General features: G+C 35.9%; 4 protein-coding genes across 6 annotated transcripts in view; 2 read left to right on the top strand and 2 right to left on the bottom strand.

Moving 5' to 3' along the window:
• The window catches only part of LOC121414127 (guanine nucleotide exchange protein smcr8a-like), a 46,949-nt gene extending 1,204 nt beyond the window's left edge, over positions 1-45,745 (top strand). The window contains exons 2-20 of one of the 2 annotated variants that reach the window (XM_041607194.1): positions 10,988-11,088; positions 18,893-18,962; positions 24,206-24,288; positions 25,098-25,228; positions 25,713-26,098; positions 26,580-26,745; positions 27,208-27,392; positions 27,907-28,031; positions 28,635-28,695; positions 31,410-31,528; positions 32,099-32,262; positions 34,398-34,790; positions 36,479-36,610; positions 37,012-37,120; positions 37,704-37,757; positions 39,246-39,426; positions 42,098-42,258; positions 42,595-42,706; positions 43,235-45,745. In XM_041607194.1, coding sequence (XP_041463128.1) covers positions 10,988-11,088; positions 18,893-18,962; positions 24,206-24,288; positions 25,098-25,228; positions 25,713-26,098; positions 26,580-26,745; positions 27,208-27,392; positions 27,907-28,031; positions 28,635-28,695; positions 31,410-31,528; positions 32,099-32,262; positions 34,398-34,790; positions 36,479-36,610; positions 37,012-37,120; positions 37,704-37,757; positions 39,246-39,426; positions 42,098-42,258; positions 42,595-42,706; positions 43,235-43,357 — 2,856 coding nt within the window. In that variant the 3' untranslated portion in view covers positions 43,358-45,745. The remainder of the gene's footprint in view (positions 1-10,987; positions 11,089-18,892; positions 18,963-24,205; positions 24,289-25,097; positions 25,229-25,712; positions 26,099-26,579; positions 26,746-27,207; positions 27,393-27,906; positions 28,032-28,634; positions 28,696-31,409; positions 31,529-32,098; positions 32,263-34,397; positions 34,791-36,478; positions 36,611-37,011; positions 37,121-37,703; positions 37,758-39,245; positions 39,427-42,097; positions 42,259-42,594; positions 42,707-43,234) is intronic. The other variant, XM_041607195.1, reaches the window with a different exon arrangement.
• A 9,515-nt stretch (positions 45,746-55,260) lies between these two features.
• LOC121414125 (bromodomain and WD repeat-containing protein 3-like) lies at positions 55,261-86,147 on the bottom strand. Its single transcript, XM_041607192.1, has 35 exons — positions 85,864-86,147; positions 85,691-85,749; positions 85,573-85,602; positions 85,317-85,376; positions 81,552-81,702; positions 80,760-80,858; positions 80,014-80,174; positions 78,754-78,975; positions 78,025-78,125; positions 77,635-77,705; positions 77,003-77,103; positions 75,563-75,702; positions 74,625-74,784; positions 74,068-74,202; positions 73,612-73,740; positions 72,901-73,126; positions 72,320-72,496; positions 71,588-71,762; positions 70,815-70,911; positions 69,987-70,190; positions 69,452-69,531; positions 68,563-68,731; positions 67,740-67,988; positions 66,746-66,870; positions 65,869-66,063; positions 65,132-65,193; positions 64,277-64,416; positions 62,761-63,020; positions 62,204-62,330; positions 61,620-61,769; positions 61,180-61,332; positions 59,935-60,050; positions 58,340-58,674; positions 57,145-57,555; positions 55,261-56,292 (listed from the first exon to the last, which is right to left on the bottom strand). Exons 1-35 carry the CDS (start codon positions 85,910-85,912, stop codon positions 55,676-55,678), a joined length of 5,736 nt encoding a protein of 1,911 aa, XP_041463126.1. The 5' UTR covers positions 85,913-86,147; the 3' UTR covers positions 55,261-55,675.
• A 260-nt stretch (positions 86,148-86,407) lies between these two features.
• On the top strand, positions 86,408-101,904 carry LOC121414126 (dehydrodolichyl diphosphate synthase complex subunit DHDDS-like). The gene is made up of 8 exons (XM_041607193.1): positions 86,408-86,786; positions 87,370-87,583; positions 90,103-90,245; positions 92,453-92,569; positions 94,923-95,024; positions 96,052-96,166; positions 97,705-97,812; positions 98,964-101,904. The coding sequence occupies exons 1-8, from the start codon at positions 86,752-86,754 to the stop codon at positions 99,237-99,239; spliced, it is 1,110 nt and encodes a 369-aa protein (XP_041463127.1). The 5' UTR covers positions 86,408-86,751; the 3' UTR covers positions 99,240-101,904.
• An 8,996-nt stretch (positions 101,905-110,900) lies between these two features.
• LOC121414124 (NADP-dependent malic enzyme-like) lies at positions 110,901-131,550 on the bottom strand. 2 transcript variants are annotated; one of them, XM_041607189.1, is made up of 12 exons: positions 131,228-131,550; positions 121,772-121,927; positions 120,900-121,100; positions 118,758-118,919; positions 118,038-118,141; positions 117,588-117,697; positions 116,341-116,438; positions 115,154-115,267; positions 114,135-114,246; positions 113,513-113,655; positions 112,163-112,336; positions 110,901-111,622 (listed from the first exon to the last, which is right to left on the bottom strand). In XM_041607189.1, exons 1-12 carry the CDS (start codon positions 131,378-131,380, stop codon positions 111,371-111,373), a joined length of 1,779 nt encoding a protein of 592 aa, XP_041463123.1. In that variant the 5' UTR covers positions 131,381-131,550; the 3' UTR covers positions 110,901-111,370. The 2 variants fall into 2 exon arrangements, with proteins under 2 accessions (XP_041463123.1, XP_041463124.1); XM_041607190.1 differs by lacking the exon at positions 131,228-131,550 and adding an exon at positions 126,067-126,247.
• Between the last annotated feature and the right edge of the window lie 12,629 nt (positions 131,551-144,179).

Below are 144,179 nucleotides of genomic sequence, written 5' to 3'. Positions count from 1 at the left end.
AACAAGAAATCAGAAAAAAAAATCATGAAGTTCCCACATGTAGGGGGTCACACATACATATTTTATGAAATTGTTCTGATACATATTAAAGAATTTAACAGATACTGTGTTGGCTCTGATATTTTATGGATTGAAGTATTAACTTTGCTCTCTATAAATTACCTATAATACATGTTGGTACAGTACCTGTGTAAATAAATAATTCTTTATGATGCGGGGACCTGGTAAAATTATCAATAAAATGTACTTATTTGCCCTGTGTTCTAGCTAGACACCATTTTTGCGGTGGTCCCTATTTCATGGCATTACAATGTTTTTTTTCCAGGCAGTTAATAGTGGTCTTTGAGTCAAAAGTTAAGGAAAATCAATGTACAATCCCACAATAGCAAATCTTTCTAAACTAATATTTATCAGGGTGTTACATGAACATTTGCCCGATTGTCCGGGGCAAGTAAAAATGAGAGTCCGGCAAGTGTTATGAAGTAAAGACCTAACTACTTCTTGGAATTAGGCAAGCAAAATTCACACAGTGTAAAAAAGCAAAATTCTCACAGGAGAATGACCAAAATAAGGATCGATGTGATATGATATTGACCCTTATTTTGGTCTTGGCAGGCAAGATAAAAGCACTTTGGAAATAGAAATACAATAAGGTACACGTAGATCACTTCATGTCGAAAGAGAAAAAAGGTCAATGGTTTATAAAACTGCAAAACTTTCTTTTGAAGAGGTAAAACTTTTTTCAGGCCCCGATTTTTGGGGCAAGTGAAATAGATTTTTGGGCAAATATATTCCAACTATTGAAAATTTACTTGCCCGACTGGGCAAGCACTTCTAAAAAATTATGTAGCACCCTCTTTTTCAAATATATTTATTGTGAATTATGCAAATAAACCAAATTAAAGATGGACATTGACGGAAGTGCAATTCTTCTTTGCAAGGAGTTGTGTTTGATAAACTTTTCATTTGAAATACGGTAAGTGGTGGACGGAAACAGTGTTTTTCATGATGAGACGTGGTCAGAAATCTTCCGTGCTGGTTGGGCCTGACGACTGCTGTCCACTTTAGCTATAACACTACAATTATAAAATCACAGGTAGATGTGCGCGCTGTGCACATCACAGCGCGCAGTTAGACAGAGAAAAGGGAACTTTTTTGCACCTGTTTTGGTTCTCAAAAATCTATGTTTTGGGAACACACTGAGCATAGCATGGCAAACTGGCAAGAGTCAAACCAGATTCTAAAGAAATGCCCCTTTTTCGGTGTTTCATGTTTGTGATTTGAATGTTTGTTTTCACTTTTGACCAAATGCAATCATGATTAGCTGCAGAATCATGATTTGAATCATGATTCTAGGTAAAAAAGTGGCACATACATAAAGTGCACCCATATATAGTGATCTCCACCTTCAAATGCTCATAACTTTCTTTCTGCTTTACATGTACATGATATCCAATTTTACTCAAAGCTTTGTTGATCTCATTTGCTCTGAGGGTTTCATTCTCCTACAGGTAAGGATGGTATTGGGTTTAGAGCTGTCCGGGGTTCAGAAAAAAATTGTGAGAAAATGGTTTATACACTGTATCTGGTCGCATTTCATAAGTTGGATGTGTAAAAAGGGTGGCGTATGAATAATTTTCCACACGGTGTCATGGAAAAATTGTTGCTTCATCACTGCATCTTTACCAAATTTATTAAGTAAGATCTCATCTTGAAGCTAGAACTCTGGGCTAAATATATTACTATAAATCAGATCAATACAATATCAGGAACAAAAACTATAGCACAATAAGTTTAAAGTAACAGGGGTGGCAGAGCCGGTGTGATGTGGAGACGGTGGATGCGATGAATGATAGATTGTTAATTAAACTTAATTAGCAACTTCATATATGTAATATTACTGTCAGTCTCATATTTCTAGGCAGTTTAAAAGCAAGGAACAACTAAATGATATAAAAATTTGACAATTTTGAAAATATGCAGGAATGAAATACATGTGTACATGTATGTCAGCTCTTATCTGCAACCTAATCAATTAGTACACTGGAGAAATTTGGTTAATTATCTAATTTGTAAACTTAATTTCTAGTACAAAAGAAATCATTGCAACAAACATTACTACCCATGATGTAGTCATTTTGCCTAGCATATAAACAGTGACAGGCATTTTGGGGCCAAAAATGTGAAATTAAATATTGATAATTAATTAGTGTAATTGATATGCATACGATATAAGAGATAATTATTCAATTTTTGTTACAGATTTTATTATTGATATTACAAGATTAAAATTGCAAAATACTTGGGTGATTCAATATTGCAGTAACTTTTGACACCATTTTATGTGCAGCAGGTCCAATTTGAGAACACATTCCAAAATTCATATTTACATTGACGCCTACATGTATATAATATGTACCTATTAATTAGTCATTTTAAGGAAAAAGGGTATTTACATGTAAGACTTCAATTTTTGTTTGTTAGTTACAGAATGGTAATGCTTATAACATATCAAAAAAAAAATTTTTTGACCATTTTTACCCTGTTCATGAAATTGGACCACCTTATGACATGCGACCATCTGATTAAATGCGAAAGGAGGTAAATGTTCATTTTAAAATTGTGATTTTCCAAAAAAGGCATTTAAAAGTTGTGGTTGTTTGGGATCACTCCAGGTCCTTGAAATAGGAACATTTTTGTAAAGTGCTACATACAAGTATACATATATGTTGACAGTCTGATTATCATATGTTGTGAAATTGAAGCAAACAAGAAATCAACAAAAGTTTATCGAAAAGTACCAAGAAATTGAGGTTTATACGAAGATATACTGAATTTCCTTGATGGCCTTGTCTTTTTTAAAAAAGTTTTGTACCAAAGAGTTTGTTTTTCTTCAATGTTACTATTCTATTGACTATTATTGCTTTTAGTCTGCAAGTACAGACTCATTTCTGACACTTCAACCAATATCAGGTCTAGAGTAAAGACTAGATGCCAAAGTCATCAGTTTGTGTCAAATATAGCCAGCCAAAACCAAGGGTCTGTCCCTGCAGACTCAATAGGTGGTTTCAGACCGCCTCGAAGTTCGCCAGTTCCAGGTATTCTCTGATCGGGAAATTTACCCCGATCAGAAAATACCAGGTATTTTGGTAATGTGAAAGCAAACTACGCGTAATCTCCCCGAAAGAAAATACCCGCTAAATAGTAGGTACTTGGCGAAATTACGAGAACTTTCGTGGGGATTTTTCCAAGGTCGCAGGTATTTTGGCGATGTGAAAGCAAATTACGGGAACTTTTATCCCAGCGTGTCATTGGGCGCGGCGGCGTGGGTGGCTGCTGGGCTAGAGATTTTGAATCTCCCGCCTTGCCTGCTTATCAGACCACACTGCGCATGCTCGTAACTTCGGGAACTTATCCCGAAGGATGTGTTTCGGGGCGGTGTGAATGCAGGAATAATTAACGGGTATTTTTTAGCCTTAAAAAGTTCTCGTAATTTAACGGGGATTCTTGTGATCGAGGCGGTTTGAAACCGCCTATTGTTGCCACTGAACTGTTCTGTTTTGAGCCTTTTAAAGGAAACCAAAACCCAAGAAGAGAAGTAATCTTATTGGAAAGAGTAAAATGAGAGGAACAATTCAAAAAACAGAACATCAAAATCGGTTATGAAATAAGCAAGTTATGGGAGTTTGAAAACTCTTGTTGTAATTTCTATGGGCATCCTCAAATTGGCAAACGTGCTTCAAAATGGCTGATTTTGTGGAGAACTCTCCATTTGTTTTACAGATATTTTTAGATTTTCCTCATTATCTTTCAAATTGCATCTTGCCTCCTTCTGAACACAACATATGTCATGGGAAAATATAATCCACACCATATACGTCGGGAGGAGATATTGTGAAATATGTAAAATATAGGGGGAAATCTGAAAATATGTGTACAAAAAAAATGGAGAGTTGTCCACAAAATCAACCAATTTGAAGCATGTTTGCCAATTTGAGCATCCACAAAGTAGGGGAAGGCGGGGTAAGTTGTGACAGTTTTTGCTTTTTGCATGTTAGAATTGATATGATTAATAATCTTGTCGAAATAAGTACCTTGCCTTGAAATTTAATTCTTCTGAAATATTTTCCACCTATATATACCGTAACTTTCTACCCCCACACTGAAAGTCATCGTGACCTTTGAAAAAAACGATGTCAAATGGCTCAACTTGCCCCATATATGGGGTAAGTTTGAGCCACCTTCTGGGGTAAGTTGAGCCACAAAAACTATGTACAAAATGTATGAGGGGAGAACCAGCATGTCAATTTTTTTGTTTAAAGTCTTTTCACTTGCTAATTCTCTATAAATACATCCTTTGAAAGGAAAAGAGTAGTCATGTAAATTTGCTCCTTTCAGCCAGCATTTCAATCGATTTTTATGGTTTTTTTTGTATTTTAAGATACATTACCATATGAATTACCATGGCTCAACTTGCCCCATGCTGTTTGGCTCAACTTACCCCAGTCCGAACTTAGTGCAATAATTTTGTATCCACACATTTATTATGCATCCATCATATAAAAGACTATGACAAGAATGAAGATCCATACCTGGACTAATAATGTTGTTATCATGTCTTTATTATATTTAAAGATGTGTGTGTTTATAAAGCACTTATCTATTTCACACACTTTTTTTACTTTTTTGGCTAAAATCCATATTTTCCCCTCTAAAAAACTACTTTTTGTTTCAAAGTTGAAAACAATGTGGTTGGGTTAAGGGTTATGCTATGGGTCATCAATACATGACACCACCACAATGTCTGACTCATTCATTATTGGCCTGGGGCTGGTGGCTCAACTTGCCCCTATGCTCAACTTACCCCGCCTTCCCCTACAACAAGACTTTTTTAATTGTCCATAACTTGCTTATTTCATAACCGATTTTGATGAAATTTTTTTTTTTAATTGTTCCTCTCATTTTACTCTTTCCAATAAGATTGCTTCTTTTCTTGGGTTTTGGTTTCCCTTAAAGGCCTGGTCAAACCGCCCGTGTGTTGTTGGAGCGGTCGTGGAGCGGTAGGGAGAGGGGGTCTAATTTCGCTCACAAAAATGGGGAAAAAATAGAAAAAAAACAATCGAAATCGAAAATGGTGAACCGTAGCGAGCGGTGATGATTTTTTCTCTCTGCTCCACGACCACTCCAGCAACGCTCGGGTGGTGTGACCAGGCCTTAAACTTAAGTTCTATAGACTCTGTTCAAAGGAGGGATGTTTGAAAGTACTCCATGGATCCATAGATGAAATTATTTCTTTTCAATGGTTTATTAAAGAAAGATTCATTAAAGACCATCTCAGCCCAGCAACAAGTTCATAAAAGAGAAATTTAAAGCAAGCATAAGTGCATAACACTGAAAATTTCATCAAAGGGAATCACTTGTAATTTGCTTAATTTCACAAAATAGATTATAAAACATTTAATGTATAAAAAATGGGCAGAATTGCAAAGGAAGGGCTTGATTTTCTCTCTCTTTTGTAAGACATTGTAATGCTTACCAGTAACACCAGCAAATCTGAGTCCAGTGGCCCGTAATATAAAACATTAGGATTGGTTGTGGAGTTAATTTCTGGAATTTATTGAATTGCAATACCAACTTTGATTAAAAAAGGTCTCATTATTGTCAAATCTACAAAAAATGATTAATCAAACATACATAAAGAGAGAGTAATAGCATGATGAAATTCATCAACTCTCTTTTTATCACTGTGTTGTGCTATGCATGTACATGTAGGACCGATACCGTAACTGTTTTGGGCATTAAAAACAAGCAAATTTTAAAATGTCATAACTTCCTTTATTATTCATTCGAATCTGATGAAATATAATTTGCTAGTTTGATATACATGTGTAATTTCTCTTTTCATTTAAACAACTTTTTTTTTGCAGGGTGGACTTAATTTGTATTTTTTTTCACACAAATTATCTATTGTAGTTTTGTACCATATTCTGTATTGGCTAGCCTGTATGCATTATTAGTGTACATTTATTAAAGCACAGTGTACATCCTCATGTAGAGTCCAATTGTGGAGTAATGGAATTCATTAAAGCATGATGAATAATTGAAAAAAAATCCCATTAATTTGTAATTAATCATAAATAACTTATAACCACTAGACTAATGGGTAGTTGAGAGCAATTGGAATGTTCAGCAAAGTATGTAGGTTAGTCTGCCATTTCAGACCTCAGGAGTAATAATTGTAAAGATCGGAACAAACATTTGGAATTAACAAAAAATGTAAAAATATTTTGCTGATGGTGTCGAAAACTTTCAATTTTTTACAGTGTACATGTACAATGTACATGTAGGCCTATAATTGCAAAAGTTGCACTTTTGGTCTCATATTCTTTTTAATATACATGTATATTATGGCCCGGTTCTACATACATTTGTACATGTACATGTAGCCTACATAGTGTCAGACTTCAATTAAATTATGTTCATTCAATCACATGACGAAAATCTCTCGTTTGAGGGCTGTATACCCCATTTTTCCTTATCAACAAATATCTTCTCCCAGTAATACAAATCCTATTGCCCTCAAGAGATTAAATTTAAGTATAGAAACACCTGTTTCTTGACCTCGGTCCGCGAAGATAATTCACCCCAGCATCTACGGTCACAGCAGGGGGCCACACACGATGCAATGTGTGTAGTTCTGGCGAGCGCATGGCCATGGATGTATACACGCGTTGATAGAAAGTTTTTTCTTTCTTTCTTTCCTTCTTTCTTTCTTTCTTTCTTTCTTTCTCTCTCTCCCTTCCTTCCTTTCTTTTTTTCTTTCTTTCTTTCTCTCTCTCTTCCTTCCTTTCTTTCTTTCTTTCTTCCTTCCTTTCTTTCCTTCTTTCTCTCTGTCTGGCTGTCTAATTCTTTTCTTTCTAGACTTATTTTCTTCCTTCCTTTCTTTCCTTCTTTCTCTCTGTCTGGCTGTCTAATTCTTTTCTTTCTAGACTTATTTTCTTCATCCACCCCCTTTTGATCTACACCTCTAAAGAACGTGCATTTGCCAATCATATCTGTAGTAAGGCCTATGAATGTCCTTTTCTCAAAGCTGAGGTGTAGGCCTATACATAGAACATTAAAATACAAAGACCAGCATTATGAATCACAATGTTTGGATAGCATTTCAATGTTCTATTCATATCTATTCAGAACGTTTTCTAATTCACATGCGTTATTAGCAGGTGATCTTCTTTATCTCCCATTATTGTTCTTATTTTGTAGGCCTATAGCCTGTGTATACAGTAAACCTCCCTCTGAAATACCTTTCTTGGTTTCATGTTTTCTTTCAGATTTGTTTCCACCAAGGCGTGCCGGAACACTTTCAGTTTTTTTTTTTTTTTTTTGGGGGGGGGCAAAATCCCGAAGGGGGCACAATATTTTTGAAAGCGTGAGATACGGAAGCGATCGAGCGGGAGAGGGTGTGGTTGAGGGTGTAAAAATTGAGTGTAAAAGTTGCGTTTCTAAGAGCATTCAAAAATAAATTTCTTGAGAATTAAACAGTCTTGGGGTTCTTTTTGATCCTGTTTCCTCCCTTCTGACCCAGACTGGTGTTTCTTCATGATCAGGGTCGCAGTTCCAGCAAATTACGAGCCTTATTGCAAACTCTATTGTTTTAAACCAATGTAATATAGACCTTTTAAAGACTTTAAGATGACAAACATGCATGACCGTATGCATCCGGGGGCCACCGATCGAGAGGGCAAAATTCACCGAAAGTGTGCACGAAATCTTTCAATTTTATTCTAGAAAATGCAAAAGCTCCCCATCACCATGGGCGGAAATCCCAGGGGGACAGGGGGGACGCGTCCCCCTACCATTATGGAAAGGGGTACATAATATCAAATGTCCCCCTACTATTTGTGCTCTTTTATTATGGAAAAAATACATAATTTCAAATCGACATTATATCCTCGAATTTCGAAATATATATAAACAGATAGTTTTTGTTAAGAACTTGGTTAGGAAAAGAAAAGGCATACCGGCCCAACTATTCTCCAACTCTCATCTAGCCCTTTATACCAGCCAAAGAGTGATGACATTGATGACATCGATGGCCATTGTCAATTTCATAACTAATAAAAATGATGAAAAAAGAAAATCGCCTCTGAATTTAGTGCATAGACGGTTAGACGAGAATGTTCCATACCCAGTAAAATCATACCTTTGTTAATCCAATTCACTTTCCCTTTATTCCAAATTTACTTGGAATATACTGAGAATATTTTCATTGTTTGCGTACTCAGTATAAAGAATAGTTTTCATGAGTTATGATTAATCCTTCACAATGAACTTTAACTATGCTTTATCCCCCAAATTTGTTTTTAAACACTCTATTAACGAGACTTATACTCCATTTTTACACAAAATTCCTGCCGTGGGAGGGGTCATCATAGGTAGATCAAGGGGCGAAGCGGCGGAAGGTGAGGCGAAAAATAAGAAGAAAGATAGGACCGGGAAGAAAGTTGAATGATGGAAGGGAGGTGAATAATTGGGAAAAAGAAAACTTTCAGGACATGTTATAAAAATAATAAAATCGCTTGCGCTTTGCATAAATACACAGCCATCTTTTTATTTCAAAACGTGCTTGATTTTTTTTCACTTTTTTGGATCGAAATATATAAAATCAAATCATTTATCTAAGAAGATATCCATCTTTTTCATAATTTGTAGGTTTAGATATTAAAGAAAATTAGCTTGCCATTCGGTTTTAGTCTGAAATGTATTCATTAAAAGGTTAAACGTTATCACACTGTAATAAGATGGAAAAGGGGCTTTTCAAAGGTATGTTTCACAGAGGAACTGTTCGTCAAAAGACGCCAGGCTTACTATGATAATGTCATTGCTCCGTCAGGGGCAAAATTGTTCATTTTTGACAATAGAAATGACAATTTTTGGGCATAAAAGTGCCTTCATCGTATACTTTTGTCCTTTAATTATTTAAAAATTTATCATTTTTCTACTTTCAGGGGGGCACATTGGGGGGGGGGGGCAAAATCTCGTTTTGCCCCCCAAAAAATTTATTTGGGGGGGGGGCAAGTGCCCCCTGCCCCCCTCGCTTCCGGCGCCCTTGTTAAAGATATATAGAGAGAAATAGAGATGGGGTGGAAATTCCACCCCATCTCTATTTCTCTCTCTCTCTTTCTCCCGACAAAAAGGACAGGGCGCTAATTTTAATCACCTCATATTAGCAGAATGATAGATTTTGAACTAGAAAATAAAACAGACATTTATCACAATCAAATATGGGCATGTTCAAATGGGTCGCTTGATCAAAGATAAAAAAGGACACTGCAAAGGAACTTTCACTATGAAAAGGGGGCTAAGGGGGGGGGGCAAAAAAACAACTTTTTTTAAAGTGATTATTCAACAAGATGTACTTGAGGAAGGGGAACATATTGAAAATGGGCACTGAAGGGATCGGGGTTCAACGGGCACGCGGTTTTGTAAACTAAGACACGTGATCGATCTTTCCAACACTCCATCTTCCCAACTCATCAATCGCCTGAACTCGCTCTCCAACGATGAACATTTTGACTTACAAAAAAATTAGCACAACATATCTAAGTTAGACATTTAATGGTGGAAACTAAAAGTATAAACGACCCAAAACAAACGGTGGAATGGATGCAGCGCACATGGGCAGTTTACCGGAGAACCACGTATGGTGCAATAATACGTTTGCGATTAAAAAATAGTTACAGGCATAGTTTGTATTTAAATTATGAATAAGACTTTGGGGTAAAAAAAAATAATGATTTCATATTTTTGTGCATATCAGCAGCATGATTATTATACTTTGTATGTTGGTATGCCATTACTTCTATTTTTCGAACGTTAAGACTGTATCATTGCGCGAGTGAACCCATTTTCTTGCTGGACGGACAGAAACTATGCATGCATCGCGGTCCTTGCATGCTAAGCATACCGTAATTTTTATTCGCTTACTTTCCTTATTTCAAGGTCGATTTTCTTCGTTCGAAATTGAAAATGGACTAGTATTGGATGTCTGAATGTAATATGCCTTTGAAAACGTGATTAATATCGAATACAATAATTTCATTCCGAAGATCCTTCTACAGGCAGACAAGTCTTACGTAATAGCACAGCGTTGTTTATCATTTCGTCCTTGGCTCAACGCTCATTTAGCAGGCCCGTGGTGGTGAAATCGAGACAAGGGGATTACCTGGCCAAGATGGGTTTATCGGGGTTGGAAAAGTTTCCAAACGCGAATCGGGGTATAAAACCGCAGTTTGCAGTCCGAAGTGAGGTCGAGAATCAAACGGGACATTTTCGTAATGATTGGGCCTTGTTAAATTAATTCCATTCCAAATTTCAGATGTCAGGTTTTTCAATATGCCCCTCAGAGATACATGTTATGTACCATAAGAATTCATAAGCATAGGTCCATGGTATATTAAAGAAATGCAAAATCTGTATTTTGTTCTTGTTGTCACACTTCGATATAGTAGTTCCCAAATTGCGCCAAGTCCAGGTCACATCCACAGTAGCATACATGTATGTAGGGGGGGGGATTTCAATCCCTCCCCCCTTGAAATTTTTTTTTGCTTGTAAGTTGTCGAATTTTTTGAGGTACGAAATGACATAAAATTTTGGTTTAAGACTTTTCTTTGGGGGGGAGGGGTAGGAAACAATGTAAAGTTTGTGGTGAAGACTTTTTTTTTTTTGGGGGGGGGGTTGTCAACATTTTATTCAGCTTGAACCCCCCTAAAATCCTGCGTTCACTACCGCACATACCGGTAGCTACGTACTTACTGTGTATGAAGGGCTCTATTAAAGTGTAAATACTGTTCAGAGTCTTTTCCCCCTGGACCGCTTCTTAAATGTCTGCATAGGATGCGGAAAAAAGAAATTCACTTTGAAGCCACACCACGTTCTTGTGCAAATTTTTTTTCTGATGTCTACAATACCTCTCTCTTCCTCACAGATAACGATACCAAAAGATGGGGGCAGCAGCTTCGACAAGAACATGTACGCTGTCAAGATCATGGCCGTGGATTATAACGCAACCAACTATGCTAGAACAACGTAAGAATTGAATACACATTCTTTTGTGTTTCTTAGAGAATAAGAACACAGCATTGTGTGCGATGATGCATTTTACAGTAATGAGGGAGGATATGCAAGGTAGATTTTCTCTTTCTTTTTTTTATCAAGATGATTGTTCATATTAATTGAAGACTCTGTTTTTAATAGACTACATGTAGATTCTTCAATTGTAAACTGAAATATGCCCTTCACAGTTACTCTGCAGTTTGAGTTTGAACAATCATGAAAGAAAAACAAATTTGAGAAAAATTGGATACCCGGTCTCGGTCTCATGGGAAGACTCAAGGCCCATTTAACTTGTTATAATAACAAATTTGCAATAATAGTTTAAAGCTACTGAAATCATTCAATTTTATTGGCTGATCGATAGTAAACTTGTTATATAATTTATGTATTTGTTATTATATACATGTAAGTCTTTATAATTGAGATCTTGGTTATTCATCTCTCTGGGTTTGTTTTCCATTAAATACACAGGTTAATGTACTTTATGATCATCTCGAACAATCCCAATATTTCCTTTGTGAACAAAATGGTGAGAATATTTACATGGTGTATATGGACAGAGATGTTATATGCACTTGCTACAGTGTATACATGTATGTATGTACAGAATATCCCTATTGCCAGTCCATTTGACTGCTGAGACCATTAGCAATCATAATGATAATCACTTTCAAATGGAGCTCGCGGAAAGAGCAGTACCGGTCCCTAATTATGCACAATTCTGTTCCTAGTACCCCTTAATAATATGCAAGGAATATGAAGAGATGTGTTATCCAGAGAGAAAGATTTTTTATTTACATTTTTGTTAATATGGAAAAATACAGACCAAGCAAATCCTAAAAATAAAACTTGGGGTTGTTTGTTACATGTACATGTACATATGCAGTTTATTTTATTCATTTATTTACTTTTTTGTTGTTGAATGCAGAGTGTAAATATACCTTACTGTTGAAAGTGCTTACATCTGGCATGTGTTTGCACCTATTGTACATGTACATGTACATGTTGTAGGCCGACTTGGGACTAGCATTTTTTGTCTTTGGAAAGTTCTGGAGCAAATTGTATTCAGTTTAAAGTTTTTAAGAAACATTTGCTTCAAACAGATTTTATGTATGGACATGAACATGTACAGTAGTTCAGATCACATTTGCCTTTATATTATAATAAAGCAATGTTTCATCGATCGTAAAAATTATTCTTTTTCGAAACAAGTGTAAAATGCTGAAGAAAGTGTCTTTTGTAATTGATAGAAAATGCGATTGGATATTAGAGTTTGATCAAACACAGCAAAGATCTTGATCATGACTTTACCCTTTGCCTTTTAAAATAATACATTGTAGGTTTTTTTAGTTCATGTACAGTATGCTCTGCGAGCATGTCAACTTGCACTGCACATTATTGCTCTTTGGCCTGGTTTGGCAGTGGGTGGGTTTTAAATAGGAAAAAAATCAATTAAGTATGATGCAAAAATGTTGCATAAAAGTTAGCCCACAGTGAAAATCTTCCGCTTTGTGTTTGTGGAGCCTAGCATCAGAAAATTCAACACACCCTTCATCAAAGTGCCTCATGAATCATTAAGCAGTCTGTATTTCCTTGGCCAAAGCAAATAAAAAGGTCTCTTGATACTTGACATGGATCCTACTCCATATTTTCTCTGGATTGCCACATTTCTTGAGGGGCACCCTTAAATGTGTCTTCCTTATTAAAATGAATAGGAGAAAAGTAACAGAAGAAATAAAAGGGTTAATAATCGAGAGGGTTGTAAGAGCCTGATTATCTCCCCCGCATTTGCCCAACCTTTCCTATTCCTTCTATGTGCATTAGTTCGTAGTGACATTTCCAGGTTTTTTCATTGTGATGTCAGAGTTGATATAGGTGTAGGTGCTGACAAGGAATAGTTAAAATTGGTCACATGACTTTAATGTTTTATCAATCACCTGACGAGTATGGAGGCAGCATTCCTATATTCCCCCTCTCTCTCTCTCTCTCTCATTATTTCTTCTCCATCTGGGGCCCCGTTTCTTTAAATGCCACAGGCCTACACTTCATGTACATTAAAGTCTGAATATATTTCTAGGCCTGAAACGTTTGCTAATTTTTACACACATGTACATGTTGAATACCCTAGACATGTATAGGATGATAATACGTGTGGTCATTTTCAAACAAAAGTGGACATGGGGGTGAAAATTAAAACTTGCTAGAAATCATTAGGCTTCATTGTTTTTTGAAACTAGACATCTTAAAGTATATTTTTCCATTTTATTTACATACAATTATTAATTATGTCTTGAGATACAGTGAATTTAATGCAAGGGAAATTAAATGTTACAAAATGTTGATTTTTGCATTAAAATTCACATATTGCCTATCACAATATAAAATTTGTATTAGAAGCACATTTGTTGGCAAGATACAAGCTGTGTATTGTATCTAACTCCTAAAAAGCAGAAAAATATTCTGTGAAGTGTTTTTCTGAAAAAAATTGGGTTTCGAAGTTTTCAAAACTGGTTGTCGTGTCACTCACGTTTTAAATGCAAAAAGTTTTCTAGAGCTGTGTATTCTGAAAATTAATTTGTCCCAGTACTGGAGCAAATACAGTTTATCTGTACCTTATTGTATATAAAGTAACTTGGTCCAATGTGTTAAGGTAAAGCTAAAATTAACTGTCAAAGTTGTGTCGTGTCACTCACAATGTCGTGTCACTCACGAAATGTCGTGTCACTCACAGTATTATATTGTGTATAAAAAAGGACATCAAGTAATTTTTGAAACGTTTTACCAGGGATACAATCAAAATGTTGTTCCTGACATCATTTAGGCCTATTTTAGGCTAATAATTTCCTCCATTTTCCTAATTTTACTCCTTTTTATGGAAATATTGAATTTGACATTGAGTTCATCTATTTTCTCTCCTCTCCGTGGTTGCCTTGGTTTAAAAAATCCTGACAATTTTCCATTGGTGTGAAGACTCAGATCCTAATTCATAATTTGGTGAATGTACTGTGATTAAGAATATAACAACATAATCAACACAAAATTATGAATGTATCAAGAGAAAAACCACTATACTTTATTAAGCAATGGACATATTTACAATGCATAAAGGGTTGGTGATGGTGATGGTTCAAGTCATACCTAGGTATTACTCAAACATTCCCTGTCTCCATTTACAGAAATAAGCAGAAAGTTCACCTTTCTTTTGAGTAATGTTATTTCTTTGTTATAATACTCAGCTAGAAAAGTCACAGATCCTTTTTTGAAATTTGCAGAAATTTTAGTGGTAAAGTAGTGTACATGAGATATAAGAGATCACCATGAACACCAAACATTTTTTCAAATTCGGAAAAGAAAATTTCTTTTCCTTCTGATTGATTAAATCAACCTTTTCATTTGCCATAAAGCTTGTATTCCAGGACATGAAATAAACAAATTTGCAAGAAAACAAACATTTTGGATATTGCTTGAAGCAGCTACATGCCAAGTTCAAAATCATTATTTGTAGGCCACCATTCATACCGCTAGTGATTAACTACATGTAGGGTCTGAACAGCAAACTACCGTAAGTGGGCCGATGTGTGTTCAGAGCAGATTTGCATTTACACATATTCATTACAACAAAATGATGCATGTTCATGTAGGTCCCAACAAGTCCCAACCGAGACCGCATTTTGATTTCAGCAACTTTGGATGAGTTGCCATGTACCAGTAGATCAATTTTTTTTTTTGGTGGGGGGAACCCTGATAAGAACAGAGCTGGACCTCCAGGGGAAAAAGCTAACATCATTGGCTACCAGACCATGCCAGATGATGTGAGTGACTATTGAGAATACCTTTCTTACAAGGAAAAATTATTCCATCCGTTGTAGATGCTGAATTGCATAAACCTGTATAAAACTTTCATATACAGATAGGGAGAAAGAGTTAAAGTTTTGAATGATATCAGGCCACAAAAAGAATGTTCGAGTTGATGTCAATGCCAAGACCTCATAACACCTCCTTCAAGTGCCCCCACCTCTAAAGAGGAGAGTGGTAGAAGCCCTAGTGTGACAATGTGGTATGGTATAGGGAATGTGAGTTGATGGGCAAATATGACCATAAACCAAGAATAAAACATCAGGATGACATATTATGAACTTAAAAAGAAAGCAGTTATTATGTAATTCAGATTTTACTCTGCTACATCATGCAAAAAATACTTTCAATGTTGAGATAAATGTATATTTGCACTTGTCGTGTCACTCACATTTTGGATGTCGTGTCACTCACGGTATATAGGAGGGTCCCATTTTCCATAGAGAAGGTTTGATTGATTTTGACTATATGTGTTAGATAGGTACACTATTTATGTCCATTTACTGGTACTCACAGTACTCCATGACAACTACTTGGGCACGAATCCAACCATATGTGTTAGTGGTCAGAAACCCATGTCCAAAATTTGTCGTGTCACTCACGCACCGTTTTTTAATCATATCTACTAAACGAATTGTTGAATTCAAATCAAACTCGTAGTGGCCCATGCCAGTCCTACATTGTATATAATATAGTAGTCATGATTGATTCATAACCTTTAAGTTTGAAGATATGAGCCCTTAAACCTCTCCGATTGTCGTGTCACTCACGTTTGAAAATGACCATGTCTATACTAAAAAACAATACAAGAGATTTTGTGAATGTTTTAAGTTTCACATGAAAAATGTGAGATTATGAAATATTGTGTTTTAAAAATTGCAAGACAACTAGACTTTTGAATAAATTTGAATGTTGGATTTATCTAAAATACGGAGACAGTTCATGCACATTATATAGTAAACCTACATACATTCACTTTGCAAGTTCGTTTTACGCATGCATATAAAACCCTTTTAAAGGTCAAGTCCACCCAAGAAAAATGTTGATCTACATTAAATAGAGAAAAATCAAACTAACATAACGCTGAAAATCTTATAAAAATCGGATCATTCGGATGTAAATAAGAAAGTTATGGCATTTTAAAGTTTCACTTATTTTTCACAAAACAGTGATATGCACAACTCGGTGACATGCAAGTGAGTCGATGATGTCCATCACTCACTATTTTTTTGTTTTTTATTGTTTGAATTATACAATATTTCATTTTTTACAGATTTGACAATAAAGACCAACTTGACTGAAGTTACTGAACCATAGTGTTTAATAATGCTAATCCCACATGTTCAGGAAGGAAAAAATCGTTGTTTCACTTGACAATGAGGAGAAAAGGAGAATATTTCATATAATGAAATGCAAAAGAAATAGTGAGTGGATGACGTCATCAGTCTCCTCATTTGGATACCAACGAGGATGTTTTGTGAAATTAAGCGAAACTTTTAAATGTCATAACTTTTTTTATTTTACATCCGATTTTGATGAAATTTTGAGTGTTATGCTCGTTGGATTTTTCTCTTTTAATTTAAATCAACTTTTTGTTGGGGTGGACTTATCCTATAATAAAAAAAGAACTGGATCATAGTTTGTTGTACGGTATTGCAAGTGTGCATCATGAAAGGACAAGTCCACCCCAACAAAAACATTATTTGAATAAAAAGAGAAAAATTCAACAAGCATTACACTTAAAACTTCATCAAAATCGGATGTAAAATAAGAAAGTTTTGGCATTTTAAAGTTTTGCTTGATTTCACAAAACAGTTATATGCACATTTCGGTAGGTATGCAAATGAGGAAATGATGACATCACTCACTCCCTATTTTTTTTGTATTTTATTATATGAAATATTTTAGTTTCTCGTCATTGTCGGTGAAATGAAGTTTCATTCCTCCCTGAACATGTGGAATTCCATTATTTTAACATTTTGTGCTTCAGGCAAGGAGATCCAAATCGTCAAATTCGTAAAATTCGAAATATTGTATAATGCAAACAATACAAAGTAAAAGAAATAGTGAGTGACATCATCAACTCACTCATTAGGATGTGGATTTGATTTCTGAGGTGGACTTGACCTTGAAAAACCAGAGGGTCCTTTACGACACATGCAGTATGCATGTATGCTTTCAGAAAGATTTTAAATTTTTATAATGATTTAGATATGAAGTGAATGGACTCTGACAAACTATTTTTTCAATCTGATGTACAGTGTATATTATGCATGGACCTACTGTAGACCCAGGGGGGGGGGGCGTGCCAGTCAAATATATTGCTGTACACATGCGTGACCAATACCGTGTTTACACATTGACTCGGCTCGGGGGTTGAACACGAGAGCCGTGCTCAACACGGCAATTTTATGCTGTGTAAACGCGATCAGAGTGATCCGCGAGCCGTGTCGAACACGGCTTTATCGATCCTACAAAATCGAAGGTTTCAACCCGCTACCCGAGTCAGACTCGGCAATTTTTCGTGTGTAAACAGAAAGCCGTGTCGAACACTCTTGACCAAGGTCACTGCGCGCGCTTTCACTTTTGGCATTGTTGTTCGCACGGACAAGATTCGATTCCGGGGGTGTATTTCCCGCGTTTAATTTGCGACGTCATAATTCTTCTTCCGTTTGAGATCCGCGAGCCGTGTTGAACTCGCCTTTTTATATGTACGTATGAACGCGATCTCTGATCCCTTCTTCGCAGTGTTCAACCCGGCTCACGGATTCAACACGCGAGCCGAGTCAATGTGTAAACACGGTACAAGAAACATGTTTAAAGGGGTGTTTTTTTCAGTTTTGGACGTGGGCTGCGCGTGCACTCATTGTTACTTTTCAAGAAAAGGGTGGTTTTGAAAGACTGGTCAATATGTATTTAGGGTATTTTTTTTTCCAAAGCTTTTTTTTTAAAGACTAGCCAAACTTGTTTAGGGTATGTTTTTCCCCCAAGGTCTTATTCTGGCGACAACTTGTTTTAGGGGCCAAATTGTGTAAATAAAGCCCGCAAAAATTTATTAAGGGGGTTATTTTGCACACAGAAAAAAAAATCGGTTAGGGGGTGTTTGGAAACAACTTGGTCACGCATGTGTACAGCAATACATTTGAATGGCCCCCTTATAGAGAAACTGTCTACATGTATTCATTTTGTTTCAAGAAATCAAAATGCAAAGAGAAGGGGTGCATGTATGCCAGTTCAATACTAATCTTTTTTGGCAGCTATTGGCAGAAATTGCAATGAAACCCATTTCAATGATTTCCTTGTTGACTTACAAGATCTATTGGATTAAAATTTAATAAGTGCTGGCAAGGGGATTGGAAATTTGCTGAGCACTGTATTCTCTTTGCTTTTAACAGCAGTTGTCAGTGGAAAATCACTATTTATTTCATGATACTGTATGTACTCCACTGGAGTACAGGGCCGGTATTTACACGTAATTGGAAGCATTAATTTTGGAAGTATTATACATGTACTTTAATAGCATTGTACTTGGCTTTAGAAGCAAATACCTAAACTCATATTCAGATCACATATGTATTTTACTTTGTCAATCCAGATTAATAACCGTTGTGACGTTAATCCAAATAATGCGTAATGTGTATACAGAGAATGTATGACTCTGCGTATCACGTTTGTACACTGCACGCAAGCCAGTTAAAGTCTGGTAGGCAGCTGACTTAGATTTTAGCAATATACTTTGGCCCCAACAATTGAATATCAAAGATGTTTAAGTATTTTACTTCAACAAAATGAAAATACTGAGTAAAATACCTAAAATTCAGGTTTAAGTATCGAACTGAAAACCATCCCAGGACTGTTGTTATCAAGCCTTGTTTCTATGAGTTCTGACTTTCACCATTGTTTTCTTTCTCCCTCTGCACAGGAACACCTTCAAGCTTTCAGAAGACACCTCAGTGATGCTAGAGGATAAGAAAGATAACACTTATTCCTATGTAAGACATGGTTATGACACTAGGACCCGTTTCTGAAGTCGGATTTAATTTAAACTCTGGTTTAAAGTTGTGGTTTAACCTTGGATAGCCAATAGTTGCATAAATCTCTAACAGCACTATCAGCTCATTTTTCTCTCAAATCATTCTTAACTGTTTCAGAAGGAGATAAATGAGATAGCTTTCTTCATCATTCACAAGTTAGGAAAGAGCACAGTAAACATAAGAAACATGCAATGTAAACAATATTTTGACATATTTGGCTTTCCATAATTTTAGCACAGAGTTAAACCATGGTCTTAGCCTGACTTCAAAATGCGGGTCTAGGTCTTTAGAATGCATTATTCAAGATAGATTCTAGCAGTGTCTATATCGTAGTACGGTAATTTTCATGGCATCACATCCCACTTTGCTCTACATTGTACATATTTTAAAATACTACTACATGTACACAAAAATTCTTTTGTTTTTTAATAATAGATTTTTTTATCCGAATGTAGTTGAAAGCTTTTCTCTTATGACAAAAATTGCTAATCAAATTTGGTACTGGTAGGCAAATCCATTCCCCTGTAATGATTGCTATAAATAAATTCTGAAAATTGAAAGTCATCGGCTTGCAATATACATGTATATGATTCAATCAAAACCCTGAGCTGCAAGATTACAAAAGTAGATACAAAAAATATGTTTTGGAGATGAATATATTTATTATGTTTATAACCCCCCCCCTCCGCATGACTTAATCAACGTTTGACATTTCCTATTGTCAAGACAGATATAGTCAAGAATATCATCAAGAATCTATAAAAATACTATTAAAGTTAAAACGGATGTACTTGCAATAAGCAGTGATTTCAAATGAAAGTCTGTCAAACCAAGATTGTCACTGTATCATCGTGGATCTAGATTATGTACAGTTTAATACTGAACTCTGTGAAATCATGAAATCTAAGCTGAAAAACAATCGCGCTGAAGACCGTCAACACAAATAAGCGCACATGGGACAGTGTATTATTATTGCTTGTATAAAAACCTCATAATATCATGCTTGTTTCACTAATTTCTCAGCGATTACAAAATTTCTCCAGAATCTGTTAGCACATATTTTTATTTTTTATTTCAATATACAGACTGGCTGGTCATTTGATTGGATTATATACAAACTTATTTTGAAATTGTTACCAAAACGGACATTTATCTTTAAATGTAGACTCACTATTGTGTCCCATAACAACATGAAGGGGTCAAAATCCAAAAGATCAGCTGGGAAGCATGATTCATGTACTTGTTATTTCCTTTCCTTTTTGTAAAACAAGAATCCCAAACCTAGTTAAAGGAGAATGAAACCATTGAAACAAGATAGCTTGTGTGAAAACAGAAAAATCAAAGAAACAGATCAACGAAAGTTTGAGAAAAATCGGACAAATAATGAGAAAGTTATGAGCATTTGAATATTGCGATCACTAATGCTATGGAGATAGCAAATTGGCAATGCGACAAAGATGTGTGATGTCACTTGTGAACAACTCTCCCCATTACTTTAGTATATATTTCACTTGAATTGCCTCTTTTATCACATCTATCAATAAATCATACTGTTCTTTCTCCATGAGGGCATGTAATACATATTTTTTAAGAACACATCATGGATAAAGAGTTTGTATCATCATAAGAAAAAGCAAAAAGAGACATTTTGAGGGTATTTTATAGTCCACCAAAGGAAAAGTTGTTCATCAGTGACATCACACATCCTTGTCGCACTGCCAATGTGAGGATATCCATAGCATTAGTGATTGCAATATCAAAATGCTCATAACTTTCTCACTATTTGTCTGATTTTTCTCAAACTTTCTTTATTCTTATTATTTGATTTTTCTGTTTCTACACAAGCCTATTCCAAAGGTTTCATTCCCCTTTAAGGTAGAGTCTCTTCTGATATTTGTCCCAGAATATTATACTTTCTTGATAGGAACAAGTTAGAAAAAACAAAATATGCTGCCCTGATCAGGATTTGAAACCAAGACCTCAGCGTACATGACCAGTGCTCTATCAACTGAGCTATTCAGGCTCATTGCTTTGAGGCATGCTACACTCACATTCTTTTCCCCCTTACCTTCTTGATTCTTATATGAAACAGTAGCCTGGCAAAGGCAAAAATAGGTATAAAGATATAAAGCACAGATAATTTTTTTCCCAATAAAGAGGCAAAATAAAGTCAATATAATAGACTTCTCTTCTGCTGTTGATATCCTGGTAAAAAAAGTCCACAATTAGAGCCCCCCCCCCCCTTAGCTTGCAGGGATTGCGTGAAGTGCTGAGGGTTGTTTGCAGAATGTTTGATGTTATTATCCACCCAAATGTTGAGGTCAAAATTAATCGTTATTAATGCACACATATTGCTCACATTTCTTTCTAAAACCGTTGACATTTTCCAGAAATCATGAGTGACAAATTTATCATCTATCGCTCTGTATACTTAAAAGAAGATATTTGACACTACTGTTCATGCATGTAACAATCAAATGACTTTCAGGAGACCATTTTTGTCTCACCTGCATAGCAGAGTGAGACTATAGGCGCCGCTTTTCCGACGGCGGCGGCGTCAACATCAAATCTTAACCTGAGGTTAAGTTTTTGAAATGACATCATAACTTAGAAAGTATATGGACCTAGTTCATGAAACTTGGCCATAAGGTTAATCAAGTATTACTGAACATCCTATTAAAGTTTCATGTCACATGACCAAGGTCAAAGGTCATTTAGGGTCAATGAACTTAGACCATGTTGGAGGAATCAACATCAAAATCTTAACCTGAGGTTAAGTTTTTGAAATGACGTCATAACTTAGAAAGTATATGGACCTAGTTCATGAAACTTGGACATAAGGTTAATCAAGTATCACTGAACATCCTGTATGAGTTTTATGTCACATGACCAAGGTCAAAGGTCATTTAGGGTCAATGAACTTAGACCATGTTGGAGGAATCAACATCAAAATCTTAACCTGAGGTTAAGTTTTTGAAATGATGTCATAACTTAGAGAAAGTTTATGGATCTGATTCATGAAACTTGGACATAATAGTAATCAAGCATCACTGAACATTTTGTGCAAATTTCAGGTCTCATGATTAAGGTCAAAGGTCATTTAGGGTCAATGAACTTTGGCCGAATTGGGGGTATCTGTTGAATTACCATCATAACTTTGAAAGTTTATGGATCTGATTCATGAAACTTGGACATCCTGTGCACATTTCAGGTCACATGACCAAGGTCAAAGGTCAATGAACATTGGCCGAATTGGGTGTATCTGTTGAATTACCATCATAACTTTGAAAGTTTATGGATCTGATTCATGAAACTTGGACATAAGAGTAATCAAGTATCACTGAACATCTTGTGCGAGTTAGAGTAGTTTTCAAAGTCAGCACTGCTGCTATATTGAACTGCGTGATGCAGGTGAGATGGCCAGAGGCATTCCACTTGTAACAAAATTTTTACAACTTTCATTGATTTTTAAATGTCTGAAAAACACATGTGTCTGATTGTATGTATAATTTTTCGGATAAAACTGAAAATCGTTATCGATTTTAGGTCTCAATATCAATTGTAAGTCATGCATTTCATTGCAAATTTTGCAATTGATTGTCTGTTTCTTGCATCATCAAATATAAATTGATTTGGTTTATAGGGTTATGGTTAGAATTGATCTATCACTTGTAAATTTCATCTGGAATTTGCAATTGATTGCAAGTATTTTCTTGCAACAGCCCCCTTTCATGAAAAGCTCCTTAGATTGTTTATTTCTATTTGTTGCCAAAATTGGATAAGGTCTTTAAAAAGAAAGATAATGTCTTACAACAGGAGGGAAATAGAATTGTGAGATACATGTATTTCTCTTTTTTCCAAGAATTTGTGAAACATATTACAGGTTGTCTCCAGCCATTGTACGCACTCCTGCCCACATAACAAGGAAATTCTACACAGGGACTTGGTGGGGCGATTTCGGCCCTGAAACGCTCAAAAGTGCCCTGAAAAATACACATTCATTGCAATAATAGAGCTTACCCAGTGTTGCAAATTTTATACAGTAGGGTATGAAAAGTAGCCTCTGAACATAAAAGAAAATTATTTTCCCTGTAACATACTGTAAAGTACACAGTGGCAAATAGCCAGAAAGAAATTTATCTGATGTGAGCATACCCCCCCATATGGAAATGGAATCTTCCTATTGTCTGCAGGTTATATGATTTGTTTTAGAAAGTAGTTATAGTACTGATCGTGAGTTTAATAGCAGCAGCAGGATCACGTTACCATGGTAATGAGATTATAGCATGAATTGATTAAAGATATCCTGCAGTTATAATGGGTTTGCGGGAAAGCAGTTGTTATATGAGCTGGTAAGGAGAATCCAAGAATATAATTATATTCATGTGATTACTTCAGAAACAGCATGACCACACAGACTGCTTTTTTTCTGTGTTTTTTTCATACATGCCATTGCTATACCTACTAAATGTTCCTATTAGATAAGGAATATTCCTATTTTGGGGGAAAAAAAATTGTCATTCCTATTTCTGGCAATTAGTAATTTGATCCTATTACTCGGCTATTAGAATTGGCAGGTATTTACCTTTGCAAAGCAGAATTTAAGTTTTTGTCCTGCACATTTCCTATGACAGGTCGGAAATTTTATTTTAGGTCAAGTTTGAAACTGCATTACAGGGTTTCAGAAATGGAATAGACAAGATTTTTAAATGTAGTATTACTGTCCCTACAAATCAGTTACACTTTGTACATTAAGGCCCGTACTCTGATAGCAGGTTTAACTTAAACTCAGGTTTAAAGTTGTGGTTTAAGTATGGATAGCCAATTGTTACATAAATCACTAACGGTAGAGATATCATATTTCAGCTCATTTGGCTCTCAAATCATTCATAATTGTCTAGGAAGTATAAATAGATTATTGTCTTCACCATCGATGAATCGGGAAGGAGCAAAGCAAACATAAGAAACCTTCAACTTCATAAAAAAATTGATACTTTTGGCTTCCCATACTTAAACCACAACTTTAAACCTGAGTTTAAGTTAAACCTGACTTCAGAATATGGGCCTATATGTTGCTGGATGTTAATCCACAGTGCACTGTTCTTCTGTAAGTTGTTGTTATAACTTCATCACAACGTTATATCTAATGAGGGTACAGATGTATAATGTATTTTGTACTTTCTTTGGTTTTGCATGCGTAGATCCACCATTTCACCTTATATGACATCCATGCCAGAGGATTTGTCAGACCGTTCTGCATGGCTTATATCAGTGCTGATAAAAAGTGAGTATTGGAGAAACTTTCAAAAGGACTTCTTTTATATTACATATATCAGCAAATCAAAAAAAGCATACATGTAATTATAGGTTGGGTAAAGAAGTGAAAAATAATATATATTGATAGGAACCAGCACATTTGCAAGATTGTGAAATAAAAAGATCTTACAGATCAGCAGAATATGAGGTTGAATGGATAGATGTTACATTTCTTAAAATCAAGTTAACATGCTAATTCCTGTTCCAGCTCTGTTTATTTTTTTAACAATATATTACAAAGATCCTGCTCTGAAAATACATGATTACTGTGTTTTTTTAATGGACTTGGTTATTATAAGGGAACTGTAAAGGATACATGTTTGTAAATGGGTCTTTTAAAGGTTAAAAGAAAATTTATGTAAAGAAAAAAAATGTGCACAGAAAAGTATAACCTTGCAAATTATACAATTTAATTTTGCAGAAGAAAAGTGGTTCATTTTAATTTGGATATACTATACATGTACATACTTTTAAAGGCTAAAATAAAATAGGCAATAATTCAAGAGAAAAGGATAATAAAAAGGAAAATCATAATGTATCACCATTTGCAGGAGAAATAGGGTTCATTATACACGTATATTGTACATTGATGGAACATGTTGTATTCTGGGGTTACGTGGCATAATGGTATATACTTAAGTTGCTGATGTGGCATTCTGTGCCTTGTTTTGAAGTCTGTTATGCAAATTTGTTTTTATCATATCATCTTTCCTGTTAACCTCCTGCCATTGTTATTGAATATAAACCTTGATATTGGTTTTGCTTTTTTCCCTGCAGCAAACTCCGCTCCAATCTCCAGCACATTATAGCCTCCTTCCACCAAGTCAGTCAGTACTATCGCTATGGAAACTATGTCATCTTTAGGGAAGAGATGATCAGACGATTGGCCGATCTTATCTTCACCAAAGGTACGGCAACTCTCAAGAGAGAGAGAGAGAGAGAGAGATGGACTACCAAACACATAACACAGGGTGCGGGGGGAGAGTGATAGAGAAATTGACAAAATGAGGGGAAAGAGAGAAAGAATAAAGGAGAGAAAGGGACCTAGATGGAGAGATAGACAGAGAGAAGGTGAGATAGAAGAGGGATAAAGGGAGCAGTGCATAATAGAAATGTGAAAGAAATCATTGTTGAAATGAAAATAAACAACTTGACAAGGAATAATATTAAAAAAAAGTAAGCGAGAATAGCATTGATAGGTTTGAGGAGGGGGGCCGATGGGAGAAAGAGAAAACACAGCACTTGATTCACAGAGGGTGATTAACAAGGGAAGGATCAATTTCATTGTTAATGTACTAAAATGACAAATACTCATATAAACAGTATACAGTGTATGATACCAAAGTTAAAAGTCATTGCTGCAATAATCCCCATCTTGCCCTTTCCCCACAGAGAGCATTAAGACACAGCTCGAGGAGATGGAAGTTAAGCAGGAGTCTAGGGTGCAATGTGCCAGGTTACACATCCATAAAAACAACCACATCTCACGTTCCAACTCCACCGCCTCCACCACCACCACGACTACCACCACCACTAATGGTAGGAGTGGTAGTGAAGGGGAGGATGAAGACGATGAAGAGAAGAACGGAGGGGAGAAGGAGAAGGAGGAGGTAGAAGAGTCGGGCCCCAAGGAGGAGTTGGTGGGGGATGCGGAAGAGCAAGAGCAGGAGATTGTGGCAGAGCTGAAGGAGTATGCCAGGAAGCGGGAGGAGCTGGAGGCTGTGGAGAAGGCAATCAGGGAGATTGAGGTCATCCTGGAGGCCGTTACCCCAGCTCTGGTAAATATTGAAGATTGAAGACTTCCCCCCCATTTTTTGTAAGAAAATGTATGTTTCAATGCAGGGAGGTGATATATCTACACATTGATGATGATGATGATGATATCGGTGATGATGATTGTGATGATGATGATGATTATGATGATGGTGATATCACGGTGATGATGATGGGAATGGAGATGTTGATGGTGATAATGATGAAGATGATTATGATGATGGTGATGATGATGATGATGATGATGATGATAATGCTAATGGGGATGGTGATGATAATGGTGATGGTGATTATGAAGATGATATTGGTGATGGTAATAATGATACTGAGGATGATATTGATCAAGATTATGCTGCAGTTCACCAATACAATAATTGCTTCTTGTTCTGTTCTTAAACTTCTTTGAAATTTGACACTTGCCTTGCTTAATAAAGATGATCATTGTGATACGTTAACAATTTCTCTACATCCCTGCTATCATTACAGAAAAAGAACAAGAAGATGGAGATGAGGTATCGCCGTCTAAAGGAGAGATACTCAGATCCCCAGAGCAGCAAGTCCAAACCAGTCTCTGCACAGAACATTCATCACGAGGGTTACTGCAGTGATGAAGACACAGTAAGGCAACCATCCAAATCAAGACTCAGAAAAAGTAAGAGAAGCCCCTTTCTCTCTCCAATGAAGTGTCTACATAAATATTTTTAATGACAAACCTACAGTTTGGCAGTAACAAAAACCAGTGCACAGAAAAGGTAACCTCAGTATAATTTGTCTTTGAAGAAGGACTGGATTTCTTTATTAGGATCTGTTGATCTTTTCACATGATTTCCACTACAGTTAGGCAACCGCAAAAGTTGAGACTGAGACAGTATGATAAGTACATGTAGCTACTGTATGTATTAAGCTTTAAACAAACTTCTTCACTACAATAGAGTACAACCAACACTGAAACTCAGAAAAACATGAGTACAAATTAAGGATGTAAAATATATACTTTTGTAAAAGCAAAGACAAAACAAAATAAACTCTATTCTCTTTAAGAATACAATAATTCAACTAACAGTGATTGTGTAAATTCATAACCATGGCTTTATTATAATTTTTGATCTCGAAGGAAGTTCCAGTCACTCCGAGATGACAGAAGATACCGATTCCAACAACGACCCCAATGCCCCTTACCAGCCCCAGATAGTCCGAGCCATCAACCCTCGTAGGTTCGATCGCAGTCTTCGAACCCTACACGAACTATGTAGCTATGGGGCTAAGGAGGGGCTCAACAGGTTAAGAAAACTACTAAAGGTAGGTGTGGGCCCTTTTGCTTAAAGCTTGGTGATTGATCGCAAGGCTGATTTTTACGATTGACCATATGTAATAGTCAATGGAATCGGTCATAGAAATCAGCTGCACAATCAATCGCTAATGTTTATGTTACCAGGCCTTGAAAGAACTCGTTGGCTGTGTAGAGATAAGGTGGGGAAAACTGATGGGAGATGAAATTTAAAGGCAAGAAGATGGATCAAGAGAGATAGGAATGTTTTTTTCCTAGAAATTTGGTGAAATTCTGAAATGACTGTAAACCAGTTGAAATGCAAAAACAGATGGTAGAGGCTAGAGCCAAGTAACTGGTAAGAATACTAGTCATCTCAGATGTCTTTACTGTCTTTCACTGTGAGTGATGTATATGTTGTCGGGGAAGAGAGAATGAGCTATACTGTGTTGTAACTCTAAAAGTTAAATGACATAGAGTCAAGTCATTTTCTATAGAGAAATAAGGAGCGTGGACTATTTCTTTTTAATAATTATTCCTTACTAGTTCTACTGCCGAGATGGTAATATACTCCACCTGGAGAAGCAGGAGTCACCTCTTGTGGAGCCATCGGTCTCCCTCCTCACGATAGGGAGAACTGTCACTCTTAACTTCCTCAACGCCATTAACTTGTAAGTATTCTAACTGGTACTGTTGTCAATTAGAAGCAGTCTTCATTATCATCATCATCATCTTTGTCATCCTCTTCAATCTTCACCAACATTATAATCATTGTCATCACCACCACCACAATTATCATCCTCTGTCATGATTGTCACCACTACCACCACCAACATCCTCTCCCTTGTCATTGCCATAACTATCATCACCTTTACCATCACCACCATACCAATCCACCATCATCATCATCATCATCATTATCATCATAATCACCATCATCATCGTCAACATCTTCATCATCATCATCTTCATCATCATCACCATCACCACCACCACCACCACCACCACCATCACCACTACCAACATATCAATCCATCATCTTCCTCTATTTCTGTTTTCTATGATCAGAGAGATCTTATTTTAATTTGCAAACAACAACACAAATATAGAAAAACAAAGTAGTTGAAAATTTATGGTTTTGCTTGTCAATAATTGGCTTTGTAATGTGTAAATACCATACAAGAAATTATTATGGACTATTTTCAAAATGAATTTAGATGCACTCCCTTCTAACATTTATTCTTTTTATTTATCATCTTGTCTTCCCTATGCAGGCAATGTATAGCAAACTGTCAATGGGAACTCCATGGTCTAGGCAAGAGATCCCAGGGCATGGTAAGTACAAAGTATAGGCCTGCATCCACAAATGTGTATAAAGTTGACCTATGGTACAAACCTAGAGTATTCACTTTGGAAAGCTAAATGTGACTTCAATCTGTATTTAATAGCAAATATTCAATTTATGTGCAGATTTTGGACTGAAATGATAAGTTCATGGGAATAATAAGTACACCATTTCCCATTAATTTGTTATGCATTTCATTGCACTATTTCAATGAAAGTCATCCACACTCTTGTCAATTTCTGCAAAGTCATTGGTTTTGATTTGCTTTATAGAAGCCTTGTCTTTGACTCTTACTATGGTAACAGCTGGATAAATGGCAACTTGATTGTCAGCTCCGGCAATTTCGGTGAAATCTTTGGGGCGATTCCATGCTGTGACGTAGGTGACAATTCATCAATATTTTTTCGATATGAAAATGGAAAGTATATATACTTGATTTGATGGGGATTCTCAAGTAGTAACAGAAGGGGCACAAGACCCAACACTTGACTTGATTCAATTAGTACATATCCATTTCAACTGAAATTAAACATAGTACATTGTCGTACGGGACACAAAAGCAACAGACAAAAAAAAAGAAAGATAGAGAACAAAGGAAACTTTAAAATTGTCATAAGTTTTTTTATTTTATATCCAACTTTGATGAAATCTTCAGTGTAATGCTTGTTTGATTGTACTCCATTGATTCAAATCAACATTTTTTTCTGGGGTGGATTTGACCTTTAATGAAATGGATCATAATAGCCAAATATTGGTTGTCACATTGGCTTTCCATATATATCCCAGATTTAGACTATGGTTAAACTTGACACATGTTTTGGGAATATTAGCTGTGATAGATCATAGAACAATTTTTTTTTCCAAAATGAAGAAAATAATGCATTGGTAGCAAATTTATTTTCTAGTTATGGTTAATATTGCCCTTATTTTAAATGAAGTGTTCATGCTAAAATATACTTTACTGCCACCTGGGTTTGTATTGAAACAGGAGATCCCCTGAACCATCCCCCCCCAATTATGTTTTTGACAGTATTACAAAACAGTAATAGCAGGGAAACTATTAGGTGAAATGGATATATATTGTTTTTCATAGTTAATGTATGTAGAAAGTTACTCCAGTTATTTTTTTTTTCAATTCAGACCACAGTAGTGACAAAATGGCTTTCTCTCTAATTGTTATTTGCTATCGTGTATAAAATCTATATATAATTCTTTGTTACAAACTTTTATTGTCAGTTGTAGTATTATGCAGTTATTTTACTATTGAAATCTACTCATTTGAGGGATTTGTTAATCATTGCATGAAATGATATTAGCATTCTTCCATGCTTTAGAGGGTTATGCCTTTGAATTAATTCTAACTGCATTTGATTCTCTTCTATGCAATTGCAACCTAATACAAAGAACTGAAAGCAGGAAATAACATTTAAAGATTCATTTTCACTGTGCAGTAAATCAGAGAAATTTTACTGGTATTTATTGTGTTTTCAAACAGCATTATACATCTAAAAGAAGAATGTCCTGCCATTTCCTTGTGATATTAACTGCATGGAAACACTGACATGGTTTAATGAAGCAAAGCTTGTATGTTATGAATAATTGGCTCAAGAATAATGCATTTTTTAATGAACCAAATGTGAAACCAAATGTTTGTTAAAATGCTGGATCAAGGTGTTTATAACTCTCCCTTGCTATTTCCTCTTTCTTGTTTTTCCCACACCTTGTCTTCATTCCACTTTGTTTTGTTTTCTTTTGTGTTCATTTTCTTATTTTCTTTAACATTTTTTCTCCCTCAACACAATGTTGAATTCTTTACCCTCTTGTTGTTCAATTGTGTATGTAATGTTTATCCTCTATATATCCTTTAACTATCTTTTTCCCTGTATTTTCTCCTTTATCTACAATGTAATTCATTTTCTCAATTCTCTGTTTTGTTGCTTTTTCTTTTGATCTGGAATCCCTTCCTCCTCACATGTATCAATAAATTCTTGGTTTGTGTAATTGTATCTTACTCATTGTGATTTTGTGTTTCCTTTCACTTTGTCTCCTGTTACCACCGCATTCCCTTCCTTGTCACTCCCCCCTCTTTGGTCTCCCCCTTCCCTCACATTCTTTATTCCCCTTGACATTCTCATCTTCCTCTTACTCTTCTTCTATCTCCTTTCTTCCCCTCCCCTTCCCCCTCTCATCTTGCATCCCTCCTCCCCTCTTCCCATTCCATTTCCTCTTCCCCCATCCCCCTCCTTGCCCATCCCCTGTCACCTATTTCTTCTTCCTATTCCTCTGCCCCCTTTCCACCCATTCCCACTAATCTCCCCACCCCTCCTCACATTTTGCCCCTCTCCCCATTCTATTTCCCCTTTCACCTTGTATCTTCTCTCCTTCCTCTTCCCTATCCGTTGTCTCCTTTTCAATTTCCTCTTCCCCATCACCACATTGTTCATCCCATCCTTCCTCCATTCCTATATCACTTCCTCTTCCTTTATCTCCTTTCTTTTCCCTTTCCCCTCTCCCTCATGTTTCCCCTATCGTTTCCTCCTAACACCCCCCCCTCCATCTCCCGCTCTCTGGTAAACATCTGTCTAAAAAACTCCAATGCTCACTCTCCTCTCTCTCTCTCTTCCATTCTCCTCCCCCATCTAACCTCTCCCTGCTGCTCTGCATGCATGGTCTAACCATCCTGGAATGCATCATCACTATCTAGTCTGCATCCGTTTCCATGGAGAGTTTCTCATCCTGCCAGGAAGATCTGTCCGTCTTTGACTCGCTGCCGCCCAGCTATGAAGCTCGCTTTGTCATGGGGTCAACCTATGCATCTTTAGAGTGAGTATCTTTGCCGAGGTACAGTTTCATTTAATACATGTATTTTTGTCATCTTTAAAAAAAAAGATACAATGTTCAGTTGGTTACAAATACACACACACACACATGTACACCCAAACATTAGTTTTGATTCCCAAGATTTTCCTTTACGATCATATCTAAATGTACAGAGTTACTTCTATCATATTAAAAAATACAACTTAAAAACAATTTGTAACTGATAAAGGAATCCTAATGACGAAGAGTTGTTTTCTTTAGTTGCAAGTTTGCATATATTAAAAAATGGCGAAATTTTCATCATGAAGGATGTCCATAATCAAAGTCTTTCACGCCATTTGATGTTCTTTATTTGTTGAATTTTAGTTAAGGTTATTATGCTATACCATTTAATGAAAAATACAAAATAAAAGATAAAAAATATGTGTCATTTGGAGCTCATTCCTTCTTGTGCTTGTCTTCATATATCTCTGTCTCTCTCTTCTCTCCCTCTTGATCATTTTCTTTCATTCTTCGTTTATTTCCACCACCCCCTCATTTTTTTTAAAATGATATAACTTTTTCTCTCCTTAGATCTCTGTACTATGAGGTAGATGAGAGCATGGAGGAACTATTCTTATGTCCAGACCCTATTACCCCATTACTAGACAAGGATGGCCTTTTCACAGAAGAGAATTTTGGTAGCTGGGTTGATATCTCCCGTTCCTCGCTGACTGATCCGCAAAGATCGTCATCAGGTAAGCTTCTATTTCTAAAATAAATCAGCAAGCACTGTAATGATGATTGCAGTTAATGAATTATTCTGTAGACATTGATGATGGTGACGAAGATGATAGTTAAAATGATAATTTGATGGTGATGATGCTGACAATGATGATGTTGGTGGCGATGATAATAATGAAGACGATGATGATGATGATGAAGATGAGGAGGATGGTGATGGAGATGATAAATGATTGCTATAATGATGATGTTGATGTTGGTGGTGAGGAGGAGGGGGGGGGGGAAGAAGGATGTTGATGATTACATGTTTGATATTGATAATGATGGTGATTGATGATTGATTATATTTCATTTCTCATTGACCAATGATTAAATGTTTCAATTTTCAATAATAAGACCTCCCCCTTTCTACATGTATATCCCATAATTAGCTTGCACAGAGGGACAAATAAAATGCATATCAAATTGGTCAGAGTTTGTCTAAGGGAGCCCCTCCATCCCCCCATTCTTCAAGAAGATTATTTTTTTAGTTGAAAAATATGTTACAAAGTTTACAATAAAGTATTTCAAATTTAATCAGCAATTTGGTTTAGCCTTAACAGTCTTAGAACCAGGGCCCTGTTGTACAAAGAGTTATGATTGATCCGATCAATCGTAACTCTATGGAAATCCATCAGTGTCATAATTTTTTCTACAAACAAATTGCACAATGTCCTTTTTATGCAAAGAAAAGCGCAGTGAATTTTCAAGAAAACAATGAATGCATGAATATATATCACAGCTAGGAAACATTTTGAACAAACATGCATAATAGATGCTGACGTTGCTGGCCGTCCATAGTTGCAATTGATCAGATCAGTCAACCTCTATGGACAACAGGGCCCAGGTTTAAGTCCTGAAATTGAATTATGTTTCCCTGAACTGGGCCCCGTCCTACAAAAAAATACCATTGATCTGATCAACCACAAGTGTATGGAAATCCATCAATGTCATATATTTTTCTTTCGGAAATTTGCACAATGTCCTTTGAAAACAAAGAAAAGGATACTGAATTGTCAAGAAAACTGTGAATGTATGAATATACATTATATCTAGAAAATATTTTGAACAAACATGTATTTTAGATGTCGACATTGCTGGCTTTCCATAGTTGCGATTGATTGGATCAATCACAAGTCTTTGTAAGACAGGGCCCAGGTGTATCGTGCTTGAAGAATGAACTTATTCCATGAATTAAAATAAAAATTAATGGCCTCAAACAATGTAAATCATGCAGACATGCTTATTGTTAATTCATGGATCGATCTTGCTCATGTAAACTAACAAGGCATTTCCATTCTTTTCATTTTTCATTTCCCTGTCTTCCTCTTCATCATCTTACCTGCACTTTTATGTGATTTTTTTGTCTCAATATCTCATTTTTAAATGTTCATCCTATTTTTTTATTTTGTCTTCAATTTGGTTATCCATTATTTGTTTTTATGTCATATACATGTACCTTATTTGTCATGTTGAATGTGTTGTTTATTGTCATCTTTACTTCATTTATGTATGCATACATGACTGTATAAAACCCTTCAATATTTTTTACCATGTGAATATTACTTTTGAATCACGGTTTCTCTGATTTCATTGTACATGTTTTCTGTTGCATTCATGTCACTTTTGTTCATCTTTTTATGTTGTGTTGGTCTCCTGTTACTTCATGATGTCTTCCATTTGTTGTCTTTCATGTAATTTACGATCCAAATATATGTTTTGATACCACACACACAAAAAAAATAATATATGAATTGAAAATTGGGCATGCTTGAATTTTGGTACTCACCCTTTTTGTGTTGCTAATTAACTCCTGCATGAGATATATTTTTTGCGTTTCATGTATTTATTCCATGTGCTCTTTTGTCTTTTGATATTAATGTTTGTATGTTTTGCTTTGATTCGGTTAATTGTGCATGACTATGTGATGGATCAAATGGCTTGTGATATTCTATGCAATGCACTAACTCTTCATCGCCATAACTATTACCACAACCGCACTACCATCATCATCATGGTCTTATCCTAATCATCATGACCATCATTGCCACTGCATGCTTTTCTATTCACTGCCTTCCAACCTGCATGCTATTTGAGTTGATTTCTCCAGCTTCCTCGACTTGCTCTTTCCAATCAGCCTCCTCCGATCCCAGGACACACCCCTTCCCCGCCCACAACAACCACTGCCAGCCACACCCACCAGGGGAAGAGGAGGAGGACGGGGGCGGGCTGGAGAATGGCGATGTTTTCTCATCGAAGGTTTTATGTGACGTGCATCTCCATCCTCCATCACCATCATCCATCGATACCTCCAATGCTTTACCACCGGAAGAGGAGAGGGATGCGGTTGCCTTGGAGATGCCATCTGATGGTGAGCCACACCCCTCCCATCGACCACACCCCTCCCATCGACCACACCCACTCAAGCTGTCATCGGGGGAGGAGGATGGTGTGTCCATGGAAACCACATCAAGCAAAGAAGAGGGGAAGCTGAGACATAAAGGTGATCATATGCAGGGTGAAAAAAACTTCATCATGGTCTCGTCAATATTTGTAATACCACCTCTCTTTCTATGCTTGAATATACCCCATATTTAGTCATTGAAGCATCTCATTTAAAAACTACATTTATTCATAAAAAATATGTAAGTGTGTAATAATAATAATGATGATATTACCAACAGTTTGATAGCATCTAAAAAAAAAGATCATCCAAATCACTTCTTACAAAAAAAGAAAAAAAATAGTAGTCATGCAAAAATCATAAAACTTATATACAAAAGTGAGTATAAAAAGAAAAAAAAACTGATGGCAAGCAGGCATTCTGTTTTTTTTTAATTACATGAAAATAAAATGTATTTGCTTTCTCTTTCCTTATGCACCTGATGAACTCATATCAAGGGTAAAACAAAATATTATCATGCTTGGGTAAAGTGCACTCTCACGTTTGATTCTGAAGATGGTTTCCCTCCATTTTCGCATCACCATCCTACACTTTATTAATCAAAATGACTTTGCTCTGCTCCGTTGCAGTTGGTGAAAGGATACAAGTGTATATCCATTTATTATCCTTCGTACTTAAATCTTGAACATTGTTGTAATAAATGAATACTAGCCACTTTTTTTCTGTGATGCTCAATGAAATGTACTCCTTTTTTCTCCTTTTACAACAAGATGAGAAATCCTGGCCTTCAGAGATTTTTTTCTAACTTTTTGTTGAAGTAACTCCCGTAGGAACTCAGGAGTGTTGTTTCCGCCATATTAACGCCAAGCTAGAATAACCATTTACACCGGAAACATTTTACGGTTGACCATATATACTACAGAAATTACTCTCGGCATTTTTTGTTAAAGTGGAGATAGCGGCTAAGCGAAGATTTGAACTCACAATCTCCCTATCACGAGTCCTATGTTCTTACCACTGGACCACATGACCCTGTTTGTCTAATAGGGGTCATACGTGTAGGTCACATTTTAGGTTGAATGCAGGTCAGGGATTGAATGTAGATCTGATATATAAGTCAATAATTCAATGTAGTAAAATCAATGAAATTACATAACTTTGACTGCAAGAAGGAGATGCAGTGTATTATTGATATTGCATTTATTGTTGAATACTTCATAAGTTTTTTTCCTTTAAATTGGTTTCTTGGCACCTACATCAGTGGCGGATATAGCTTTTTGCTAAGAGGGGGGGGGGTTGACAAGTTGGTTTTACCCAATGACTATGAGCTGCAACGCAATGCGTCCTACCTCCCCCTCTCTCCTACCCCCGTAGATCCACCACTGTTCTGCTTGCGTGTCTCTTGTAAATAGGGGTGTTGGAGTTTGATCCCAAACTTCTTTACTTTTATTTCTAGGGAGCTCAGTGCTCATGTAGAGGTTTTGTGGCTCAGTGGATAAGTCTCTGGACTTTGAACGACAAGATCCGCGGTTCAAATCCCACCGCAGCACTCACGTCCTTTGGCAAGGCACTTGTCTACATTTGCCAATCTCTACCCAGGTGTATTATATGGGTAACCGGTAGGAAGGAATTCTGTAAATGCTCAAGAGTCCAATCAGAATAGCCATGCTAAAGCCGGGGTAATCGCTTAGAAACGTTTAAGCACTATGTAATTGTCACATATTATCATAATGGAGCCACTGTTCATGATGTTAAAAAGATTTTCTCTTGTTGATTTCCCTTGACAGCGAACAGTGTGGAGAGTCTAGACAAGTATCACCTAGTGCCTTCAGGGCAGGAACCAGTACTACGTAGGAATACTAAAGTACCAGTAGGATGCTATGCATCTAGACTAGCTAGCACTAACTCGGATCTACCAGGTAACATGTGATATGATTTGATTTGGTTTGATTTAATTTGATTTGATTTAATTGGATTGATTTGGTTTGGTTTGATTTTGTTTGAATTGATTTTATTTTATTTTGTTCGAATTGAATTGATTTTATTTCATTTTATTTTATTCTATTCGAATTGATTTGATTTAATTTAATTTCATTTGATTTTATTTCAGTTGAATTGATTTGGTTTGATTTTAATTGAATTGAATTTGATTAATTTGATTGGATTTGATTTCATTTCATTTCATTTGAATTGATTTGATTTTAATTGAATTGAATTGGATTGGCTTGATTTAGTATGGTTTGGTATGATTTGATTTGTGTGTATCAAATTAAACATAATCGTTAAAATTGTTATCATTTTTTTTGTTTTTGTTTAATAGGCTCAGGAATCAAGGAATTCATCAGTCGTTATGTCTTTGCCATTCATCTCATCTATGCACTTCTATCAGGGAGGACTGTCGTCATTGCTGCCTCACCTACCAAAGAAAGGTACATCATCTTGTACATTTCATCAATCAAATATTTTTGCAAAATTTCATCAATAGGGAAAATTCCCAAGTATATATGATGTTATTGCTTTTTCAATTGCCTCGTAAATGTATGTACTCAGGTGTCAGGATTTATTTTTACTTGTGAATTTACTGTGAAATATGTTATTATTATCTTTTAGGATAAGATATCTTCTGATCATATAATATTCTTTTCCATTCACTACTGAATTTGTATAGTAGATTTTAATGCATCCAGAGTTCATGATATGGTAATACTGTATTTGTTCAAAAAGTGGAAAATTGTAAGATTTTAGTAGAATCATTGATATGGAATATTCTATTCTGGAAGTCGTCTTTTCTTGTGAAATACCTCCGAACTTTCGTTAGCTTATAAAATCTGTAAGTGATTCTCAATTGAATCAGGCCCAGTACGGCAAAAAGGGTTTGTTGCTCATGAAGATGTTTTCTGTGATTTCTCTTATTTCCTAAACAAATGAACCTTTGTATTATGTTCTTTGAACTATATTGCAATTTTGATTATTAATTTGTAAATCACCCTTTGACCTTTCACCTTTATGCAGAGAGGTCAATTCACTGGTCAGGACTCTTTGGCTGTTCGTCCCCGGGCACTCAAGGTAACCAACTCAATCTTCTTGATTTTGTTAAAATCCCTTTCAAACACTATTTACTTCTTAGCAGATCAACATCGCTGAATGTGATCATACTTGTTGGAAGCTATAGTGACATGTAAAGTTTGCACAAATCACATTTTACATGTTAATTGTCATGGAATTATTATAGCAGCTCGTAAGATGATTTCAGATATCTTGTTTTATATTATATACCCTTTGTGGATTTCCTTTGGAAAGAAGTATAGGAACTTTCAATATCAGCTTTTTGTCAACTATGTATTTTTTTTATCATTCACAGACCCATCATTGTTTATTGGGGTTTTTGTCTCACCTGCATAGCAGAGTGAGACTATAGGCGCCGCTTTTCCGACGGCGGCGGCGTTAACATCAAATCTTAACCTGAGGTTAAGTTTTTGAAATGACATCGTAACTTAGAAAGTATATGGACCTAGTTCATGAAACTTGGCCATAAGGTTAATCAAGTATTACTGAACATCCTATTAGAGTTTCATGTCACATGACCAAGGTCAAAGGTCATTTAGGGTCAATGAACTTAGACCATGTTGGAGGAATCAACATCAAAATCTTAACCTGAGGTTAAGTTTTTGAAATGACGTCATAACTTAGAAAGTATATGGACCTAGTTCATGAAACTTGGACATAAGGTTAATCAAGTATCACTGAACATCCTGCATGAGTTTTATGTCACATGACCAAGGTCAAAGGTCATTTAGGGTCAACGAACTTTGGCCGAATTGGGGGTATCTGTTGAATTACCATCATAACTTTGAAAGTTTATGGATCTGATTCATGAAACTTGGACATTAGAGTAATCAAGTATCACTGAACATCCTGTGCGCATTTCAGGTCACATGACCAAGGTCAAAGGTCAATGAACATTGGCCGAATTGGGTGTATCTGTTGAATTACCATCATAACTTTGAAATTTTATGGATCTGATTCATGAAACTTGGACATAAGAGTAATCAAGTATCACTGAACATCCTGTGCGAGTTTCAGGTCACATGATCAAGGTCAAAGGTCATGTAAGGTCAATGAACTTTGGCCATGTTGGGGTTTTATGTTGAATAACCATCATATCTCTGTAAGTTTATTGGTCTAGTTCTTAAAAAGTGGACATAATAGTAACCATGTATCACTGAACATCTTGTGCGAGTTAGAGTAGTTTTCAAAGTCAGCACTGCTGCTATATGGAACTGCGTGATGCAGGTGAGACGGCCAGAGGCATTCCACTTGTTATGTATTGAAAGTGGAAAATCTTTTCAATTCAATTCAATGAAGCTGTATCTGTATTTCTGTGATGCATTTCTTTGTAATAAATATACATGTTATTGTATTTTTAATGCTATCAAATTGCAATATGGAATGTGATTTAAAAGAAGATTTTATTTTTATATTTGTAATTTTAGTTTTACAGTATAGAACACATCATGGTATGAAATAAAATTTCTTTTTATATTTGTCTTGTAGTCGCTACCACCTTGTTGTGCCATGGCATACGAAGCCGCTATGCATGACGGACCTCGCCAGGATGAAACTTGTGGGCCTCTCAAAACCAAAGTCTTTAGCAAGAGTCTTGCCATCGTCAGTACGCAGATACATCACCTTGTTTGACTACGACCAACAAACTCTTTGGACGCCAGCGTACAAGGTATAAATGTGCAGATGAATATTAAGGGAATAATATTTTATTGTAATAACCATGTATCTAGTACCCATCTCCAAATTCTGGATTAATATCCTGCCTCGTTTAGGACTTCTGTCCTTTTTGGAAAGGGCAAGGGGCATTTGATTTTCTAGCTTTCAAGCTATTTATACATTAGAACATACAGGTATGATTTCAAAGTGAATAATGTTTTAAAGTTCTTTTTACGATTTATCTAGTACCCATCTCAAAATGATGGATTAATATTGTGCAGGGCGCGACCAACCCGCTTGCCCGGGGCAAGTGAAAATGATGTGCGGGCAAGCACTTCTCAAAGTCAATTGCCCGGTCGGGCAAGTGGTTGTTGCATCTTTTTTTCTGTACCGTACCTCGTTTTTCCATAAATCATCCAAAATCCACACTCAAAATCATGAATAAGCCTTAAAAAATAGCGAGTAGCGCAGTTTCAAATTCCGAAATTGTGTTATTTTTTCTGTACCACGTGTTTCCATACACATGGTACCAGGTATGAAAAAAATCAACGCAATGGCCGGGAAACAGTTGAATGTAGTATAGGGGTCCATTATGACTACCACCATGTGCAATTTCTAATGCACATTTTCCCCCTTCCGATATCACAATTCTGTGATAAAATAATTAGAATTACACAGGAAATAAATCACGGAGTCTAGTAACCTCGTATTGGTGAGTTGTCATTCGGCTTTGCTTTTCAAAACGGCCTATTAACATCCAAAAGAACTTGCCGTATTTGTTAATTATAACTTAAAATTCAATTGTTTCCCTTTTTGAGGGGATGAGGTAAATATCAGACAATAAATCATCAAACAAAGCTCCATCTATTTTACAAGGCCGGCGGGAGGCTCACACACGTGCGCATACTAGCTAGCCAGTCTGAGCTCTGTCTCTCTGCCAGAGCTCTGGGGGACAATTCGCTCAGTAAAGGCCTCAGTGATGGTGATTTTCTGTTTCAGACAGAGTTTACATTTCGGGTATATTATTCAAAACTTCCAATAAAGTTTGATGATTTCTTCATTGTCATGTATATTTAAGTTATTAATGAATACATTCTCACCGAATTTAGACTCCCCCATAGAGAAATGCAATTTTCGTAGAAGTCTGCGTTTTCAAATCACTTCAGGAAAAGTTAGGGTATGTGGGCCTTTATTACGTGGCCGAGTACAGGTTATTGTACTGGAATAGGCGAAGTAGAAATTAGATATTGAATTCATTTATATCAAAGTTCAACTCACAGTCACACCCACACAAACACACACACACCCAAGATTCTAAGCATAGTGAAAAAAATTACTTAAAAATCATACAATATTAAACAATGTTAGTAATAATTCATTAATAAGTGAACAGGTATTCCTCAAAATAGAAAAAAAAGTAGCATGTGAAAACATGTAGATAAAAATTATTGACCGAGTGCAACATCATAAAATGATGAAGAAAAGACTTGATGGTTTCCAACTAATTAAGAGCTGAAAAATAAAGAGCTGAACATTTTTCACTGGCTTTCTTTATAGTTTCCAACTACGGTAAATGAAAGCAATTCTAATGAAATATGGTAAGCAGGTAGCCATTTCGTGGATTTAAAGATGCAAAATATGAAACATTAGCAACTTTTGTTGAAGGGTTTTTTAAAACTTTTTTTTTCTCCAAAATAAATAAGACTCAGTTGCTACGTTGCTGAAAATATCCTTTTCAATGTGTGTTCTTATACTGGACATGATTCTCAATTGTTATTTTGTATACCTTAATAAAAATAAGAGTAGTGCCGTCATAATGAAAAAATTATTTTAAAAATTGGGCAAGCAGTTTTTTCTAACCGGCAAGCAAATTTTTTCATCACTTGCCCAACAGGGCAAGTGACAGAAATTTTTTTTGTAGAGGCCTGTATGTGTGTTTTTGAGGACTTTTTTTAAGGGAGGAGATTGAATTTGTTATCTTGCTTTCAGCTATTGAATATATTTTAGAAATTACATATGGGGGAATAATGCTTCATCATTCTTTTAACTAAGTATCCAGTATCAGTCTCCAATTTTAAAGATTACTAATCTGCCTTTTTTTCTTAGGGCTGTCGAATTTTGAATGGGGGCATTTCTGTTTTCTTGCTTTCAAGGTATCTGAATACATCACAACATATAACTTGGTAATGGTACATGTACAACTAAAAAATGTTTTAACTGCTAACTCAAAGTTGTTTTATAAATATAATTTGCAGTAATGGTGGGTTGTAATTAAATATTTCTGAAATATACATTATTATTTGGAGTTCTGGGGCCCGTCTTACAAAGAGTTGCGATTGATCCGATCAATTGCAACTGTTGAAAGCCAGCAACGTCAACATTTAAAATACAAAAAAAGTGATGTATTTCCATGTACTTGAGATTGATCGAATCAATCCTAACTCATTATAAGATGGGGCTCAGGAGTTTTCATCAGGGGAGCGTTTCATCAGTATTTTCATTTGACAAGTTGTCAGATCTGACATCTTTCCATGACTTTGATTGGCTGAGAGGCACTGTTCCTATGGAAACTCTCGGATAAACTCTCATGAAACGCCCCCCAGATATCTTTCTTTGAAACTGATTCCCCAATCTTTTTGATACAGGTAGTTAATTTCTTCGCTTGTATGTTTTTTCCTGTTCAGGGCAATGTTCTTGATTCCATTGTAAGTCGGAACAAGCACTTCCAGACGGACCAATGTTACCTTGCACATATACAGAGCACTCTACTACAGTTAGCTTCAAAAGCATTCCTATACTACCATTCCTACTGCCTGAACTCACCAAACTCACATCTAATTAACAGGTCAATATCCTTGCTTCTGAATCTTTATATGGTGATGTTAGTGATAATAAGGAAGATGATGATGTGGTGGTGGTGATGATGATGATGATGATAATGGTGGTGGTAATGATGATGATGATGAGGGTGCTGTTAATGATGATGGTGAAAGTGATGATGAGGAGGAGAAGGAGGATGATGTGGGGATGTGATATTGTAGTGTGTATTTTTAAAAGATTTATTTGATAGATTAGATTATAAGGCACCCTTAAATATTTAGCATGTTTTTACTGGATATAAATCAACGTAAAGATCCATTACAATGAAATTTACAACGGTGCTCTTGATTTTTTTATACAGTACTTCAAGTGCAGACAGCACTTTACGCCAGAACAGCTCACCTGCGAGGGTTAATTCTGCATCATTTCTTTCAAAGCTTGGTCTTGTGGATGGAGATTGCAAAATTGTAGAGGTAAGTACATGGGTTTTGTTTCTTGTCTCTTTCAGGGCAAGAGTTTATTAATTACATAATATTCTTCAAATTGGCAATGATAACTCTTAACCCCCTTATTACTGCACCATAATATATTGAAATGTAGTCATACGTCAAGGGAGAATGTGTGGGAATTGACTTTTGTTGTTAAATATCAATTGCAAACTTTCAGTTTTGAAATTTGATACTAATTTGAGGTGTTCAATACTTACTTAATTTTTAGAATCCCTGAAATCGTATGAAAAATATCATTAATTGTAACCTGTATTTGGAATGATTAATATATTCATGTATATTCCATACTGTTTAGATGCTGAATCAAATATCATTATATAGCCTACAATATCGATTGATTGCCATAGTTCTCTCTCACCGCTCTATCATTTCCTTAATTCCTTCCCATCTCTCTCTCTCTCTCTTCCTTTCTCCCTCATACCTTGTTCTGTCTGCTAGTAACCTATCTGAAACTAATATCTGATTATTTTTGTTTGTTTTGAAAACCGCCAGTACTGGGTGGAACTAATAAAGCGGCAGCAGTTAGATGAGATCATGCATCAACAGGGCTATACAGAAATACCCTCGCCTAGTATACGACTGGATCATCGGGTCTGTAGCCGGTACCAGATGTAGTTCAAACGGTACCGCTCTTTGATGGTATGTAATGTGCTATACCCTCACCTCGTATATGACAAGATCACCAAGTCTATAGAAGGTACCATTTGTATTTCAAAGGTGATCACTGATGGCTTGTACCATTATATACCCTCTGCTAGTGTATGACTGGATCATCAGATGTGTAGGAGGTACCCAATATATATAGTTTGAAGGGTACCAGTGTCTAATGATATGTACCACAATATACCTTCATCTACTATACAAATTCATCATTACATTATTATGAGATAAACGTTTAAGGCTGGGTCGTCACGAGTTCAGGGTCCCGTCTTGCAAACAGTTATGATTGATCCAACCACAACTATGGAAAGCCAGCAATGTCATCATCTAAAAGCATGTTAGTTCCACATGCGGCACTTCCACTCTTCCGGAAATCCAGGAATTTCCGGGAAGTTTTGCTATTTTCCAAGATCATTTTGGAAAGTGAGAAATTCCGGGAAGTTATCATTTCCAAGAATAATATTAATTTCTGAATATTATGTCAAATGTCAAAATTTTTGCTTGCTCGCAATTCTTTTGCCGATATACGTCTTTGGTCATATTTCGTCCCTCAAAATGTTTGGCTCATTATGGCACTGGGCCCTATATTTCATCTTTTTCATGTATAGAAGATGAGTATAACATCTTGTGAAAGACTTGAGAACATTTGTAAAATTCCAAGAACTTTCAGAGTAGATTCCAGGAGGTTTTGTTTTGAATAGTGAAAGCACTGTCTACATGTTTTCTAGATATGTTGTATATTCATACATTATTAGTTTTCAGGACATTGTGCAAATTTTTGTGGGAAAAATTATGATAATGCTGGCTTTCCATATAGTTGAGGTTCATCGGATCAATCTTAGCTAATTCTAAGACGGGGATCAGATATATTGTACCATTATGTACCATCTGTTGGCACTGCTATGTATGGTCATATACACTTAAATTGTGTTTTAATACTTGGCCATTTTAAATTGACATTTCAGTCTAACCTTGTATTCATTTTTGTGTGTTTGAATCCCAAGTATAGTCCTGTCTATGGCCTCTGGGACTGATTACATCATAACCAAATATGAGGTGTTTGATAATATAAATATACATGGCATGATATTCCAATAATTGAAATTTGTCAACTCTAAGCCCAGTATTCAGAAGTCAGGTTTAACTTAGACCATGGTCTAACTCTGTGCTAAAATTATGGAAAGCCCAAAACATCAAAATTTTCCTTACATTGTGCGTTTTTTGTTTTACTGTGCTCTTTCCTAGCTTGTGAAGGGTGAAGAAAGCAGTCCTATTTATCCTTCCAAAACATTAGAATGATTTGAGAGAAAATCAGCTGATATTGCAATTATGGTGTTAGAGATTTATGTCAACTTTGGCTATCCATAGTTAAACCACAACTTTAAACCAGAGTTAAGATTAAACCCGTCTTCAGAATACGGGCCTTAGCCTCTATTAAATATTGAATTAGATTGCCATTCAGGTTGTTATATGGGGATTTGGACTCAAATTCATCAAAGGAAATGTTTTGTTACTCTCTGCACGACTTGTACTGACCACAAATATTGCATATACACGTGTATGTGCTGATTTTCCCAGGTATAGCAGACCAAAATCATTTGATGTATAGGGAGAAGGGGGGGGGGTGTGGTGGCTTAATTTCTTCCAAAGATTAATTGCATACTTCTTGCCTTGTCTAGCAATGATTGTTCAAACTTTCAATCTTACATTGATGTGTTTCACAATTCTTCCTAGGGCCTGTAACACAAAGCTTTATGATTGATTATAGGGCAGATTTTCATGATTGATTGCATTGATCATTGCATGCAATTGATCGTATAAATCAAGTTTACAATCAATCTAAGTTTTGTGGAATGGGGCCCGGGTATTGCATTTAAGTTGATTATATCACATGTGCTATAATCTATGTGACTGTATATGTTATATTTTTTATGTTTTGTACTTTGAGTGAGGGATTTTTTCACAAAAATATATATTTTCTTAAACACCCTGTCACCGATCAAATTCTAATGCCTTTGTTCACTTCATATCATTTCTTGATCTTGATATTTAAATATTTTGATATTATACAACGTTATAAACTCTTATTTTCTTGCCCAATGAAAGGAGAGCGTACAAATGTATATTTAAATCTTTACCAGCTGAAGGAATATTCACAGTGGTTAAATTTCCCCAAATTTTCATTTTTATCATCCACAAAGTCATTATTTTCTTTTGAATCAAAGATTAATCTCCTTGTAATACTGGCTGATCTGAGAAATACTATTCATGGGGGTGTTTCACAAAGATTTTTTTCAGTGTGACTTAAGGCCACCGCACACCTTTCGACTGTTCGCGATCCGATTTTGGAACAAATCACATTTTGCTCATTTTCTGAAAATGTGAATGGAACATATCATTTTATTTGAGGTTTAAATTAATTGAAAGAATACTAATATAATCATTTTGAAAGATTGCAAGTCTTTATTTCTGAGTTAAGGCCAAATTAGTTTCCAATCGTAGCGAATCGTGCGACTGCTATGACGTCATTACGACTTGATATTAGATTCGCTTTTATTCTAAGAAGGATGATAGCATAGTCACAGATTTGAAGATAGGTATTCGTAGGATGATTTAGAACATTACACAGTAAGATATTCCAAGTCTCAATATTAGCATCAAATTGTTCTACATTTTTTTCTGAAATCGGGTCGCAGACCAATCGTAAGGTAGCGTCGCCTTTAGAGTCGCATTGGAGTTCCCAATTGGAGTTCAGGATGAGAGGGTTCACTGCATTGGTCAAACCATGCTTAGAGGGCACGCTACTAGATTGCACGTTATACTGCCCAGGGAGTGGAGGATGTGCACACATTGGTGGTTTTGAAACCCACGGTTGAGTCCATGGTTTATGCAGATTTCCTGTATATTACGCTTAATTTACCGCATATTAAAAAAATGTCCAATGGTGATGCACGCTTTTCTCACAGTGTGCCAAATTGACAACTGTTGCCGTGGTTATCCATGCTACTTTATTCATGAGTCCACTGTTTTAAGAGTGGACTCGTTAATCGAACACGTCATTCCAATGTAAAGTGCTATATAAAAACGGATTATCATTATTATTATGTCATGTTCACATTTGTATTTAAAGAGAAATTCCAGTAGTTGCAGTAAACACTGATTTTATGAGAAAGTCTGTGAAACAAGGCTTAATTGTCAGTATATCATCGAGGATCTAGATCTGGTACAGTTACATAAACTGAACTTTGTGAAATCTTGAAATCTACACTGAAAAATGTTCACACTGAAGATCACCAACACAGATAAGCGCACGTGGGACAGTGTAATAATTAATTATTGCTTTGAATGTCGGGCCCGACGCTTGACCCGAATCTTGTGCTTATTTCCTGATTTCTCAGCAATTACACAATTTCTTCCAGAATCCTTTGGCACATATGTTTTATTTATACAAACAGACACTTTGGTGGTCATTTTATTAGATTCTGTACGAACTCATTTTGATATCGTTAGAGACTTTTAGGAGTAGTGAACGAGAACGTCGTAGCAGTCCTCTGATCGCTCGAGTCAATGTCGTCGTCTGCCCTCGTTCACTACAGATCGGATGACTTTAGATTTCACTCGACTTGTACGTGTACGTACGTCCACTTGAAACAGCGCGATAACCAGCGGGTCATGACAAGCTGCCCGACCCAGAAGATCTGGGCGTACCATCGCCTGGCGACCCGGTCGGGTGATGCGAAGGTGCAACTTGTGCACACTTGCCCTTTCACTTGCTTTGATTCCTTTTTACGCGAGTTAGGATATATATCGATATAAATTTTGGAGATCAGAAAGCAATTTCAAATATGATAAACATAATGCATCGTACAACTTACATTAGTTTTGTGAATAAGTCACTGAAAACTGTGTTTTAAAAGGGAAAGGTTGAAGTTCATGCTGAGCTTGAGCAGTTAAATGACGTCACTCACGTGCACGTCCACTATGATTTAGGAGAACCGCAAAATGGATGTGGCGAGGTTCTCGATTCTGATAGTGGACGTGTGTGAGGACCTGAGGCATATGGAACGCTAAAAAATGACGTCATCTCGTACCAGTTGACTATGTCGACGTGCATTTCTAAAAGTGCTCGTTACCAAAACTAGCATTTACCTTTAAGCAATTTTTGTGAAATACCCCCTGCTATTGTATTGCATTGCTATGCATTTTGTTTGACTATTATAAATTACTTCTGTAGCAGGTTTTTTTTTTTTTTAACATATGACTATACCAAACCTTGTCGCTTCAACTTATTAGTGCTAATCAAATTTGAGAAGTAAAATTAATCCCTCTGATGTATAAATGACATTTATTTAAATTTCATAATATATGAACCAGTATTGTAAATCTTATATAATCAATGGAAGTTCTCTTATTCATTGTGATATACATGTTATCTATTAATGTAAGTGTTGTCAATATGTCCTATTTCTGACACAGATTTAAATTAAGAATTATGTAAATTAATGAAATAATATGCTATTTATGAAATTATTATGTACTTCTTGGAATCTATCTGCATTGTACTTTGTATTAGCTGTTATTAAAGTATTGATTTTCTTGTATATGTGATATTTTGAATGTGCATTTAACTTACATCTCAGGTTTTGTATGACCAATTCTTTTTGCAATTGAAAATAATTTTCAGTTCTGGAAAGAGGAAAAATGAGTGGTAATAATAATGTTAAGAATGATATTAATTTATGATGCACACATACCCAATGTCTGACAATGCTATAGGGTAATTATATTGTGCACTTATCCTCCGTGTTAGGTGCTTAAGATGCTAATACTATCCCAGTAAAGCTAGGCTATTGATCGTCGTGTTTACAGTTTTTTTGAGGAGCTTCTTCATGCTGGAATTAAATTTTTCAATTTTCAAGTCAGTTTGGAATAAATTAAGTCCACTGAAAAGAATGCCTTTCATATGCCCTAATATAGGAAATACATTAACATAGACAAGAAATATTCTAACAGTTTGGGCCAGAGATTCATTAAAATATTAAAAAATGTTGGGAACCCGTTATATGATACATTCCTTTTTGGAGTAAGGGGGGGGGGGTGAATTTCTCTTCAGTTCAATATTCCATAAATATCACATATTTGTCCCAATCATTTGGATTAATTTCAACCATTTACTATGACATACATATTGTAAACTTTAGGGGGTATCTGTTTGATATAAAATTCATTAACATGCCCCCCCCCCCAAAAAAAAAGGTACTTGCACTGCACACAAAAATGAGACCAAACATCAAAGCTGTTATGAGTGATCTATCCAAACTGTTCGACATTTCTTTTAAGCATTCATGTATTAATATATGTACATGCTTATTTGCTCCAATGGAAAATCTGTGCGTTAAACTAAACATAAAACAAAACCTTCATAACTAAATAAACTTAATCCTCATCTTAACATTATTCTGAACTAAAAACTATATTACAATCCTAACTCTTGCCCTATAACTGCTGAGATAATAATACCGAAGCAAATGTTGTGTTACCAAAAAGAATGGGGTTGGACATACAAAATGTTTGATTATTGTATGGAATTGCTCTCAAACTATTCTGACCTTTCCTGGTACCCAAGCTTTGTTCAATTTAGAAGTTATACAAAAATAAAATTTAATAATAGGTGGCACCTACTATGGTCATGACAGGTCATCTGTGTTGGTTTAAAATACTGTTACAAAATGTTAAGCTTTTGATTATTGTATGTTTCTTAACCTGTATGTCAAGTTATGTAATAACTACCCAAGATTTATACATTTACTTGAGTATTGAATTTACATTTTGAAGGTTCTGTATACTTTCACTTAATACATGTCATCTGTGAGCTGTTAAAACCTTGTATCTTAGAATTGAAAAAAAAGATAAGAGCTTTGTCTGAGCCGAGATACTTGACTTTGACCGCCCACTGACGAGGTGCATTGCCAAGGAGAGATTATAACATTTTTGTCTTTCATAAAAGATTTTGTGTTGAGTTGTATGTAATAATAAAGATACATGTATATTCCATTTGTATGCCATTGTTTTGTTGATCCTGCCAGTGCTATATAAAACTATATCTGTAAGGAGTTGAATTGATTGAAGAGGTTGCAATATTTTGATGTCGAAGGTCACACAAATTATTCTCTCATTCTCGCAATGATTTTTATGCATGAATATTCAAGATGTACACACATGTAGGTCAAGGGTCATAAGGAATGGGAATTGTGTTATAATGACTAAAATGACGGCACAAAATGACACTATGCACATTTTTTCTTGATATACTGTAGATACTTGTCAATTATCAATTATGCGCAAATTATCTTTACAGAGCAGTGGATGAATGTAGATATTGTTAAAACATCAACCATAAACAGCTTTGACATAATTGGAATAGTACTAAATAGCCACAAACAGTAATACCCACAGAAATTTGTTTTTCATGATGCACGTGCCAATGTTCATTATGTTGAGAGACATGAAGTTCGAACATTTTTTTTCGTAAGACGTACATGTAGGACAAGTTGCAAATGAGAGTTGAATGTTTGCACAGATTGTAAAGGCACTGTCTCATCATTCTGTGCAAGCTTTGCATGTGAATTGCGGGTAACTATTTTTTGCTTCCCGCAGGTCGCCCGCATGGACAGTATCTCACATGCAGAAGTGCACGCAAGTCTGATTTGCATGCAGAAGAGTTTTGAAAATGCTCAAAACTTTGTTGCGGGCGAGTTGCGGGCAATCACCCGAAAGGCTTGCACGGAACAATGTGACAGGGTCTAAAAGCGTTTGTGAATAGCTAACTATTTGGCACAGATAATATTAAAACGATGTGATTTGTGATGGCATTATTGAAATGGGCACAAATTGAACTGTTTATAGATGAACTACATATATACACAGACTAATATTGTACATGTGTCATTTGTTTATTCATGTCATCATCAAATGTTCCAGTGCAATTCAAATTTAACTTAATTTACTTTTTGTTTTCATGAATAAAAAGTGAGATGATTTCTATATAGTGGTCTGTCTTTGGTGTATGTGTCTTTTTTAGTCTTTAAGTTTTTCATGACTGTCAACTGTAATATCTTGAGACAAAGTCGAAGAGGAATATGTTTTTAACAATAATCATTCTCTCGGGGTGTTTCATAAAGCTATTTGTAAGAGTGACTGGTGAACCTTTCTTGTGGTAAATGGTATGTACCAAAATGCTCAATGGAGATGGTTTAGCACGTAAGAAAGGTTCACTAGTCGTTCTTAACGTCGCTCTTAACTTATGAATAGCTTTATGAAACGGGGCCCCCAGCTGATGATGGAGTTCCTCAAGGGAATGGTTTACAACCAACTTTGCAATGTAGTTTGGAAACCGTAGTTTGGAAACCGTAGTTTCGAAACCATAGTTTCAATTCAGAGTCCAATAGTAAATTCTCACTTTTAATACTAACAGTGACTAAATTGACACTTGCGACAAATGTTACTACATTATCAAGTCCAAAGTTTAATAATGTTAATTTGAAAATATAAGCAACTGGCATATTTCTCCAGTAACCTCAGTAACAAGCGACAATAAAAGTCAAACAGCAACCTGTATTAACAAAAAAAATAGAATAAACAATCAATTTTCATTGTAAACTGAGGATTTTCTCTTTTATTATGGAAAGGAACAAACATGAAGGGTACGATGCCAATCACATCGTGAACATCTGCATTATTCTGTAGAAAATATTGCACTTTGATAATGCTGGAAAACATAACATGAAATGTACATGGTGGAAAAGTAGCGGAAATATGCTCTTGGCTTTACAACCATGTGAAAATCCCCAAAGTATACTGTCCAATATTTAAGTAAAATTGCCACTTAAGATCTCTGCACTGCAATTTTTTTCAAAGTAGGCAAGGGCCCATACAGAAGCAATACAGATCTTGTTGAAGTTATATCTCATTGGACCAGAAAAATCTGTTTGAATTGAAAAATTTGTCTTCGAAGATATTAATAACATGATTTGCATAAATTGCTTTGATCTGATACATCACATGGTTTACGCAGTTCACTATATACCAATTTTTCCCTTTAAATCTGGTAACTTCCCCTCAGAATGTTAAAGTGTTTCTTTTTTTTTTTAGAACAGCTTCTCATGCCAGATGTCAGAGCAGTGCGTATTTAAATATGAACAAAAAATCATAGTTTGAAATGCAACGAATGTTCCATTTCTTCTTGGTTGCTTGGCTGGACACACAAAAAATACAGTGCAAATAGCTATCATTCATGCCCATGAAGTCAAAAATTAGCTCCGGTAAAAAAATAACAGAATATAGTCCTAACACCTTCTCGTTGCAACTTCATGATTGAAAATTGAATTTACCCATGTAGATTGAATTTCATCCAATGATTCCTTTTTCCTTTAAAGAATTTTATATGAGCTTGACTAGGCATTAACATTGCATTTTCAGAAGTAAACTTTAGAAAAGCGAGAGATTCACCACAATCGAAGAAATTCAAAAGACTACTATCTTCTAGAATTCTCTAAAAGACAGGTTTGAAAGTTTTCGAGGTCAACATATCGTCGGCCTTATGCCAAAAGGGCCTTAACCCATTTTAGGGGTTCTGAATATTTTATAATAAATTTAACACATTTCATGTAAAACTTAATAACTTCACACGTTTATCGAAATTGGCTTCAAAAGCAAAAAAGACCACAAACTTTTGATTATTAGAGAGGCCAAAACCTTTAAACGCCATTATCTCGGAATGGCCAAAAGCAGTTAAGGCCCTTTTGGCATAAGGCCGACGATATTTTACTGCATACAGTGAATTTTCAGTTTGACTGCACATGCAAAGGATATAAGGAGCTAAACAAAAACCTGTGACACACTTTTTGGGCGGGAATCCGGCTCGGCGTCTATTACAGCAAGCTTTCTCACAAATCCCCGTTGTGTTATCTCTGATCATATGAGGGGATTGCTGATGAAAACATACTCGATTCCTGGGGCCAACTAAACAAAGCTTTGCAATAGTCGTATAACATTTTTTATGAATGATTCCATTGACTACAATGTACAATTCATTGTCAAAATCAAGCGTATGATTAATCGCTAACCTTTGTGTAATGAGGCCACTGATGAAGGAGGTGATACCCATTGAGGTGTCTTAAGGACTTAATACACTATCATGAGTCTTTGAATAAACATGCACAGCAATATTTCTTGAGAATGCCCCCAAAAGATCTACAATATTTAGTCAGTTTATCTTATGAATGAAGGTACATTGCAATTTGCCGACATCAGACTTTATGAGAAGCAATAAAATTCATGTGATGTAGCTACACTGTACATCCTTGCAAATTATCCTGTACCATCAAATCTAATCACAGCCATATCTTTTAGTTTGCTAAAATCAGCTCTGGGGCCTGTTGCAGAAAGAGTTGCAATTAAACGCAAGTCAAAATATCAAGCGCAAGTCCCGAATACAGGTGCTTCATTGGCTGAAAATCAAGTTGCACAAGATTTTTTGAGTTGCGTTTGATTGCAACTCTTTCTGCAACGGGCCTCAGGAGTGAAATAAAGACTAACCACATGTATGAGGCAAGGAGAAAATGGACAGCTATGATTGGACACATAACTCATTCTCCCAAGATTGATGGAGTGAATACTAGTTGAAGCATTAACACCTATTTTTTTTTTAATTTTCAAGTTTGGTTTCAGAATTTCCCATTTCAGGGGGATGCCTGATTCCGTCTGGAAAAATCATCCTTAAGAAAAAGAATATTATCGAGGTCAGTAAAGTGCTAAATTATACATTTCCTGTAACCATAAGACAAAACTAAGTGATAAGTCTATGATGCAAAAGTACTTGAAATTTTGATAGCACCCTCAATAAAAGCGACCGTCCTGTCGCTAAGAAACAACAAAACACACATATCTTAGATTCCTGAGATAAGTCTTGATAAGTAAGCACAAAATCATACGAGGCAAACTCGATCGATAGATCACAGAATGAACATTATTTTCTACAGCGCATACATGTAGATATCACATACAGATATCGGTAAACAGCTCTCTTTCTCTTTGATAATATATATACATGTTTGAAGTACGAAAGTGAAAAGAAATTGTATTTATATCATGAAATGTAAACAAAGTACCTCGTCAGCTGTCAATGGAAGACAATTAACAAAAGAAGATTTGACGTTCTTTTCGCTTCGTGCAAGGGTGCATTTATATTCGGATTTTGAAGGCAGAATCAGAGTTTAATGACAGGTTGCATCCATCCTTGTTTTTCAATAAAATAGTGATCATTTACTTTGACCTAAAATGCAGAAATGGGTGTATTCAGAAATTTATTCAGATCAAATTTTTCATTTTTGACACGTGTACAGGTTGGTATCAGTAGTGCATAAAGCATTTTCATTTATTTGATTCTAGATAAAAGAGCAATGTAGATATAAATGCCTTGGTCGAGGGCCGTGCCGGGAATTGAACCCCAGACTTTTCATGGTGTAGTCAGGCACCTCAGACCACTCGGCCATAACAACTCGTTATTAACTTGGAAATACTTTGCACAATTATGATGTTTCACTCAATACTGTATAGGCAGCATCCATTCCATACACAATCATATAGTGCACCGTTCCTCCAAGAAAAAGGAAAGCATCATTCTCATTTCTTTTCCCACATGAATGAATGACTGTATTCACAAACAGCCTTACCGTCCCAAGTTTAGAATCTGCATTTTAAAACACTCATTGTGCCTTGAAAAATAAGATATAAATGCACCCTTTAATGGTTATCAACAAGAAGGCTGACAGCCCCCTCTATTTGAGCTCATGATGGCAAACTACATGAATGCACTCTTTGCATACAACGACCATATCCTGTGTCAAATCAAAAACAAAGAGAAATTGAGCTTACACTCTAATCTCTTATTAACAAAATTTCTCAGTCAATGACAATATCAGTTTCATTGGAATATATCACATCTCCTGCCTAAATATGGCCAAGTTTCTTTCTTTCTTATATAAACTAAATCCCAACCTTTATTCTTTATCCCATAACAGTTAAGTTCCTCATCTTTCAGTTTGCGACAAAACTAAATCACAGATTCTTTCAATGAAAATTCATACAACAGAGAGTGAAGGAAATTGAAAACAGAAGAGCTGCCAACCTGAACAAGAACATTTCAGAATTATTAAAGCTGAAAACCAGTATTTTGGCGAGGAAATCAGTATTTTCAAATAAATACCATAGGACAACACATAAAACTGAAACTTGAGAAATCAGTATTCTGCATATAACCACCAGTATTCTTCTCATTTTTCAGTACTAAATACTGAAAATCCCTACTACTTGGCAGCTCTGAAACAGTAACCCTGTCAGAGATAATTGCTTCTTAACTGTTTTTCCCCCTTTTGTTGTCAAAACTCGATTAAATTTTCTTTCATCCATGGGTGTACAGCTCCAGAACAAGCAATTGATATCAAAATAATGTTATTTTCTCCCAAATTTACTTCCAAACAAAGAAACAAAATTTAAAAACCTGTATCCAAACAGTGCTACTAAACTGCGATGGAATAAAGGAATGTTGAGTTATCAAGAAAATTTGAATTTGTTTGTCGCACACCTATAAAGTTGTCTCTCTCCCTCTCGATCTTTCACACTTTTTAACATTCAAGCTAGAAATTCCACTTGTTGATCAAACCATTCTCATTCACTTAGTTATGTAGTCCAGTTCCAAAAATATCTTAAATTGCAGCATTTGACATGTGCATATGAAGGATTTTGCACACACGTATCACAATTTTAGACCCCAATGTATAAAACACAATGGGCAATTTCTGTAACAATGAATTTTGTCTTTTTCTTTCAAAAAGAAAAACATAATGCACTCCTTTTATTTGAGTTAAAAGTTACCCTATGGAATTGAGAAAATGCAACATGCATTCATGAACTAAAAGTCATTTTTAAAGCAATTTGAAATCAACTATTAAAAGCATAGTCTGACAGATAAAGATACCGTGTACGCAGATTTTGTGACATAAAGATACAATTCCAGAATAGACTTGGAAATCAATCTTAGATATACAGCCCTGATTCTGTAATTTTGGTACAATGTTGTCTCTTTTTTAATCATACTCATTATAGATGATACCTTTCATCATTGTGCCTATTCAACAGAATGAATTGAAGTACTTAAGATTGTGAACATCCCTGAAAACATGCTGGATTCGGTTGCAGCATCTCGTGTTTGTGTCATGTTCCGAGCAATCGCGCACGTGCCCTTGCCGTCAGTTTTCTGACTCGTCCGCGACTGGAAACGCTCTTTCCATCCTCCTCCTCCTCACTCTGATTGAAGCTCTGGTTATCGCTTTGATTGTCGCTCTGATTATCACTTTCATCAAAGTCCCCATAATACTGCATGTGCCTGCCTTGGTTCCGTGTCCGTCTTTCTGTCTGAAACTTCACCTTGTGCGAGGGCACGTAAACGTCGTCTTCGTCGCTGTAATCCACCTTGGAACGCTTCTTTGGCGACACACGCGACGAGTGTTTTGATTTTGCTTTTCGCTTCTTGCCAATTTTTTGCCCTCTTTTACTTCTTTTCGTGGGTTTTTTAGTTCTACCTTTGGTCCTCCGCCTAGTTTTGTAATGGCTATCAATGTCTGAATCGGAACTTTCGCTCTCGCTTTCCTCTGTTGATGATTCGGATTCCTCGTTAGAGTTGATGTCAGAGCCAGCTTCGTAGTTGCTGTGTTCACTATCGCCACCATCGCCATCTTCCTCTTCTTCCTCCTCTTTATCCTCCCCTTCACTATTGGAGGCATCTACCTTCTTCTGTCTTGAACCGTAGCCATTGGTTAAGTTTGTCCTTGCTGTAATTGAAAAAAAAGAAGCTTTTTAAGATCAGGGGCCCTGTTTCAACAAACATATTTCCAATAGCAGAGAGTTAATAATGGTGATAGTGGTGTTGGTATTGATGCCGATGATGATAGTCGTGATGATGATAATGGTGGTGGTGTTGATGGGGGCGATGGTGGTAATTTTTGTTTTGTGGCTGGCAAAAATATGTGTTGAAATTAATTTCCTATATACCTGGCTTGATAGTACAATATCTAAGAAATTAACCTGATTGGTCATCTCTTCTCACTAATGCCCCTTTTGTCTCCTTGTTTCCAGTGTTGCTGTTGAATGTCTGTGGTCTATATTATGGTTGTTCCACCTTATATGTTTGTCATTTTGCCTTCGAAGAAGATTCTGCTAGGATCGAAAGCTTAGGCCCCTTTTGACTCTCTTATCTAAGAAATCAATAGACCTAATAAGACTTTCAATAGTCCACTTCAAATGTACATACAATTCTTTTTTTAATATTTAATTGATTTGGGCCAATGGGACTCATTGCTTACATGGTGATAAATTGATTCGTCTTTAATCGAAATTGGGATTATTTTCAACAAGTGCAATCTATAAGTTAGGCCACAAGAGATCTGTAAAATTAAAGATACAGTCAATTAAAAAAATCAATTATAAAAGTAAGGTTATTGAAATCTTGTGTTAAAGCAAAGCCATTTTCCTCAAGTCCAACAAGAGAAAGATGAAATTTATGGTTCTGATGAGTCTACAAACCAGAACTTTATGAAAGTTTCTAAGGAAAATAAGCATGGTAAGGTTATTATACTGTTGGTCATACTTTCGCTTTTATAATTTGAATCTGCAATTCCACTTACATCTTAACCTTGTCTTTCTGACAGGCTCTTCCTCTGCCTCTTCTTCCTCCTCCTCCTCCTCTTCTTCTTCCTCCTCCTCTTCCTCTTCTTCTTCCTCCTCATCTTCGGAGTCTTCTTCTCCTGATTCTTCTACCCCAACCTCCTCTTCTTCTTCCTCTTCCACCTCAGTATCATCATCTTCCTTTTCCTTCTTTACATTCTGTTCCTCGATCTCGGTTTCTTCACCGGAATCTTCTTCTTCTTCCACCTCCTCCTCCAACTCTTCTTCCTCTTCTACTTCTTCCTTGATGACTGGCTTGGCAGAAGGTTTCTTTCCCTTTGCCTTTCCTTTCCCGCCTTTCTTTCCACCCTTGGATTCAGCCTTTGATTGTTTGTTCGGAACTGCTTTTAATTTCACATTGGCTTGAGGTTCTGCACAGAAGGAAGCAAGAAAGCAAAATTGTAATTGCTCAAGTAACATTGTAGTCAAATAATGCCAATCCAATAATATTCAAAAGTACAGTAGCTTCAAATAAATTTAATGACAAGACACCAAGGTCAAGTATTCAGCAGGAAGGTTGAAAGTATTCTTATGTGTGTCTATCATCTACAAGGGAAGGCTAGATATTGACCAGAAGTGGTTGCCTAACACAACCCGCTTCTAAAGTTAAAGCCATCAGGTCTTCTTGGCTACACTGCTACTTGATCAAAGCAGACCTGCCAACCTCTGGGAATGAAAAATTGTATTCTGTGATATTAAAAACTGTATTTTTCCCCCAAAAAAGTGTATTTGATAATAAAATGTGTGGCGCTTTCGCTCATCGCGGCGATGATTGAAAAAAAAAAAGTTATCTGAAATTACATTGATCTAATAACCATATTTGTGTACGTTTTATGAAATAAAGATATATAGAGATAAGTTTTCTCAATAAATTACGATTTAAATTTTCATTTCATGAAAAAAAACCCCAAAAAACGTACTGCCGTATTTTGGTACTGGTTGGCTAGTCTGTCAAAGGACGTTGAAGCTTTTTAACTGATATATAGTCCAATGATCCTGCTCTCTAATAGGAAACTGCTTTTACCATGCAAACATCCAATAAATTGAAAAAAAAGAGTAAAATCCCTTTGAAATGAGAGATTGTAATGGTCTAGACTGATTATTTCCAAATATCAAGATGGCTGGGAAGTCTGAACAATTCAGTTAACTACTCACCAATATCGGTATCGGAATCATCTTCATCTTGACCGAAACCATTCAGCTGCTTTTTATGAGTTACCCGGGAAGTGTTGCCATGACAACCACTTGGTCCTGGCTTGTCCTTATCCTCCTCCTCCTCTTCCTCGCTCTCCTCTTTCCTTCTCTTCTTGGTAGACCTTGCCAATCGTCTCTGGATGACAGAGGGGCCGGGGGCGTCGATGTCGCTGGCGTCGTCATCGCCGTCCATGGAGTGACCCGTTGTCAGAGACCTTTTGACCTTCAACCGCCTGACGTGGCGCTTCTGCGGTGATTTGTGGCGATCCTCCGGACTAGACAGCATTTGCTTCCTCCTGGGATGAAAAAGAAAATCAATATTTACCCAATCATCAATGATCAATGAGAGTGGGGTTAAACCAGAGTTTTTAAGTGGTTCCTCAGAAATACAGTTAAGAAGGCACCTTAAAAAATGACTTGATCCATGTCATTCAAGCAGACATCCTGCTCAACTTCATTCCTCTCCAATCCACCAATTTCAACACAGACAGAACAATGGGGCATCCAGGAAACCAGTGCGAAAGACACTGAGCAACATTCCTGCTACAAAGCTCAGCACAGACTTTTGTAAAAGCACCCAAGATAATAACCCTTTAGAAGTGATCTGGGGCCATTTGCAGAAGGAGTTGCGATCAAACACAACTGGATTTTTAGCCAATCAAATGTGCACATTTGGGACTTATGCGTGATATTTTGACTTGCGATTAATTGCAGCTCTTTCGGCATCGGGCCCCATTGGTAATGACCAAATACCATAGGTTCTGTTTTTTCATAAAGACTTGTTATAATAATGCATGAACAATTTCTATAACAAATTTACTAACAGCCAATCAGATTAAGGGATGTCAGTAGCTTGTTAATGTTATTGCAAATTTGTTGTCATAACAGATTTTATGAAACAGGCCCCTGGTATAGACTAGTCCCCTGGCTGCTTCTTCATTCCCATAATTCCCTAGTGGGCGATTCCATATGTGTTGTACGGGACATTTTGATAACAATTTCTAGTTTCCTAGCCGAATGATTGGGCAATAAAATATTCTTTTTTGTCAATGATAAAGCTATAGCGGGTAGTCATGTGAAAAACTAATAACCAACACAAAAAATTTGATTATGAGTTGATTATAGGTGAAAATGTTATGTGTCATACGGGACGCAGAAATGTCCCGTACGACACGCAACATTTCAAGCTCTAATTCACCTGTGGACAACACATTTTTGTTGGTTGTCAGTTTTTTGCATGTCTACCCAGTAGTACTTTAAAATTAGCACAAAGCAAATTGGAGTTCTTTGTTCGTTTGGACAGCAGGTTGAAAAATGTTGTAAAATTTGCTAATTTTTCTAGCATGGAATCGCCCTAGTAGGTCACGTTATTTTCTGGATGAAACACATCAATCAACCACTATTCACATTCTAACACAACCACGCCACATGGAGTGGGATGGTCAACAAACTGTTTATGTGGGAACGTTTCACACATATCCTACACAAATATATACCATTCGTTTAAAAAAAAACAGAATTACACTGTGTGTCAAGTATGTCCATATGTAACCTACTTTTTCAAGCCAGTCTTGACCTGCTTCTCGTACTTGAGGGCTGAGCGATAGTTGCCGATTATCTTCAAGAAGTGTTCTTCAAAGACAGCCGACAACCTCAGGGTCATGCCATAAATCTAGAAAATTATTTAATAAATGATACACAAGTGAGATTTGGGTCATTTGTAAAAAAAGGAGAGTAACATTGACCAAGATGAGCAAGGTTGTCATATACGTGGGGGGGGGGTGAGAAGCTCCTAATATGCTATTCACATATACCAATCAAAATCGATTAGGGAGACTGAAATTCTGGACTCCAACATCACCAAACCTTTTAATTGATTGCAAGTTACAAGCTTCTGAAATAGTGCCATCTGATTGGCAGAGATTGTCACATAATTCTACAATTTTTAATTGTTAAACAGGTTAGAGGGGAAGTTCACCCTGACAAAAACTTTATTGTAAAAATAGCAGAAAAAATAATAAAAAATATTGCCAAAGGTTTGAGAAAAATTCATCAAATAATTAAAAAGTTATTAGAATTTCAATTATTTGATTTGTGACGTCATATGCGAGCAGCATTCCTACATAGCGAATGGTAAAAAATCAATGAAATGTCATTTTCTCAGAAAATTGAAAATGGTTTTCACTGTACCTTTTGTATATCAATAAACAAATCATTTCACACCCGATCATGAATAGAAAACAAAATTAAGTCATCAGGAACCATGCAAAATTTGAAATTCATGCATTTTATATTACATAACACATGGGGCAGCTGCTCGTTTATGACGTCACAAATCCAAAACTTTGAACTCTAATAACTTTCTTACTCTTTAACGGATTTTCCTCAAACCTTCACCAATATTTTTTACTATTTTTTCTGCTATTTTTGCAACAAAGTTTTCTTCAGGGTGAACTTCCCCTTTAACAAAACACTTGTCCAAATCCATACAAGTATGTTTAATGAATGTTAACAGATGTATTTGAAAATGATGATACCTCTGTCAGTAATTTATGTCTAGTGGAGCAATACGAGAGTAGTCCCCACCCTACATCAAAATGACAGTAAATTTAAATAAATTTAAATTCCCCTCGAATTATAAGAAAACTTTTTGCAACATTAGATAATAAAAACATCCTCATTATTGGTCTGATTTTGTTCAACTTTCACTGGACACCCCCCTCTTATTTATCTCACCAACATTTTATACCACTTTGGTTTTATTCCTCCATTAACTATAAACACACAACACTCTGACTTACTCTTGATTTTTTGTTTGGAGTGAAGCTCTTGGCGTTGGTGAACATCAGCCTGATGTCTTTACCAAGGTCCATAGGATCCCGGTAACTCCCGCTGGCAAACTGTTGTTTGATTGTTGACAGATCCATCGGGTGGTCAATAATTTCTCTATACTCCTGCATGACGTGGTGATAGTGAAAAATATCTGTTTATGATTAGGGTCCATAAAATATCATGTATTAACAGTGGTGCTAAAAAGTTAGTGAACCCCCACAATAATATACAAAAAATATTAGCTGAATACAAAAGACTAATAATTTAATATATCATCTCCTTTATCAGGATAACTCCCTACTCTTTACCAAAAATAGTCAAATATAAAAATGGAAAGGGATAGTGAATTTATAGAGAAGCTGGCACCTATAATAACTATTTCTTGTGACATCTGTCAGAATGTACTTACAGGATAAGCCCTTTCATCAACCGGTGTCCTGAATGGCTCCGAGTCATGGCAATCCCACATGTCTTTGATGAGTGTCTTACATTCCTCTACCCATGCCTTGGAGTTATAGCAGGCACGGTTCTTACGCTTCTGCTTCTTGGATGGCGATCCCTAAGAAAATGGATAATAATTATGGTATAATTCATTCATTTTATTCATTTCATTCATCATTATTCCTAGTAAAATCAAAAGTAATGTATTCATCATTACTGTTTATGATTTTTGAGCAGTGGACCTCTTTGAACTTTGATCAATTCAATAAATCAAAATGAACCTGTACTGGACTAAATTAATATTCATTGCATTTTGCAAATGTAACCTACATGTATTTGTGAATTGTTTAATGGATCGATATATGCAGTATTTCATCTTATGCATCTGAGGCTTTCATAACTTCACTTAAGAATATCTTGTTGCTGTTAACCACTGATTAGGCCAAGGGGATAGCTATCATGTAGTGATATGATGCCTATGCTAGTTTTTCCTCTTATTTTTCCCTGTGGACTCTTATTAGAATTAGAAAATTAATATGACAAAATTCTTACCTTCTTGCCTTTTGATCTGCCACGTTTATCCTCACTCCCAGAATGAGAGTCGTCCACGCAGACATCAACATCACTATCCTTTGTGATGCGGTTGTAGATGTCCATGGCATCGTCACAGTGATCGTCCCTGTTGAATGAGAAATGATGAGATTGAATCGATTGAAACGAACAACGTCACCAGAATTATAATCAGAATCATAATCACTGTCATTACAATTATCATCATCACTATCACCATCTTCATCTTATCATCATCTTCATCATCATCAGCATCATCATCATCATCATCATCATCATCATCATCATCATCATCATCATCATCATCATCATCATCATCATCACCATCATCATCATCATCATCATCACCATCATCATCATCATCATCATCATCATCATCATCATCATCATCATCATCATCATCATCATCATCATCATCATCATCATATCATCATCATCACCACCACAATAATCCCGATCTTCCTCCTCATCATCACCACCATCATCATCATTTATCATCATGATCATCCACTTTATTCCTGAAATTCCTCCATACTCACTTGATGACCTCCATAAGAATCTTGACCAGAGTCTCGGCCCACTGGACGATGATGCTGTCCTTCTCGTTGAACAGGAGGGCGTTCTGCTCCAGTTTCCTGACCTCCCACTGGAGCGCGGTGATACGGCGGTAGAACCGGCGCTCCAGGCGGCGCATGATGGTGCTGAGGTCTGTAGGGTAAGGCACCATGGAGGCATACAAGGGGTAACGGCTCAGGTCCACCGGGGTGTTGAATTGCTCCGCAATACGAAGCTCCATTACCTAGAATAAACATAATGAATAACAATAGGCATTTACATAGCACCATCTACCTAGAAATATTCTATTCCATGGTGCACTGATATCATTATTACCCCAGCTTCAGCTCGAGCTGCCTTACAGTGCTCTGTGCATTCAAGGAATCAAATCCTGCCAAGTACCCATTCACCTCAACTGGGCTGTGTGCAGCATAACATGGATAAATTTCTTGCTGAAAAAAAAAGAAGCCATGGCTGGGATTTGAACCCTAAACCCTCTATTTGAAAGACGAGTTGTAACCACTAGACCACAATGCCCCCCAAGGCATTGACACTGAAGAGAAATGACACTGCACATGGCCCATTATGACTAATATATTACAATATAATTCAAAGACATGTTCCCCTCTTGAATAGTCATCTGACATCATTAGAGGTGTCTTGACTCTGATAAGTCTCTTGAACGTCCGAGTTCAAATCCCACGTTGCAACGGTATCCTTTGGCAAAGGCGTTTTATCTACATTTCTCACCCTCCTCTCTGGTGTATTAAGTGGGTACCCAGTAGGTAGGAATTCCTTAAAGCCAAATCATGGTAGACATGCTTAAGATGGGCTAACATAATTCAGCACTTAAAACATTGAGTCAATTATCATCAAAATCGGAATCAATCTCTTTATATTATATGAGGTATAAAGGCCTGGGCTCCATCTTACAAGGAGTCGTGATTGATTCGCATCAACAACAGCTATGGAAAGTCAACAATGTCAACATCTAAAATGAATGTTTGTTCAAAATGTTTTCTGTCTTCCTACATTTATTCTTTTCTTGAAAATTCAGAGTGCTTCTTTTAGTTTACAAAGGACAATGTGGAAATTTCCTGTAGAAAAAATGATGACATTGATGGATTTAATAATAATAATAATAATAATAATAATTGGCATTTATATAGCGCTTTATCAATCTATGACTGTTCAAAGCGCTTCACAATCATTATTACACGGTCACTGGATTCATAGCATTCCAAGCAGCCTGTTAGGCGCAAACTTGCTAAACCAACCACAATGACGGTTGTTTCCTACCGGTACCCAATTAGCACCTGGGTGAGAGTGGCAAAGTGTGGATTGACGCCTTGCCAAAGGTGCGCTAGGCCATGGTGGGATTCGAACACACGACCCTCTGATTACAAGGCCAGAGTAAGAACCGCTACACCATGGTGCTTCCATATATTTGACATCATATCAATTGTAACTCTTTGTAAGACAGGGACCCTGTTATCTTACCTGTTGTAAGCATTTAAGTAGTCTATCACAGCAAGTATCCCTGTCTATATCTCCCCACTCCCCTGGACCTGGAACATAAAGCCTGGCAAATAGCTCATCGTCTGTTACAGGTATACTACCTCCTTTATTATCAGGCATATCTAAAACGATGGAAAGTGTGAGAACATGAAATAAAGTAATCAAAATCTAACTAATGTCTATTTCCCCAGAGAAACAACAAATGAATTGTGATACATGAATATGCAAAACATGATCACCAACAGTAGGAGGCAGGTAAATTCATCAAAATATTTATATTATATAAAACATATGTTTAATGTTTGGTACATGTATATCATCAAGTACATGAAAAATACAATTTACATTTAATAAGAAAGAGCATGCTGATACTGAATATACACTAGAGCTACTTACATTTTTTTTAAAGCCAGTTTATTATTGACACAGTCCATGTGTTAGCAGATAAACATCTCTTTAATAGATCAAACTAGTTCACAGAATTACTATCAATTGGTATGCATCCATCCGACTGTTTCCGACATATCAACAAAAATACATAAATGTATGAATTTTTGTTAGTGCCTACTTTGTTTCCATTAAATGGTCGAGATACAGTGAGAGTCATGCAAATTTTGTTGGCCTACTTTCACAGTACTTTGTTTTTTTTCATCACTAACTCACCAATGAATCTGGGCTCAATGAATTGTGACCCTCAGAGTGGAATATGTACATGTTCAGAATACATATTTTTGAAATTTCTTGAAGGCTACAGCAACCTCTTGTTTGTTTTTTTTTTTCTGGATAGAAACAATGGAATAAATCATTATTTGGAAAATAATGAAGTAATATACTCACTCTCCTCGTCGATCTGCTCAAGATCCCATGGACTCATTCGCTCACATTCTCCATTATCCCAGCTGAAAATAATAAAAAAATCTTTGAAAACTATACTGCATTTAATGGAAAAGGAGTAGTTTGATTAGCAGAGATTATCATTATCAAAAGAAGCTTTTCCCCACCCCCAATGATTTTCTATGCATGAATAGGAGTATGAGAAAGGGAGCTACCATGAGCGGGTTCTTGTTGAAAAATGTAAACCAAAGCAGCTCAGACTGTCGTTAAGGTGCTAAAGGCTGGTGACTAGGGAATTATCTAAATCTATTTCTCTAAAACAGTTGTTGATTTTACAAAGCTTTTAGCAATAAAAAAATTATACAAAAAAAAGAATACAAAGCAAAAATAAACAAATACATTCAGGATTCTTGCAGATTGATACAAAGAAAAGCAGCTCAGATTGTTGTTAATGTACCTAAAACCATTACTATGGACTATCTAAGGTCTTCTCTCAAATATTTTGCTTTACAAAAAACACGAATAAGAAGCAAAAAATGAATAAATAAATACATGCTTGAAGGCTTGTTTCAAAGAGGTCCTACAGCCTCAAGCCATATCCAAGGGACAGAAATGCATATGGTAACTTACTCTACGAGGTAACACTGGAACAGACTATCAGGATGTTCTGGGTCTAGCGGACTGTGTGCAACGATAGTCCCTTAGGGAACATAAATTCGCGGCAGCATATGGTGACTTACTCTACAAGGTAACACTGGAACAGACTATCAGGATGTTCTGGGTCGAGCGGACTATGTGCAACGATAGTCCCCTGCCACCAGGCATCATCGATCATCGCCCTGAAGCGATCTTTCAGCTTCCACTTCATGGCGACTGATTGGTCAAAGTGTTGACGGAGGACTAGGAAATCAATGACATCCGGCATGTCATGGTATCTGTGAGGTAACAGAAATAATGGAATGCAGTTACATATTAAGAAAATACAATGAATTCAGGCTCTTCCTTGGCCATTGAGTGTTCTACACATGTTCACTAGTGGCAGGAAATGAAATTGTAACACCTTCAACAAAACAAAAAAGAGAGAATTTATGAATAAATGGAATGGATATATTTCAGAAAGAACTTTAATTTGGAAAGAGATATAAGGGAATATGAAGGCCTATAATTTCAGAACCAATCTGATTTTCATTGATACAATTTCCTTCCAAACACAGTCATTTTTAATGGCATCAAATCATCATGATCTTTGACATAACAAAAATGAACACAAGCTTCGAAATGGCAATACCTATTCTTCATTTATTAATTACAATAAATGTGACAATGTTTCATCAAACTTTTTATGGCAGGGTTTGAAGTGATCCATAAGACCATCAAGGCCATGGACTTGGATGTCCTCTTGACTGGCCTCATCACCCCTCCTATTGGCCTTGGAATTCTTTGTGCCCTTTTTAATTTTTTTTTCACTTGTGCTTTTATATAGAAATTTGCCCTATATCAAAGTGGTCTAACCATATGAATTTTTTTTTTTTTTAAAATAAGACCTTATATGGGTTTTAGTGTATATGTATGCAATTCATTTCTACACAGCAAAAAGACAGAAAAACAGTTATTTACTTAATGGAGAAGCTTCCGCCGGTTGATTTCCTTGTCTCTGGATCCATGAAAGCAAGTTTCAGCCCACACAGTGTAGGGGGTCCAACCTGGTACTTGATACCCATCACACGTACTAACTCATGGTCCTGAAAATAAAAGAAAGAAGCAAGAAATGGAGATTATTTCATACATTGGCTGAGTTTCCTACAAATACTACTATCATTATTTCAATCATCATCTATTCATGGCAGTCATCATCATCATCATCATGATTACCATTGTCAAATCTATTACCATACTATTATGCTACAGGTCCAACTTCTTCCTCTCCCTTCCCCAGTCCCTCTCCTTCCTCCTACTCCCACCACCCCACCTCCTCCTCACTTCGCCTCCCCTTCTCATTCCTCCTCCCATTCCCAGAGCTGCCAACTTGAACAAGAGAATTTCAGTATTTTAAAAGTAGAAAATCAGTATTTTGGTGAGGAAATCAGTATTTCCGAAGAAATACCATGGAACATAGAAAACTGAAACTTAGAAATCAGTATTTTGCATGAAACCATCAGGATTCTTCTCATTTTTCAGCACTAAATACTGAAAATGAGTACTAGTTGGCACCTCTGCATTCCTGTCCCCATCCCCTACTCCCGTTCTCCCTCCCACCTTGCCCTCTCATCCGCTCTCCTTTTCCTTCCCACCCTCTGCACCCACTACAACTCCTCCTCCCATAAATCCTCCTCCAACTTCCCCTCTCCTCTCTCCTTCCACTTCATCCTCCCCTCCTCCAACTAAGCATTCCCTCTCCCACCACCCTTCCCCTACTCCCCTCCACCTCATCTTTCCTTATCCACACCTACCCTCTTCTCCCACACCTTCTCCTCCCTTACCTCCTATTCCTACAACTTCCCCTCTCCCTTTCCTCCAACCTCATCCTTCCCTCCTTCTTCCTCATACCTCTCCCCTACCCCCTCCCTCTTTCTCTCAACAAACACCATACCAAAGCATAAATCCAACTCACCCTGAGATTAATTTTGGTCCAATGCTGTTTCTTGGGTTCTATGTGGTATACCTTCCTCTTCTTGACTGCGGCAACATACGCCTCATGACCCTGCCGAAAGTACATCACCTCATCCCCCATCTGAGGCACGTAGGGGGTGCGCCTTGGGGTAGCGTCGGTGATCCAGAGAGGAGGCTTCATCTCCTCTGGAAGTTCCGCCATCGGTTCTGCGTCGTCCATCTCCATGTCATCGATAAGGGCCTTCGGGGGCTGAAATAAGAAACTCACAGGATTAATGACTATGGTAATTTACAAGTTATTGATACTAATATTATTCAGGCATTTTCAGGTATGAATTCTGTGAACTCAATACCGCAAAGACTGACAAAATAAGTGAGCTAGTTAAAGGTTGAAGATGTTCTGTCAAATTATCTAAAGTTATCACAAGAAAACAGAACAGATGGAAATATACTCAAAACATAATAACTACATCAACTATTTATCAAAAAGTTCCCAACCACCTTGATGACGCAAGGGGAAATCCTTCCATGTCTTGTCACCAGCGTGATTGATTCACACAACAGCTTGAGCAAAAGAAACATTTGACAAGTTATGGTACAGGTCATTCAAAATTTAGGTACAGAAGTTCTAATAATTCAAAGTGTGCCTAATATGAATGAAAGACAAGAAATCCAACCTGGGCACTTGTAACATAGCGAGCTAATATCACTAACTGTTTTCTCAAGGTTTGCAATGGAGTTACAGCTACACTTTATTTTACATTTACATCTTTTCTATGTCAGTTCTTTTGAGTAGAATGCCAGTCGAATGATTAGGATCTTACCCTTCTTTTCCTCTTTGATTTCACTGGGGTTGCTGATGGAGTCTTCATGGGGGAAGAGCTAGACTCCCCTCCAGACTCCCAGGGCATTTCTCTCCTTCTTGTCTTCTTCTTTGGTGGTTGGAGGTTGATGCCCGCATCAGCCGTCCAATCAGAATACTCACTGGATTCACTGAAAAATATTTATGTATTCAATTTTTGAATTATCTTGAACCCCAGTATGTATCACATATCAGATGTTTCCAGAAACATATTACCTTACTTGAAATTCCTTTTCTACTGGGGAATGATGCAATGGGAAATGCTATCTAGTTCATAATTACCATCAGCATTGTCAACACTGTCAACATCACCAGTATCATCATCATCACCACCACTGTCATCACTGTCAATGTCATCACCATCATCGTCATCATCATCGTCATCCTCATCATCACGATTATCATCATCTCTCACACTCTCTCTCTTGTTTCAATTCATCTGCTCTTTGTAGACTGGAGGGAAATTCCACATCATCATCATCATAACCATAACAATATCAACGATACTAATTATAACAATGACATTAGGGATATATATGCCATGGATGACAAAGCCGACTGTCCTTGTCTGATAATAAACGCTGGGAATTACAGAAAATATTGGGTCAGGTAGATTTATAAGGTCACATCTGCTCCCCTTCATGCAGAACCTTCCTGGAATGAAATGTCTCTGTTTTCTAGTTATTATTTATTATGGCTTGAGCCTTGAGCAGCCTGTAAATTCAAAAGTGAGAATAGAAAAAAAAAGAAATGGGTGTCTGGGTGTCTAGAGTACAAAAAGGTTTATTATTTAGTGGAATTGGCCTTATGTTGGATAGCTAAATACAGCTTTAACATCATTTTTGTCTCACCTTTCATGTTCGCTTGTACTTCGCCATTCAACCTCCTCCTCTGACGTCTCTGCTCCAGTCATTGCTCCTTCATCCGCAGGCTGAAAGATAAAAGAAATACCTCAATTGTTTGGTCAGTTTTCCAAGCTGACATCCAGGCAATATCTCTAATCTACACATTTTATGATGCCATGCATTGCTCTTTCTACACATCATTTCAATAGAGAACAAAGAGCTTGTGAAAATGGTCTCTAAATAAATACAGACTTACACTCAATATATTTCCAGTTTCCCTATCCTCTGTTCCCTTCACTTCTACCTTTTGCCTTTCGTTTTTGCCACCACATCCTCTCTCTCTCTCCCCCCCTTCTCCAGCCCTCCCCCCTCTTCTCATTCCCTAAACCATACCTCATCTACATCAGTGAGTGTATCATTCCTTTCATCTCCTTTCACAACTTCCTCAACCCTCAGACCTCTCCATCTACCATCATTCCTCCTCCCCACCCCTCCTCCCCCCTTCATTCCCCACCCCCACCTCCGCCTTCCCTAACCTTACCTCATCCACATCAGTGAGTGTATCATCGCCTTCATCAGCTACCATTTCCTCCACCCTCATTCTCCTCCTTCTCTCCTCCTCCATCCCAATACCCTCCTGGAGGGGAGTCCCATCCTGGTTGGCTCTGGTCCTGTAGTTGTGGTTTGCCGTCTTCTTTGGCTTCTTCCTTCTCCTCAGTCTCTCATAGGAGTCGCCAGAATCAGTCTGCAAGGTCAAATGTGTTGTTAAAAACATTTAATGGTTCTTGTGTAACCAAACTTCATAGATTAGATTCTCCCTCATACAAGGATGCCTACATTCCAAACAGGGGCCTGTTTCACATACTTACGATTTACCATGATGGAAACTTTGATTTTGATTGGCTGTTGAGCCCCCTTACCATGGTAGTTATACAAGAATGGCCAAGTTACTATAATTCTAAGTCATTTATGAAATGTATCCCATGGCTGGAGGATTCACTAAGATTAAGAGGCATGATTTTGTGACAAAACCTTGCACCTTTCTTGCAAAAAATCAAGTAAGGTAATACAGTTATGGAAACTTCAATAAAACCTTCAATATTTTAGCCAAAACAAATAAAAAAAATCATGAAAAAAAGAGTTGACAACTCTGCTTCTACCTCAACACATAGCAAGCAATCTGATAATACTACATTAATATAATTATCAAACCCCCACATTGAAATATTGGAAAGAGGCAAATGTATGTATATCCAACCCCTATATTGTGGCACTTCCCTGAAAAGATACGTCTATATTCTTTTTAGTCCATATCAGAAGTTGTAATATTTTCATGCATTGGGTAGTTCATGTATTTCGATAGACTCACCGTTTCAACTGGAGAGGGCATCACCTTCTTTTTCCTTTCTGCCTTGAACCGCCCGGACGCTTCCTCATCTAGCTTTCTCCGAAACTCTTCCCGGAACCTAAAAAAAGATCAAAGTAAATGGGGCCTTTGATAATAACAAGGAAAACACAATTTATTCGTCTATAAAACACCTGAGCTACAAATAGCATTATATTGTCTGGCTCAAATAAAACATTAACGTCAAAATCAATCATAAAAAGTGTTGCACACATCTCCATCCAAGCCAAATATGTATGCCAAATCCCAAGCTCAAAATTTTAGAAGGGACACAATCACCACAAGGGTCGAACTCATACACCGTAACACATTATTATCAGTATATATACATATTATATATATATATCTCTTTAATATTCCCTCTGAAATTTGTTTCGCTGGGATATAGTTCTTGCTAGCTACAGCTGGATTCTCTTTGCAGATCATGTGACCAGGGCCCTGTCTTAAGAAGAGTTACGATTAATCCAATCAACCACAACTATGGAAAGCCAGCAACGTCGACATCTAAACAACATATTTGTTAAATATATTTTCTATATATGTTATGTATTCATACATTCATTGTACTTCTCTTTGTGTACAAAGGACATTACAATTCCAGTCGAAAAAAATTATGACATTGATGGAATTCCTTGTATTTAAAGGTTTATTGGATCAGTTGTAATTCATTGTAAGTAAGACAGGCCCCGGATGTGTCCCATATACACAAACAGATGATACAATATTAATCAGCTTACCTCGCCACAGCATACGACAATGCCGGCACAACCATCCTTGTTTTGAACGACAGCAGTTCCGCCTGGGATGCCCTCTGGCTGACGGGAACGTTTCCGGTGGCCTGACGGACACCCTCTATCTCTCCTGCTCTCCTTAATCCTCTTGGGGACATAGACGGGGATAGCGGACCATTTGCTATGAATGAATGGAGGAAAGCAACTAAATTTTTCATACTAATCACACCTACATTTACATGAAAAATTGGAATCTTTTTGCCTCAATCCAAACATTTTCCACAATTCTACTTTGTTAAGAATGCAATAAATTAATGTCATACATAGGCACTTTAACACATACTTTGGATATCACCAAACTGTAATAAATTATTTGTTAAATCCTTAATTTTATTAGACTTGTATAAGGCTTAATTCTCATCAACCTAAGGGGGAGTAAGTTTATCCTTAAGAAAAATACTTAATACAACTCACAAATGTGCAGGGGTCTGTTTCATAAAACTTTATATAATAACAAATTTACAATAACAGTTGAAAACTACAGAAATCCTTAAATCTTATTGGCTGACAGTGAATTTGTCATAAAGATTGTGCATTTGCTATTACAACATGTCTTTATGAAACGGAACCCAAGATTTTCTTAATAAGACCACTGTAATGGTAACCTATGTCTTGAACTAGAGCCTTGCTCTGACACATTTATATAGACCAACTGTTGAAAGCTTGTCTTCACTGTACCTGATCTACCAGGAGTACGAGGGCCCTCCTGCTGGGGCTCCCCCCTCTCCTCATCCTGCTCCTGCTGCATCCGATGAATCAGTTCATCCAGGAGACTAGCGGCTTGATTGGCCTCGTTCTCCTCATTCAGGGGCTCCGGCTCCCTCATCTCTCCTTCCCCAATCACTTCGTTATTACCTGAAAGAAGGGAATAGCACGTATTATAGCATAATAATTGGAAAATACATCACATAAGATTTTTATAACTTATTATCATATTTCTCTCATGTTGTTAATACCCCAGTCTTTACCTTAATGTTCAAACATGGAAAATATGGGGTACTAGTATCTCATTTAACACAAGAAAGGATCACCAGTCATTTTAAAATTGTGCATAACTTTAATACAAACAGATTTAGGAAGCCACCCCCTGAAATAAATTATATCATAAATCTCTTACACAGACATGAATGTAATAGAAAAACTACAAAAAATATCTAATATATTAAAAATTATATCGATACAAAAACTACAAAAATAGCTAATGTATAAAAATCTATGTCAATACAGTAAAACTACAGTGTCTTGTGATCTCAACTAACCATTTTCAGCCACACCAATCTGGGGAACCAGTGCGTTGTCAGTGCAGTTCTCTCGTCCTGGAACAAGCCTCTGGTACCTAGGGGGGTGGGGGTTCCCATCGATATCAACCAAGAAGGGCGGGGGCATGAGGTGGGGTGCCTGTTGCGTCTGTTCATCAAGGACGTAATTATTGGCATCACGGACTAGAGGGCGGTAGTCGGTGTGGAAGAACTGCTCTCTGGGAACCTATATAGAGAAATTTATTTAACATAATTTCTCATCAACTATATCAAAATTAAATTAATTGTATTTCAATGTATTAGTAATAAGGGGGGGGGGGGGAAGCTAAATTCATTCTTAGAAAGGAATTTTTAAAGCAGAATTGTAAATAAATTTTTAATAATAATAATAGGAATTTATATAGCGCCAATTTTTATTTATTTTTGGTGCAGTTTCTTTGCCTTGTTAATTACTTCAGAGGATATACTTTTCTTCTTTTATCATAGATCAAACAAACAGATATAATCAAAAGTGACTCTTTTCATACAAACTACAGCAAAGCCTAAACAGGGATGTGGGTGACCACAAATATAGTTGAAATTGCAAAACAAAATATTCTTTTTATACAAAGTACACAAACAGCTGATGGTAAAAAACAGAAATAACTGAAATGAAATAAAAAGCTGAACTCTAACACCCTGCTTCAAACAAGAATGGTTGTGAGAACTGACCTTGTCGTAAGGTTTGCTTGAGCCCATGCCAAAGATGCTGAAATGACCATGTGAATCCGTGGCTACAAACTGCTCTCCGGTCGGTGAGAACTTGCAGTCGTAGATAGACCCGTACCCCTGGCCCTCAATCTGAAGAAACGAGATTGGCAAGTATACAAATTAATGAAAGTGAATAACTCACCTATAAAGAGCGATGGGGATATAAAATATAGATGGGAGTCATTTTTATGTAATACCAATCATGTCGTTCAGAGTTGTATTGGAAGGGGGGGGGGTCTCCCAAGAAAAGGAAACAAAATTACATGACTTAAATGGAAAAAGATACAGATAAATGGTCATAGATAAAGAGCACTGCTAATAGAATATAAAGGTTGCAAATTTAGGATACCATTAATATCCTGAATGAATTCAGAGAAACAAGAAAAAAAAAGTAATATCCACGACAGACTAACTTACCGTATTGAGAAACCGGTAGAGCTGCTGACCAGTGGTCAGATCCCATAGGAATATTAGACCATCGTGACCCCCACTCAGGAATATCCTGACATCTTTAGGGTGACCTTCCAGGACGTATACCTCATCCGTGTGACCCTATGGTAGAAACAAAAGAAAAAGAAATTGTGAGTTTGGTAGACATATCATCACAGCATTCATATTTTCAAAGAAACACTTAATTGTAAGGATCATAAGAAATAATACAAAATAATACCAAAAAAATACATACAAGTTACATATGTCATACCAAATAATGAAAAAGAGTAAAAAAATATAGTAAACAATATCAAATGTTGATTTAGTGTAGTTCATAGTTGTCAAACCATCTCACAGGATTAATGGGCTGGAGGAAAAACACAATAAGGGCACAAAATACACACAGGATTCGGAAATGCTTGCATAATACAGGACTGTGAACTTTTCATATCATGCAGGCAGTACTCAGGGCTTCATACAAATGGTTATAAAGCATAGGGCCAGCTAAGAAGTAGAGCCTGGGAAAGAGCTACTTTACTCACATATAGCTCATAGACCAGTTTGCCACTGTTGGAGTTCCAGACGCGCAAGGAGTGATCATTGACCGCAGTGACCACGTAGTAATCATTCTTATCCCATCCAACCATTGTTACCCGGTGTTTGACAATCTTGTTGCCCTCGTCAAGACCTGGTGCTTTGGAACTGAGAAGAGGGAATTGAAACATCAAACTCAATTGAATAACAAATCCCACTCAAAAACTTTTAAAGAATTCTCATTTTTTAAATTTTCATTATAATTTTCATCATTTCATTTTCAATTCATCTATTCACTCACTTTTTATCTTCTGTAGTTTTCATTACTATCTTTATTCATTATTTATTATCCTCATATTCATCATTTATTATCAAAGTTCTTTGATTTTTTTCACATTTAAAAGACAAATTGGTAGTTAAAAAAAAATAAATTCCACCTGTCATGTGATGAGATTATCCATTCAGAATTTATACAGGGTAAACATTGATGATAGGCAAAGATAGCCATCTCAGCTTTGTGTCTTCTTCTTTTCCTTCATCACTACAGTTCTTACAATCTTCATTATTATTATTATCATTTGCATGGCAATCATAATAATCATCATTGTCATTGGCACTACTATTGCAATCATCATCAGTAAGATATTCAACATAATCTTCATCACATGATTTGAATTATAGAGACAGTGATTTTCCATTTCAAAAAATAGTCTTTTCCGTTCCTGAAAATCTGTAATTCCATTTCAACTTGATCTGTAATTCCACTTCAACTTCATCTAAAAATGGAAATTCCGTTTTGTCACTGAAAATGTACACAGCGAACACCTGAATTCTGTTTTGCAAGGGTGAATTCCATGAATTTTTACATGAATAGTATTACCAAACGGAATTTCTGTTTCATTTACTGGTAAAATGGAAAATCACTGTCCCTAGAATCACAACCTACCCTGGTAATCTAGAATTCATGTTGAGGAGGATGCTCTTCCAGCCTTGCCTCTCGTATCGCCACACCCTGGCCGTACCATCTTTACTGCCGCTGATGAAGCGAGACCCAGAATGGCAGAATCCAATGCTATCCACTCGATCCTAGATAACAAAAGAATCACAGTATCCATGGTAACCATCGCAAAACTGTCAAGGATATTTAATGATTTTGAAATGAATAGTTCATAAGAATTTTCATAGAATACAGCTTTAGGGGGTTTTGCAAGAAAATATATGCAGTTGAGCAGTTGATCACAAATTTTCTGCTTCAATTCTAAAATCAATAAACCATTTTAGCTGTGGCAAATCAGATTGCACTCCTTGTTTCAAGAAGCAGGTCAGCAATAAATAACAAATTTATAATTAATTGCAAGACATATTTTGGTTTTACTAATATTACTGTATTGAAAATAATACAATCTGAAATGTGTTTACATATGCAATATACAAAATAATGATACAAAGTGTATAATCACGATACATAATGAATACAAAATAACACTGAGCATAAACTTCACTTTTTAATAACAATAATTATAATAAAACATTGAATGCAGGAGACCGCCATCACGAGCGGTTAAGCTCGAAATTGATGGCAGCCTCACTAAGGGAGACGTCAGTGAAACATGTGAAACTGTTGATTGATCAGTGGACTGAAAACAGACTTGCAATTAATTACAAGTTTCTCCATTAGAGCACCAGTGTGTTCTGTTTTTCCTCCTATTTTGGCAAGCATAACAACTTTGAAAATGTCATGAAACACAACTTTCAATTTTAATCAAAGCTTCAATGCATGTCTCAATTTCAGGTAACCCTCTTTTACGGGCAAACTTGCAGGAGTTGATGTTTAATAAGTGGAAAATCCAAAGCAGTCAACGCAATTTTTAGACCCTGTACATGCAAAACATGTGTTATACATGTGGAGCATTGTGGCCTAGTGGATTAGACTTCTGACTTTGAAACAGAGGGTCGTGGGTGTCAATCCCAGCCATGGCGTAATTTCCATCAGCAAGAAATTTATTCACATTGTGCCGCACTCAACCCAGGTGAGGCGAATGGGTACCCGGTAGGAAGAAATTCCTTGAACGTTTAAGTGCGTTTAGGTAGCCCAGCAACAGCTGGGTTAATAATAATAGCAGGGCCCACTGGGAGAACAGATTTCAAAACTGTAGTGGCTTCCCTGGGTAAATATACCTATATTATTATTATTATTATTATTTATATATACCTCTTCTATAAAGTCAATTTTTTTTTAAGTTCAACAGATATCTGTGGTACAACTTGATTAGCCTTGAGCGCAGTTACCTGTGTGTTTTGTCAAACATGTTTCACTGACGTCTCAACAAAATATATTAAGATTGAGACAAGACCGTTTGATTGATTTTGAAATGATTTTCCTTACTGTATGTGCCTCAAGCTCTGTTACTTTCTCAGGTGGGATAGTGTTGAAGTTGTAGACTCTAATGGCATTATCTGTTCCACCAGCAACGAGGAATGTACCACCTATGAAAAAAATCAATAAGAATGACATCAGTGACCATGATGCTGAAAAAAAATTAAGTTAAAACTAGCAAAAAGTTTTCATTAATCATTATTTGTTTCTTTCGTCAAGTAGGGCAATTTGTTCAAGTTGAAGCAATGAAATTAGTACTTGCATAAAGGTAAAAAAAATATTTTGTTTTGGGGGCTTCTTTTTGCATCTGATTGCCAAAATATGCAAATTTGGACATTGCAAGTTAATTGCAATTAATGGGGACTTTGGTTCAAAATTGCCGAGCCAGGTCCCCATTTAATTATTCCCTGCTTGCATAATGCATATCAATTTACAAGATTCCCCAAATTAAATTTATGATTCATAGCATAAATGGGAGCAGCTTGCAATTTCTCATAAAATTAAAACTTTTACACCCAGTTACTCTTATATCGTATGATGCTATTTCCACCAATTGATTAATATTTTTGTCTCATTTTTTTAACAATTTGGCAATGAAATAAGCTAGCCCTTTGAGGGGAAAAGGAAGTTAGAAGACTTACCAGGACTAAAAGACAGACAAAGCATCTGTGAGCCAGGTCTGTTTCGCTCTTGGAATTTGATTGGCTTGTTACTACAATCACAAAAAGGAAAGAGAGAGAATAAGTAAATGACATGAAAAGCTACATCAAATAAAGCAAAAATTTAATACAACAGGAATAATTAGGAGAAGCATGTGGATGGGGAGGAAAAGCAGATGGAAGAGGAGGAGGAAGAAGAAAAAGAAGAGGAGGAAGAAGAAAAGAAGAAGAAATGGAAAAAGAAGAAATGGAAGAAAAAGAAGAAGAAGAGGAAGAAGAAGAAGAGGAAGAGAAAGAAGAGGAAGAAGAAAAAGAAGGAAGAAGAAGAAAGAGAGAGATAAAGCATATTGAATGAAAAAAAATCAAACTTACTTGAATTTGAGAGTTTCTTTCTCCCATACCCAGATACACACACATCCATCTGCACCAGTAGAAGCCATGTAACGAGCTGATCCTCTGACGTATGGAGAGAACTAGACAAGACAAAATAGAGAAAGCTCGTCAGTAGAGAGGCCATAGTGAGCAAATATTTCAACAAAAAAACATAACAAAAAGGTTAAAGGGAGATTATTGTCCGTTTTCATAAGGAATTTGACACAATTCGGATGTAAATCATCCAGAGTGGAAAAGACTTATAACCAGCAGACGTTATGGAATACCACTGGAAATTGCGTTACAGGGAAGTCATTAATGCACTGTGCCTGGCTTGACTGTAACCCGAGGCTAAGCAGGCTGGGCCAAAGAGTTTCTCACTGGTACACCAGAGTTTGCTTACCCCCACAGATGTCTCTGTTGCAGGTATTATGCCCACTTATCATTAACTGGGACAATGATCATCATTGTTTTTTCTTGCATAGCTTGATGTGAACCAAATGTGAAATAACCACAAGTATCACCAAAGGTGATTTATACATGTATCCTAGCCCTTTCACTGCAGTCTTAAGTGAGGAAATGCATGGCATAACGATTGCAATGCCTGTTTTGAAAACAAAAGCAAGATTAACAAGATTAGGCAAAAGCAGAAAATAAAGTTGATATAGACAAACATGATCATCGACCCAGTCGACCCTTCAATTTGTGTGAAAACCACATACAGCTTACCTCCAACGATGTAATCATAGCTGTGTGGCCCATCAGTACAGCCACAGGAGTGAGTGACTGAAGGTTCCAAACCCTTATCACTTTATCATTGCTTGCTGCGGCAATCAGCGTGTTCTCGTAGTTCACGTTCATGTCCACGATCTCGGCAGCATGCCCTCTCAGGGTGGCAAGAAGTCGGCCGTCATCAACGCTCCATATTTTGACCAAGTGGTCATCTGCCCCCTGTGAGACAGATAAAGGCAAAATTGTTTGTGAGGAAACAAAAACTCCATTCCTGAGTGGATTTCTATTGTGAATCGTCACTTCCTTAACCGTTCTTTTTTCTGTACAGAATCATTAATCAATCTATTTCAGGAAAAAAAAACAGGAATACTTTTATTTGTATTTTCTCAAACATTATAATGCATGAGAGCACTGATATGGAGGACCTACAAGTAGGTTGATTTCTATTAACAATTTTTCAAACCTTAGAAACACAGGTTTTATAAGAAGCACATTTCAAACCACAGCTATATTCAAGCAATTTTCTACTGTTTCTAAAACAGAAATCATTCAAAAAGTTTACATAAAACCTATAAAGTTGATTCTACAGACAGAAATGAACTTTGCCAAAATCACTTGAATGCAATCGATGTATCTCAATGTTTCCTTGTAGGTCTTCCCTATTTGGACATGCCTACTGCGTGCATTTCAAAGTGACCTCTACTTTTATTTGATGCATTTAAAAGCCTCTGCAGATCCAGGGTCATTACAAATGGCTTGAACACAATAGAAATGATTTTATGACAGATCTTGTTCCGGTGAGAGCTGACCTCTACCTTTTGTGTCAAGCGGCTGAGCTCGACATGAGGGAGAATAGGTATATTAGCATAGATGAAAAATTGCTTGAATTCTACCTCCCAGTAAGTTTTACTTCTTGCCTCATGTTTGCAATCCTAGCTTCAGACATGGATTGAATGTAACCTGGGTCTTACGAAGAGTTGCGATTGATCCGATCAAACGCAACTATGGAAAGCCAGCAAAGTCAACATGTTAAATGCATGTTTGTTCAAAAAAAAATCTAGATATGAATATATATCCATAAATTCATTGATTTCTTGACAATTTTGTGTGTTCTCCTTTGTTTACAAAGAACGTTCTGCAAATTTCTTGTAGAAAAATTATGATTTCCATAGAGTTACGATTAATTGGATCAATCATAACTCTTTGTACGGGGCCCTGGGATCACCACTGGACATAAGCATTCAAATATTCTCTTACTGTGATTATCCTGCGACCCGTCTGATCAAACAGAACACAGTAAGCCGACGACAGATGACCCAGGGTTCGAAGGTGAAGGTTTGTCCGGCCATACCTCTCCCCAGGCATTACGTGATCAAGGCGAGCTACACCGGCAAGTTGTCTCCCTCGGATAACATTGTCTAAAAGATGGATATAATACAGTGAAAAAATAAGTTACAAACAAATGATTGAAGTTGAAATAAATTCTACTTGTACAACGATAATTGCAATTTGAACATAATCTACATGTATTACAGATGCATGAAAAAAAAATGTGTCACACGATTCTGGTAGTAAAATGGTTTATACTGTTGAGAAACAAGCAGAGTTACAAAGCATGGTATTCTTTCAGATAAATGGGTCCTTTTCCAAGAAAAATTATTATTCTGTGCCCACATATGCATGTTTAGGTGACTTTCATAGTGTACTCAGTATTCAGTCTAGCCTCCATCATTTTTAGAGCTTTCAGTTATACTAAAATATGACAAAACTCACAACATACGGTTATCAAACAATTTCAAAATTTTCTCTCTCTGCACACAACTCAAGTTGAGCTAGACAAAGATTTAAAAACTTTTTCTCAAATTTCTACCCAACTACAACTAGTTGTGCTTTAATGAATAAACAAATAATTAATTTGTAATATATCATAGATCAGATTCAAAATACAATGCCTGCTGAATTTACTGCTACAAAGAATTCAAATGAAAAGCACTGATACTCACAGACATTTGGCACCTGAGAAAGTTTATTTGGTGGAGCTATGGGCCGTTGGTGGTAAAGTGCTGCATGTACAGAGGGACTCCATAGAGGGGGCTTCACATCTAGGGTATACAAAATGTGATTTTGTGAGAAAAAATAAAACAAGTGGAGCGCCTCTGGCAGTCTAGCGTGCATTACGAAATCGAATATAAGCAGCAGTGCTGACTTTGAAAACTACTATAAAATAACTATTCACAAAAAACATCATTCATATGATATAATACTACGTTCAATTACCCTAAATGACATTTGGTCTTGATCATGTGATCTAAGACTTGTCAGTGATACTTCATTACCCATATATATGTCCACATTTCATAAAATATATCCATAAACTATCAAAGTTATGATGGCAATTGAACAATTACCCCAAAACATGGCCAAAGTTCATTAACCTTAAATGACCTTTGATGTGACCTAAAACTTGCATGGGATGTTCAGTAATACTTGATTAACCTTATGTCCAAGTTTGTTGTCCTTTCAAAAACTGAACCTATATGTTAAGATTTGATGCTGATGCCGCCTCCGCAAAAGCGGCGCCTATATTTTCGCTGCGATATGCAGGCGAGACAAAAAAACCCCAGAAAATCAGGTTTTGTTTCACATATATTGTAAAATATTCATTTCTTATTTCAAATGGCAACTTTTTTTGAGGGATTTAACAAAACTTCAAAAGAGGCTTTTAACTGATAAATCATAAAGGGATACCTTTGAATAAGAAGTTAGAATGAAAAACAAACAGAGCAGCTTCTTACCTGCTGCTGTGCGAAGAAGGGATTGTCTAGCGCCCCCTAGCAGCGACTTTACACCAGGCACTCTTGGCTTCACATCTTTGTCCAGGAGATGTCCGATGCGACCAACAATTTTCAACAGATGATCATTCTTAATGTGACCATTGCAATTTTCCTGAAAAGAAATTTAGATGAAGAAAATTATAGTGGACCTAATAAATGCACTGAAATTTCATTTCCAATGGATGATAAGTTCCTGAAAAACATTTGAATTGCTCACGTCTTTTGGAGTCATCATCTTAAAGGGCAAGTCCACCTCAGAAAAATGTTGATTTGAATCAATAGAGAAAAATCAGACAAGCACAATGCTGAAAACTTCATCAAAATCGGATGTAAAATAAGAAAGTTATGACATTTCAAAGTTTCGCTTATTTTCAACAAAATAGTTACATGAATGAACCAGTTACATCCAAATGAGAGACTCGATGATGTCACTCACTCACTATTTCTTTTGTTTTTTATAAAAAAAGGAAATGAAGCTGAACATTGCAAGCTTGTAATTCCATTAAGGCAAAATATGCTTTATCTTTTTGTCAGGTAATCGAGGCTACCTATGCAGTAGAAAATGATTTAAATTCTCGATTGGATGATTATAAAAAGATATGCAGTTAAAAGCAAGAGAGTATATGTAGCCTCCCGCGATTAATAAAGAAATTATAGCTGAAACACTATGAACAGATCTAATTTTTAAAAAAAAGGCTCTATAATGACATAAACAAATATCGTTAAATACACTTTTCCACCATAAGTAGGAGCAATAAATTCGATTGATTTGTAAATAGAATGTCGAGGCCTATCTACTAATATTAACAAAATATTATAATTCGGATGAGAAAGGCGAGACTCGAATTTTTCAAAAATTTGAGTTAAAAGCGCGGCAGTCCGTTAATACTAATAGTAGGAGCAATAAATTTGATCGATTTGTAAATAGAATGTCAAGGCCGATCTACTACTATTAACAAAATATTATAATTCGGATGAAAAAGGCGAGACTCGATTTTTTTTAAATTCGAGTCAAAAGCGCAGTCCTTTAATACTAATAGTAGGAGTAATAAATTTGCTTGATTTGTAAATAGAATGTCAAGGCCTATCTACTACTATTAACAAAATATTATAATTCGGATGAGAAAGGAGAGACTCGAATTTTTGAAAAATTCGAGTTAAAAGCGCTGTCCTTTAATACTAATAGTAGGAGCAATAAATTCGATCGATTTGTTAATAGAATGTCAAGGCCTATCTACTACTATTAACAAAATATTATAATTCGGATGAGAAAGGCGAGACTCGAATTTTTGAAAAATTCGAGTTAAAAGCGCTGTCCTTTAATACTAAAATACTACAAAATATTATAATTCGGATGGCCTATCTACTACTATCTACTACTATTAACAAAGGCCTTGACATTCTATTAACAAATCAATCAAATATATTGCTCCTACTATTTGTATTAAAGAACAGCGCTCTTAACTCGAATTTTTGAAAAATTTGAGTCTCGACTTTCTCATCCGAATTATGATATGTTATTAATAGTAGTAGATAGGCCTTGATATTCTATTTACAATTAGATCAAATTTATTGCTCCTACTATTGGTATTAAAGGACAGCACTTTTAACTCGAATTTTTCAAAAATTCAAGTCTCGCCTTTCTCATCCGAATTATAATATTTTGTTAATAGTAGTAGATAGGCCTTGACATTTTATTTACAAATCAATCAAATTTATTGCTCCTACTATTAGTATTAAAGGACTGCGCTTTTGACTCGAATTTTTAAAACAGTCGAGTCTCGCCTTTTTCATCCGAATTATAATATTTTGTTAATAGTAGTAGATCGGCCTTGACATTCTATTAACAAATCAATCAAATTTATGGCTCCTACTATTAGTATTAAAGGACAGCGCTTTTAACTCGAATTTTTGAAAAATTCGAGTCTCGACTTTCTCATCCGAATTATGATATGTTGTTAATAGTAGTAGATAGGCCTTGATATTCTATTTACAAATCGATCAAATTTATTGCTTCTACTATTGGTATTAAAGGACAGGGCTTTTAACTCGGATTTTTCAAAAATTCAAGTCTCGCCTTTCTTATCCGAATTATAATATTTTGTTAATTGTAGTAGATAGGCCTTGACATTTTATTTACAAATCAATCAAATTTATAGCTCCTACTAATGGTGGAAAAGTGTATTTAACGATATTTGTTCATGTCATTATAGAACCTTTTTTAAAATCAGATTTATTCATAGTGTTCTCGCTATAATTTCTTTATTAATCGCGGGAGGCTACATACTTGTACTCTCTCTTTTTATAATCATCCAATTGAGAATTTAAATCATTTTTTACTGCATTGGTCGCTTCGATTACCTGAAAAAAGATAAAGCATATTTTGCCTCAATGGAATTACAAGCTTTCAACGTGTTAACTTCATTTCCTTGTATATGTCCTTAGAAGATTTTAGCGGCACCAGAGTAAAAGTGTTTGACGTGCATGATTTCGCTAATCTGTGGATAATAGCGGCTTAAATTAAAAACAATTAAAAGCGAGGGTCTTTAATGACCAATTCCAATGAAATTTTGGAAACTCGAGACTCGAGACTCGAGACTTGAAACTCGAGACTCGAAACTCGAAGTTTAGCAACACACGTAGTAGTAGTAGTAGAAGTAGTAGTAGTAGTAGTATAGCAGTAGTAGTAGTAATAGTAGTAGTAGTAGTAGTAGAGGTAGTAGTAGTATAGCAGTAGTAGTAGTAGTAGTAGTAGTAGTAGTAGTAGAAGTAGTAGAAGTAGTAGTAGTAGTTGTAGTAGTAGTAGTAGCAGCAGCAGCAGCAGCAGCAGTAGTAGTAGTAGTAGTAGTAGTAGTAGTAGTAGTAGTAGTAGTAGTAGCAGTAGTAGTAGTAGTAATTTCTACCAGTTGCTTATGCATAATTATCATTATTTCTTACTATGTCATTCATTATGATAATCATATTCTATTACAATCATTATTATATTATTATACTATCATTTATTGCTATTTTTATAACCATCACCATCATTGTTTATTATTATTAATTAGTAATATAGTAACTATAGCATGACTAGTACTTGTATAGGGAAGTACAGTAGTGATACAATACATCATATTGTTATTATTTAATAATGTTATCGTCATAATAATCAGCAAACTAAATGTTGTCATTATCACACAAGTCAGCACATTTTCTTGAACTCAAATGGGTACACATTCACAAGCAAACAGACTGGTCTATACAGTTACTGTATACAAGTTTTTTCCATTCACTGAAATAAAAATCATGAGCATGCACACTGCACACAACTCAGTGCCGTGTGCACACAATCACTTATGAATATGCATTTTAGCTCATCCAATCAGAGCCCATTTTGCAAACACTGTGCGGTTGCCTTTTCACTACCCTTACAGGCTCTCTGATTGGCTTGATGATCACACATACAATGATGTCATAGCTAGGGGGGTCAGGTTGCTCGATCCATTATGCAAATCACTTGCCTATGCCTGGGTTTCATGGGGATGGGAAAGAAGCTATTTTCAGACAGATTTTTCGGATTTTTTCGGGAAAAAATGGAAAGTGAGTCCTATTATTGGTATCAAATGATTGCTACACCCATTTGACAGCCAACTATCCACAAATTTTCACTTTTAACAAATTTGACAATTTTAGAGGGACATTCAAAAATTAAATCCAATAGAAAAAGTTTTTCATATCTCTTACCAAGTTTTTGATGCTCTGTCGATGTTGGTTGCCTTTCCAATCAAATCTGGCAGAAAATAACTGAGAAAATGGAGATAAACAATTTCTATTAATTATTTTTAATTCAATGATTTAAAACAACTATCATTCTAACATTCTATCAATTCAAATTATAATGTAGACGTCGAAATCTAAAGAAATCTTGAATTTTCGGCCGAAATTCACTTTCAAAAGCGAGTCATCATGCATCAGACACAAACGAATGAAATGCACTCACCCCATTTTGCTCGATCTCTCGTCGGAGAACCTGCAAAAGACAAGGAAAATATACGATGTTAACTGATGAAAAATCACCAAAAATACACGAGTGATGTTTTAAAAGACGTAATACTCACATTGGCTGACTCTTTGCATGGTCCATTTTCCAGAAATTTGGCAATTAAGTAGTACAATTCTGTGGACAAATTGAGAGAAATTGGGTCGTTAGATTTGTTGTCGTTACACTTCGCTGCGAAGGCGCGGATAAAATAGTGAACAGCACCCGAGGAAAATGACAACAAAATATTACCTGATTCAGTAGTACTGTCGTTTACCCTTCCTACATCCTCTTCAGCCATATCTAAACATGGTCTGTCAAGAAAGGAAACGAATGGAAAGCAAGCAGATAATTAGAATTTTTTGTCAGAACAGATACATGTGTTTCACAACCTCGCAATAAACACCGTAAAAATTCTCGGCCTTGTTCCTGCACTGCGCTTACTCGAGCGTTTGCATAGTATCAGTGCGCAATGCTAATATAGCTCGCTGAATATCTCATTGTTGTGGGAAAATATCTTGATATGACAGTGTAAATACTCAACCTAATAGGATTGAACTCAATTATGATATTCTTTAAACTACTTTTTTCTATCAAAAATGATTTAGAGTTAGAAAAGCCTAGAATTTTGTGGTCAATGATTCATCCGCTCTCCCTGACCTTTGACTTGATTGAATGCATGCATAATGCACTGAATTGCATGCATTGAAATTGCCAGTGTCTTGAACCTACGGTACCGTATATACGTATGTGTGCAACGTGGGCAATGCAATACAGGCTCTACGTTCCTGATCCTGTGCATGTGTATGATGTGTGTGTGTAACGTATGAGAAGCCATACACATGTGTTCTGTGCGGCATGCTGCGCTAGATGCACTGGAACCATTTTGCAGTAACATTTTTCGCCGAAACTTCAGCGAGCGGCTTTCGACGAAACCCCGTGCAGCTAGCTGAATTGGAACCTCCGATGTGGCACCGAGTCTCACGATTGCATCAGATCCTCACCGCTCGACGCCGACCATAACTCGACGTGCTTGCTTGCCGAAAGTTCGGGGTGTTTGGATTGTCCAGTCACGCTTGGGACCCTGTCCTGGGAGTGGGAGAATAATTTACCTCACCTTAATGAATTGGATAATGTAACATGGATCCAGAATTTAGAAAGTCTAATGAACATTGGTGAGTATTTCAATCTAACTTTAGTATTTTAAGAGCTAGATAAATAAGATAATACAAGATTTATTTTAGATCTAGGCCATTATTTTTTTAAATAAAAAAATAGATTTTTTTTATGAACTGTGAAGTGTGAGTGTGATTGAATTAACAACAGAGACTTGCTAGAGAGAGTTAATTGACATCACGTCTATAAATTGTAAAATCAGAAGCAAATGATGGTCCCATGTAAAGAGTCACAACCCAGGCCATGCACGTTAAATAAAACCAAGGCAATAGTCGTCAAAGAGTAGGGTAGGTCCTATATTCAGTTCACCAGGTGTGTTGCACCCGCCGGTCCAGGCAAAATTAAGATCAAGTCACCCGATGATGCGTTTATTTATGCCCAAGACGGCCTTGCATCATAATTCATGTAAATCTATATCCAGATCCAGAATATTATGATCCCCTTTATCAGATCCTGGAATATTGCCCTTTTCATGTAATGTTAGGTGTCACCTAATCATGGCTGATCATGACATAAAAAAAGTTTTGAAATTCCTTTTCTAGATTTGGCTAGATTACATCAAAATTTTTCATTGTATTGCAGGATCGAGGCATCAGCAGCTACGTCAGAATGGTTCCCAGAGAAGCAGTACCAGGCCCAGAAGACATGGTTCCAGTCCTTCTGTCTGCGGGTCCTCAAATGTGGTCCTGTGCCTCAGCACGTAGCCTTCATCATGGATGGCAATCGCAGATTTGCTAAGAAAAAGTCTTTTCAGACCCTAGAGGGGCATTCACTTGGTTTTGAGAAATTAGCGGAGGTGAGAGTGAAATCAAACAAATTTAAGCATGTTTTCTTTGAAATCTTTAGCAAGTTAATAATAGCTTGATATTGCACCTTTTCCAGAAGATGCAAAATGCAAGCCTAGATATTGTAGTGTAGGCCTACATGAAGGCATCTTGAAGAAAAAGGAAGATCATTGTTATGTGCAGTTGATCTTATGAATCATGGATTCCTTCATTAATTTCATTGCATGCTCTATTAATGAAAAAAATATTTCCAAAGATATTGTGGAGACATTTTTAAGCTTCGAAAATGAAATTTAGACAGGAAGGTTACTGGAAATAATATGTTTGGCTGTCTTGTCTTCAGTGAAGAAAAAAATCAGTGCTACCTATCAGCTGCATGTCTCAATGTCCAGTCTATAGTACGGTACGGCAATGCAATAATTCAGTGCTCAATTAGTTAAATTTCCACTCTTCCATTGATACTTGCTGGTAACAGGTGAACCAAACAAAGGTGTAGGGATATGCAAACCCAGTAGTGTCTGCTAGATCAGTCTTTCTGGGATTATTTTCTTTTGTACTGGTACTTAAAGTAAAGGGAGGGAAAGTATCAATTTTAGGAAACCCTCAAGTACATGGGGGATACCATGGTACCTTGATGGGGCGGGGCAAGGTAACCTGAAAGTAACATATTTTTTTACCCCACTTGAGACATGTGAGAATACATGCACTATTCTTTTCATGTCCCAGTTTTCCAGACTTCTTTTTTTTTACACTCTTCTGAGAAATGTCCTCATGAATACAGACAGTACATTAGTCCCATAGAAGTCAGTGCATTCATGAGGTCATTTCTCAGGCCCCCATGGACCGCTTCCAACCAAATTTTGGTAGTGGGGGTTTGGATCATGCTCTCCCAAAATATAGTATCACAAGCACAGAAATGTGAAAAAAAAATGGTAGAGGGGCACTCCACCCCCCCCCCCCCCATAATGTCATGCAGAATATTAGTGGGTATGAAAGAATCGCCAACCATTCTTCTTTGCACTCACAGGCATAATCATGCATCTGTACATGTGGTGTTCACAGCCTTTTTCTTGCATGTACAGTGTAATTTAGTAGGAGAAATATCTTTACTTTGGAAAAAAAAAACACTGAAAGGAACATCCAGGATGCAATACAATTTACAAAACTTCATTTACTGTAAATGTGAATATTGGTCTGATGTGATCATTGATTACCCAAAATGTTGATTTTTAAAATTATGTTTAAACTGTGTTTGGTTAATTATTCTCTTAATTCCAAATGATATGCTCAATAAATTTCCAATACCAAGATGCAATAATAATCTAAAATAAGGTGTTTTTACTTTTCCCTATAAAAATATAGATCTGACAGTTTTACCAACAGAGAATGGGATACTTTGTTAATTTATAAAACAGTGTTTATTTATTGGAAATGAATGAATACTAAGAGATAGATACTGTGGAGTGGACTTTCACTCAGTCCCTTTAAAGTGTACGTGCTATCATTGGATTTCCTGAATGAGTAATAGAGAAAGCATGTGTGTTTGGGGCAGTTACCAAGTGAATATATTGATTATCATAATCATGTACAATATCATTTCAGAGAAGTTATAGTGATACAGAGTGCTGCACGTGTGATTCTGTGCATGTACAATTTCTTAAATAGTGGGCTGTACTCCGCTGTAGTCACTTTTGAATTTATCAACTCACTTTTATACAAATTGTTATAATTCATGCAATAAAAGTAGGCGTATAGTAAGTTAGGGAACATTGGGATTGCATTAAAAAAAAATTATTCATTCTTGGTTTTAACTAAGTCAACAAAACCCATTGAATTCTTGAAAAATACATGTAGCTTCATTAAAAAAAGATAATTCCTGAATAATCTTTGTAGTGGGAAACTTACATTCACATGTGTGGTATTTGGGGTACACAAGTATGAGGGACCCATTTTGTTTTGAGTTAAAACTATGGTAACCCCAATGGCAATTACCATGGTAACTGAGCTCAGCAGCCAATCACAATCAAGGTTTCCATGGTACCTACTACCTAGTTGTAAACAGTAATGACAAAATCTCAATAGTTGTAGTTCTTTATGAAACAGGCCCCATAAAATGATTCAATAATTCAATTCAATTTGGTTTATTATATGAAGACATTGTAAAAACAGTCCGAAGACTGACACGTATACAAAGCTCACAGAAAAAAGAAAAATACATGAAAATGAAAGGAATGAAAGGAATATATATACCTACAAATTAACAAGAGCAAATCAAATAAGAACATAAGAGTAAGATTAGATATTGCACTTGAGGTTCAATACAGAAACATCATTAAAATTGAAGAATTATTCTATAAAAAAATAAAGTGAAAATAGAATGGCCCCACTCCCCCTTAAAAAAATTGAAAATATTTGGGATATGTTGATTGGTTGATTCTATTGTAAATTGAAAAAAAATTGTAATTGTAAAACATTTAATGAAGTACACAGTATCATTACTACAAATTATATGTTTTTTGTTTATTTTCAGACTCTACAATGGTGTTTAGATCTAGGTATTACAGAAGTCACTGTTTATGCATTTAGTATAGAAAACTTCAAGAGATCAAGGCAAGAAGTCGACGGACTGATGGAATTGGCAAGAAAGAAATTTCTCAGATTATTAGAAGAAAAGTAAGTTCAAGGGTGTTGTTTTAGTTTTTATGATTTTTCACTGTACTGTACAAAGTTCCTTTTTTTCATAATGAGATTTATGTCAGAGAAATTATATTTTTATTACAATAAAGGTCAAGTCCACCCCAGGAAAATGCTGGCTTGAATAAATAGAGAAAAATTAAACTAACATAGTGCTGAAAATTTCATCAAAAATCGGATGTAAAACAAGAAAGTTATGACATTTTAAAAGTTTCACTTATTTTTCACAAAACAGTGATATGCACAACTAGGTGAGTCAGTCGATGATGTCCATCACTATTTCTTTTGTTTTTTATTGTTTGAATTACACAATATTTCATTTTTTATCTATATGACAATAAGGACTAACTTGACTGAACCATATAGTATTACACAATGCTAATTCTACATGTTCAGGGAGGAATCAATCGTTGTTTCACTTGACAATGAGGAGAAAATTAGAACATTTCATATAATAAAATACAAAAGAAATAAGTGAGTGGATGACGTCATAGTCTCCTCATTTGCATACCAGCCAGGATGTGCATAGAACTGTTTCATGAAATTAAGCGAAACTTTAAAATGTCATAACATTCTTATACCCCTTTCATAAACCTATCCTCCAATTAGCCGCCTAATAGTAATGCGGATAATTCAATAAAAATTGTGTTTTCAAACTCCAAAAATTATCTGCATTATTTTTACAAGCGCCCGTCCTGAAAAAGGCGGATAATCGTCATGACAACTGGACACGCCCCCTCCGATGCGGTTGTGTTGGAAAAGGGTGACCTTGTGACCGCACCATGGCAATTATCCGCATTATTTGGAAATGCGTTCATAAACTCAAAATCTTGTCCCGATGCTGCTATTATGCGGATAATAGCAGCATCAAAATAATGCGGATAACTCTGGTCCTCCTCCAATTTTACGACCAAATGATGCTGCTATTAGCCGCATAATTGGGTTTATGAAAGGGGTATTATTTTACATCTGATTTTGATGAAATTTTCAGTGTTATGCCTGTTGGATTTTTCTCTTTTTATTCAAATCAACTTTTGTTGGGGTGGACTTGTCCTTGTCCAACATCTTGGAAATTTGGGAGTATTGGTGGAGTGTTTTTTAATTACATTTTGCGGGAAATGTATCTTTCATGTTTGGTTTATATTCCATGTACAAGTATGTAGCATTCAATTAGAGCGGCAATTGGAAGAGGAAGAGAGGGAAAGAGAGAGAGAGAGAAAGAGATGAATAGCTTGGCACAATTTAGATCAAAGGTCAACAAACTTCTCTTAACAATAGCTCTTAATAGTTTAAGCAAAGTACCCCTGTATCTAGTCACATGAGCAATTATTTCTGATGCTGGATTACAATGTATATTTTAGAATTTTCAATTATGTGTCATCTCATCGTCAGCATTTTGGCACGCATTTTTTTCTGAATATTCATATTTTCATTATTCAATTCTACTATGATATTCAAATCTGCTGCATGGTATGGCAACGCTTGAAGGTGATACGTTGTACCTCTGTTTAAAAGCTGATGATCTTTGCCCCCCTTTTCTTCTTGGTTTAATCCAGTAATAATGTTATCTTTAAATCCATCTACATGGTGAAAGACCGGTAGTGAAATACGTGAACTGCCATTTCAGTCTTCCGGCACTTTGAACCAATTACGCATGAAACATTGATCTTGATTGGTCTATCGATTTAGCGATTGATCGCTTATCTTTATGTTACGGACCCCTGGAATATCCTTGAAGTTGAAGGAGGCATTTCTATGGGTGTTTTTTTTGGGGGGGAGGTGTCACTTTTAAGGTTACAGTGAACTAAAGAACTATTACTTTCTTTTTCTTTTTTTTTCAGAAAATGGAATAGTATGTAATATCTTATATCCCTTTTGAGTATGTCTGTTTGTTGGTGTGTAATTTTTTCTTGAGCATAATTACAGAATAATAAGTGGATCTCCTTGCCCATGTCCTGAGTGCACTGTATGTTAGGTGATGTCAGGAGCTTATCCCTGCCAATTTCCACAGATCTGCCTTAGATTAGATTTTGGATTTAGTTTATAGACCTGCATGTGCCTCCACGAATGTTTTTGAGAAGAATTCCTGTGTTATGGTTAAACTTTGTCTTCCATACTATGTTTTCCTTGTGTTTTCTGATAATAGTAATCACTTTCTCTCCCTCTTCACATTCTATTGTTTTCAGAGATCAAATCATGAAGCATGGTGTCTGTGTGCGAGTTATAGGAGACCTCGACCTCCTACCCAGGGATGTGCAAGAAGTCGTTGCAGAAGCCATGTTTATATCACGTGATAACACAAGGTGAGAACAGATTCATGATTATTTTGATACATGCTGGGAATGAATAGGGTATCACAACCTCTTCTCCAGGAATGTGCAAGAAGTTATAGCAGAATTCATGTCTACATTGTATATCACGCAATTACAGTGAAAACCAATTCATAAAGAGATGAGGGTAGGAGAGAGAGAGGGATAGGGAATCCCGACCTCCTCCCCAGGGATGCGCAAGAAATTGCAGCTAAACTCATATTCATGTCACACAATAACACAAGTTGAGAATAAACTTGTAACTTTGAGAGCTCTATTGAAGACCCACTTACATTTCAGTGGCACAGATTCAGAGAATTGTGGGTAATTCAAGCTCACAATATTTCACAAATTCTTTTTTTACTTTCTGTATCACCCAAATCTTGCATTAGATTCTCTGTTCAATTTTCCTGAGTCTGTATGCATCTGAATCACAAATGCAGAGGTGTCGTGTTCACACCTTTGGTCAAGGTCATTACAACAATGGTCTTAAACCTCAGTGTGAAAAATGTACTTCCTTCCTGTTCTTGCATATCTTCTCAATTGTATGCCATGATATGCATGTCTCATTATGAATGGTCAAGCAATTAAGAATATAACTGTTCAGCAAGGCTTCCTGGCTACACTTCATCAACTTTACAGTCCAAAGTAAATGAAATTACTTGTGTTTTTAATGGTATGCTCTGTGTTGGTTTGCATGATTTGGGGACTAGAAGGATGCCAATTTGTTGTAGTTTTTGGCAAGGCAATGGAACAGTCATATATTATACTAGTACACTGGAGCTCAGTCCAAATTTCTCCCCAAAATGTTTTTTTAAAAAAGCCCTAGAAAACTATTAGTCCATGAAATTCTCCTAGGGTCCATTGTAAACTGTAATACATACAAAATAGCAAATCTTTTGAAAGTATTATTTTATCCCAAATAAAAATGAAGAGAGATATTTAATGTAAAAATATGATTAAGAACTTAAAACTGATAAGTTGACATTGATTTGCCCTGTAATTCCATTTTAAAATCACAAACGTGTAATATTGAAAGTGATCTATGAGAAAATCAGTTCTTTTTATGAAACTTCACATATTTTGAATATTAGGATTGAGTTGGTTGAGTTAATACTTGAAAAAATCTTCAGACAGTTATTGCTGTTTTTAATGTTTTGTTATTGATTTTGTGCATGCCCAATCAAAAACCCAAAACTCAAAGAAATATGCAAGTCTATTTCATCAGCCAATCTTCTCTATGAAGGTGTCTTTCTGATCTTGGAATCTGATCTTGGACAAGTTTTATTTAAAGTTATCAAAACAATTGTTATGAAGCTTTGTACCTTTGTCCCTTTGTACCTTTGTCCCTTTTTTCTCTGTCATTCTAGGCATTGAAATGATGTAGGATTCACCTGAATGATAACTGTTTGGAATGTCAGAAATGAAGAAATTTGAATTAATACTTATCACTGCATATAAAAGAGTTTCTTGTAAAACATGTTTGTAATGAATTATCTTTCAATCACTTTGCTATGTTTATAGATAAGATGCTGGATTTTTGTATCTTGGTCTTTTCTTTGGCTGTTTGCCTACAGTGCAAATCAAAATTGATCAGATTGTCTATTTGTTAAACTACATGTTCATGCTCATGAAAGAGTTAATCATTTTAGCAACCCCAACTCATAAATGTTATCCTTAACATCACTTTTTTACATTAAACGGAATATCCACTTTAGGATATATGATATGATACATGTATGTACATTTAGGGATAAATACATAATGTCAAAATTAGTTTGCGATTTCATATTTTTATATTCTGTTATTTTGTATAATTTTGTTTTTAACCATTGCGCAGAACTACGGGGGATTGGCCTCGATAGGTCTTTGGCCTTTGCCAATCCCCTACATCCACTGCGTATTGGTTTTTACCATTTTCTTTTGTCATATTGATTTTTAATTATGTATTGATTGATTTTTATCATGTTTATGTAATTATTGTATGTTTTGTACCTTTTTTTAATGGATGTGAATAAAGTGAATTTGAATTTGAATTTGAATTCTCAAACATAATTAATTTGAATTCTCAAACATAATTAATTTGAATCTCAAACATAATATTGATCTGAAACACTCAGCTATCATCTCTGAAATTGATGATATCACTTGCGCTCATGTGTAGGTATAGGTTTCCTGTCATTCCACTGACTTTTTTTCTTTTATTTGATGTCATTACACATTATGTCAATGTAGTTTTAGAACGATACATGTCATGTCTTTGTATCAGAGTTTTCCCAATGTGACTAGGATATTGCTAGTTGATATATTATTATCAGATTCCATGTTTGTTTGTTTGTTCTTGTAGGGCTACTCTAAATGTATGTCTAGCGTATACCTCCAGGCAAGAGATGGCCAATGCAGTCAAGGAGGTGGCTCTAGGAGTAGAAGAAGGCATCCTCTTCCCAAGGTATGTATTTTAATCAAATTAATGAATGGCGCAAAGCAGTGACATGCTAAAAAATTATTGACTTGCACATTTATTGAGGGCAAGCACAAGAATAAATAGAAGAAAAAGGGAAAAGTGAAGCCAAACAAAACAAAAGGAGCAGCATATTGAACAATCTGAGCTTTGATATGCAAAAGGAGATAAAATGGATCATATCTTAAGGGTTCCCAGCTTATCAGGGAAATCAGAGAAATTTATTTTTTCAGTTAGGGAATTTGATTTTAAATATACCTCAAATCAGGGGGAAAATGCCTCAGATGAGGGAAAAATCAGGGAATTTTATTAGCTCAAAAGTTGAAAGCATGGTAGTCTGTCAGACTCTGTTATATTGAACGACTGGTTATGGTGGTACTAATCAAGTTTTACATTATTGTTTTTATACTAAAAATACATGTAATTCACTGCAACAACTTAGAAAACATGTGAAACTGGGAATGGGTTTAAGTAGTAATTATCAGGGAATTTTTTAACTTATCAGGGAAAAATCAGGGGATTTTGTTTTCTTGAAAAGCTGGGAACCCTGATCTTTGATGAGTTTCATACTTTTTATCGAGAAGCACCCCTGAATGTGATCTGACAGATTATATTAGCCTGGGTAATTATTTGACTTGTAATGTGACTCTGTGGCTTCTGAAGCCAGAGTTTACCATCTACTCATATGTAGAGATCAGTGTTGAGAAAATCTGCCCCATGACAACCGGTTACTTGCAGACTGGTATGTAAAAACCTAACAGACATTTGTATTCTTTTTTGTTCTTCCATGCATGTGTGTACTTGATCTGTGAGCTATTGCTGGGAGAGTTGCAATTATATTATTGAATGCAAGTTGATTTGCCATATACATGTATAAATAGATAGATTATCATCCAATTATATTGCATGCATTTTGGACTTTCATATAATTGTTTTTAGTTATATTGGATTGTGACTCTAGGTGCTACCAACCTGTGTTCAATCATCAATTTTATTCTATTTTTATTTTTTGCAGTGATGTTTCAGAGGAATTAATAGAGCAATGTCTGTATACTAATAGATGTAAAGATCCTGAACTACTGGTGAGAACATCGGGGGAAGTCAGGTTAAGTGACTTCTTATTGTGGCAGGTAGGTCATTTCAAGTTTGGTTTTAAATTCTGGTGTAAGAGTTGCCAAATACACCACTTCCAACTCTAATATTGGTGTTTGGTGTTAAGGAGTTTATAGACTAATGGATGCATGAATATTCTGAGCAACTGGCTAGAAAATTAGTGGAAGATGTTTTAAGTGACTTCTTATTATGGCAAGTTGGGCCTTTCAAGTTTGGTGTTAAAATCTGTTGTTAAAGTTGCTAAATACACCCCCTTTCAATTTGGTGTTTGACATTAAGGAAATAATAGAGAAATAGATAAAATATCCTGAGCTACTTGCTATAACATTAGGAGAAGTCAGGTTATGTGACTTCTTATTATGACAAGCAGGACATTTCAAGTTTGGTACTAATATCTGTTGTTAAATAGTTGCCAAATACACCTCTTTCAACTCCAGTTTTGATGTTTATAGATTAATGGCTGTATATAATTATAATGATCTTAGATTTTGCTACAATATTTGAAGAAGCCAGGCATAGTGATTTCTTCTTGTTAAATGTCAGGTAGGTAGGTAATTTCGAGTTTGGTGCTGAAAGGTGGTGATCCTGTTGCCAAAATATGTCAACACTAGCTTTTCAACTCCAGTCTTAATGTTTGGTGTTAGTTTACAGAGGAATCTCTGTATAATAGATGTTAAGATCCATACTTGCTTCTCAGAATGTCTGACTAAGGGGGTGTTGCAAGAAAATAATTGCAATCAATTGCAAATATTCTGTTGCAGTTTTACAACTAATTGATCAATTATAGCTGTAGCAAATCAGATTACACTCCTTGTTTCATGGAGCAGATTAGCAATCAATCACAAATTTGCAATAATTGCACTTCATATGCTTGATTTTGGGAACGAAAAAAAAAACACTTGCAATTGATCGCAAGTTTCTTGCAATGCACCATTATTATGTATTATGGTTGATTCATATTGACATTAATGTTTCATTCATCTTCATTCCTATATGATCTTTATATTCTTGTAGCCAGCAAGAATTTAGATTCAAAGTTTTTTTTTTTTTACCAATCCTTAATTTGGGCTACAGGAAATTTAGTCCCCCCCCCTTTCTTAAACAATGGATTTGGGGGTGTCTAATTTAGCATGAGAACCTGTTACATTTATTCATAAAGGCATACTTGAGTTTACTAATAGATATCCATGTATGAAATGGTTCCATGACATTTGCTCTGGCGACAATTGCTCCGATATAAAATCTGCATGTTAAGCCAAACACAAACCTAACCTCCAAAAGTAAATAAACCCTAATCTTAATCTTTACATTATTCCGAACCCAAAACTCTCTTAAAATCTTAGCTCTAACCCTATGCCCTCCGAGATATTAAGACCTGAGTAAATGTCGCAGGAGCAAATGTCGTTTCACTGTATGAAACAGCCCCAGGAAATAAACGTCACTTCTGAATTAGGCTGCTTTCGATGATCATCAAATGTAAGTTCACTTTGTTTTGATCTGTTCTTGATAGCATTGTTTCTTACACAAACTTGTCAATTTTCTTTGTATGCTCTAGAGCGGCTATTCAGTACTGTCTTTCGTTGAGGTGTTGTGGCCAGAGTTTTCCATATGGCACTTGTTTGCAGCAGTTCTTCACTACCAGACCAAATATAATGCAGTACAGGTAAGTTCCGCCAGACAAACAGAAATATTACCACTGCATGGTCCTGATTCATAAAACCTGTTTGATTTGATTGGCTGATGGTAAATTTGGTATTTGTTAGTAGGCAATTCCATAAATTATGGTCTGACCCCCTATATGTGGGACCTTCATGAATTTTTTTGTCTCTGATTTCTTGTTCTTTTGACAGTCTGTAATGTTCTCTAATTGACCATGACTTGGTCAGTTTATGAATTGAAGTACGACTTGGTCATTTTATGGAATTGCCAAACTATTTATGAGACATGACCCAGGTTTCCGTAACAAAGGAAAAGATGTGGTCAATGTTTACAATTGAACATAACTTTTTGTACATGATTTTCTATACTGCTAGAGTTACAATTGATTGTATCTTTTTTGTTATATGACATTGTCTTACAAAGGGCTGTCACTGATCTGATCAATCGCAACTATCGAAATCTATCAATTGTCACAATTTTTCATAAGCAATCTGTGCCTGTTGAAATAAAAAGGAGCAACAAGGACAAGAATGTCCTGGGGTACGTTGCAGAAAGAGTTGTGTTTAAACGCAAGTCAAAAAATCAATCACAAGTCCCAAATGTGCGCTGTTGATTGGTTGAAAATCAAGTTGCGCATGATTTTTAGAGTTGCGATTGATTGCAACTCTTTCTGCAATAGGCCCAAGGTGCTCAGGACAACCCCCCCCCCTAAACCGGCCAAAAGATCCCTGGAAAATTCCCATTAACTGCAATGTTAAATCTTATCCAATTTAGCAGATTGGGCAGTAGGTTGTGACAGGTAGCTGCTCCCTAAAATAAACATACAATTCTTGCCTGAGTAGCACACTTGATTGTCAGAACACTCGACTAATTCTTACCAGGTGCATTATAGGTGCAGTTCTTGATTCGCTTCATGATCAGCTCAAGCCATAATAATCTGAGCATTTCAACTTTTCATATGAACTCAAACAGAGACAAATCATTTTGGGATGGTCTCGGTCTAATATATAGGGGTTAAAAGTAAGTACTTTTAAATGGAATTGTCTATATTTTTTTCCAATCACTTTAAGGAAGACTCTTTGTATTCCGATCTCGCACCCACAACAGAAAATGTGTCTTTAAATTCGATTTTTTTTTTTTTTTTTTTTGTGGCAGACTGCAAAGGAAGCCATGTTACACAACAGGAGGAGAGCCGTCCAGGAATCGGACCACAGATGCGTTCTGGATCAGTTAAACAACAGTAATCAAACAACGATCTCGGATCATATAGAAACGCCTAGTAATGAGGATTCATTCCATAAAAGACTTTCAGAGTACACTCGCGATCGTGAGTCAAGGATAGCAAAGTTTCTAGGATCACTTCACGCAAGGAGAGAAAACTTTTTAATTAGTTTATTACCTGAAAGGACTCGATGCCAACTTGTATCCTAATTCTGCTATTGGAGTATTCCAGCAACTTTCCAATTTTTTTTTGTTTCTTTTTATTGTTCCAAGAATTTTATGAATGAATATATGAGAGAGATTTAATATTGTGTTTATATTTTGAACAAGTACTGATGAGGAAATGAAATATTGACTACTGAAAGGGCAATTATGGCCTTTTTGTAAGTTTAAGTGAAAATATAATTTTAAAACATGATGAAAATCTCATTCAAATTTTTTAAGGACAAGTTCTTGAATCAGTGCTATATTATCACATAGTATGCAGTCAAATTAATGAGTCGATAATCCTCTCATTATTTCTTTATTTGTGCATAGAAAAGTAATAAAATTTGCAAACCTGGTGGCTTGTTAATGTAATAAATTCTTAATGAAGCACATAACTCACAGTGTGATTACTGCTGTACAAGAACTGATTATCATGACTACAAATAGAAACGACCGTTTTGAAATTGGATATTGATTAGATTACATGGGGAGTGAATAGACGACAATATCAACATTACTTGTTTGGATATGTGATGCATCTTTCTACTAAATAAAATTCAATGTCGAGAACATTTTGAAATTCCTAGGGGTGATTTGTAGAGAGATGAGTCTGACTTAAAAAAGTGCCAACACACACGCTCTCAAAATATTAATGCAACTTGGTATTTTACATGTTGTTTGTAGTCGGACTTAAATCTTTGTGAAACACCCTCAAAACTCTTATTTTGTTATATTTGATGAAGCGTTTCCAGTATTAATGAAATTTTTGTTATTCATTTAAACTTGCAAATTGGTTAAACTGGCCCTTTACATCCGAATGAGGTATTTGCCTCCATATATTTCCAATGAATTTATTCATTTCTTCAATTGACAATTAGAATACATATTAGATGTAAAAAATTGAATGATAAAATCATGCCCAGCAATCAATGTTGCTATTTTGAAGATTAATACCTATTATTGTAACCCAATACTGATATAATTCAATGAACTTCTTTTAGTTCATATTCATAACGAAGGATGTGAGAATAAGTGGACTGCCCTACACTGTACAAAAGACATTGCCATTATACCTCACATTGAAGGATTTGTTCTATTCTTAACATGGAAGAATGTTGCATTTAGATCATTCCAAAGTCCATTCTTCTGGGTCCCGTTTTATGATTATTATTGTGTGTAAGAATGGATGCTAAAATCAATCACAATTGCTCCCAGCCAATCCAATTCCATGATGTCCGTAGCAAATAACAATTTTCTATCTTGGCCGTGTGTCATGAAAAGTTCCTGCTCTTGAAGATGACAAGAACTTCCTTGTTGAAAAGGAGTTTGGGTGCTATTGTTCATAACCGAATACCTACCCAAGACAGCTTACAGAATAACAATGACAGTAAGAATAACCAAACATTTCTTTTCAAGTCTTCTTAATTTCCTTTGACATTTCTTGAAAAGCACCTTGAGCACTCTACAGAGTGGAGTTGGGGCAGTACAAATCCAATTTACATGTCCATCATGTTAGGTGCTGTTGCAAGGTGCTTCTATATTACCCTGACCAAGCTAGGCTTCTGACTCTGGTGCTCAAAGCTTTTTGAGAAATTACTTTCTGCATACCTCGATACACCTCACCTGGGTTGAGTCCAGCACAGTGAATGAATTTCTTGCTGAAGGAAATTATGCCATGGTTGGGATCCACAACCCTCTGTTTCAAAATCTGGAGATTAATCCACTGGGCCACAATGCTCCACAAAAGTTGATTTCTTCTTAGCCATAGAAGCCTCCAGAAGTTATCCAATAATGAAAGTTTGTAACACTAGCTTATTAATGTCATTATTAAGTTGTTTGAATCGGGACACAGGCCTCTGCTACATTCATCTCCAATAATAGTCATTTTATTTAATGAAATAGCACAAAGTCATTTCTTTGCAGTCATTCAAATAGAAAGTTCCTCTACCATTATCATCAAAGACAAGTTTTCATTAATTCAGTCCATGATGAATATTTTCTATTACGGATTTTTGATATTTTCGCTTGGGCATGCCATCAATATGTGCAGAATCCAAGGAAATATTCATCCCTCATATCATTAATACCTTTATGCTTGTATACATGCACTTTTTTTATTCATTGGACATAAACACATTTATTCAAATCCACAGACATTTCAACATGACTAGATCTTAAAGTTTGGTTATAAATTTGAATTTTTCTTGAGATAAGTAAGTTTTCACTTGCTTACGAAATCAACTAACTGAAAATATATTTCTGTTGCTACATGTATCTCCAATTATTATTTTTTTTTATTGATGTGTTCTGGACACTGTTACATAAAGCTTAGTGGAAATCTATGATCGATTGCATTGATCATTGTGTATAATCTCAGTTTCTACATAAATGAGCAATCACTGGGCTTTATACTACCATCCTCTACAATCCAGGCCCCCATTTCATAAAACTTGTTAAATCTATAACAGTTAAAAGCTACTGAAATCATTTAATTCAATTGGCTGATTGTGATCTTGTTGTAGAGATTTGTGCATTTGTTATTATGACAAGTCTTTGTGAAATGGAACTCAGATTTGATTGTACATGTAGGTTAAGTTTAAGTTGAGCTTTCACAATGTTTTTGCTCAGAATTCTAGGAATATCCACTCACATACTCTTTGCTTTGAAAGACAGTATTAAAAAAAGATGTATTTGATACATGTACATATATTCCATCCACAAATATAGTCATGTATACATATATGTACAAGATCATTTCCCAGTCATTAATTCCTGTCAGTTTTGTAAGTCAGACCTCACTAAGAATTTCCTCTCTGTTTGATGTGGAAATGTTTGCAGTTTATGCATCAAGATACTTATGGTGTGTAATGTTAAAGAATGCAATATATTCCCTTCTAATCTAGGATAATATTAAAAATCATGAAATAGTAAAGTTGTCATACTAAGCAGGGTATTAGATTTTTAAGAGGAAGTCTTATACTAATGTTCTAATTTTGCTTTGCACTAATGATATATCAGAACAATGTCTCTTGTGCTTTACAGATAAATAACAATCCCAATAATCAAATTCTGGTTTTTGTCTCACCTGCGAAGCAGAGTGAGACTATAGGCGCCACTTTTCCGACGGCGGCGTCAACATCAAATCTTAACCTGAAGTTAAGTTTTTTAAATGACGTCATAACTTAGAAAGTATATGGACCTAGTTAATAGAACTTGGCCATAAGGTTAATCAAGTATTACTGAACATCCTATTAGAGTTTCATGTCACATGACCAAGGTCAAAGGTCATTTAGGGTCAATGAACTTAGACCATGTTGGAGGGATCAACATCGAAATTTTAACCTGAGGTTAAGTTTTTGAAATGTCATCATAACTTAGAAAATATATGGACCCAGTTCATGAAACTTTGGACATAAGGTTAATCAAGTATCACTGAACATCCTGCACGAGTTTCACGTCACATGACTAAGGTCAAAGGTCATTTAGGGTCAATGAACTTTGGCCGAATTGGGGATATCTGTTGAATTCCCATCATAACTTTGAAAGTTTATGGATCTGATTCATGAAACTTGGACATAATAGTAATCAAGCATCACTGAACATTTTGTGCAAGTTTCAGGTCTCATGATTAAGGTCAAAGGTCATTTAGGGTCAATGAACTTTGGCCGAATCGGGGTAGATGTTGAATTACCATCATAACTTTGAAAGTTTATTGGTCTAGTACATTAAACTTGGACATTAGAGTAATCAAGTATCTCTGAACATCCTGTGCGCGTTTCAGGTCACATGACCAAGGTCAAAGGTCAATGAACTTTGGCTGAATTGGGTGTATCTGTTGAATTACCATCATAACTTTGAAAGTTTATGGATCTGATTCATGAAACTTGTAAATAAGAGTAATCAAGTATCACTGAACATCCTGTGCGAGTTTCAGGTCACATGATCAAGGTCAAAGGTCATGTAAGGTCAATGAACTTTGGCCATGTTGGGGTTTTTTGTTGAATAACCATCATATCTCTGTAAGTTTGTTGGTCTTGTTCATAAAAAGTGGACATAAGAGTAACCATGTATCACTGAACATCTTGTGCGAGTAAGAGTAGTTTTCAAAGTCAGCACTGCTGCTATATTGAACCGCGTGATGCAGGTGAGACGGCCAGAGGCATTCCACTTGTTGCTCATAATAAGTGTAAATGGTGTAAAGTGTAAATGGTAGTAATTTTTTACCTGATTGCTAAGAGAGCATGAATGCTTGTAAGCAAGTAACCAGAGGACTGACTGTTTAATGTCCTCTCTGGGGGACCTGGTAATGCAGATTAATGCCTTACCAAAGGGCACTAGCGCACCAAGTAGGAATGGAGCCTGGGTCTCCGGAATCCAAAACCCCAGCTCTACCAAGTGAGCTATCACACTTTCTCAAATATATCCACAATCTCCACTCCTTGGGGAGTGATACCTATTCCACCAATGAGCTGTCGATTCCCTCAACTTGCCAGGCCAACTCATCAATGTTTGCATCCTACATGGTAACCATTGAACACCTGGTGGGTGTTTCATAAAGCTGTTTGTAAGTTAAGAGCGACTGAACGACTGGTGAACTTTTCTTGCGTGCTAAACAATCACCAATGAACATGAATGGTGAATATCACTTACCAGAAGAAAGGATCACCAGTTCTTAAAGTCGTTCTAAACTTACGAACAGCTTTATGAAACACCCACCGGGGGGCCGTTTCATAAAGCTGTTCGTAAGATAAGAGCGACTTTAAGAACGACTGGTGAACCTTTCTTACGCGCTTAACCATTGCCAATGTATATGCCATTTACCACAAGAAAGGATCACCAGTCGTTCTTAAAGTCGCTCTTAACTTACGAACATCTTTATGAAACACCCACCTGGATGGAGAGTGGCAAATGTAGGTTAGCATCCCTCCGAGAGGCTAGTAGTGGTGCATTGGGGTTTGAACCCCAGACCTCATGGTTTATAGTCCTAAGATTTCTCATTGATCCTCTACACCATTCATTGGTCCCTTGGAGAGGACCTTATGCCGTTGGTCGTTTGGTTGCTTTTGTACAATGATGCCTCCTTAGCAATCAGGTAAAAAATCACTCCCATTATACCATTATATTATAGTCTTTCATTCCTGTGTCTCTTAGTTCCCCATCCTAGTGCAACACATAAATGTTGTAGTGGGCATTTATCTACATTTGACGCTCTCTACCCAAGCCTTAAAATATATAAATTCTGTATTTCCTACTTTTGTTTATTCCAAATTGCCTTTTATCCTGACCCCTCTGGTAATTGTGAAGGCTTTTTTCACATTTTGGGGGATAAATTGCCCTCAGCTCCCCCCCTTCAAATTCATATTTTGGGGGTCTTTTTTTGTTTTCCTTTTTATTTTTTGCTGCGCCCAGAAGTATATTTGCCACCTTACAATCAATTTAGGGGCTGTGTGGAAGTAATGTTGTTGAGGTTCCCAAAGGGCAACCCAAAATATGATTTTCTGTGATTTTACAAATGGCAATGTATGAACCATTTTTATGACACTCACAAATGGTAACAAATTTCCATTTGATTGGACAATAAATTAAATTCAAGTAATGGACTTGTTATCAATGATATATATGGTTGGAACTACCCCTTATCGACCACCTAATCTAAGCATTGTATCTGCGAAAATATTCATCAATTTTACCCAGTTTTCATCTCATTTGTGCAGAAAATTGAGCAGATCAGATTCCCACGTTTCTCACGGCGACTCCGATTCAATCAACGTATATATCGACGAACAACGAATGCGACGATTTTACATTTGCTCATTTGCACCCATCTTTTGAAACCGACCACCCGCGATACACAAAGTTTACGGCCTATTCTTGTCGCTGTGGCGAAGTATTTTGACTCTTCCAAATCAGTTCTGTGATGTCAACATGCCAAATGATCGTCTCACTACTTCCATTGCGAGCTCCGGCACATGATTCGAGGATTGACGATGGAGACTTGTTCTAAAGCCGTTTCCTATCGGATTTCTTGGTTTTTCAGCAGGGTTTGGGTCTGGTCAATACAATTTTGATTGATTATACTAAATATTTACTTTTTGTTGCTTCTTTTTTTCTCGTAAAATCGATTCTTACCGTTTCTATGGACACTGCGCCTACTCTCCTGCGCGTATCGTTTGTAATACGCAATAATTTTAATGCGCAAGGTGGTCGGTTTCAAAAGAGGTGGTCGATATGTAGTAGTCTCACCATACAGTACAAATCATCTATTGTAGGTCTTGTCATATTGAAATAATGCTTTATCAAATTGAACATGGATGTGACAAAAATTATAAAAGCTTCCTATAAAGTTTATTTTAGCATTTTTATGATTGATAGTCAGATTTTTGTCTTATCAATTGATTCATCTGTTAAGTACAGGAATGATGTTGGAAAAGGATAGTGAAGAACTTGACTGGTCAGATTACAAATTTGACCTACTGATCAGCAAATATCAATTCCAATAAAAATTGTGTATGCCATGGTTTTACATAGATTCAGTGTGCAGATTTGATTTGTTTGTATGGCTGTGTGATCATTGAAATGGATGAAGATGGATGATCCACTTTCATATCTGATGCTTTACCATGTTCCATTAGACAAAGACGGTGACACGATTTGTGCTCCTGCGACAGTTGCTCCGGGCTTAATTTCATCTAAGATGTAGGGTTAGGTTTGCAATAGGGGTTTTATGTAAGGTTTATGGTAGGGGGTAGTGTTTTACCCAGGGTTGAAAGTTAGTAATTTGATGTGTGGGATTTAGAGCCGTTGCGGAGCAGTTGTCGTCAGAGCAAGTGTCATGGAACAGACATGTACATACCATAAAAAGTAAGTTCCCTCGATGTTATGTTATGGTTTAACTTTCTAATTAAATTAAGGTTTCAAGAATAACTTCAAAATAACTTGGTAGAAGTCTTCCTATACCTATGGACTCGACTGTGCATCAAAATGGAATTGATCTGCAGCCTTGTCAACTCAAAGGTTCACAGGAAACAATATTAAGAACAAGTTTTATTATTTCTTTACGCATGAGTTTAAAGTGCCTCTTTGATTAAATGCAATTTACAGTTTATAAAAAATCCATTTGCAATTTCAAGCCGTCAGCCCGGACAACTTGTCTGTCAAGATGACAAATGTAACATTCTCCAAATAATTTGCAAAGATTAATTTCTGTGGGGGAAATCATGAAATCTTTTTATGTTTTTTTGTTTTGATATTGCCCAATAGAGAGAAAGCAGAGTTGACAGAAATATCCAGCGCAAATCTGTCGTTATTTTCCCTTAAAAATATATTCAGGATGCAGAGTTGAAATTAATCACACATGCAAAAAGTGTGTGTGAGAGGGAAAATGGCTCTAACAAATGCCACACAGCTTGAAATTCAAGGAAGTGAGACCAACATTTAAAAAGATATAATTATTCCTTTCTTGTTCTTAAAAATACACCAATCTAGAGACTAATTAATTCCATGCGGCAATTGTCCTCAAAATATGCCAGCAGTCTCTAGATGTTCTTACATTTTGTGAATAAACAGGATATTTTATTCCTAACACACACACAAAATAAAATAAAACAAGACATTACACAAATTATTCTGGCGTGGGGTATTAATCTTTTATTCTACATGTACCTTACAGGTTTTCACATCCACTTGTCTCTCAAATATCACAGAGACCAATCACATTACAAAAGCTAATGGTGGAAGCACTAAAGACTTTGGTAGTAAACTTGTCCAATATACGGTAGTTTTTAAACAACATTGCATATATCAGTACTTGACATTATTTCATATACATGTACCCGATAACTATAGGCCTACATATGTTGACAAATTCATTAAATTGTGTTCAGTACATGTCTACCCAAACAGGAGAAGTTAAAATGAGGTCGCAAATGGTCTTGCTATAGACAATAGGCCTTTTTACACAGGCGTGCAGGAGCTCACTTGCATGTACAACAGATTTTCCTGTATCTTCAGTGGGATTGATAGTTTGGAACACTGTTCTGTGGATATTTTATGTATAAATGTGGCCAAGATTCACCAAGCCAGGCAAAGTTAAAATCAGTGATGAACACACGTGTGTTGGTATACATGTAGGTAGCCAATATGTGAATACCCTGTGTACACCTTAATCGTGTATTTACTAGACTTTTGGCATAATCTTTCATGTGTCAAAGAAATTGTTTTTATTCATTCCTACGTTAACTATAATATACCGTCTTGCATTCAGTCAAATGCATCTTTCCATAAGCCACTGTGGCACTGGTGTCAATACAATACAAGTGGAATGCATCTGGCCGTCTCACCTGCATCACGCAGTTCAATATAGCATCAGTGCTGACTTTGAAAACTACTCTAACTCGCACAAGATGTTCAGTGATACATGGTTACTCTTATGTCCACTTTATGAACTAGACCAATAAACTTACAGAGATATGATGGTTATTCAACAAAAAACCCCAACATGGCCAAAGTTCATTGACCTTACATGACCTTTGACCTTGATCATGTGACCTGACACTCGCACAGGATGTTCAGTGATACTTGATTACTCTTATGTACAAGTTTCATGAATCAGATCCATAAAATTTTAAAGTTATGATGGTAATTCAACAGATACACCCAATTCGGCCAAAGTTCATTGACCTTTGACCTTGGTCATGTGACCTGAAATGCGCATAGGATGTTCAGTGATACTTGATTACTCTAATGTCCAAGTTTAACGAACTAGACCAATAAACTTTCAAAGTTATGGTAATTCAACAGATACCCCCGATTCGGCCAAAGTTCATTGACCCTAAATAACCTTTGACCTTAATCATGAGACCTGAAACTTGCACAAAATGTTCAGTGATGCTTTATTACTATTACATTGTATGTCTAAGTTTCATGAATCAGATCCATAAATATTCAAAGTTATGATGGGAATTCAACAGATACCCCCATTCGGCCAAAGTTCATTGACCCTAAATGACCTTTGACCTTGGTCATGTGACGTGAAACTCATGCAGGATGTTCAGTGATACTTGATTAACCTTATGTCCAAGTTTCATGAACTAGGTCCATATATTTTCTAAGTTATGATGACATTTCAAAAACTTAACCTCAGGTTAAGATTTTGATGTTGATTCCTCCAACATGGTCTAAGTTCATTGACCCTAAATGACCTTTGACCTTGGTCATGTGACATGAAACTCTAATAGGATGTTCAGAATGGCCAAGTTTCATGAACTAGGTCCATATACTTTCTAAGTTATGATGTCATTTAAAAAACTTAACCTCAGGTTAAGATTCGATGTTGACGCCGCCGTCGGAAAAGTGGCGCCTATAGTCTCACTCTGCTATGCAGGTGAGACAAAAATGACTTCAGTCACAATTACATAGTTACCCACAGAACATGTTCATTCCAGCCACAGTTGTTTATTCAGTACACTATATCAGAATTATTTCTTACAAACCACATTATGGACCAACATACCCCCACAAATTAAATTACATAAAGAATGCAAGATCATTACTTCATTTTCAATGTCATATTATTTTTCTTGGCCTTGGTGGATGATTGCTTTCACAGATAAATTCTAAAATGTCACTGGCAAGTTCAACTTCATTTTTTTTTAGATTCACGAATAAATAATATCTTGCTTTTACTTCACAAATATTTTATCTGCAAAATAAAGATTAATGCTATTAAAAGTTTCTCTTTTCATATAATTTCTTTATCAATACATTTTGTTTGATATTACATAATTACTTTTCACAACTACACTATTTCATTATCCTGTAATCCTAACCTATTATCCAACAACTGATTTGGTTGCAATAGGTTTTCACATACATAATACAAGAATATGAATACTCACAACAAATAACACACAAAACTGGTCACATTTAATGTGTACATGTAGTTTACACAATTGAGGTAACAGATATACATCTATATTTCTAGAATTTTACAATCACTTTTTCAGAGTACTTGGTAATGTCAAAATATATATTTATATATTTCTCTACTCTGCATCATGGAATAAAAAATGACTGAAGATAGGAACTTGCTCCCCCCTTCACCACTTTTAATCACATCCAAGAAAAATGAATTTACAAAGGACAAATTTATACCAGGGTTTCTCCAAGTACATGTATGCAACTTTTTTTAATAGTGCAGGTGGAACAATATCACAATCGAAACATACTGCAATTTATCATAAATATTTCAATGGTAGCAAGATAGCTGGCAGTAAACTATTCAAGTCTAATTTGCTTCATTTCAGTTCTACTGACACTGTTTTCCTTCACACTGTACATATTGTATTGTCTACAAAGATGCGATTTCAACTGTAGCGGATGAATCAAAATTGAGAATCTGACTTTGTGTCAGACAACAGACACTAGCTGTTTGTAAAGTCGCGCATAACTAAAATCTTTACGAAACACCAACCCATTTCTCAACCCCATTACTGGAGGACTATCTGTCTAGGCCCAGGGGTGCACACTTTTCACTCGCTTACCCACTTCAATAAATACCTTGATAACGCTTTCACCTGCAATATTTTGGGTTATATGACATTTGCTCTGGCGACAATTGCTCCGCTCTAAATTCCAAACACTAATCGAATGACCAACTTTAACCCTGGGTATAGCACTATACCCTATCCCTAACCTTACATTAAATCTAACATATAACCCTATTGCAACCCTAACCCTACATCTACATGACGATACTAAGCCCGGAGCAATTGCCGCAGGTGCAAATGTTGCCTCAACCATATTTAGAGACAATTCTGCTTTCAATACTATTTCCGTGTTGAAAACTGAACTTGGTACCTTCAATCCAGTGAACTACATGTACCAGCCTATATTATGATGATATAAGTACTGTACTTCACAAACCCAATAGCCACAAAACCACAAGAGGCTGAGAAATTTAAATTAGGAGAGGGTTTTTAAAATCTATGGACATTGCAAATTTGTTTTGTACAATCTTGATTCATTCAGGCACGCATAAAGTGCCCTTTGCCAGAACCATGCATTTATTATGGGATCTTTCCTTGATGCACACTATAAAATATGCATAGTCCGTGGTTTTGTATCCCCTTCGAGTTTAGACCTCTTTTGTTGATTTGGGACAATGAAACTTGAAAGTGATTCATCATCTAAAAAGGTGGCAAAGTTTAGAGGGAAAGTACCAAGACCGTGAACCAAAAGGTCAGAGGTTCAAATTCCATCACAACACTCATTTTCTTTGTCAAGACAGGGATCTACATCCCAGGTAAGGTACATGTACATGTATGTACCTACTTCATGTACCTAGTGAATAAGTTCCTTATGATACGACTAGTGTACTGAATCAATATCCACATCAATCTAGGGTGATGGTTCTGCAACTTGAGACATGTAGTGATGCAATCTGTAAGAGTCCACTTTTCTTATTGCAAAAACGAAATATCTATGAATATTTCCTCGACAAAGGTAGCACATGTCAATCTGAAAGACTGACTAATGGTGCCAAATATATCAACACGATATGGATTGAATTCCAAGAATTCTAAATTCATTTATACTAGGCTCTTAGAAAATATATTATTCCACAAGTGTCTTGTTCCCAGGGTTCCTGGAAAAGAAACATCCCCACATTTGAATACCTTGGTAAATAGTCTTCTAACGACAAAGGGGGTCTCCGCAAAATAGAATATACACATCAGGGAACAAAGAAGTGCACAAGGATAAAAAAAATCCACAAACCGTTCCCATGATCACCGCACTCTTCTCAGTTTTGTGCACGAACTTTCAAAAGAATAAAAAAAAATATAACATTTACATAATATCAATAAACACTACTAGTAATTTTCATTCACCACCATTCTACATACACCACACGTACGTAAGCACTTTGAAAATTAAAAAAATGTAAGAATAAGCCAACTCAATGAGAGGTGGGATATATCTGCATAATCTTTAAATAACCAGCAAATGTCAAGTTGCAAAATAGATTGTCTATGGCATAAATGGCATAAAAATTTGTTTTAAATCTATAGATATGTGTCTTTGTATTTCCTTCAAATTATTTTTAGTTCTTATCACAGAGGTTAAGATTATAACACCTAGTACTTGGACTCGGTGTTGGGCCAGTCGTAGTAATCAGGCGTGAACGACTCGTACTCGTAGTCATAGATGCATTTCCTTACGTACGCCTCCATGTCGTCTGGCCGGGGGTACTTGGACGCCATACTGGTCCCATAAGCATACTCACCGACACGGACTGCGATTTGGACGGATACTTCTCTCACGTCTTCAAGAGGGGGGTAGACACGTCCCTCGCCGAGGTGAGCTTCGGTCACTAAATTGGCAATGCACTAGATTGAAAGTGTTGGATAGAACAGATAGGATTATGGGTTGTTCTACAATCAGGTTATACCAAGCTATCTCATTTGACTAATTAATACGTTGTTTTGTTTTTCCTCAAATTTTATGTGTGCGTTGTAAACAAAACACTATTTCTTTTAAATTTTGACGCACCCCCTAATGGAGTTCAATCGTTTAACTGCATGTGCTGTCAATTCCTTAATTTTGCTGAAAGGACCCTTTCTAAAAGAAATGGTTGGCAACATTGGAAATTAACTGTCTGAAAAAATGTATGTGGGTCAATGTTTGAGGTATACACTGTATATACAAGAAGTCTTACAGACAAAAAACATTATTAATCAAGCAGTTTCTAACTATCCATAAAAATCAGAGTTTACAAAGGACATTTTTGGACAGAATTAGCACCCCTATTGGTCAACAGTCACAAAAACCTTGAATGAAGTGATTTCTAAGATATTTTTTCAACATCAACTGTAGATATAATGACAAAGACGTGGGAACAGCGGAAAAAAGACAGTTTGAATTCCTACCTTTGCTGCCTCAAGGAAGATTGAATCACTGACATGCCGGATCCCAAAGGCAATGATACCAAGAGCTACACCGGGAAAGACGTAAGCATTGTTGCCTTGTCCTGGTACCAGTGTCTTCCCGTTGGGTAATGTGAACGGATCAAAGGGGCTTCCACTGGCAAACACACATTGACCCTATATGAGGAAAGATAGGAGTATTATAATGCAAACATATGTGAGTTGGTCAAGACAATGTCAATTGTCAGACTTGTTGAATAAAAAATGCAAAATTTCTAGAACAAGTTCAGCCAATTAAAGTTGAATGATCTTAGTAGCTTCAAATCATAAAACGTTTTTTAATGAAACAATTCCATGGTATAGAAATTTTTATGGAATTGCCGAAAAAGACTTCTGAAAATGGCAAATGCATAATACCTTCTCAGACAAAGAGTCATATACATGTCCCAGACTCAGCCCATAGCAAAATGTGCCAACCCATGGCACACCGAAGAAGTACTGGAACAAAACTGGGACATTTTCAGAATGAGAGCTCACAGAAGGATAGTGGCCCTAATGGCCACATTTTGTCCTGCATCGCCCCATTTTAATGACAGGCTAAACAAGGGACCTCAATGGTCAGATGGCCGTTTTATAATACTTTTCTTACATTAGAACAACTTTACGAATAACTGGTGGTCCTTTCTTAAGAGCTAGGTCAATCATTTACCACGAGAATGGATCATTGGTTGATCGTAAAGTCAAGTGTAACTTACAAACAGCTTTGTGAAACAGTCCCTAGGTGGCCTTTCTAAGGAGGTGATCATCAAGCCCTGGTAGGTGTTTCATAAAGCTGTAAGTAAGTTAAGAGCGACTTTACGAATGACTGGTGATCCTTTCTTAGGAGCTAAAACAACACCAATGTAAATTTGTTGTATATGATTTACCATGAGAAAGGATCACCAATTGTTTGTAATGTCGCTCGTAACTTAAGAACAGCTCTATGAAACACCTCCCAGGGTGGTGTTTCAAAAAGCTGTTCGTAGAGTTACGCACAACTTTATGCACGACTGAAACCTGTACTTAGGCGCTACATCAGTTACATAGGGATATCACATAGCACAAGAAAGGATCACCAGTCGTGCGTAAAGTCATCTGTATCTTACGAACAGCTTTATGATACGGGGCCCTCGTTGATGTTTCATAAAGCTGTTCATAAGTTAAGAGCAACTTTAAGAACTTGTGGTAAATGGTCTATACCAAAATTTTCATTGGCAATGGTTTAGCGCAAAAGGATCACCAGTCGTTCTTTAAGTTGCTCTTAACTTCTTAACATCTTTTTGAAACACCCACCAGTATTGAATGTGTACTTACATTGGTGTGTGTATAGGCTTGTTCTGCAGTGCACTCAGCCTTGCTTGTGGGGTTGCTCAGAGCAAAGATAACGGGGCGCTTGTTGAAGGATGCCATAGCCTTGAGGATATCAGGTGTGAAGACGCCGCTGATCGCAGCAGCACCTAGAATGACACGGTAACAAGTAAAAAATCCAAACTTATCAGAAGGTAATCACAATGATCAAATAATAATAGGGATAATTAGTGTAAATAGCTTGAAAGTTTAATGAGTGATATTTTTTTCATGTAAAACTTGCATCAGCCAAAAGACTCCTCATTAGCAAGCTGGTTTTACCCCCCCCAAAAAAAAATGTTGAAAAGAACATGACCCATCATTAAGGTGCTAATCACTGAAGATATTTTTGGGAATTTGAATGGCTGTATTAATAATTACTCAATGATAGAGTTTCTTTCTTGCATGCTTTTAGCACCTTGGGGCAGCTGACCTTATTACAGATGAATTTTCAGGAAGATACTGTAATCCTTTATAAAACAACACCAAAAATTGTTTAAAAATAATCAATTTTCTATGACTTAAGGACCCCTGTAAAAAGCACATCTGGACGGTCATGGAGGAGAGGCTTAACACTTTCTTAACTTACCAATAAGTACAGTTGGTTTGACTGCGTTGACTATTTCAGGTAGATCTGTCATGTGTTTGTGTTCATGGGCGTAGCGAGCTTTGTGGTCCGAGATACCGCCAGAAGGCCTACCCTGTACAAGCAATCATTAAAAAAAGTTAGTTTGTCTCAATGGATATTTTACACAGACGTCACACACTGTGCAAGCTGTTATTTTTGTGATCGCAAAGTCAACAACTCACAAAAATGTTGGGATCGAAGCCATTCCCGAAAATATCTGTAGGCCTACACAAAAATTAGCAATACAGCAGTTCAAAGAATAATGTTACATTATATCAAAATTTAGACAGCAAAATCTAGATGCAGTGGATTAGAAAGAATGGGTATAGCCTAAATGGAAAATAGACCAAAATATGGTCTAAATGGCAATGTATATAGATCAAAATATGGTTAGTAGAGAAACTAGTATAATGCAATATATAGGAGATAAGACCATATAGAAAGTAGACAAAGTGGGTGAGGACCAAGTGGCTATTTACCAAACACATACTATTAGTATATTCATTGGGGCTCATATTATCAAGAGGTTTCAATTGTACCATGGTACAAAACCATGAACTACACAGACTTCTCTTATTATCACTCATGACTCAAGCACCCTTTGCCAAAAGCGTGCATTTATAATTGGACTTTTCTCAGTGTACACAACGGAATAAAAGTTAATTTGTTTAACAAATTTTCGGCATTACTCCTATTTGTTTAAGATCAGTATGCTCGATCTGTAATGAAAATCATAAGATCAGTATGCTCGATCTGTATGAAATTCATAAATCATAAGTCAGAAAAAATTGAAACCAGTGGGATTCGAACCTGCCATCTACTGTTTTATGGCAGCGACTCAATAAAAGTTATTACATACACAGAATCTGTATAATCCATGGTTTCGTACCAAGTTACAATTGAAACCTCTTTTGAGAATAAGGGCCTATGGGTGTATTTACAGGAGCAAACTCTAAATAACATGTTAAGTAACTGGTTACCTTGACAATCAGACCTCTAGAATCCACAAGCCAGATCCTCTGTCTAGCATTCTCTACACTGAGCCCTTCTTCCTGCATGGCGTTGACTATAAGATCAGCTATACCTAATGAGGCCTATAGGGATAAAAAAATATCATTAACTCTGTATTTTAATAAGCAAAATCACAATTCACAGAACAACAGTCTTCAAGCTCTTAATAACTGTTACGCTGAACCAGTTCAGTTCAAGTGTTTGTATCGCTCATGTGTCAAGAAGTTAAAAGTTTAAACAGCATAACAATATCACAAAAATGGTACACGAGGATTGAGGAAAATTGACAAATATCTTAGATAATAAAAAAAAATCTTTAACTAGATTACACATGATATAGAAAACATGAGAAATATGGCACTAAAAGTAGAAGCAGAGCTTGTAGACTCTGCATAGGTCAATCTCCATAAAAAATACTTGTTTAATTTGAACATTATTTCAGACCAGGGGCCTGATTCATGAAGAGTTACAACTGTTGTAACTTTGCCATTAAGGTAACTACCATGGCTACCTTAATTTTGATTGGCTGCTGAGCCCTGTTGCCATGGTAGTTACCATATTGGCAAAGTTACTACAGTCGTAACTTTTTATGAAATGGGCCCCAGAATATGCAAAATGTGTGTTAATGATATCTTCTAAGTCAAATTTTGCCTAAGTACAACAGATTTCTCTGATCAAAGAGATTCAACATAAGCAGAGTCAGACATACATTCTGAAGATAAAGTTGAACTTTTACTTCATTATTCTTAACATGGCAATAAAACACAGGGCTTTGACCATACAATTCTGACTTACATACCTTTTTTATAGTTTGATTTTATGCATTTATATCAAATTACAAATAACTTTTTAATAACACACGTGAAGCTCTAGTAGAAGGGAACTCAGGCCAAGTGAAGTCCACCAAAAATTCACAAACAATTCTCATTGATTTTCAGATTAATCTTTCATAAAAAAATTTCAATTATTTGTTTTCATTATTTAAGATATAGTAGTAGAAAATAAAATATGTTGTTACCACCGTGAGGATCATATCAATTTACACCTTTAGAACACATTAAATTTCCAAGGTTTGAATATTTGAATACCAGAGTAACATGATATATACATGATCAAACTATTTCTAAACAAGATTTTACAATCTAAGAATTCTTACCTCACCGGCACCCTGGAAAAGGAATTTATTCTCACTAAGCTTTGTCTTGGTGATCCTCAAGCTAGCAAGTAACCCTGCCACAGCCACTGATGCTGTACCTGTAGAGATCCATATAACAAAACACATCAAGAGTGATTAGCTTGAGACCATCTCACAAACCAGGTGGGCATTAGCTGTTCATAAAGTTATAATAATAATACTAAATGTAATTTGTAATGCGCCAAATCCACTCTGCAGAGTGCTCAAGGCGCAGTAAAAGAAAGATAGAGAATAGTACAAATACAGAGATAAATCATGGAATTAAGAATAGGAAGCATTGAACAGACGCGTCTTAAGGTAGCATTTAAATATGTCAATGGAAGTGCAGTCACGGATAACCAGGGGAAGGTCATTCCACTGAACAGGGACAGCATGAGTAAAAGCCCGTGCCCCCCCATGTCTTAGCAGATTTGGGAACAACTAAGAAACCAGAGTTGGATGAACCAAGGGACCTGACAGGAGTGTATTTGTTAATTAAATTAGAATGACTTTACCAACGATTGGAACATGTTCTTTCATAAGTGCTTAATAAGCTACCCTTATCTGCTGGCGTATTAAAAAGGATCACCAGTCGTGCATCAAGTCATTTGTAACTTTTGAACAGCTTATGAAACACCCACCTGAATCCAGAATGCATGAGACTGCCATTGTGTTCAATGAATAATACATATTGTTGATATTTATTTTCATTGCTAATATAATCACTATTGTATTACTGATTTGTGACACATTTGAATATGTTACCTTGTATAATTATCTCTGGTGTGAATGCATAAATAAAAACAATCCACCAATTGGTTCAGTCTGATTTGCATCATGCAATGCAAAACAATAAAATCACTGTCGCAAATAAATCTACCTGATTCAGCTTATCAACAATAATATGGATACACTGGATATGAATTCCGCAATAGTTGCACCAGATACAGGGATAGAAAAATACAACAAAAAACAACCAGGGCAAGTGCATAATCTTGAACTTTTTAAGCTCTTGCAGCAACTAGGTGACTCTTTAATTTATAGGAGACATCTCTGGAACTAAACAACTAATTGTAGCAAAATTTAGAGTTGCAAACTTGTTACAAATCCAGTGAGATATCCGCTTTAATGACTCTTCTTCACCTGCCATAAATGGAATGTATGTGTGTTATGTGGTGCACATTGGTGACTTTATAATGTTAAGAGGTAAGTGTTGGATCAAAGCTTACCCTGTATATCATCATTGAAAACAGTGTACTTGTTGCGGTATTTCTCAAGAAGCCTGAACGCATTGTTGTTGGCAAAGTCTTCAAACTGGATCAAGCAATTCTGTCCATACCTAAAAACAAGAAGTAAAACCCATGTATCATTGAGTATTATAATAACAAGGACATGATTCAGTTAAGATTTTCAAATGCTTAGAGACGTTATTCATAATGTGTTATGCGCAATACAAGAACTGACTATTATTATTATTAATTACAGAAAACAATTCTGATTAGTTCCTAGTCAGCCTACTGAGCAAAATGCGCATGCAATGATGAACTTGATAGGCCATCTGCATCTTGGGCACCCTGCACAGAGGATTTGGTGCATTAAAAATCCTATCAGTTATCATTATTCAATAAGCGATAAGGAGCTTAACTTTGTGTTACAGGGGCGAAGATCTTGACAATTACCTTTCAACCACTGCCTCCATGAATTCATCAATAAGTTGGTCATAGTTTTCAGATCGATCCCGCTTGTCCTTCAAACCAATGTAGAGTGGATCGTCAAGTAGTGACTGGAGTAATGTACCAGAAAGAGATTAATTTAATAAAGTGAAAAATGTAATGAATAAAATTACATTTACATGATGTAATACATTATGTGTAATGTGCTTTACAATAATTCATCAAATATGTTCCATACAAATCTTTCATTATGATAAATAAAAATACATGTAGCTGCTGACATTATAAATTAGAAAATAGCTAGGATTTCTATCACTTGTGAGTACCCCCAGATCCTTCTAACTCTCTCATTTCAACATAATCTACAAAATCATAAATATGTAGGCCTACCGTAATTGGGATAATTGATGTGATATCTTGAAGGTGAAGCTGACCAAAAAAAAAACAGTGGGCATGGCTGTCTTAACTTTTATCATTAATCAGTTTTTCCAGAAAATTATTTTTTTTCTTCCCCTGTAACTGCTGGCCCTGTACTTGCGTATCCTGTCTTTTTTTTTACCTGGGGGACATGAGCAGTGACTGAAAAAATAAGAAGAAAATACATGTAACAAAACAAAAACTTCACAGAGTACACCTATGATGTATGACTCTGTGGCAGAAAATGTTTTTTTAATTTCATCATAAAAGTATTTTCATCACTTTGAGTAAGGCGAAATCATGCAATACCTGGCGGTCTGTTCCGACATCGATCATGACAGGTAGACACTGTGAAGGATGTACACCAGCAATGGCTGTATACAGAGCTAGTTTACCCACAGGAATACCCATACCATAACAGCCTAGATCACCCAGGCCTAGGATTCTCTCTCCATCAGTAACGACAATAGCCTGGAATAGAATAAAGACAAAGCAAAACTTATTAATAAGATCAGAAAGTACACAGTATCAGCTCAGAGCCAGTAGAAATTAAATAAAGCGCAGATGAACGAGTTGAAGGTGATGAATGTTAAGCAATATTTAAAGATATTTGTATCATCAGTTTAATCAATATTGATCGATAATTTTTAAAACAAACTTTGCTCATCTTTTTTTTTTGAAGGATCCCATAAAACTGGGCAAGAATTTAGATTACAACTTGCAAACTACATTGTACATTATTCATTGAGGAGCATATAGGCCTATTTATGTGCATGATAAATATAATGGCCGATATAAATACAGAATTCTTAGTCTAAGGTGTATATCAACACAGGTATCCACATGTACACGTGCTCAGGATATACAAAATATATTATGAACAAAAGTGATCTTAGAGAAAATAGATAAAAGAATTGCTCAGAATGGAGGGAGTCGTGTATATTTGTTGGAAGAACCAGGGGAAGGACAACGAGCATCCTGTTTTTGCCTCTCTGTTTCCAATTCATTTGATACAATACATACATGTATATCCTGTCATTGTTCTATTTTTGATTAATGATCACTGTTTTTGAGAAAAGGCTGCCTGATGTGGGCGGTAGAAGAGGATGCACGAGGTCAAACAGGTGATTATGGATAGGAATTTAGGAAACAGGAGGAAAAATGAAAAATAATGAAAACTGGTGAAACTGGATATTACAAACCATTCAACCTTTTCTTTCAAACAGTACCTATTACATAGTACACCTTTTGCCACAAATATCTAGATACAAAACTTCAATTAGATCAATCATGAATTTTCTATATGTGACAATTCATCAGAATCCAGAGAGAGAAACATTCCACAGAATAATTTTGTAAATAGGCCTACCTAGAGCTTTAACAAAAAAACTGCTTAAAAGAAATTATAGGAAATACGTTTAACATTTTAAATTTCACCATAGATACAGAACTAGTACATGTAGTTGTAGATTATATTTACATGTAGTGGCTACTGTACATAACAATCATTACCACATACCCGGTAGTCATACAATAGTATGGACTGACAACACAAAAGGTAAACACCTTTATATATGTAAGGTATATATGTATGTAATCGCTTATCAACGCAAGTATTCTCACAGCTGGATGACAAACTCATTAATAATCACGTTATCATTAAAACAATGGTTAATTACTAAAGCTGTCTTATCTGCTAACTGCTCAAATGTCAACAAGGTGCCTTGATGTCCTTAATAAATTTGATTTTATGTCCTTATTTCGAACTTTGATTCCTAGCAAAATAATGCAGCAATCCCTCTGCAGAGTCCAAGGGTCAATTTTTTTTCCAAACTGTCAAATTTTCACGGACAATAGAAATGCGTGTCAGTTTTATGAAAGCACCCACATTTCATTGGGTACCTAGAGCTGAGCTTGTGACAGTTCCGCGAAGCAGGATTGAGGGAACAGTTTCATGAAGTAGTAATAGGTCTTTGTCCACTCTGCAGACATCCCATACAAACGTGTATTGATATCATAACACTTGTTTCTAAGAGTAATCTGAGCTATAAAGACTTCCCATATCTGCACTTTAGTAGGCAACAGCTTAAATGGTTATACAGTAAATGTACACATATACATGCTTGAGTGTGTTCTAAATGAGTACCCAAAGGTTTCATATTCACACCAGATAGCATCAACTGATTTTTAACATTTGTACATTAACCTACATGTAAGTGGGTACTTAAAATAGATGATGGAGACACATGCAGCGCCATCAGAGAAATGATATCCAAAGACCTTTCAAAGTTGTTCATATTCTATCATGCATTATGAAATACAAATAAATAACATTTTTCTTTATCTTGATTACCGGTACACTCGTGTACCTCTTTTGCTCTTAAGTTCCATTTCAACTATATTTGAAGGTTTTGAATACTTTTTTTGTAATTTTCTTAAAAGAGTGTTTACCTTCACGTTTTGCTCTGGCCAGGATGCGATGATGTCCCGGACATGTCCCTTATCGTACTTGGTAATGAAGAGCCCCCTCGGTCGGCGGAAGATGTAGCCATACCGTTGGCATGCCAACCCAACAGTGGGCGTATACACGATGGGCATCATATCTGTGATGTGATTACACAAGACCCTGTAGAAAAGCTTCTCATTACGATCCTACGGACAAAAAAAATATACAAAAATTTGTAGTTTCAAGTCCTTTGTAACAAATTATGCATTGAAAATGAAAATACTTGTAAAAATGAATCAGTAGGCTTTAATATGTAGTACAAAAAACAACAACACTCTATTTACAGGGAGAGCTGAAGGAATGATTTACCCATTTTAAACCTTACTGGATCTGTGGGGGGGGGTCACTATTCAAAGAGGAAATAAAAAGTGTATACATGTACCAGTACTAGTGTTCAAGATAAAAGAGAGGAGTACTAGTATATATCTTACACATGACACACTAAATACTAGTATTACAAATTTTATTAAATATTGCGTGGAGCGTTGTGGCCCAGTGGATTAGTCTGCGGACTTAGAAACATAGGGTCAGGGGTTCAAATCCCAGCCATGGCATAAATTCCTTCGCCAAGAAATTTATCCACATTGTGCTGCACTCGACCCTGGTGAGGTGAATGGGTACCCCGCAGTATTTATTCCTTGAACGCTTTAGCGCCTATTGATATGGCAGCTCGCCCACAGCCGGGGTAATATGATACCAACTATCAAAGCTCAGTTGAGTATAAGCACATAGTAACTGCGCTATATAAATGGACATATTATTATTATACATATCACAAAGACAAACATCACAGCTTCATGTATACTTATGTACATACCTGTAAATCCATAAGCTGTACATATTTATCAAGAGGACTGTGATCTTTGAGGTTGTGTAGGATCCTTTCTTCCTGTAGCTCCATAGAGCTGATGACAGGTGGTAGCAAGCCATGGATACCCAATGCCTGGCGCTCCCTCAAGGTGAATGCTGTACCCTGTATTATTCAATTAAGAGAGTTTAAGGAGTTAACATGGTCCCTGGAAGCAATGGTGCTGAAGCACCCCCAAAGATTTTGTTTCGAGGTGGCCGGTACGTACATGCAGATATGCACAATAGGCAGTACCCCTGGAAATCAGGTTGGTATGATGAAATGTTACTTCATTTTGAAGAGAATACCCTTTATTTTTGCTTGTAATTTTTTTACTACAATCATCATTTTGCAGTGAAAAACTGTGTATTTTGCTTTCCAATATTTGTTTTCCAAACTAGCACCCGCCCTTTAAAAATTGTTCCCAGAGACCCAGACCCCTGGGAGTGAAGTCTGAATTGCTTTTCAGGGTTTGTACATGGAAGAGAAAGGGAGATAACTCATATCTACACCATGTGTGCGTGTACACAAATAGTGTGGATTTGGGGCATCCGTGACCTACATTATATGTAACTTGTATTGCGGTTTCTGCCCTTACAGTAGAGGCATTCATTGATTTTTCATAAAGAAAATAAAGTTAATAATCAATGTGCTGATCTGTGCTCAGCTCCCAACATCAAGTATACCAATGCAGACTATGTTAACTAAGGTTGTTTTCTGGAGTTCCTAAACCTTAAAAAAAAAAATCTTATACTATAGGATTTGCTTCAACAAATTGTGCAAAATCACAGATAGTCTATTTATTTCAGAAGATTAAAAACAGCACTACATGTATACACATCGTACTGTATACTGTGAGCTTATCTGGAGCAGATATTACAAATGACTTTGATTTCTAAAATATACATGTACAATACAGGTTTGCAAACATTCTAAAAAGAAAATGGCAAACAACCAAACAGGGTTTGACTAAGGATCAAAATGTGACCACGGTGTCATCTGGGGCCTGTTTCATAAAACTTGTTATTTGCAAACAGTTTAAAGCTACTGAAATCATTATTTGATTGGCTAATAATAAAGTTGTCATACAAACTGTATTACAGTATGTCTATATGAAACAGTCCACTGATAATGCTGATCATAACTTATACAAGTACATGTATTTTGCACTATAAACAAATCAGCTCAATGACTTGGCAGTTTTATTGCATCTTTGATATGATATGTCAATACCGGTATACATGTATGTAGGGGTATTTACAGTATTTGGGGAACTCTGCTTTGGTACTGCTATTACAGCACAAGTACAAAGTGTTGATTGAAAGTTGTAAAAATATTTAACAACTTTTAATCAACACTAACTACATTGTAATTGTGCTATAATAGCACCAGTTATATCATAATATAATAAAAAGTGATCCATAATAACCAAATTATAAACCATATCTTTTTCTTCTTCTTTAAAGATCCTGTGCCCATTTTGTTTTGCTCCGTTTATACATTTCATGAATAACTTTGACACTTTTCAAATTATGTGCAGAATAATACAATATGATAAAAGATTCAAGTAATGTTATTATCAGTGAGGAGGGAAAATAAAAATTTGTTTTTAATGGCAATTTGCAAAGCCTGTACATGTACATGTATTAGGCAACAAACTTTCACGTCTCTTTTTCTTCTGTCATATCATGAAAATATAAGTTTTTAGTAGTTACACCCTGACACTATTAAATTCAATAATGTACAGTCAGCAAAATGAACAATAAAGAAACCATTGTAAATTGATATTCAGTAACTTGTTCTGTCTTGATAAAGTCAGTGCATGTTCAAAGTAAGCTGGACTTTGGAATGGTCCGGCCATTCTCTCCGAGTCCAAAATATCCTCCCCCCCTCCCATCCATTTTTCAAATATACTGTACCTCTGTTTGTCTCTGTAGCTATATTTTACTGTGTGTGTGTTAATGTGTCAATATTTGCTCACATCCACTCCACAATCAAGATACAATATTCAGTTCTTACCAAGTGAGAACAAATTGTTCACAAATCTATATATTTTTTTTATCTACATGTACATCTACTAGGCCTGGCATTTACACAAGTATATTTATTTTGAGCCATCTTTAACAAAATCTTCATGAAGTTATGAAATTTCATCGTTCAAAAATCATATCAATTGTCGAAGGCCAAAATGCACTATGTTTCTTAGATTAATGTATTATTCACCTGGTTTCACCATTTTACATTTTCTAATTCATTAGACATGTACTTTTGATTCATTTAACATGCATCAAATTTTGCAGAACCTCGACTGGGTTTGTAATCAAGCTACAATGTTGAAACAGTATAATCTAAAAAAATTCAGACCTGAATAAAAGAATAGAATTTGTTGTTCTTTTTTTAATAAAGAGTACATATTTCCAGAGACACAAATTGCAATATCGTGGAGAATCAAAGTATATGTACTGTATGCTGTATACCAGACTACCAGCACAATCCATTCAATACCTTCCTTTGTGCTTTAATTACTTCCTGGCACCAGAAGCAATAAACCAATCATCTGTTCATTGGCATGTTTATTTCTAGCAAGGAATATGAATTATGGTGCAAAAAAATAAATAATAAAAATGCCACTTTTTACACCAAGGACTACTTTACTTACGAAAGATTTGACATACTACATGCAAGTACATGTAGGTAGGCCAATTGTTTCGTGTAGTTTCTTCAATTTTTATACAAACAGGGGGGGGGGGGGGGGCGCACGTTTCCAGTTTCACACTCTTCAAACATACATGCATGTAATTATGATAAAATAATTGATATATTTGACCCCCCTTCCCCCCATTAACTTGGTTCACAGACTTGAATTCATGGGATGCAATGCATCACAAAGTGGTGGATCCAGGATTTTGAAATAGAGATTATAAAATAGAGGGGTTGCAATTTTGGTAGGATTCAGCTACATTATTGATACTTTTACTTCCATGGGTCATTCAAAAAAAAAAGAGGGGTTGCATACCTTGCGGCCACCTTAATCTGATACTCTCAGTCTGGCCTACATGTATATTGTAATGTAAGCACGCCTGCTTGCCAAACCATGCACATTAGATTGCATTTTAAATTTTATGCATTTTTTTTTCAATGAAAGCACTACCAACTTATGAGATTGAATACATGTAAATCTAGGCGTACTGTTGACATTGGATATCCAGTTTTTCCTCATATTACATTTACATGTAGATCTAGACCAAAAACTTTGGTCTCTGTTTATGTTGGTTGCTCCGCTGAACTCTGTTGGCTTCACTCGCCAAATATAGTGACCAAAGTTCTAGCTCGATCTGTACAGATCTGTACAGGGGACTCAGTGGCCATAGTATGTTCATGTATTAAATAAAAACAGGGAAGTGAAGTTGCACGACAGCCGAAGTCACAGTTTTTTCCCCTTTAAGTTTATTTTTCCCCGTTTTAGTGCATTTCAGGCCAAAATGGAATAATCATTTTTTTGGACAAGTTCTTTTTATAAATTTTTAAGAAATAAAGACAAAAGTCGATGAGCCCCGACGGGGCCGGGATTTTGCATTGTAAACCCCCTAATGGTGGCTGTAAGATATATGGCAAGCCATCTGTGTACGAGGCTGGAGAAATAAAAAAATAATGTGAAAAAACCTCAAAACAGATGGCTTCCAGCTGTCTAATGTAGATGTGAATTGAAGTTGAAGTTCAGAGTAAAGTCTTAAGAGGAACAGATCTAGACTCTACATGTATCTCAATTACTTTTATTTTATATTTTTGAGGTAAATTATGTCTAAACAACTGAAGAGACTCACAAATAAAGAAATAATATGTAGATCTAGATAAATCATCTACAAATACAATCACATGATGATGATCTACATGATCTAATGATAATCTAAGTTAGATGTCGACTGACATACGTTTTTATAGAAAGTTGGTAGGCCTACTGATTATCAAACCACCATTGAAAGTTGGACTCAGATGCGCTGGCATCAATTATGTACGAGGTCGAACCGTTCGAACGCCTCATTTGAAAACATTGGTCATCGTAATGTCGTCCGTGTCAAAGCTGAGCTGTGCCGTGTCACTCCAGTGTAGCTCACCCGTCCGGCAGTCCCAATCACCCACCCAGCCAGACCTCTGGCGAAGGCAGTGTAGAAAATGTCGTTGGCTCACTAAACGCAGCAGCGAATGCGAAAACGAAATGAAATAAATATACGACTATATTAGCAATAGTATGTACGTGAATCTACCTTATTCAGCTTGGTATCCCGTAAAATATCTGGTCCATAATGTCTGGAATGTTGGAGGTGGTCCCTTTGGAAATGTTTTGGTGCCGAAGACATTGTTAGAATAATTACTTTCTTGAGTCAGTAAAACCCACGCACAGCTCAGTCAGTGGTCCTCGATTCAATCCATACAACTAGTTCGAATGTAATTTGTAAACAAGAAGTGCGCACACCACAAGCACAGCTGATCGATCGCGCCATGCCGCGTGAACACGCCCCTGGGACGCGACGCGACGTAGTCTATAAAATCAGACTTTAAATTAGTATTCAACGAAAGGCAATTCAAATCACTAAAAACATAAATATGTAACGGCAGAATAAAAATACATGTTGGAAAGTAAAACAGTGACTACATTTTAAGTTCCTTGAATAATGATTTGCCATCTATTCCCACTTTACCAGAAATTGTGTTTTGGATCCAGTTGATTTTTTAAAAATAGGTCTAAAAAATTTAAATTTCATTGTTTTTAATGGGGTCAAATTTATTTGATACTGTAATTGATATTCACATATTTCTACTTGCTCTTTTTATACATTTTACCAAATAAACAAGTCTATAACCTACAGAACATGCACCTAATCAAGAAGATAGCTGAAAAGGTCTGTTAGGCTGAGTTTTTTTTTTTTACTTTTTAAAATTTCTCCTCCTGAGTGGAGCCAACAGATTTAGCAGAACAACCAATCTACAGAGACCAAGTACTAGTACTAATCAATTAAATGCACATGTAATTCACAATGAATTCAGACCATACCTGCTGCATGAAAGTTTAATCATAGTAACTTTACCCTCATATGGTAACTACATGTACCACACACTCTCAACAGCCTATCAAAATGAATTCCAAGGTAGTTCAAATTTGATTCAAAAGTTACCACAATAAATCTCTCTGCAATGAACTTAAATGATTTAAAGTTAACATTTGTTCCTTCTCTTTTTTCTTTCCTGTATATATACACATATATGAATAAGTCAACAATATTTCTTTCCTTTCCAAGGGGGATCAACACTTTACAAGCTTTGCTTTTAGCGAACCCCCTCAATTTCATACTGGTTTTTTTTACGAAGTAAGAATGTTCATCTGTAAAATTGTCTCTGATTAAATTACTTTGTATTATGTTTTGAATGATAATAGAATAAAGAATTGAATTGATGAAAAAGTAACCACAATAACAACCTCTCTGCAACAAGTCTCTGAATGGCAAAAACGTAACTTTGCTATTATTGTATTTTAGTTATAATACACTTTATAAATTCTTTGCTTGTTTGTGTTTGGCCTTTTTTGGGGGGGGGAGCCTTAGCATATCTTTCCAGCTTCATGTATCATTTCTCCTTCTATTATTTTTCCTTGTGGAAAAAAGGGGAAAAGTACCAATGATGAAAATGTAGGTTTTTATTATAGCTTTTTACAGTATGACATTTACTTTACTTTTAAACAAGTGTATTGCTTTTTTAAGCACATTTTTCAGTCAAAAAAAAATTTATTACTATTTTTAGAGAGAGTAATTCCTTCCCTGTATGGCCTTGAAAATATGAATATACTGTACAGTAGTGCAGTCCTCATTGTGCACACTTCACACCTATCGAGAACTACCAATTAAAAGAGCTGCCAACTTTAATTACGAGTTGTGAAAAAAAACAGAATTTCTTCTTATCCTATTTTCAAGCCTAAACTCCTATTATTCTTAAGAATTTTGAGGAAAGAAACAACAAAAAACATCATTCAACAAGTTTCATAATAATTTCCAGGGGAAAAATCATATTAAGTGTCCCTTTCCCCTTAACAAGTGGAATGCCTCTGGCCGTCTCACCTGCATCATGCGATTCAACATAGCAGCAGTGCTGACTTTGAAAACTACTATAACTCGCACAAGATGTTCAGTGATACTTGGTTACTCTTTCACGTTTTATGAATTAGACCAATACACTTACAGAGATAGGATGGTAATTCAACAAATACCCCCAATGCAGCCAAAGTTCATTGATCTCACATGACCTTTGACCTTGATCATGTGACCTGAAACTTGCACAAGATATTCAGTGATACTTGATTACTCTTGCATGGGTCCAAGTTTCAAAAGTCAGATCAATAAACTTGCAAAGTTATGATAGTAATTCAACAGATACCCCAATTATGGCCAAAGTTCATTGACCTTTGACCCTGGTCATGTGACCTAAAATGCGCACAGGATGTTCAGTGATACTTGATTACTCTTATGTCCAAGTTCCATGAATCAGATCCAAAAACTTTAAAGTTTTTATTGTAATTCAACAGATACCCCCAAATCAGCCAAAGTTCATTGACCCAAAATGACCTTTGACCTTGGTCATGTGACGTGAAACTCATGCAGGATGTTTGGTGATACTTGATTAACCTTATGTCCAAGTTTAATGAACTAGGTCCATATATTTTCTAAGTTATGATGACATTTCAAAAACTTAACCTCAGGTTAAGATTTTGATATTGATTCCCCCAACATGGCCTAAGTTCATTGACCCTAAATGACCTTTTACCTTGGTCATGTGACATGAAACTCTAATAGGATGTTCAGTAATACTTGATTAACCTTATGGCCAAGTTTCATGAACTAGGTCTATATACTTTCAAAGTTATGATGTCATTTCAAAAACTTAACCTCAGGTTAAGATTTGATGTTGACGCCGCCTCCGCCGTCGGAAAAGCGGCGCCTATAGTCTCACTCTGCTATGCAGGTGAGACAAAAACCTTAAATCCATATCTTATTAAAATATAAAGGTTAACTCAAAGACTAATTTCTTGAAATGAACACTTACATATTTAAACATGTTGTTTGTTTGGACAAAGATAGTTTGATGGTAAAGTGAAACAATGTCACAACAAATAGTTTCACATTCATTCCTAAATGATGCATGTATGTTGAGAAAATGCAGATCAAAATAAAATGTTTATTTATTATTATTGTTACATTTATTCCAATACTGTATGTTTAACCAGGGTAGCCCATTGGGCAATAAAATGGTCTCCAGTGGGGCCCTGGAATAGTATATAATAAAAACAAGTTTAAAAACATGAAAATATTTCATGAGCTTAAAGAACAAGTCCCCACAACAAAAACTTGATTTGAATAAAAAGATAAAAATTTAACAAGCATAACACTGAAAAATTCATCAAAATCGGATGTAAAATAAGAAAGTTATGACATTTTAAAGTTTCGCTTCATTTAACAAAACAGTTATAGGCGCATCAGTCAGTATTAAATGAGGGAACTGATGACATCACTCACTCACTATTTCTTTTGTATCTTATCATAAATAATATTTTAATTTTCTTGTCATTGTCATGTGAAATGAAGTTTCATTCCTCCCTGAACACGTGGAATTCCATTATTTTAACATTTTGTGGTTCAGACAAGGAGGTCCTAATTGTCAAATTCGTAAAAATTGAAATGTTGTATAATTCAAACAATGTAAAACAAAAGAAATAGTGAGTGAGTGACATCACAGACTCTCTCATTTGGATGTAACTGGCTCGTTCACATAACTATTTTGTTAAAAATAAGCAAAACTTTGAAATGGCATAACTTTCTTATTTTACATCCGATTTTGATGAAATTTTCAGCATTGTGCTAGTTTGATTTTTCTCTATTGATTCAAATCAACATTTTTCTGAGGTGGACTTGACCTTTAAATGTTCTGACATGCACCCCCTCCGCCCATCCTACAAGGTAAATATTTACCGGTATATCAAATCTGTGGGAAAATCTTTTACATTATAATAAACTTCCTATGTTGCAATAAACTTCAGCAAGAGCTCTTACTTTTATGTGAATTAGGTACCCGTATGCATAGTTTTTCAAAACAATATTTAGCAAACCTGGTAGAGACTATTGAATATCAGATGCTCTCCTCATTATTGGAAAAAAAAAAATCAGGCCTAAAGGACCTATTTTACTGTCATGGTTAATAAGGGGTCTTGAGTTGAAACTACATGAATTGTGACCCGGGATGGTCAACCTGCTTCACAATAGAATGAGATTTCAACTCTTTTTACAGACAATAGACCAAGACAAGAAAATCAATAAAGATAAACAAATAAAGTCATCATCACATAAAGATCATTCTTGATGCACAAGCCATATACTACATGAATTGTAAGGGTCTATGGAGGGTACAATGAATTCATTCTTGAAACAGTGCATCCTCAAAAAGGTTCCTAAAGATTTTTCATAGGAAATAAAAGACACCGAGACTGAGTCACACAGCCAGGATTATGTGAAAGGTTACAACGACCTTACAGCAAGCTAACAATGAGTATGACTCATGTTTATATAGAGTTTACAAGTAGATCTTAATATAGTAAATTGAATATTGAGGGGCATAGGCAATTAAAGAAAGTGCATATCTTCAAATTAGAAAAAAGTCCTAAAAAGGTTAAACAAGTTGATAAAAATAGGGGCAAACATACACTCTAAAAAATGAAGTGCTAATTTAGGTCATAAAAAGCGTGTATAGTGACTGCACTTCGGAGTGCTGATTTTTCTCGTTCAAATTTGAACTAGACAAATCAGCACTCCGAAGTGCAGTCACTATACACGCTCTTTAAGAGCTGAATTAGCACTTCATTTCTTAGAGTGTAATAAACACTAAAAATTAAATCAAAATTGGATATCCTAGCTATAATTTAAACTTTTGCTTAATCATGTTATTTTTCACAAATCATTTACATCCTGATCATAATATTTAAAGTCCCCATTTTTCCTCATCTTTATGAAAAAATACTTGATTTTATCCCTAATTATAAAGTATTAAAACGTAGGTTACTCTGTTCTCTTATCAATATTTCTCTTTGTTTTCAGTTTTTTACAAAAGTGATCTTGGTCGTTTGGCTGGGCTTTACTCTTGACTTACTTACTTAGGGGTTTATTAGTTTCAATTCAAAATCAAATCAAGAACAAGACTAAAAAGTTCTCTAAATTTTCTTCCAATCATTTGAATTCTGTTGGCTTCTCGCTTTTTTCATCTCCCAATTTACTGTCTATATATGTAGGCCTATTCCTTATTCTTATTCAAAGTATTTGCCTGCCTGGCTGGCTGTGGCTGCCATCAATGAATACGTTAGATATTCTTCTCCACTCGTCTCCGGACTACCTTATTCATCTGCGGAAGCCGGAGAGCTTTCAGCCCCTGAAGTCTGGCCTGGTCACCTCCAGAGGTAGAGGCAGCATAGCGGCGGCAACAGCCTACGAGAACTCGACTCGATTTAAACATTGTTCTAACACTCGCCATAATTTCCATCCTCATGAAAGATATTCAGAAAGTAGAATTCTAATGGCTAGAAGTGATAAATCCAAGGATTTATGAAGAGCCTTTCTCCTGAATACCAAATTAATCAAACCTCAAATTCAGTCCTAAATTCAGATGAAAACGAAATAGACTGCAGAAGTTTTGGAGGAATGAGACGGCCATTTCAAGAGCCTTATATACCGCGTAGTCTCGACACACCGGTCCCGATTAGAGAGAAAGTGTTTAAGCTAAACATTTCAAACTCATTATTTAGAATATTACCAAATTTTAGGTATAAATGTTGAAGAAAAAGCATTTTAGAAAGAAAACTGATATTTCAATAAGGTTTTGAGATTGCTACGCTGAAATAAGAAATGTTTGACCTGTTTTATATTACTTAAACTTGCGGAAAAAAGACTAACTATATCAATAAATCCTTGTCAATCATCAATGGTTCATCCTAAAATCACTCACTCACACACAACACGGTGATAAATTACCTTATGAACTTGCATATATGTGAACTGAATGTACAAAGTCTCTGCTTGTTTATGATTTTCCATCATAATTTGATCTGAATACAATATGAAATCTAATTTCACAGGGTATAATGTTCTTACACTAATGGATTTTTTGTTGCGTGTTTCAAGAGGTAATTGCAACACACCCCCTTTATTTAGCTCAAATAGAATAACCTTAATAATCCTTTATCTTCTAATCTGCTTGTGATTGGTCAATTTTCGATAAAAGTAAAGTATTAACAACCAAAAGTATTGGCCCGAGTTTTGGACAGTTTAGTGCCGTGTGTTTTGAATAGGGAGAAAATCGCTCTGCAGCGCAAAAAAGCTTACTGTAAAAGAAACAGAAAATAATAATAGAAAAATGTTGGCGAAGGTTTGAGGAAAATATATCAAAGACTAATTTATTCATTTTTTAACAAATTTGATTAATTTATTTGTGAGGTCATAATGCGAGCAGCTTTCCTACTATATATTATATAGTAATAAATAAATAACTAAATAAATAAATAAATAAATAAATGAATAAATAGATAAATAAATAAATAAATAAATAAATAAATAAATAAATAAATGAATGAATGAATAAATGAATAAATGAATGAATAAATAAATGAAATGTCATTTTCACAGAAAATTAAAAATGCATTTTAGTGTACTTCCAGTATAAATACACAAATGATTTCGCAACCGCTCCTATAAGAAGAAAATAAAGTCATCACAAACCATTAAAAAATAAAATAAATGCATTTTATTTTAAATAACCGTAAAAAAATGAAATTCTCCTAACTCTCTTTACTTTATTTTTGTTATTTTTCCGGCTATTTTTAAAACAAAGCTTTCGTCAAGGTGAACTTCCCCCTTTAAGGAGTCAATTTCCCGGGTCAAGTTAATGTCGACTTCCCTAAAGTTTTTTTTTTTCTTTCATTATCATTATTTTTGTCTTTTTAGTTCCTTTCTTCCTTCCTTCCTTCCTTTCTTTCTTTCTTTCGTTCTTTCTTTCTTTTTTCTTCCTTCTTTATTCCTCTATTTCTTTCTTCTTTCTTTCATTCTTTTTGTTTCTGTCTCTCTCCATGTGATTTTGTTTATTTGTTCTATTTTGTATATTTTGTTGTTGTGGATGGGGGTGTGGGGTACTTGATCTCTTTGTTTATTATTATTTTTCATGCAGTGCGATATTAAACTATCGGTAAGTTTTTCTTCTACAATTTTTTTCTGTGTTAAATCATAAAATTCTAATTTAATTTTAATGGCTATATATTTATTTTGTATATTATAAATGCACCTATATATGAATTGGGATTGGTCAGTTATATCTCTCAATATGCCTTGGAGGCCTACTTTATATAACCTGTATTATTGCCATTGGCGGCGGAAGCCAAAAATTTTAGGAGGGGACAACAAAAAAATTTTTGACAAACCAAAAAAAAAAGGTCTCAACCCAAAATTTAAGGGGGGACGTAGGAAAATAAATTGACAAATTTAGGGGGGGGGACCGTCCCCCCCTCCTCAAATTTAGGGGGGGGGACACGTCCCCCCCGCTTCCGCCGCCTATGATTATTGCAGTGAATGAATATCATTACAAAATAGTATTGGCCTCGAGTGTAAAGAAAAAAGAAGAAAACATACTCACCATATAGCAGCGTAACAAGTGAGTGAAATTTACTCAGTTATATGAAAGGTCAAGCCCCCCCCCTAAAATAAAGTTGATTAAAATCAATATAAAGAAATGTTAAAAGAAGCATAACACTGAAAATTTCATCAAAATCGGGTGTAAAATAAGTAATGAAAATTTAAAGTTCCGCTCATTTTTCACATTTTTTATTATTATGGGAGAGTCAATTATATCAGTGCACTTGTTCCTTATTATTGCAACTCGGGAAACCAGATAAACACTAGCTTGACCAGGTGCATGCACATTTTTGGCTCAAATTAACAAAATTAAAGGGAATAAAGGGCTATTTAGATCTTGTTTTTTTTAATTTAAAAAAGTATTTTTTTCAAGGGGCCCCCAGAGATATCCAACGGCCTAGCCGGGGCAACCAGGCATCCTAACTTGTTGAACATGACCCGGGCAACCAGATAAACACTAGCTTGAGCAGGTGCATGCACATTTTTGGGGCTCAAATTAACTAAAATAAAGGAATATTGGGCTATATCAAGCATTTTTTATATTAAAGTGATTTTTAAGCGGCCCCCAGAGATATCCCAACGGCCTATAGCCGGGGCAACCAGGCATCCTAACTTGTAGAACTTGACCCGGGCAACCAGATTTGCACTAGCTCCATCTGGCGCATGCAAATTTTGGGGGCTCAAATTAACAAAATTAAAGGAATATAGGGCTATTTCAAGCATGGGGAACCACGGTCCTGACTTTTTCCCCCATCCCTTGGTACCGCCAATGGGTACAGTAAAAAAAAAGGAAAAATAGAAGAAAATAAAGAGAAAGAAGCGAAAGGGGGGAAATAGAAAAGAAAGGGGGGAGGAAAGCGGGAGAACGGATGGGTCGTATCATTGTATGAACAGGATATTTTATAATCATGCCCGAGCATAAGGGCGAAGCTCAATGCGTGATAAGGACAAAAAGAGGGGACACACCATGGCGCACGCAGCAAAAATTTGCTTAATAATAAATCTCAGGCGAGCGAAGTGGGCAAGAAAAAAATCACCTTTAACTTTGAGATTGATTTTGACATGGCATGCAGAAAATGACATCATATTTCTTATCTTCCTTTCCTTTCTTCCCTTTTATCATTTCTTTTTTGTTTTCGGTTGTAGAACTTTTTTTTGGGGGGAGTGCTATGCGGATCGGGTCCGGGGCAATGACGGCACCAAGTTTTTTAACCTAGGAGGAGGAAAAACAAACATTTTTGGGCCGGGGGTGGTGACACACAATTTTTTTAAAATCGAGCGAGAAGCTCGAAAATGTAGTCCCTACTGAATTGAAAAGGGACCTGTTAAGGATTAGCTGTTTGCATTAATTGGGTCATGAAGATGATATCTCACCAAATAAATAATGCAAGCGCGAAGCGCGAGCTGAAAATTTTTGATATCCGGGAAGATACCTGGACGTTCTTAGTACTTTTTGTAATACTAATCATGAACTGAATGGCTATCTAATTAGCTGAAAATATTTCATTTATGAAAATTATGAATACGCAGGATATGTATCTCGCTAAAACGAATAATGAAAAATTTAATAACATAGGATTTTTAAGCCCCATGTGAACAGATAATTTACTTTTCTCAATCATTAATAACTGCGGGCGTGTAGCGCGAGCAACATTTTGAATTTTATAAAATGGCCTAAAAGATGATTTCATCGTGACCAAAATTGTTGGGAGCTAAATGCTAACGGTGAATGGATGATAAAATTTTTAAAATTCAAAGAACAAAAAACATTTTTGGAGAATTGTGACGTTTACAACACCCTTTTTTTCTTCAAATTTCGGGGGGGCAACTCAATGGGGCCTCCCCATTCGGTGGCGCCACTGGTCTGGGACTGGCGCCCCCGGAACCTCGTGATATTTTAAATATTGCAGATGGCCATTTTTTTTTATCAAATCGCGGGTACATACACCACAATTATATTAAGTTCAACGCAGTTGCGGATAATAAACGAAATATGTTAAGGCACCACAACATAGCAAATGTGGAATAATTTGAAAAAGTCGCCAGCCAGCGAAGCGAGCTAGAAAATTTTGGCCTTTTGAAATTAAATTCTAATAATGTGATAGTCGCTTTGGAAATTTAGTCGATCAATCAATCAATCAATAGCTTTGAAATTAGTCACGCGATATTGTCTCAAGAGACATTTTTGTTCATGAAAGTTTTATTGGAGGGGTATAACTCCTTGCTGATTAATTGAATTGAAAGTTACACATGCAAAAGAAAATGTCTCATGACAATCATTCAAAGATTAGAGGAGCTTTATACTCATATTTTATATTTTGACAATACGTTTTCTATCGATATACGTCCACATCTTTTCTCCAAGATTATGACGATCTACAACAAAAGGTTAATTATATTCATTCGACCCAACCCATTCTCATTTTTTTATTTTGTAAACTGATTACAAAAAAGAGTATTATGTAATGATTAGACTGATTCTAAAAACAAAGAGTGGGCGACCACTGAACATATTTTGTGCAAATGAAAGAAAAATACATGTGTCACTCAGCTTTCGGAATATTTTATTGGTGGAGGAATTAGGACTGAGTATAATAGATGAATAAGATCTGCTCATGAGATGCTTTACCTAGTTGCCCCCTAAATGTGCATGCACCGGGTCAAGCTAGTGTTTATCTGGTTGCCCGAGTCCAGTTCTACAAGTTAAAATACGTGGTAACCCTGGCTAAGCCGTCAGGATATCCCTAGGGGTCCCGCGAAAAAAAAAATAAAAAAATAAAAATGTCATGCCCTTTTATTCACTGACCTTGTCCCCTAAATGTCCTCGTAATAGGGCAAGCCAGTGTATTTATGGTTGCCCGAGATGTGCTGCACCTGTTAAACCTCCTATTTAGCTTTGATAGCCCCTAATTTTTTTAATATCGAAAATTAACCAAATTAATTCACACGGGTTTGAATATCGAACCAACTGACAGTTTGATTATCGAATATCCAATATCCAACCAACTTCCTGCCAGTGTTAATGCGTGCAGGTGCAAGCATCTTGTCAGATCATCTCATCTAAAAGATGTCGACATGACGAGATCCAAGATCTTGTTATCTGATCATCTCTTCTACAAGATGTCAACATGATGAGATCCGGGATCTTGTCATCTCATCATCTCTTCTAAAAGATGTTCACATGATGAGATCAGGGATCTTGTCATCTCATCATCTCTTCTAAAAGATGTTCACATGATGAGATCAGGGATCTTGTCATCTCATCATCTCTTCTAAAAGATGTCAACATGATGAGATCCGGGATCTTGTCATCTCATCATCTCTTTTACAAGATGTCAACATGATGAGATCCGGGATCTTGTCATCTCATCATCTCTTCTACAAGATGTCAACATGATGAGATCCGGGATCTTGTCATCTCATCATCTCTTCTAAAAGATGTTGACATGATGAGATCTGGGATCTTGTCATCTCATCATCTCTTCTAAAAGATGTTGACATGATGAGATCTGGGATCTTGTCATCTCTTCTAAAAGATGTCAACATGATGAGATCCGGGATCTTGTCATCTCATCATCTCTTCCTCAAGATGTCAACATGATGAGATCAGGGATCTTGTCATCTCATCATCTCTTCTACAAGATGTCAACATGATGAGATCCGGGATCTTGTCATCTCATCATCTCTTCTAAACGATGTCGACATGATGAGATCCGGGATCTCGTCATCTTATCTTTTGCTATCAAGATGTCGACTTCCCAAGATAATTATCTCAACATCTCGGTGGCACTTTTAAGCTTCCATACTAACCTTATATCTTAGACGAAGTAAATCCCGGAGGCCGGAGCAAATATTTGTGTCACCTCTCGAACACGCCCAATGAAGTATCAGATTAATGATGGTGATCATCTGGGGAGTGTCCATGATGCTGAGGTCACGAGGCCGATTTCCTCAAACCGAATTTGAATATTTTAATGATAATAATAGCTGGATAAAAACAGTGTTGCGCTTTTTTGCCTGAGGATACAACTCCCCTTTTTTTATTATTGTCCCGGCTTTAGCTCGAGCTACCATCACCGTCGCTCAAACATTAATCCTGATGGGTTGAGTGCAGCAGTGTGATTTTTTTTCTTGCTGAAAGAATACCCTCTCATGGCTAGATACGAACCCATGATCTTTGTTTGAAAGGCGACCGTCAGAACCACCAGACCACGTCGCGACGTGCCTTCAGGAATACATCGAATGCATTAAAATATCAAATTACCTGGTACGATACGAACACATGCGGATGTACATAGCATAGCAGTTCATGGTAGGCTTAAATGTTTAATTAATTGATAAATAACACATGAATTTCAATTATTTTTACACTATTGATAAAAAACAAGACAAGTTATTTTCTCTCAAAGATAAAGTTATCACATGAAATGTTGAAATGAAGTCATTGGCAGAAAAATTGTATTTATAGATTCCAATATGACAATGATTAATACATCCGTTTAAAAATGTTTACACAATATCATTTAATGAATAAATAAGAGTACAGTTATTTTTCTCTCCACGATCTTAGTTATCACATGAAATGTGGAAATTCATAGAAGTAATACTAATATATATTTTTATTTGGGGGAAAGTAGATTCTAATATGGTAATTGATTAATCAATCAATAAATACATTAATTTAAAACAAATATTTACACAACATACATAATGAATAAAATAGAATAACAAACAGAAAAATTATTTTTCTCTCCACGATCTTAGTTATCACGTGGAACGTCGAAATTCATAGAAGTAGTATAGTAACATATCTTTTAATTATTTAATCAATAAATACATCAATTTAAAAAATATTTACAAGATGTTATTTAATGAATTAAAAACGAGTGTATGCCTATAAGAAACAAGAAAATTAATTTTCTCTCCCAATCTTAATCATTGCATGGAATGTCAAATATCCCGGGGGGGGGCGGGGCCACTTACATTGACGAGTGGATACCATGCGCGACCAAAAAAACACGTAAAAAGAATGTCTTTTTCACGATAGGGCACGTTACGTATGCAACGTGATAAGGGTGTCAAAAACACAAAAATAATGAAAAAAGGGTATCTATTTCTCAAGGAAAATTACGTGTTTTATATATATAGGGACGATTTTGCGGGGATGATAGAACAAAATTAAAATGCTTTATAAAGGATGTCCTTTTTGCCCCAACACTACGTGTTTAGAGTCCTATTTGCGCGAAGTGTAGAAGGTGGGGTCGTACTAAACCAAATAAGGTAAAGCCGACGACCGAAGGACCCATAACAATAAAACATTCCTGTACTTGTGTAGGGGTTCATTTCAGGGAATATTTGCCAAGAGTATCGTTTTGTTTCCAATGCTTGTTAAGGGTAGGTTTTCACACGCCAGTACTTGTTAAGGGGTGCATTTTCAGAATATGGAAATTACGTGTTTAGGGTGCTTATCGAGACCCCATGGTCGCACATGGTATCCACTCGTGAATGGAAGTGGCCCCCCGGGCTAATATCATAGAATTTAGTTTCCAAATATATGTCTCTGAGGGAAAAAGTATTTGTAGTTTCCAATAAAAACAAATGATTATGAATCAATACATCAGTTTCAAACATATTCAGACAATAAGTGAATAAAAACGATTAACGTGATCTTAGCTATCACAACGAATGTCGAGATTTATAGAAGTCATGGGATGGTATTAAATAGATCCCTCTGATGAATATTTATGAGTATTCTAGATACTAGTAAACGATAGGTCAATTCGCGATCATGTGACAAAGTATAATAGGAAAGCACACCGGTGAAAATAGGTACACGTAGCTCCGTATAGAGTTTTCTTCTAGCTCCGTATATTTTTCGATATATACTATCATGGGGAGAACTGCGCATGCTCATGATCAGCAAAATAAATAAACTAAATCAAATACCAGCTGTCGCTTGAATTACCAACAACTTACCTACAACATTCATTAAAAAACAGTGTGTAATTGGGTCTAGATTATCATGCAGAAAATTATTCCATGACGGTCTTTCATACAGAATTATTCAAATTATACCCAACAAGTTACAAGGTGAGTCAAGATCCGTGCAAGTCCACCCCAGAAAGATATTGATTAGAAAAAATATAGACAAATCAAACTAGCATAATGCTGAAAATTTCATTAAAATCGGATGTAAAATAAGAAAGTTATAACATTTTAAATTTTCGCTTATGATTTTTCACAAAACAGTTCTATGCACAAGTCAGTGACATGCAAATAAGACAGCCAATGATGTCCTTCACTCACTATTTCTTGTTTTTGTATATTGCTTGAATTGTACAATATTTAATTTTGGACAGATTTGACAAGAGCAAACTTGACTGAACCACATATTATTAGAATAATGCTAATTCCACATGTTTAGGAAGGAATTTATCTCTGTTTCGCTTGACAATCAGGAGATAAATTAGAATATTTCACATTTCGCATAATAAAATACAAAAGAAATAATGAGTGGACGACGTCACCAGTCTCCTTACATTCATGAAACAAATAACCAGGCGTTTCCTTCGAAAGCATGGTGGAACAGGCAATAATAACTACCGGATTTTTCCTCGGGGCTTCACCCCTTGGAGAAAATAGTAACTGCCAGTCCAACCTCGGATAAATAATTCCCGATATACTCTCTCAAAGCCTGATATATTTGTACAATATGATAAATGATTAATCAATGAATAAATAATACAATTTCAAAAATATTAACACAATACTATTTAACGGTAAAAAAGAGTAACAAACAAGACAAGTTATTTTTCTCTCCATGATCTTAGTTATGACATGGAATTTCGAAATTCAAAGAAGTAATAATTGAATATCTGTTTTTTTTTTGTTTTGGGGGAGGAGTTATATAGATTCCAATACGAAGAATGATTAAAGAATAAATGTTAGTTAATATGTCAAAATTCACAGAAGTAGTTTTTCAAATAACTAATAGTGTGACGGAATAGTGTAGAATGCAATATAACAATGAATAATTAGTGAATAAATACATCAGTTTTCAAAACATTTACACAATAAATGAATGAAAAAGGGTAATAAACAAGATAATTTATTTTTCTTTCCATGACCTTAGTTATTACATGGAATGTCGAAATTCATAGAAGTAGTATATATGCCATTGGGAAAAAGGTATTAAATAAATTTAAATATGACAAATGATTAATTGATGAATATACTACAATTTCAAGTATATTTACACAATAATATTTAACGAATAAAAAAAGAGTATCGAACAGTGGCGTAGCTACGGGGGGTCTGGGGGATGTGCCCCCTCCCCCTGAGATTTGGTGTGTGCCCCCCCAGGTGCCCCCCAGAAAAAATTGGCAGAGCAACAAAAAAAAGAAGAAAGGGAGAAAGAAGAAAAGAAAAAAGGAAAAGAAGAAGAAAGACAGATGAAAAAGAATAAGAGGAAAATAAGAGGAGGAAGACTTGCAATTAAATGCAAATCTTTCAAGTTACTATATAAAATTTTTGCTTGCGCTTCGCGCCAGAATTGCCCGTTCGATGAGATTCATATCTTGCTCAATTGGCTGATATGGAGCAAGTTTTGAAGTCAATATACAAAACATATTTTAGCTCGGACATCGAGCTTTCATTATTTTTTTTTCATTTACAAATATCAGTGGTCCGTAAAATGTCCGTTTTATGGTCTACATATCAGCATTTTAAGCTCACGCTGCGTGGTCTCATTGTTTGATTTGCCAAGTTCATATTGTCTACGTGTATTCCATAATGTTCCATTAAACAAATGTATTCAGAATGCCCAGATTCTAGGTCTAAATCTAAAACATGCGCGATAGCCTGCATGTTATACTTAAATTATCCAGTTTCACATCAGAATATCAATAATTTAGTCCAGGATAGGCCTCATAGAAAACATTTCTTGTCAATTCGAGGGTGCTGATTACGAATCTGGATGATACCACTCGTGTAACCTTGAGCATTTTTCGCAAATTGGCAATATCCAATATGGCCCCCAAAATATGCAAATTACCCATGAAAATCCTAAAATTGTCCGCACATTGGCTATGGAATGCATGAAAGCGTGTGTCAGGAGTAAAATACACTCTGAAAAAATAATTTTTGACAAAATATTTATTTTCCTGATAATAAAAATGGCCGCCATAGTCCATTGTATACTCTATTATGTACAATATGAATAGGGAAAACTAATTTTCACAAAGAGAACTAAACCGCAGAAAATCGCGATGTATGAACGAAGTAATATATGCAAATCATCATTAATAACGAGATATATCATTTATTATGTCATAAATGGGAACATTTCTGTATTTTGATATCTAAAATGGCCGCTATTGGCCCAAACAGTATATTGCGTACAATGGCAATGGGGGCCAAAAATTTCACAAGAGTGATCACTAGAATGCATATTATTATGATTAAACGAGTGGATTATGGCGGCCATTTTCAATGTCAAAATACAGCATTTATCACATAAATGGCATATTTACAATGACCTTTTAGTCAATATTCCACTCGTTTATCTTAATAATATGCATTTTAGTGCTCACTCTTGTCACTTTTTTTGCCCCGGCCATTGCCATTGTACATAATACTCTTTATGCCACTGGTGGCCATTTTGAATGTTGAAATACAGTATTTATCACCTAAATTACATAAGATATGATATATTTTGTTATAAATCATGTTTTCAGACGATATTTCACTCATACATCACCATTTGGCTAAGCAAAGCCGAATTCTGTTGAAATAATTTGTTTTCATTCACATTGTGCATAATATCATAAGGGCATGTAGCGGCCATTTTGACTTTCCAATAACGGTATTTATCACCTAGCTGGCAGATAAAATGATCCATCTTAATAGACAATATTTTACTCATAGATCACTAATTAATACTTGCATTTATGGTAATCATATTGGTTTCCCACTTTGCATTGTGCATAATACTGTTAATGTCTATGGCGGCCATTTTGAAAGTAAAAATACAGTATTTAACACAAACTTTAAACCTGAATGATATATTTCGTTAGAAAATATGTTTTTAAACAGTATCCCATTAATTTATCACATATATATGCATTTTAGTGATCACTCTTGTGATTTCTTTGCCCCTCTTTCCCATTGTGCATACTTTTAGGGCCTTTGGCAGCCATTTTGAATATCAAAATACAACATTCATCACATACATGGCATATTAATGATATATCTCGTTAACAATTATGTTTTTAGTCAGTATTCCACTCGTTTAATCTTAATAATATGCATTTTAGTGATCACTCTTGTTAATTTTTTTGGCCCCCATTTCCATTGTACGCAATACTGTTTGGGCCAGTGGCGGCCATTTTAGATATCAAAATACAGAAATGTTCCCATTTATGACATAATAAATGATATATCTCGTTAGTAATAATGATTTCCATATATCACTTAGTTCATACATCGTGATTTTTTTTGCAGTTTAGTGCTCACTTTTGTGAAAGCTAGTTTTCCCTATTCATAATAATAGAGTATACAATGGACTATGGCGGCCATTTTGAATATGAGGAAAATAAATATTTTGTCAAAATTATTTTTTCAGAGAGTATCTCACTCCTGCCACACAATTTCATGCATTTCGTAGCTAATGTGCGGACAACTTTAGGGTTTTCATGGGTAATTTGCATATTTTGGCGGCCATATTGGATTTTGCCAATTTGCGGAAAATGCTCAAGGTTACACGAGTGGCATCATTCAGATTCGTAATCAGCACCCTCGAATTGACAAGAAACCATAAAAAAATATTGTATATATAAAAAAACAAGGTTACGCCTCGTCTATCCTGGACTAATGTCTGCTCACGCTTCACGATCGCATTATTAATGATACCCAATTGATTATATCCTATTTATGATTTACAAAATATGAATAGAGTGTCCCGCTTTTAGGTCTAAAATCACAATTTTGTTCCTCTCGCGCTTCGCACTCGCATCAATAAAATTCTTTAGTTACATACCTATCCCATTTATCAATACAAAAATTAGAATGACCAATTTGTAGGTCGGAATGTCAAAAAAAAAAAATGTTCGCGCGATTTCGCGCTCGCATTATTGAAATATATTGGCGTTCGCTGTAACCATCTAGTTACATACGAATCTTGTTCAGGATCACACATAACATTGCCCAGAAAATTAAATTTTCACGAAAAAATACATAAAAATAGAAGAAAAAAATCGCTCGCGCTTCGCGCTCGCACCTTTCACAAGTCTTATCAGATTATTTCTTGTTTATGTTAGTAAGAAGTGACTGATCGGGGAAATATAGGTGATGATAATTTCAGGCCCCGTTTCCTGTTGGCCAAAGTCGGATCCGCCCTTTGACACATACACGCACACCGGAAAAATGGCCGGTGCCCCCCCTGAAAAAGTAAGGACCCCCAGTGTCCCCCGGGAAAAAGATCCTAGCTACGCCACTGGTATCGAACAAGACAAGGTATTTTTTCTCCACGATCTTAGTTATCACATGGAATGTCGAAATTCACAGAAGTAGTAATCGGATATGCTTCGTTCATCACGTATTTAGTGAGTCCAATAGAGCTGATGTTATAATTCAAACCTCGTGTGTCGTTCCACTGTACTAGAGGTCGA

Source organism: Lytechinus variegatus, chromosome 4 (assembly GCF_018143015.1).
Source record: "Lytechinus variegatus isolate NC3 chromosome 4, Lvar_3.0, whole genome shotgun sequence".
NCBI classification, from domain to species: domain Eukaryota; kingdom Metazoa; phylum Echinodermata; class Echinoidea; order Temnopleuroida; family Toxopneustidae; genus Lytechinus; species Lytechinus variegatus.
This window is presented reverse-complemented; position numbering and strand designations above follow the sequence as displayed.

Bases quoted from the DNA above. Each gene is read 5' to 3' on its own strand.
- LOC121414124 (XM_041607189.1), bottom strand. From the start codon at position 131,380: ATGAGGATGGAAATTATGGCGAGTGTTAGAACAATGTTTAAATCGAGT. The intron at 113,656-114,134 runs GTAAGTTAAGAA...GTGTCATTCTAG, and splicing joins CAAACCAACTGTACTTATTG to GTGCTGCTGCGATCAGCGGC. The intron at 111,623-112,162 runs GTAGGAATTCAA...CTTTCAATCTAG, and splicing joins TCTTCCTTGAGGCAGCAAAG to TGCATTGCCAATTTAGTGAC.
- LOC121414125 (XM_041607192.1), bottom strand. From the start codon at position 85,912: ATGGCTGAAGAGGATGTAGGAAGGGTAAACGACAGTACTACTGAATCA. The intron at 85,377-85,572 runs GTGAGTGCATTT...CCATTTTCTCAG, and splicing joins GAGAGATCGAGCAAAATGGG to TTATTTTCTGCCAGATTTGA. The intron at 64,417-65,131 runs GTGAGTATATTA...CCATCGTTTTAG, and splicing joins TGAGCAGATCGACGAGGAGA to ATATGCCTGATAATAAAGGA.
- LOC121414126 (XM_041607193.1), top strand. From the start codon at position 86,752: ATGGATCCAGAATTTAGAAAGTCTAATGAACATTG. The intron at 90,246-92,452 runs GTAAGTTCAAGG...TATTGTTTTCAG, and splicing joins CTCAGATTATTAGAAGAAAA to AGATCAAATCATGAAGCATG. The intron at 92,570-94,922 runs GTGAGAACAGAT...TTGTTCTTGTAG, and splicing joins ATATCACGTGATAACACAAG to GGCTACTCTAAATGTATGTC.